The 112543-nt window shown below is 40.3% G+C and overlaps 5 protein-coding genes across 11 annotated transcripts in view; 3 read left to right on the forward strand and 2 right to left on the reverse strand.

Annotated features, from left to right (window-relative positions):
- The window catches only part of klf13 (Kruppel like factor 13), a 22239-nt gene extending 8413 nt beyond the window's left edge, over positions 1–13826 (forward strand). For both annotated transcript variants that reach the window (XM_059334928.1, XM_059334929.1), the window contains one exon: positions 7117–13826. In XM_059334928.1, coding sequence (XP_059190911.1) covers positions 7117–7457 — 341 coding nt within the window. In that variant the 3' untranslated portion in view covers positions 7458–13826. The remainder of the gene's footprint in view (positions 1–7116) is intronic.
- Positions 13827–20970: 7144 nt separating this feature from the next.
- Positions 20971–63509, reverse strand: otud7a (OTU deubiquitinase 7A). Its single transcript, XM_059335441.1, has 13 exons — positions 63271–63509; positions 46084–46213; positions 41033–41186; positions 38164–38349; positions 37830–38048; positions 34974–35075; positions 34352–34479; positions 33212–33324; positions 31602–31729; positions 31375–31524; positions 25145–25259; positions 24468–24552; positions 20971–24159 (listed from the first exon to the last, which is right to left on the reverse strand). Exons 3-13 carry the CDS (start codon positions 41115–41117, stop codon positions 22600–22602), a joined length of 2871 nt encoding a protein of 956 aa, XP_059191424.1. The 5' UTR covers positions 41118–41186; positions 46084–46213; positions 63271–63509; the 3' UTR covers positions 20971–22599.
- Positions 55645–78904, forward strand: LOC131973438 (proprotein convertase subtilisin/kexin type 5). 2 transcript variants are annotated; one of them, XM_059335439.1, is made up of 17 exons: positions 55645–55720; positions 65469–65841; positions 67654–67857; positions 67942–68010; positions 68155–68197; positions 71125–71270; positions 72089–72283; positions 73242–73328; positions 73420–73618; positions 73734–73957; positions 74079–74321; positions 75450–75695; positions 76218–76413; positions 76735–76940; positions 77081–77181; positions 77911–78082; positions 78161–78904. In XM_059335439.1, exons 2-17 carry the CDS (start codon positions 65664–65666, stop codon positions 78541–78543), a joined length of 2892 nt encoding a protein of 963 aa, XP_059191422.1. In that variant the 5' UTR covers positions 55645–55720; positions 65469–65663; the 3' UTR covers positions 78544–78904. The 2 variants fall into 2 exon arrangements, with proteins under 2 accessions (XP_059191422.1, XP_059191421.1); XM_059335438.1 differs by lacking the exon at positions 55645–55720 and having other exon boundaries at positions 65390–65841.
- Positions 78905–79342: 438 nt separating this feature from the next.
- Positions 79343–80635, forward strand: gcnt3 (glucosaminyl (N-acetyl) transferase 3, mucin type). The gene has a single exon (XM_059334847.1). The coding sequence runs from the start codon at positions 79343–79345 to the stop codon at positions 80633–80635; it is 1293 nt and encodes a 430-aa protein (XP_059190830.1).
- A 992-nt stretch (positions 80636–81627) lies between these two features.
- bnip2 (BCL2 interacting protein 2) lies at positions 81628–92795 on the reverse strand. 5 transcript variants are annotated; one of them, XM_059335304.1, is made up of 12 exons: positions 91729–92793; positions 88657–88752; positions 88457–88524; positions 87638–87814; positions 85660–85842; positions 85404–85506; positions 85172–85303; positions 84985–85071; positions 84797–84895; positions 83894–83929; positions 83300–83327; positions 81628–82316 (listed from the first exon to the last, which is right to left on the reverse strand). In XM_059335304.1, the coding sequence occupies exons 1-11, from the start codon at positions 92094–92096 to the stop codon at positions 83315–83317; spliced, it is 1362 nt and encodes a 453-aa protein (XP_059191287.1). In that variant the 5' UTR covers positions 92097–92793; the 3' UTR covers positions 81628–82316; positions 83300–83314. The 5 variants fall into 5 exon arrangements, 4 of the variants coding, with proteins under 4 accessions (XP_059191287.1, XP_059191285.1, XP_059191284.1 ...); XR_009394556.1 differs by having other exon boundaries at positions 83300–83929; positions 91729–92795; XM_059335302.1 differs by lacking the exon at positions 83300–83327 and having other exon boundaries at positions 91729–92794.
- Between the last annotated feature and the right edge of the window lie 19748 nt (positions 92796–112543).

The following is a 112543-nucleotide window of genomic DNA, read 5'->3' on the forward strand; positions in this document are numbered from 1 at the left end:
CCATAATGGCTATATCTATGAAATCTAACAACCATTTATTTAAGGATAACAAATGAGGGGGTTTCCATCTACATCCACCTACAGCCTTTTAGCGGCAGTGAGACCAGCCAGAAAAAGGTGTTTAAGTTTAGCGGGCAGGTTCAAACCAGAAGAGTCATTAAGTAATAAAATGGTAGGCGAGTAATTTTCACAGATTTGAAATAGGTTGGTGGCCCAGCCCCTCCTACTACATAGCAAAGATGGCGGCTGTTTTGGGTGAGAAGTCTCTTCAAACTCTGCTTTTTTTTAAATCTTTTTAACTGTTGGGAATACATCATCCAGGTATTCATAGTACATTGTGTTTTGTCATGCTTGTCAGTGTAAAACACGCTTTCGCACTCAAGATAGCAAGTGTAAGGACAGGAGTAGGTGATGCACGCTTGGTCTTGTTATAAATTAACCGATGCTTTCTCTTCTGCTGTAAGATAAGACATTTTCCTTGTAAATGAAATCTGGTTGGTCCAGGAAGGGAACGTGAAGTAGTGCAGTATGTGTCCAATGGAAACAAGGTATTAGTTAAATCTACTTGATCCTCGGGATGTAAATAAATCCAAAGTGTAGCCACCATCTTGCTGGTTTTAATCCTCTGGTGCAGTGTTCTTGCTCCATGGAAGACATCTCTGAGGCTTTTGCTGGTGTACACACTGTCCATATGCTATCCTATATGGTCACGTAAAGCTCACAGTTGGATGGATCCTCACTAATGTTGGAATGTGAATCTGATTTAGCTGTGATTAAGCCACCAAGCATGCATGATGGAGACTCCCAGTACTGAAAGGCCCCTGTCAGGCAGTTCGCTGGTTGTGTTGCTTTCAGTGGCCCACAGGGCTCATGTATTCTTTAGTCAGCTCTGGAGTAGTTCTATAAAAGCTGCTCTGTCTATTCCCCCACCAGCCCCTCCCACTCTTCTCCAGGCTGCAAAGCAAAATAGGTGCTGAAGCGTGTTGTGTTGCGAGGCCGAGCCCCGGCCACGGCTTGTGGCATGGTGTTGATTACCAGCAGCAGGAAGAGAGGGATACAGACCTGTGGAACATTGTGCATTTTTTCACATCTCCTGTTCAAAAACCACCAACCACATCTTGCATGCAAGGGAGGGATCTGCAGTACAAAGACGGAGAACGTACAGTGCGGCAGGGTGGGGGTGGGGTTAGATACCGGGATATTCACTGTCAATGCCCTCCATTGATGTAGGTCATTTATTCAGCTGCATCTGCAGCTAATCTGATTAACGTTTGAAGGGCTGTGACCTCTGCAGCAGAGAACACCCCTCTCAGCCCAGCACTCGCAGGGTCCCATCTGAGAGTTGAGACTCTGACTGTGTCCACTGTGTTGTATTCAGCTCAGCTTGGATAAGAGAGGGATGGCTGTGGAGCTAATGTCAGAGGGTGTTTTGTCTCTGGCTGAGCTGTTTATGTTCCCTACGGTATGTAAGGTGTGTCCCCTTTCTCTGCGTGATAAATCAGACTGTGGCCGACCACGACACACAGGGGTGTGGCCCTCGGCACGAGATGAGGAGTATTTTGTGGAGTCTTTGGGGAAGCAGGGCATAATCATTTTCTCTGTGCGACATGAAAATATTTTTCCCTCCCCTCACCGTCAGAGTATCAGGTATAACATTGGACAGCTGGCACTATCTCCACCCTGTATCTCCTCTTATCGCAGTGTGGTGAGGACTCTCACGATCTAGCAGGGCTATGGCTCTTTGTGTGGGGCTGATTTGTAAGGATGTCTATCACATTTGAGCTATAGTGTCAGACTCCATCAGTGGAATGAGCTGGCATTGTGCTGCATGAGTGAGAGTCACGGATGATGGGGCATCCCTGCTCCCACCTGCTTCTGCGGACCAACTGTAAACACCCATTAATGGCTTTCAGCTGTTTGTCCTCAGTTAACCAGGGTTTAAAAGATAAGGAGACTGTCTGCAACACATCAAGGCTGCAGGTTGTTTTAGCATGCACTCAAGGCTAAAAGAGAGTGCCCACTCTAGCTAATTGAGGTAAATGTGATGAGCTGGTCAATGCAGGCGAGCTACCCCAACCTTTCCCCTAAAGAGTTAAATGGATAAAGTAATGTATAGCTAAGTATGTGCAGGAATCAGACGGTCACACTCGACCCCGCTGCATGTCTCCGGGTGAATGTCAATAGCCCTGTGCGGCGCACACCAAGGGGAGTGAGTTACGGTTAGTACGCACAGCCTGTCTGATTGAAATGCATTACAGGAGTGGCTCTCCTGCTGGGAGCGAGGCTGCTGCTATTGTTCACAACCTGACAGCTATAGGTCCACAAGGGGAGGCATGCTATTCAACGGCAAGCTAGGTCCCTCTCAATAAAGACAAAAGATGATAATGGATCAAATCCTCCCTGTTTTCGGAGCTTTCTCCTGACAAGCTTGAGCCGGTCCTCATCATGAGCACCTGACCCACCCAAAACTCCTTTATTGCTCATGAAGAGATTACTTATTCTTGTTTGCAACAAACTCTGAATGGAGTTTCTGAGAAAACATGTTTTGACTGAGTGATTTTTCTTTGTAATTTGACTCCTCCACCACTGAGTTAATTTTTCATAGACGAGCAGCCACGTAAACAGTTCTGATCTCAGATATGTTTCAAATCAAGCAGTGTTTTTTTCCCTCTCTACAGACCGCAGAGCTTTGTAAGCCTTTGTTGTTATTTTTGCACACGCGAAGCCTGCATATACTGCTGTGCGAACAATAAAAAGAGGACCTGCAAAAGCCTTAACATATATGCATTGTTCTGCACACACACACATGTTAATGCTCAGATCATCTTGGCATGTGATGGTGAGTGTAGAGGGAGAGGCTGAGTTAACCCTGTCTGCTCCAGTGGTTTACACTGATGAGGTACGCAGTCATTTTAGCATTACCCAAAATCCCATGGATGGTTGTCTGCTGGCTCCTGGTTGGTTACAGGTCATAGTCTGTTGTAAACATGGAACCAAATTACAGGATTGTAGTGAGCCCTACCACTGGAGTTAGTGGTGTCCCTCTCATTTCATGCTGCCAAGCTGACTGTGCCACTAAGCCAGCGCTGAAGTGAGGTAGCTCGGATTCTAATGAGCTGTGATCTATAGTCTGACTCCAGTTTTACTTTCCCTGCTCGAGCAGTTTGCTTGTGAAAGACCGTGCAGGTTTAGCGTGTTTTTGTTCTGAGCTCTGTAAAAGATATTTCCTGTTCTGATTCTCACTGTGCAGGCAAAGCAAAGTCAACTTCAAGGTGATGTATCCACAGGAACTGTATTTGTTCCCCTCCTCACCCTGCAGAGCTATTTACTCTAGCTCTCCTATGGCAGGCTCACATGAAGGTTTCAGTGTGATTTTGGCCAATGCCTGAGGACACAACAGGAATGTTATCTGCTCTTGTTTGAAATGCTGGTAGCTGTTGTTGGAGCAGGTGACCGAGTTGAGTTCCTGTGCCGCTGCGCACGTCAAAAAGAGATTTGATCTCGCCTTTGCAGACAGCATCCCTTACACTGGGGAGACAAAGTCAGATTCCATTTCTTTTAACCGTTTCTGCAGTAACCGAGGAGCCAGAGATTCTTAGATATGAATGAGAGAAGGATGATGGGAGCGGAGCAGAGATGAGCTGTTTATTTACTGACCCAGTGGCCTCTGAGAGAACAGTTGTATAACAAGAGTACCTGTGACATAATCGCATTGCCTTGGAGGGGGGACACTAGTGCTTAGTAGAGATACAGTTTGCGTGTATGATGTAACTCACTTTGCGGGTAACTGGGTCACTGTGTTCGTTAGGGAAAAGCTTCCCTTATTACCCCCCCTCGCCCTCTGCAACTGACACATTCTGAGAAACGCAAACCACACCCTGGATGTGGACGCTGCCAGAGATAGGACAACCAATCGGTGGGGCTTGGCGTCACGATGGCCACAGTTTCCTGCTGTGACAACACTGGAATTAGATGGGAATAAGAGCGGAGTAAGGGGAGTAGCTTGCAGCAATCTTCTTTCAACAGAGATGCTGAGTAATATCTGCAGTCTATTGAAATATCTTGGAGAGTGACATCCTCCTACCACAGAGGGTAATAACCCCTATCATCATTTCCACTCTGAATCAAAGCGTTTGTTCCCTAAACCTCCTCATTGTTACCAGAAAATTGGTTTTCACTGCCCTTATGGAAATTTCAATCCTCATGTTATGAAAGAAGCACAATTAAATGGGACATTGCATGTGTTTTCTTTATGTAAGTGAACCTTTCAAGGCTGACATTAAAGCAGCAGTATTTTTTTTTATGCATATTCATGTTGTTGACCTAAATGCCAAAAGTAGCGGGAGGTGAAAATGGGCAGTGCATCTGTTAATTCTGCATTTTCTCAGGAGTCACGGAGCTCTAAATAATTTGCTGCGTTTCGGTGAGTTGCTGTTGGATACCTGATGCTTCCACTATGACTGCATTACTGTATCAGGGCAGTTAGACTGGATATCTCAGCCTAGCTCTCTGGTGTCTGGTTAAATATTAATGTGGTTGGATCCGTTACACTGGTTATTGAGCCTTAAGCAGGCCGCAGAGCTTAGCTCTACTTTTTAGCCAATAACTCATTTTGCAGTGCCAGGTGGCAGCACGGGCTGCTTCTTTTACTAATAAGGTATGAAATCAGTCTATCATGAGTCTCCTCGATGAGATTAGTGTCTTAAAAGTTAAACTGGCTCCTTTTTCTCCAGGTTTAATGTGTAAATAGGGACAAACAACCACCGCCTCCTTGTTTTTACAAACTGTAACTCATGCAGGGCAGATGGATGGTTTTATTTCTGTGTTGCAGCAGAGTGAGAACAGTGTAGATGTTTGGGGGGGAAAGGACGCTGCATGTGTGTGTGCGCGTGTGTGTGTGTGTGTGTGTGTGTATGTATGCAAATGTCTATATGTCAGTTACAGAGTTTACATACACTGAGCCTGCAGGAACTGTAGTGGGCTGGGCCGACTTTGTCTGGAACTGAGGTGAGGCGTCAGATAGGCACACAGACTGGGCTGTCTAGACTTGCTCTGTCTGTCTGCATGTTTTGTAACCATGCAGTATAGGGGGGGAGGGCCTGGGACTAGTAGTGCACCAAGTTCTTGTTTTTGAGACTCACTGGCATCAGGTAGCATATGAGTGTTTGATGCTGAACAGCACTGTTTCCATTGTGGCCCTGAGGGAAACCACAGAACAAAGAAAGCGTTTGGCAGGCCTGTTCTTATGTACTCATTCGTCATGCAACCTATAAACATTCATGCATCTCACCCTCTATTCCTTCTCATACCTCAGATCTCAGGCATATGCTTGCACATGATGATTGAATATTCTTATGTTTTGAAAAGAACCATAACATTAAAAGACGTGCCGTCCTTCGCTATAGTACTGCAAGGTCATGCTGGTAAAATTAGAATGCTGGATGTGGCTATTGTCAGGCAGAAACTCACTGAAATGGAACTAAATGGAATACAGTATTAGACATATTGGCCAGTGGATGCAGTGCACTGCATTGAGGCTCCATGCACAGTGTTTCCACATCAGAATGGAAGGAAACCACAAGATATATAGTACCATCTGGCTTTGAGTAGATTTGTGTCAAAGCCCACTTTTATTGCCTGATGGAGGGGGGAAGGGTGTAATTTCCCATGTGCCGAGTCACAGATAGTTGCATGTTGGAAAATGGGCTGGGTAACCATTGTGAGTGTGATTAGCATCTGGAGCTTAGATAATTAAACTGTGTCTGCTTTTCCAGCATAGCGCCAATTTTTAGGTGATTTACCCTATGTCCCACAGCTCACTACAGCTTTTATCCCTTTTATTTTGAAGAACTCTTTTGATATCCTCCCCTTTGCTGACCTATCAGACCCAGCAATAACCTTGTGATCATTGCTCCTTAATGACTCAGAGTTTACTATATAAAGAAAACAACACAGTCTTGTTCAGCAGGCCTGAAAATGTAGGTCGCAGTAGTGGTTCACGACAGGATTCCTGACTTGTTAACCTGTAAACACCTGACAATGAGTCACTACTCTCACTAAAGTGAGCCATGTGGATCATGGTGAGCACCAGGATGCATCACTGAGTTGCACTCACTGACACTGTCAGTACTTTGAAAAGGCGAATTGTGTATAAGAGATTGTCACTGTAAACAGTCCAACAATCTAAAGCACTTTTGCATGTTTTGGCCCATTTACTACCAATCGCATACACGTTACACGTTTGACTTATATTCCCTTAAGAAGAAAAATTTAATTTTCGATTCATAATTGGTTTGTTCCTACCTTTCGGCAGCCATGGGCTGAGATCATCATCTATTTTCATTCTTGTTACTTTTGTATGTTTAAGCTTGGATGATTTTGAAAAGTTGGCACTACAGTACCAACCAACAATTATGTTATTTAAAAAAACAAACAAACACTGCAAGCATGATGGCATGATCATGACATGATGAAATATTGGGAAATGTTTATTGGCTAAAACATACAAAACATGGTGAATAATTGTGCAAAAACATGAAAAAAATAATTAGTAAATGATGAAAACTTAATTCACTTAAATAAAGAGTTATTGTTCTTAAAGGAGACATATTATGAAAAACTAACTTTTTCAGTGCACATACAGTGAGGTATTTGGAGAGCCTACCAACCCACAAACTATAAAATAAGGCAACCAAGTCTGTTTTTTGTGTCCTGCCTGGATCAGAAAACATGAGATTCAACACACCATTTAGATTTGGTTCCGCTTCCGATGTCACATGCAGGCTCATTAAAACATACCACCCCTGTCTGAGTATCTCGACTCACTGCTTGAGAACTACCTTTGCAAAGGTGCACCATATAAAAAGACGGGGCTTTTTTCGGGGGGTCTTAAAGAGAGAGGCAATAAAGTGAAGTGTTGCAGACAAAGGGTAAATACTGTCTATCCAGACAGAGAGTGCGATGAAAATTATGTGTTTTTTTTAAATTAAAGCATGTAAACTTGATCTAGTAAAAACCTAAAATACAAGATATAAACATATACAACTGTAATATTTTCTCTTCAATCAATGCCAGTGTTCTGTGATGTAACACACTTCTTCCCTCTGTGTGTTCCAGGAGAACGGCCTTTCCCATGCACCTGGCCCGACTGCAGTAAGAAGTTCGCCCGCTCCGATGAGCTGGCCCGCCACTACCGCACCCACACCGGGGAGAAGAAGTTCGGGTGCCCGCTTTGTGACAAGCGCTTCATGCGCAGCGACCATCTCATGAAGCATGCCCGACGCCACTCAGATTTTCAGCCCAGCATGCTGAAGAGGCCCCACGGCAGCAGCGGCGGCAGCACCACACGTCCCAGCTCCCTCAGCGACTACAGCCGCTCGGATGCCTCCAGCCCCACCCTCAGCCCCGCCCTCAGCCCCGCCCTCAGCCCTGCCCTCAGCCCCGCCAACTCGCCTTAAACTGAAACCCAGTCGCACTTTCTGCCTCTGACCTGCGAGGCCTGTGTTTTTGTCATAACACTTGTGTTGCACAGTTGTCAGCAACTCCCCCTTTGCTATTCCTGCGCTTGCTGTGGTGTACCATACTGTACATAACTGCTTATTGTAGTGCAATTACTCGTGTGATCCTAAAAGAAGGTAATGCCTTTCCCAGATGGCAATATTTACATTCTGTACCATATGTCTGTATTTTTTTAGCTTCTGATCATGGCTAGTTGTCCAATGTATGTTCGCAGTCAGCTAAACAAGGTTTAGAAGAAGAAAAAACAGACACCCTGACAAGTCTTATCAAAAATTGGTTTTTCTTTGTTTATTTTGTTTTTTTGAGCGGGTGAGGAGAAGGGGTACACACACACACACACCTCAGGATTGAAGACAGTTGCTATTTCTGTAATACCACAGTACTGCACAGTACTCACATTGACTGCACAATATACTCATCACTTTACTCTGAAATTCAACAGGGGTTGAATTTTACGCCCTGCTCAGGTATGGCCTTGTTAGCTTGAAAGAATGAACATGGTGAAGAGAAACATACAGTACATATATAGCAGCCTTACACTCAACACAATTTGCACTCTTTGTTTTTTTGTTGATTTTTCACGTTTTCGAGGAAACTAGCCCTACGGTCATGCGGTCAATCGTACACAGAACTCATGTGCGTGTGTCCTCGGGGGGTTCATATGTAATGTACTCGCTGTGTGTTAACAAAACGATCCACAAACCTCCACCTCAGTAGACAAAATACATCTGTTCCTCCACTGCAACTTTAATATTCAGTTGCCATCACACTGGGTTAAATATGTGTTTCATTACACAGCGGTGTGCAGTATATACTGTGTAAATCTGCATTGTGGAAGGATTCTATTGGGTTATTATAAGTTAAAGTAACTTTAGAACCTTTAAATAGAGACAGTAAAGTTTCAAAGCAGCTGTTGATGCCTTTTTTTTTAAAGCGCTGTATCATCACCCAGTATTTCACTCAAAATGGACACAAAGGGACTTTAGTTGAAACAATGTTTATCCCTCTCTGAAGCACATAGGAAAAAGTACCAAAGACAAGAGTGAATGAAAGCTTTCTATTCAGTCTTGTAAGCCGCCCTATATTGAGGCCTGGGGCTGGTGGTTGGCAGTATCACAGGTAGAACCAGACAGCAAGCTCACTTCCCTCCTCCTGGCTCTGCCTTTTGCAGCCTCCCTGGAGGAAACAGCTGTATCCCACAAGAAGCTATTTACAGCCGCAAGAGGAGTGCTAACATGCCATTCCTGGGGAGTCCTCCTGCACTCATCTGGCTCTACCTGTCCTGTCAGAGAGTGGTGAAGCTCCAGCTCTTCCAAAGTGCATAAGGTGGCCTAACTTTTGTGTGTGTGTGGGGGTCAGATGTAGGCTAGAGTGTTGGGGCAGAGCCGAGTTGGGCAGGTGGAGCACAGAGTGAACAAAAGCAGCTATCTGCAATAGACAGACAAGAGAGGGCAGGTCACGATAAAAGAGGAGAGGTTTATCATGAGCTAAGCAGAACAGAGGAGGAGACACCCAGTCGCAGGCACCCACGTCTCCTCCTCCTCCTCCCTCCAAGCGTGAGCAGAGAAATGGCTGTAATTAGCAGGTTGATCCAACCTGTAGGATAAGAGTAGAAAGACAAGTGTATGAACAACAGTACTACCTAGACAACGCTAGCAGTGTGGGTGGGACGTACCACACTCCATCCTAAGCACAGGGAGAAATCCTCTACTACTGCTGGAGAGTCAAATTTCACAATGCCAAGGAAAATGTCGCTCCAAAATTCATACGGATAAGACCAGAGCTCTCAAACAGCTGCTTTCAAACTTCTCTCTCGCAACAAAGGGGGGGCTTTTAAACTGTTGTAAAAACATTTGAACCAAAACGAACATATCAGCAAAGCGCAGCGCTCAACAGCCTCACGTCGTCCTCCCTGTGAAGCTCAGATGTCCTGTGAGAAAGCTGACTTGTGTTTCTAGACAGACATGCCTCAATAAGTCAGGCAAAAGGCACAGTAAACCTTCCATGGAAGCGGGCACCACTATCAAAACTGCTGCAGCCCCGCCAGTCTGTGTTATGCCTACATTTGCTTTTAATGCTTCAGGCCGGAAATAGTTTCATCCATGTATTTGGTCCTGTCAGATCCCTCCAGACTGTTGTCATCGTAAAATTGCATGCGCTAGCTTCTCTCTACCAGCGACTCTTGCCCTGCAGTCCCGTGCTTCACACTATATGCATGTTAACAACTGCGCTTTGGAAGCGTAGAGGGCTTTTTGAGGCGGTCTGGCAGGTGTAAGTTCATGAATGGCCGGCCTTGTCCCTCGTTCTCCACAGCAGCCATCTCTCTTTAAAGTTGTGAAGAATCAGCTCTGTCACATCCTCCAGAAAGAAAACATCCCTTATTTAGATCGAATGCAGTAGTTTCCTCAAAACACCACATGTTCAAAAGGAAAAAAAACACCCTCTGTAAGATGTTAAAATAGTTTCCAGGCTGCAAGATGACACTTTGAATGCCACTGATCAGCAGCTCTCTGTGAAAGAAGCACTGAGAGGGTTTTACCTTTACCATTTCTGGAAACTTGATTTTCACAAACAAATTCTTCAAATGGCTGTTGAGCAGCTTTTTGCGCTATCTGTTCATGACTTTTTTTTTTTTTATATATATATATATATATATAGTCAATTTTTGACTTGGTTTGTAGTGTAACTTTCTCTTGCAAAAAAAAATCTGAGTAGCTCACCCTCCAGCAGGTTTCATGAATCACTTCTTAATCCATAATCTGCACATTTACCTCAGGGTCGACATCCGCCAAGCAGATATGGGACAGTTTGTGGATTTTGTTTTAACATCAGCTGCACAGAAATGTCTGCCAGCCTCCCCCTTCCCCTCGTTGTTCCTGGGTGCTTTGTGCTCACTGCTGGTCAGTGTCCGACCACACTGGAAACACAGGAACACCTCCATATGGGGGCCCAGCTCCTGCCTATAATGTCTTCATAACATCCTACAGTCCTGATACGCGCCTTAGTAAGCACTAGCTGCTCTGGAGCTCTTTCCAGCTCTTTAAACACACATGACCCTTAGAGTCAGTGGACTTACAGTAGGCGACAGGAAGCTCCTACCATCTGAAAATAAACCGACTGTGACAGTGTAAACATCCCAGTCTATCCATCCCTCCAGTCTGCACCAGTGACATATAGGCCTCCACAGGCACGAGTGTCTCATAACTTTTATTCTCACTGTACCAAATCTACTTGAATAATTCAACACAAAAGGCCATTGAACACAGTTTTGTACATGTCCATTTTTACTGTACTTGCTTTTGTTGTCAAATAATTATTAACCTCTGTGGAGAAAGGTGTACAGTCTGATTTATTTTGTTGTTGTTTTTCTAGATTTTTCCATTGTCTTCAGGTCATTTCAGCAAGTCTTTCGAATATATCACAGCATTAAGGTTGACTGTTTTTGTTGGGCTGTTTAAAGGCGCCATATTTTGTTAAAAAAACAAACACATTTTATCCCTGTTAATGGGGCCCTTTAATCAGAAACATTTAATACTCTGTTGATGTCAGGATGCAGGTTATTCCAGTTAGCCTGTTGTCCAAAAATTCCACCATGTCAGAAAAGGAAAGGATTGTTGGGGTGACGATAAGAAAAAGGAAACCTCCTGACCTCTATGTTCGACAATTTCAGATGGAGTGACTCATTTTCTTTATTATTATTTAGATTTTTTTGAAAGTTTTCCATAAGAATAGAGACCACAGCATTGTGAGTTAGCAATGTAGTCATAATTTTTATTATTGTTTTTTTTTGTCTCATATGAAATGCTTGTATATTTTTCGAAAATCATACCTCTTGAAATATTTGACTTTTGTTTGTACCTTCATATCTTTTCGAAACATCCATCATGTAGCTTACGTTTGCTTGACGAGTAGCACAAATAACTGGTGGTTTTATTTTGTCTACTTGAATGAAGAAGGAAAGAAAGAAAGAAAGAAGGAGACTTTTTTTCTGTAAAAAGAAAAAACAAAAAAACACTGGGCTACATTTATATAACCATCCCATGTTATCAGGGTCCTGCACATCCTTGTAGATTTAAAAAAATATCTTTCCAGGAAATAATAAAACCTTAATATTTTATTATTTTATGTTACAAAAATATTTAAAACACCCCTTCTCTACTGAGCTCCATATATTTGTCTTAGTTTAAACATTTTCTATGTGAGGGATGATGTCAGATGTAAATTACTATGAAACTTCACTTCAGCATTTTTTAATCCAACTTTACGATTGTAATCCCGGTAAGATTACAGTTTTCGACATCTGTCAGAGAAAAAAGGACTTCAAGTAATGACAAAATGGAAAAACAAGGTTTCTACAAGATGCTAACAGTGTACCGGTTAATATGTTTTCTGCTAATTGTAAAAAAAAAAAATCTATATATATGAAAGTGAATTGGTTGTTGCCTAGTATGTAAAGAACTAACATTAATCTTATTTTAAGAAAAATAATATTAATTACATGAATATATCAGTGATCCAACAGTCTCATCTTCATGACTGGTCTCAGCGTACAAGCATGGTCGATGCAATTGTGTGCCAAAACTATAATGGTAACTTCGTAATGATACAAAAGTTGAGGGTAAAAAAACCTAGCTATCAGACATTTAACAAACGTGTACAGTTTTATAAAGTGTGACATGTTTTTATGTAATGTACAGGATTTAATGAAGCGACTCTGCATATTTGATATGCAAGTGCTCTAAGTTAAATATTTCTTTTCTGCTTTATGTAAACATTTTTGATTGTGTAGCTTTGTTTTCATTTGGTTCTTGTTATTTAATTTTTACTTCTTTTTTTTTTGCTGTACAATATTCAAGCAATGTATAATGGCTTATTACAGGTATTTTTTTTTGACAAACAATCTTAACGCCCAACCATTCCAAAGGATTGAAAAATTGCATTTGCTATAAATGTGCTGCTTTCATGGACCCGATGCATTTTTGTAGGTTATGAATAGAAAAGTCTGTCTTGACTGTGAGGTTTTACACGTTGTGAGTTGTGCACAAGGTACGTTTCTCATTGTCAACATTTCCCAGGTTTAATCTCTCCTTTCTCCTCTGCGGGCTCCTTGTGTAGGCTAAGCCAATTCGAATGAACAACATACATGCAATATTTTTAAAGTATTATTATATATAATCTCTAAAAAAAAATTGAGGACATCCAGAGCATGTCTTCCCCCATGACAAAGGCCTGAGGGCTGGGGAATGTTTTAAAAGGCAGCCCTGATAGGAGAGAGTGGTTCTTGGGCAGTGAGAAGGAGCTCATCAAATGCTCCAGTTACAAGTTGTTACCAAAGGCTTTGAAGGGAAAGATGAATGTTGCAGTAATCTTAAACCCAACTCGGTTTGGGTTCAACTTTACATGCTGTAAGTGTTGATCAATGGATGTTGTGCTTGATATGGACCTTTTTCTACATCTCGAATAAGCAACTTTTTTTCTCTTTTTGAAAATCACTTGAATGAACAAAACCTGTTTAATCATATGAGCAAACTAATTCTGACTGAGTCAAAAGAAACAAAAGAGACTGAGTGAGTAGGAACGTGTAGCGTAGCGGACCACATCTGTCTGTACCCTTCACTGACCATGTGGTCTCGCATGACTGCCTGAACGTACACTGTGCGGCATTTGCTCTTTACTGTAAAAATGCCCGCTGACTAAAAGTCTTTTTTGCTCAAGCTTTGGATAGTTTTGCCCTTAAAGGTTATGCAGCATACAGTGCTGTTAAATGACCTCCCTTTAATTACAAAGAGAGCCTCTCACCAGCCTTTTGGTTCTGTTTCCTGTACCTGTTTGTCCTCAGTTTACCTCCTCAGTGTAATGTTGCTCTCTTGATACCTCTGTGTGTTTCTCCTCTGCCCATCACCATCAGTTGCCTGTTGTAGTGACTCCATGGTGCTGCTTCCCCTTTCAGCACCAGTATAATCTAATCTGTAAATAACTCTTGACTCAGCTATGGCCAGTACATTCTCTATGACCTCACTCTAACCTCCAGGTGTCATTTTATTTTTTCTCTCTCAGTAAACCAAAATCACTACATTCAAGTATTACAGTTGTACAGTTCCTCGGATTCTACACACAATTAATGTGCTGGTCTTAGCTGCTCTGCTGTACCTTTTTATGGCATTATTTTTTACATGTTAGACGATATATTGTGACCATGTCCTATGCAAATATGAAAAATAACAGATTGTTGAATAATGTATGTTGTCATAACTTGTATGCATGAAATAGTGAAGTTTACATTTGGAAATAAATTCATAAAATAAGCAGCTACAATTGGTTGTGCTCATTCGCTTTCCTGTTAACATTAAAGCTTAACAGTGGCCATTTTGGGTATAATTAACACATTATGGGATAATGATTAATGAGAGTACTGTAAGAAGGGAAGAGTCATTAAAGAATGTTGTATGGATTAGACACACAAGATACAACATATTAATGCTGCATTCATGTAAGGTCGGACTTGGAAACTGAAATCCTGAATGGGAAAACCCCTTAAGGTGGAAAAGCCACTTTTTTTTTGCTCACATGTAATTTGTTAAATGGTATAAGGCTAAGACCATTAGTAACTGTTCACATAGAGTGACCTAGATTAGATAAATTAGTTATTTATTAGCATTAACCCCGGTAACAAGTTAAATAAAGCAACATTTTGGTGTTTTTCGGGAAACAAAATGTTGTTTAGTGAGAAATAAAATGCAACACATCATCTTAGTTGTATTCATGTTGTTTCCGCATTACAAACTTAAAGCTGATTTGTAAAAAGAGACATTGCTGTTGAGTTTTCTAATGTATTTTTGGTGCTTTGAGCAGCACAAGTCAAGTGAAATCTTGGTCCATTATATTTGAGCGTAGGCATACATCTCTCTTAGCAACTCATGCCAAACCAATGTAGATTAATAAATGGTACTGCAGTTAATAGAAAAAATATGAGTCTTCAATTTTGGGTGAACTGTCCCTTTAATGCCAGATTTGTATCTAAGGAAGTTCCTCGTTTATGGTTGTTAAGTATTTTAAACACTGAAGCAGAATTACAACAGAACTGCAGAAATGGGTGGAGTAATACTCCTCAGTTTGACAGCCTTTTCTCACAAGCCACTTCAGTATTATTTTTGCAACAGGAAGTACACCTTGTTCTCTCATTTCACCCATGCAAATATTTACAGTAACTGCTGGGGTATCAACAATGGGTGGGGCACCCAATGCTGGGGACTCCTTCCTTCCTTATTGTATTTCAGGCTGAATAGATTGAAATATTATGTGAAGTTTCCTGTATATAGCCAGAGCACAACTTCAGAAGAATGGATGATTCACTACAAACTGCAGCCTCCCCCTGAGCAAAGTGTACTTTTAAGTCCATGTGACACACAAAAAGCAGAGTTTCTCACTCCATCTGCAGTTGGTGTTCTGCAAAATCACCGCCAACATGCCTTTATCCCTCTCTTAAGCCGAGTGTGCCCACCAACACCAGCAGAGATCGCAGGCGTGGCCTCTCCGGCTCCACAATCATGCGATGTGGAGTGAGACAGGAAGGAAGAGAAAGAACGGAGCCATTAAAATTCTTGATGAGGAGCCTGGTGTTCTCCCTGCTCAATCTGTACACCTCCTGTCTCCAGGCAGGTTGGAGCTACCAGCACACCACGCTACACAAACAGACAAGCTGCCACCCCTGGCACCACCACACAACTTGGTGTGCCATCACAGCCGGCATGTTCCCAGAGCTTGTTTTTCATATTTGTGTGGCAACATGAGGGACTTCTGCATAGTTCGTTGTAATGTGTTTATATTTAACTCATTTTTTGATTGTCTTAAGAGTGTTGGCAGGGAGCTGTTGTCAAGGAAATAATGGGCTCCTAAATATACTAATCCTGCATATTTTCTCGGCATGATAGTGGAGCCTCTGGTCATGCAAAAGCACAGCCTCAGTAGAGTCCCTCTGCAGACCACTGACTGAGCTAATTCACACATATCTCGCTGTATTACAAGAAAGATCTCAGGTTTGTGCTGCTTGTGTGGGTGAGGCACATATTCTCTCTGGGTTGCACGTCTTTCAATCACGTGTTTATTCTCAGGATGACACATTTTCTCCTCTGTAGTGAGTTATATTGCTGCAGATGCGGGGCAAAGTACAGACAGTTATATGAGCAGTGAGAGCACATCTCTGCTGGTATCACCCTGCAGACAGGATGTGGGGGAGGAGGAGGTGGTGGTTTCAGTTTGACTGATTTATCTCCTCAGTCACACCTTTTTCTTTGGATTATCAGCTCCTGCGCATTCGGTCTCCAGGTGAATTCTGCACGCAGAATAAACTCAGGTATTTACAGTGTGGCAAGAAGCTCAACCACTAGTTATTTTGAATGCATTGTCTGAGGGAAAGTACAGTACATTGTGTGAGAGAGATGGAAGATGAGGATGAGAGGGTGGGTGGGTGGTATTACCCGCTGCTGATTGGTGCACCCAACCTAGACACACTCAAAGTCTAGAGCGTGGGAGGCTTTGTGGGCTGGAAAGGGTCTATGCTCCACTGAGGTGTGTGGGCATCGCTGACTTTGAGACTCAGTGGAATGAATCCACAGAAAAAAGAGGGAGATATGTGGTCAGCAGCAGCAGCAGCAGCAGTGGTCTTAATCACACAGAGGCCAGTGTGTGTGTGTGTGTGTGTGTGTGTGTGTGCGTGTACGTCCCTCTTCCTCCATGCCAAGCCCCAGAAGGCAGGCTGAAGGGCCATGTGATGCCACCCACTCTCGAGTGTAGTGCATGGCAGGGCTGGCGCTAGATCCTGCAGAGCGGGTGGGATGAGCTCAGATATTGGAGGCTGGCACTGGCTGAGAACAAGGCTTAGCTATGGGAGGTGGAGGGGGGTTTGGCATTATTGCTCACTGCAGCAGAGGCATCAAAGGCATCAACCTGCTTAAAACACAACAGCACTATAACTACAGTCAGGTAGAGTGCCTTACAATCTACTAAATGAGAACAGAGGATCTAAATATTCACTTCATATACCCATGGTTGTGCGTAATTGTCCCACATTTTAATTTCACTGTCTTAATGAGACAACTGCTTACCATAAAATCAATATTTATGAACTATTGTGTTGCTTTCTAATGGGTTCTTATTATGTGAGGAAGGAGACAGATGCATCTGAAAGGGAAACAAAAAGGAAATTCAGATTTACTGTATCCTGGTGTTTTGTGCATGAGTCTTAGTTTAAAGCAAGTTGAGTGAATTTGACAACATGGAGGCTGTGTTGAGAGGATGAGAGGCCTGCCAAACGACTGCTGTATGCCTGATAGGGCTCTTTGTTGCCTTGAAAAGCAAAGGGAGGTCCCTCATGCAAATTCAAAGGAAATTCTGAGAAAAGGGTATCCAAGAAAGCAGACAATGCACTCTGTCTCATTCAGCACTTGTTATGGAGGACACAGGATTCAAGAGCTTGAGATACATTGCTGGGAAGAAAAGGGGCCCTCATGTGCCATTGTGTGACTCACATTAGACATCACGTGGAGATGTAATTCATCTTCAAGACCTAACAAGTCATTCCATATTATTAGCAGCCGCAGTCCGCAGACGTGACCTGCAGTGTGGGGCAACAGTTGGAAAAGTGAGTCCAACCCACATCGTTGTCTCTAGCAGCACAGTCACGAGACTGTACTCTCAGTCAGGAGTATGCAATTCATCCCACACATTAGACTACAGGCTGCTGCCCACCAAGCAACCTTCTCACTCTCACTCCACCAACTCAGCCAGCTGCTACTGACTGAGCTGTGGATTCTTTGCAAAGCAAAGGCTAATTTTACCTCATACTTTTGTAATCAAAAATATATTTTTTAATAAATGAATAAAAACAACCTCTGAATCTGAATTCTGAGAGAGTGTAGAGATTGATAGAGGGGTCTGGCAGCAAGCCAACCAGGGAAGACGGTTTTCAAAATATCAGTTTAAAATGTGGATTTTAGCATGAAGAAATGGGGAAAACTCACCCTAGAATAAATGTAATCTTACTGCTACTAAAGTAATGTAAGTTAACCTCAGTGTAGACCTTCACATCTTGGACACAACCTGTTCAAACTTCGCCCCTCTGGTAGGTGCCACAGAGCACTGTGCGCCAAAACCATATTTCGTACAGTCACTATTATTAACAGTTAACGTTAACAACAAAGCCCAGTGCAAAGCATCCACTTTGCCGGAAAATGATATACGTCAGACTTTAAACATGTTAAACAAATGCCTACTGTCATAGTCACATACCTCATTTATATAAAGCAACCTGTTACATGAATTATCCCATATTTAGTCCAGCACCCTTTGCACAATTACACAACTGTAACATTGTTTGCCAGCTTTATACTGTTTAGAGACATTTTTAATATTTATATCTGTGAGTATTATTCAACTGTTTAGTGAACTGATCATGTTTACCTTTGTTCAGCTTTGTTGTCCTTTGTTTTTGCTTTATGTCTATTTCTGTGTGAGCACACTGACAGCAACAAAAACAGCAGTCAAACTTACATTTACATTTACTCATTTAGCAGACGCTTTTATCCAAAGCGACTTACAGGAAGAATAAAAGCAAACAATCAAGGTATAGTGCAATAAGAGCTATTAGTGCATCAATAAGTGTTAGTGACAATTCTTTGAGGAGTAGAATTATCATGTGGTGCTAGGAGAGAAGATGCTCTCTGAAGAGCTGAAGGTCTTCAGGAGTTTTTTAAAGGTAGAGTGGGACGTTCCTGCTCTGGTTGGAACTGGTAGTGTGTTCCACCAGCGGGGAACAAGAAATGCAAAGAGTCTGGATTGCCTTGGACCAACGGGGGGCAGAGCCAGGCGCTGTTCATTGGAAGAGCGCAACGGTCGTTCTTCTTGCATGTGTACCGTGTGTACTCACTTACTTGGCCATTAAAGCTGATTTTGCTTGAAAGAAGCGGGGGTGAGGAGTTTACCTCAGGTTTCTTTTCTTTTCTGTTTTTCTGTTTTTACTTCCGGTACACCTGAGTGACGCTGTCAAAGGTGTGTAGGATGTGCATTCACATATTGTGACTACCTGCACCCACACACTGTCCTCGTCTTATACACTAACTCTCTGTTACAGCTGACCGGGGACCTGCAGTTGGGTCTTTCATTTGCGCTCCCTGTAGTGTGACAGACTTGCACGCGACCATTGCACGGGTTGTACTAACACCTGCACACCTTGCTACAGGTGTCCAGGTTAAGTTTTCAGGGCAGAACTTGCGTTTGCTGAGCATACCGCCAATGGACGGTGTAGCAATCAATAGGGGCTCCTCTCAATACACTGATGTTACACATATCCTACCTATCAAACAGACTCATCATGGTCATATATCAGGTATTCAAATCTTTCTTTCTCTTGCTTCACCACCAAAATAAATGCACCAAAAGTTAAAAATATCAGCTCTAATATTTCAACCTGATTATGGCACTACAGGAAAAAATGAAGGGGACACTAAAGGTATTACAATTCTTCCTGATGTGTAACAGAATATCTGAATCAAATTTTATGGTAATCCATCATATTGTTGTCGAAACACTACACTCAAAACCACAAATGTAAACTTTGTGGCTTGAGGAAAAGTCTGAGGATTTTTCGCCAGGTATGTAAAATCTTTATCATCCTGGTAGCCCTAGACATAAAGTCAGATGATCGCTAAAGTAATTAGGATTCATCCACGGGAACCATAAATGTCTGTACAAAATTCCATGATAATACATTAAAAGTCTGGTCCATGTGAGTGACCAACTGATTGACTGAGTGATATTATGCTACTACAGCGGTTAAAATGTAAAATCAACTCTAAAGACATTTTGCATTTCCTTAATCATGACTGCTTGTCTAAATCCAATAATGATAATCTTACAGGAAGCTTTTTATTAACTAGAATGAAACCCTTATTACTCTGTTATTTTCACAAGCTGCTTTTCTCTGCATTTGAAGATTAAATTAAGCCGTAATTAAATTCATCCTTACATATCTACAATGACGAATAAATGATTAACCATCTCTTCGAATTCCGTCTGAGTCATTTTTCATGTTGTGTTTAAGACCATTTGTCTTGTTATATGACTTATGCTCACACGCCTTCACCGGATTTAACCATGGCAGGGTTGGAGGACACTCACATGAATGCACTTAGAGATTATCTGATGCTTTTTGAATGCCTGTTTCGCTGCATGGATTCAACTTTCCTGCCAATGTAGGAGCGTCTCTAGAGGAATAAGGCCGAGTTACAGCTCTGAGTCTGGAATGCTGCCCTACTTGGCAGTTCACTCCCCAAAATCTCTCTGACTCTGTAACCTCAGACCCATTTTGGTGGAGATTTTCCCCCTTATTATGTTTAGTTTGACTCATTCAAAAAGCAGTCACAAGATTAATTGCCTTTTCCCATTAATGTGGAGTCTTTTAAATAACCTTTTAAGAAGTGTCCTATTCTAGAAACTCAAATAGCGTCTTAAAGGGGCACTGCACTGATTTTGCACATGAAGAGTAGTTCAAGGGGATTACTACAAGAGTTGTCTAATGTCTTCTGAGAATCTGCAGATGTTTTGTCAAGTCTGAGAAATTAACCCTGGTGATGTCACAGTGATGTCATCAGGGTAAACTTAACTTCAAGTGACCAGTTGAGGAAATGTAGGTCTGCATTGGCTTCACTTTTACGCTCTGAAGATATTTGAGATTGCACAAAAAAATGGCAAGATATTTTATCTCTGTTGCATCAATTTGGACAATCCTTTAAAAAAGTGCCACCAACGTTAAAGAAGTGCACTATTAAAGGAATACTCCACTTTTAAAATGATTATTTGTATATCAACTGACTCATGCTTTCTTGAATTCTTGTTTTTCTCAATGTGTCCATGGTGAAAGAAGAATCCAAAAACAGAGAAAATTCTTGATGAATTGACGTAAATGGTGGCAGTGTTTAACAACAGCAAAACTATGCTGTGACATGCAAGCTTGAGATGGGAAATACTGAACATGAATTAGTCTTGGGGTGAGTAACTGATGCACAAATAGTCATTTTGCAGGGGGAAATGTTGCTTCAAAATGTTGGAGTACCCCTTAAATGAGGCTTCTAGACTTTCTTGGGAAAAGAGGGACAGTTTAAATAATTGTCCTGTGTAAATTTAACCATAAAAAGTCCTGATTAGTTCTGGGGCATATATAGTTTTCGCTGTCTGCTTTTAGGCCTCACTAGAAAACAGAAAGATGAAAGCAAATAGATAGCAAAACATTGTGTATTGCAGTGTTTGTGGTTCAAGAGAAACCCAGACAACATGATCTCCATGGTTTCCTATAAAATGACAAACTGTCAAAACATAGTATCGATAAAAAACAAAAACCTCCAGATACCTCATGATGACCTTCTTGAAGAAAAACAAAAATGACACAGACACACGATGTTTGTAACAATAAACTATTTTTTTCATATTTACATCTGTACCTAATGTGCAAATTAATAATTTAAAGTAGTGTAAAACTCTTAAAGGAATACAAAATCATATCTTACAGTCCTAACATGGTGAGAGTCCATGAACTTGTCACATAGAAACAAAGAGGAGCAACACTGCAGTGTGTACAGGAGAGAGACAGAAGCGAACCCAGGGAGCAGTGGACATCCTTGGCCAGGACACACTTAGTTAAGGACAGCATGGTACATTATCCAAGCATCACCAGAACAAACAGCAACACAAACACTGCGTCTTTACAGTAGTCATGTCGAATGAGCAGAAAGCACTTGGAGGCCCGGGGTTTTACAAACCCACTGATTGGTTAAAGCACTGATGATCACAAAGGCTTGAGGTGCTCTTAGCAGCAGGTGCTTCTTTTAACGGCCTCTAGATATGGAAGAAGAACAGACAATCTCACACTGGACCGGTGACACATCTATACTGCAGGTCACCACATAGTGCTAATAGCATGATTGCACATTGTGTTGTGTGTGTAGAGGGGAAGAGACACGTAATCACACTTCAGACAAATACGCATCGGCCTGCTCTCACTACCCACAATTCTTCTCATCTAAAACACTGACCGAATAGAGTAGTTAACAGGCGACTCAGAGAAACACACCATAAACACTGCATATTTGAGAAGCAATTCATCCTATGCACATTGTTCGGTGTTTGCCACAGAAAACATTTTGAAAATTTGAATTGAATTTTTTTTTTAAGGAAGCCAGTTTGGCAGTGCTTGTGGTCTTAAGGAGGTCGACTACGGGCAAAAATGTGTGAAATGATATCTTACACATTATTTTGAGTCCGATTCTGACACAGGAAATCCTTGCACCGTGGTAAGAACAAAGGTACACTCGACAAATGAGATAGTTTTACATTTTCATCCTAATCCAACATTACAGTCTATAATGCTTACACATTTTAAATTCCTGTAGTTCAAATTCGTTTTTACAAAAGCACACCGTGACAATCCTTTACAATTTACAAGACACAGTTAACCTACAGTAACTATATTATTGGTGCATAGACAAAATTGGGAGAGGGTGTAGCAAAAATCACCAATTTATTGCTTTAAAGTCTAATATTAATCTCCCTTTAAATTTCTTTTGATTGCAAAACAACTACAAATTTTCCACAGAGATTTTTGAAGAACCAAGCAGAGGTATTGCATTCAAACTGATTAAAAGAGCTAAAATGTTCCCTCCTGATGAGATGCAAATCTTTTGTACTTTGAAAAATAAAGAACTTTCCCTCACATACAGTTAAGTTACATCACATAGAGATGACTTTTACTCTAAAACAAGTAAAAGACTAACTTCAATGAGACAGAAAGAAACCCCAAAACAAAATAGCACAATTTCTGGCCAAAGCTGCTCACTGTTTCAAGTTCTGCTTCCCCCATCATAAAGTAATAATCTTTACTAACAAGGGAAGGGTGACAGGAATACAAGAGCATTCTTCAACAAAATAGGAAAATGTTTGCCATCATGTTATTCTAAATGCAGAGTGCAGATGGTGTCCTTCCCTCAAGTCTCCTGCGGCCTTGCTGACAAGTGGCTGAAGTGGCTGTGATGGCTATGCAGGCCTCTGCACTTTGCTCTCCCTCTCCCTGCGTTTCAGCTCCTCTCTGTAGCAGTAGGAGCAGTAGTTGTCTGTCTCTGGCCTGCCGTAGAAGGAGCAGTTCTCCCTCTTGCAGCGGCGCTGCTGAAAGCAGTACAAAGGGCTTCCAGAGCTCCGCCCTTTGGTTTTGTCTTGGTTGAGCCAGGTGTGAGACGAGTTGTCCTCATCAGCAAACTCCAGGCAGTCCTGAATGTCTCCCGCATCGAATCCATTGGTGTAGGTGTGGGACTTGTGTTCGCCAGGCATGTTGTAGGCCAGGGTCTCTATTGTGTTAACAGTGCGGACCCCCGATAGGCGAGCAGGGCTGTAACTCTGGGATGAGAGTGTGCGGTTCTGCTGGGGGTAGGTGGCGCATGTCTTTAGGGTGCCCACCACAGGTTTATAGGGGTCATCTTGGAAGATGGAGGATTGCATGTTGACATCTTGTAAGTGAATCACGCTGTGCCTCTGGATGGGCGGTGTATGGCTGTAGTGGGCAGACACAGGAACGGGCCCAGGTCTCTTAGCACCAATACTGGGTGAGGAGTAAGGCGCAGGGGCTGGGACTGGGTGGGAGACATGGTGAGTAACTGTTGGCGGGGTGAGAGGAGGGACTGGGGCAGAGACAAGAGGGGCAGCAGGAGTGGGGCTGTTCCTGCCCTGCATCTTGAGACCCAGCGGGGGCTGTGAGTTGTGGCTGTAGGTGTGGGTGTGGTGGGGCAGGACGGGAGAGCAGCTCTCCGGAGGCGAGCTGTCCGATCTCTCCCTCTGGAAGACACTCTCATGCTCGGGCTTCTTCACGGCCACCTCATTGGTGGTGGGTGGCTTCTTCTCCGCCTCCTTCCTCTTCTGCTCTTGCTCCTGGCTGAAGCGCTCCTGAGCGTTGGTCAGGTAGTAGCTGATCATCTCCTCGTGGAACTGGTGTCGATGGCTGGTGAGCAGAAGCCCTGCAAAAATGAACTTACGCTCCCCCTGCATGGCAGCCCGCAGGATGTTGAGGCTGAGCTTGACATCAGTGCTGTATTTCCAGTTTTCTAGGGTCTTGTCTCTCCCTGCACTGTCCTGTCTCTCGGTTGGGGAGGAGCTGGAAGGCCTGTCTCTGTCTGTAGGAGATGGACTAGTGGCCTTCTCAGAAGAGGTGGAGCTGGCTGACTGGCCCGACTCCTCCTTGCTTCCCTTACTTGCCTTAGACTCCTTCTTCTTTGTCTTTTCCCCTCCGTTCTCCCCATTGCGCCCTGAGCCAGAGTTAGATTTGTTCATTTTGCCGTGCACGAGGCCACCCAGACCTCCCATGTTCTTCTTCAGCTTGATTCCCAAGGTTTTGCTGAAGCTACCCAGTTTGTTGGCTACAGAATCAGCCCGACTCTTGTCTTTTTCCTTGCGCTGCTTGTCTTTGTCCTTCTCCTTGCTGGGCTTGCCATTGTTGACGTTGGAGTTGCTGCCGACAGACTCGCGGTCAGAGTCCATGGACTCAGCTAGAGACTGGACATCCTCACCTGCAGAGGCTGTGGGAGACTCTGGCTGAGCCAGGGGAGCCTGCACAGAGATACAAAAACACACACAGCAATGAAGAAAACGCAAATGTCTCAGGGACATTTCACAGGGACTCCCAATGTATTCCAGACATATTCCTCCCCAAAAAACATAATTAAAGAACTTTGTTGCCTGATTTTTGGTGATTCATAATCAGTACAAACACATGAATGCGAAGGGATTATTGCATTCTGACAGTAAATAAAACTGATTGATTGAGCCCCGTGGTTTCAAGAACATCTGGGATGGAGGAGTCTCCCCAGAGCTAAATTAACCACGACGAAACAGAAACACATGTGAGAAAACGTTACCCTTGTTTCAGATGGAATTCGGATCCATGTTACATTCATGTAGTTGTGCAGCAGGTTGAGTTTGGCCTCCAGAGACAAGATGAGACTGTGGGAGAACATGTATCCACAATTAACAACAAGCATTCATTTAATGCAATCAATGTTTGACAAATATTTTTACTGGAACATTTTGGCATATATAGCAAATTTATGACCCTGGGGAACTTATTTCAGTTAAAAACTCTGCAATGCATTAGAGGTCACATAAAGAGGCGGTGTTAAGGAGGTGGCTTGAGCATCTTTTTTCTGTATATCTGCATTGTTCATACTGCAGCTTGTTAAAGGATAAGCTAACCCCCTGACTGGCAGGAATGTGAAACAGAAACCCTTACATAAACTCTTTGCTAAACTCAGAGAGGGTGTTGCTGCTTTAGTGAGGCCATTCCTGGGAAACCCTATGGATGACTGACGTGACTCACAATTTGTTCTCTCTCTGCTCACTCTTTGAAGTGACCTGAGCCTGGAGCCTATAATCAGAGTTAAATCCCCCATATACAGCCTTGTGGGTAGACTAACAGAACTGCCTTGGCCTGCAGTTTTTACTCTCTCACCCCTCATGGAGCTGCTTTCGTAGTCAGCGCCTCTGTGTGCTTTGTTGATATGCATCAACACCCTGTGATATACTATACGGGACTTACTTGGCTAGCTTGGTATTATCATTGTCGTCCCTCCCCCACTCCCAGTCCCTGCCAGGGTCCACGGCGAAATGGAGTGCCAGCAGCTTGTGCTCCGAGTCAGTCAGAGGGATAACAGCTGGAAGAGATGAGATTATCAGAAGGTTAGTTTGGTCTAGCTTTACCACAGGAGACTCGTTGCACGCCACCCGTTCTCTCACAAGGCCACTGTGGTATCAGAGCTAAAGTGACACCATAATGACACACTAGAATAATGCCACGTTAATTATCCCAGATGCCTATCAGTGTGGGGTAAAGTATACTGTGGGTGCATTCTATCTGCCATCCATTTTTCAGGCAGAGAAGTAACTGTGACCAGTGACTGTCACTCAGGCTGACTCATCCAGACACAGAAGGGCCTCAGTCAGCCACATTAACTCACTTGCTCCTCTAATAACACAGACTGGACCCTATCCTGGTTCTCTTTCAATTCATATCATATGGTACATTCGTAATCTCCTAAACAACTGTTGCGGTGAGACTGTTTTGTTTTCCAGGTCTGGAATGAACTTTCAGTCTCAACTTTTGAAAATGAATAAGATGTCCTTAAGGCCCAGACACACCAATCTGACATCAAAGAAGTAGCGGCGATGAAGGCCAACTAATACTTTGCTTCATGTTGACTGTGTTTGAGCCAAAAAGTTTCACTTGAAGACACCACAAGGACTCGAGCCAACAGCCAACTAGATTGTACAATCAATGCCTTTGTGAAAGGAAATAACTCTCCATATCAGCAGGTGGCTGTAGTCTGTATTAATCAAGTGAAACTGTAACCGAAAGAAATATTTGCCTACCATTGTCACACCAATCTCAGTCAACACTTAGATAGTTTTGTAATCTAGCTACGGAACTGATCAACACAGTCACTCCATCGAAAATCTGCAGATTTGTACCTAAGGTGCGGGACATACTGCAAAAACAAGGGTTATAGATGCTCACCTATGGCCCAACATTCACCGACAGTCAGTGTCTTTTTAAATCCTCACAAACATGTAAATTTGAACATTTGCATTTTCATGACTAAACTAAGGGGCTACATGGTGGTGTAGTGGTTAGCACTCTTGCCTCACAGCAAGAGGGTCACCAGTTTGACTCCGGCCTGCGTGGAGTTTGACTCGGTGTCAGCGTGGGTTCTCACCGTCTACTCCGGCTTCCTCCCACAGTTTAAATGGTGAATGAGAGTGTGATTGTGCAGGTGTTAATGTTGGTGGTAATCCTTTGATTCACATAAGAATGATGTGTGCACAACTATGAGAAGAATGTGAGGTCAAATTTAGAGTAAGTCTATAAACTTTGATGAATGTTTGCAACTGACAGCTCTGGTCAAAATTTTACAGTTTGTCTTTGTTTTCTCTTCCACACAAGTTTGGCTGAGTGTCTGCTCTCTTGGACTTCTTTTAGAGATGTCCCAGACCTTTGCAGTTACCCCGATGAGGACACTGTTATCACTACCAGTAAGAGTGTTGGACAAATAGGCTCCGGATTGTGACAAACTAGAACCATCCTCAAGCTAATACTAAAAGAAATGTTAGTGTGAACTAGCTGATGAGACTGATTTACATCAAACTGAGTAGCTCTACAGTTGATCAGGGCTGTGCGAGATGATTTAGTTTAGTAATCGAGTGCAATCAGACACAGGAGTACAGAAAACTGAAAGTGCTGAAATAATTTCATTCATATCTCGCTGATATGATCAGCTACTCACAAGCAGGAAGAGGTTTTCAACATTAATCACTGGACGCAGCACATAAAACAGACACCCACCCGGGCTTCCTCTCGTGGGAGGCATGCTTACAGTATGTGCACAGCGCGGGCGTGTACGTGTTCATGTGTGAGTGCATGGCTGCCTTTCAAAATAAGAGTGTGAGTAGGACTAGCTAGACCCCACTGGCCCACATGACAGCTCTCCTCAGGCTGCCTAGTGTGGGGGCTGTTGTCCACATGACAGCAGAGAGAGGCAGGCTGTTCAGGCCGAGGACATTCCAGCCTTCCCTGTCAGCCCCAGATGGAAGATACAGTCTCCTCCCTGCCTCATCAGTTCTTCCACTGCCAATGGGCTGCTCTGCTCTGCAGGCTTCATAGAGACACAGACACCAGCAGCAACGCCCCTCCCATGTGTCCCTGATGAAACTGCAGGTCAAACACTCACTCTGTCCCTGCCTTGTGTCTTGATCTGAGTGCCTATGCGTAGGTGCAAAGTACACCATTACTCATGATAGCTGTCAAAATAGTGGTAGTAATCTGACAAGCATAGTGATGATGCTTTAAGTTCATGGAACAGAATTAGTGCAGCCACACCCATGCTTGCAAATTTAACACAGCGAACATGATCACTTATTTGTACCTGACACCAAGCAAACTAATTCCATCAGCTGAGTAAATACAGCACTAATAGCACTGCTGACAAACTAGGCTTGTCCAGGAACCTGTCCTAAAATGTCATGGTTGCCTTTGCGTCATACCTGCAAATTGCAATTCACTTTACACCACCTTCCTAAAAAAAGAAAAGGTATGACTAATGCCTGTAGCCACAGAGACAAACAGTAATGAGAGCAGTTGCATGGCAGCACTGAAAACCGTGAGGAAAAAAAGAGCAGTTTTTCTTAAAGAAGGGTCTCTCCGAGAACACTGTTGCCCAGAAAAATTCAATCATAATCACAAATACACACAGACAGACAGAAGGCAATGGACCAGCTCCCACTCAGTTCCCACTCGGGTCATGCAGCAGGCAGCGGAGGTCTGTGAGGTGGCGTCCTGGCTCCCACGATGCAGCTGTCCTCCTTTCTCGCCATTCCAAAGTGCTGTGTGTGCTGTTGTTCCCGCTTGGGCCTGGTCCAGATTCAGAGATTCAACACTGCCAATTGAGCTCTGGGGGACTAAAGTGTGCTGTAATGTATTTACTATCCCTGTTGGCAGCCTTGTTTTGTTGTCCTTGAATGACCGATTCCCATAACTTAAGCGTGGATGACATCATAGCCCTCCGTGGTATGCGAGCTGTGTACTCAGCAACAACGCTGCTAGTCTGCCTCGCGTTGCTCAGTTTGCATCTTTAATTCAGGGGGGGCGATACAGACAAGGAGAAGAGGGGAGGAAATCTGGGTGTAACGTGCGAGGAAGCAGCTGTTGGTGCTGAGGTAGATAACCTTTCTCAGCATGTATTCACATGATTTGATTGGACATAAATAACATTGCTTTGTCTTTTTTTAGTTTGAGCAAAATGAACTTGTCAAGCAGATCATGCCTTGTGTCATGAGAGCACTCTCTAACCCTCTTCAGAGGACAAAGTCACCCATTACAAGCTTTAACTAACAGCAGGGACACTGAGCCAATGTTTCCTCTGTTTGCGATTCAAGAACAATTTGTACTGTCTGGAAAATGAACAAATTTGAATTCCTGACTTTGGTCACTCTGCACAGCTGCAGATTTAAAGGGCCCATTTCACCAGAGTAAACAGCAGTCATGCATATAAACAAGCAGGCTTTTTTTTGTAGCAGATTTTTAACAGCGGAACCATAGCCATAATTACAAGAGCATCACATTTGAAGTAACACATAAAACCACAACAAATGGCATTTTAATTCTGACGGCCATATTGACTTAATTAAGCTGAATGCATGGGGAGTTATACACTGGGTTACTTTAATAGATAGAGTAATGAAACCTGGCCTAAGCTGGATGGTTACACCGCACCGTTATGTAGGTGGTCTTTGTGTAAAAGACGACCATTTACTTAATTCAAATGGGTGCTATGAGGTTGATGAGGGAATGCCAAAGAAAACCTGGAAGTGTTTTGGTCCTGGGACCAGGGCTTGAAATAGTTTTTTTAGAGGGCCAGTTCCACTAATACATCGTTTAACCACGGGAGCACAAACAAGCTGATAAAAGGCATGGCCAACGGCGTCTACTGAGGAGCCAGTCATTATCACACAGCAGGTGAGCAGCAATGCGCTGATAGAAAAAGTAACGCATGTGCACAGGACTCTGGGTTCACCTGACTACCTTACTCAAAAAAACAAACACTTGACTGCTCTTTTGGGATATGGTCAGAGAAAAAAAAGTTTGGATCCATAGCAATAACCTCTGACTTCAGCAACCCCTCCCTCGTTTTTTTCACTGTCCACCTCCAATATAGCCCCAGCAGTCATGCAGAGCAGGCCATAAAAGGGTCAGTAGCGTGATGTGTCAGTGTGATTTAGAATCAAGTTACTGAAGGGGGGGGGGGGGGCTCTGCTATAACCTTCCATACAGACGGCTGAAGAAAGAGCCAGTATTCTAACCCAGCCTCTGGCACCTGAACACACACAGGGCCAACGGCCTCTCGGATGCTCTTCCTGGTGCTGGGGGAAACTGAGACAAACCCTCCACCTGAGACGTGCACACATTGGCCTGACTGTCAGGAGAGAGGATTGGTGTGTTGGGGCCCCAGCCCGGGACCCTGCCCATATGTGGTGATGTGGTGAGGGCTTAGGGGCCGGCTGGGGCTACTAGTCTACCCTAATTGGCAGTGGAAGATTAGGTCTGCATGTCAGTCTGACCCTCTGCCTGTCTGTCTGGCATCTGTTCCGAGATATAAAGTCAGAGTGACGGCATTGTACTTTTTTTCTAATAATATACAAAAACACAAAGTTATATCTCTTGATGCATAAAACTGCAGAAGAACATAACAGAAGCAGTACATATTTGTATCATTGCTGTGATAAATAATTCACCTCATGACATACAAATGCACCAAGCTATGCGTACAAGTGTTTTCATAACATCCTGGAGAGAGAGACTGCAGACAAAACGCACTCTGATCCTATCACAGGACACAGTGTACCAGAATGAAACAGTAGAGTCATGCAGTAGTGTTGTGATCGAGCTACAGCGGGTTCTCTGGACATATGCACCATCTGGTGGACAAAAAGAGAACCCCCTCAGCCACACTGAAACACCCAAATAAAAGTTGGAAGTGCTGTGGAGTGGGCTGGCTTTGATGTGCTGCTGGCATTAAAGGGAATGACTTCAGGGCAGGGATTGCAGGTTAGTAATCATGTCTGTCTGCTAGCCTGCAGTGGTCATACCCAGACTTAATAACTAGGTTGGTGTTTACATGCCGAGAATAGGAACCTTACATGCTCAGGAAAGCACAAGAGAGGGAGGAAGACACAGAGAGGAAGAAAGACACAGTTTGCGTAAGTGTATCTGTGTTTGAGAGTGAGAAAAAGAGGCAGAGAGACGGAGTTGGCTGGCAGCCCACACAAATGACAAGTGAGTTCCACCCACTGAGTCAGATAGAGAAGAGTGCCGTGACTACTAAGACTGGTTGTCAAGGAGATCCACTCTATTTGTCAATTAAAGGAACTCCATGTGAGGATTACTCTGACCTCCAGAATAAGCAACGCATCCGGAGTGGGAGCACTGGCATCTGAACGGGCAAAACAAGAGTCACTCAAACAAAACGGAAAATCAACACTCCTTCACCACAACGTAACACAATCAATGTGCTCCACGCAGCCCCATATCACAAATCTGTGTGAGGGCAAAAACAGACGCACCTAGTGTAAATCTAAACTGTGACTTCAGAGAGATTCATGTAGACATAAAATAACACAGAGGCTTGAATGATTTGATCAATGCTCCAAAAGTCAGAAGAAGGGGCCTGCTGTCCACTTTCCCTCCATGTTGGCCACTCCCTGGTTCCTGCTGCCAACTGGCCTGTTTTAATAATGAATCACAGGTAATTAGACTGCTGTCTCATATATTATTCACCTCTAGAAGGACAGGCAGACCACTCGGCCTCATTCTCGCAATCTATCCACTTAAAGTTAAAGCAAAGACTGCTTAACTATTGCCTAACTTAACTAATGCATGTTACAGAAGGCGACAGTTTGGATTTTTTAGGGCAGGAGGTCAAGAAAGGCTTTATTATATGACACATCTCAATCTGCAGATGCAGATCCACAAAAAGATTGTGTCAGTGTCTGAATCTGCGGAGACCCTGTGTTTCTCTTTTCTTTTTCTTTTGCTGTTGGTGTCACAAAGCTTCAAAAATATTGGACACAGGGCTGAAAAAATGCAGATATAGTGTGTACCAAAACAAGAGGGAATTTCACTTTTGTTGAGCTGGGAAAAAGGAGGTTTGAATGTTTCGAAGAACCAATTCCTGCACAGTATGCCTTTAACTGGTTCTGTTATGATGCACAGGTGCTTACCTTGCTCTCGCTGCTGGTCTCTCTGCTCCATGGACACCAGTGCAGAGAAGTGAGCCTGATCGTAGGCTAAGACCAGAGGGGAGCAGTGACAGCGGCTTGGCGGCACCTCCAGAGGCAGATAGAGCCCTCCAAACGGGATAGGAGCAAATGCTGGAACACCATATCTCGCGTCAGTCCATTGCTTATCATAATGAATTGTAGAGGATGAAGGGATGGAGCCAGCCTACCTTCTCCTCCTGAGTCTCTGAGCATCGTGTCAGCCACCACTACAATTGGTCTGCGTAACACGTGGGCCAACACAAACACATGGAACTCCTCCAGACTCTCATAGACCGGATCTTCAGAGTTATCCACCCTGCAAAACAAAATCAACCATGTAACACAGCGGGATCATGGGATACTGTGACAATTTCCTGAATTGGTACCGACTGATTCGAAAACATCTGCCAAAACAGTGAATGTTCGTGCTAATCGAGTGCCTGCGTAATCTAATCTGATCCATTTGGATCCACTTTGTCCTCTGGCTACCTTTAACAGACATGTACAAAGATCCATCTGTTCGCACATGTGTTTGAATGAAAGAGAGCGGTAGAGAGAAACAGGGGAAGGGAGGGTGAGACGGAGAGAAAAAGCGGAGGCAGTGCTCTCAGGCATGCAACCAACAGGGAACCGGGGACGTGCAACAATTAAGTTGTCAGCCACACAAACAGCCACGCTGCCAAATTCACTCTAATAAAGAGCCTCTTAATATGTGAATCCCACTCATCCTATTTAGGGGCTCATCTCACACTAGGACCATCAAACATCCCTAACCTGATTACTGTATTGCAGCAAACTCAATGAGAGGTTAAAACCACCAGAGTAAATGAGTAAATTATGCTCTTTAATGAGATATTTTCAGTGACAGAGCTTTATACTGGATGGGTCAACGCTGGTGAAACACAGCAAATTAAAGTGAAAAGAAAATGCACTGAAAACACAGCTGTTTCACACTGAAACATTCTTTACATGGTTTGTTATAAGGTTTTTACATTTATCTTCTAACACAAAACTGGCACAGATAACCACATCCTGCTTCAGTCACATTTTATACTATTACATGACATTTCAATCAAAGACAGACACCTTAATGGGTTTTGATGTTCATCATAGTTGTTTTTTTCTCTAACAAATCAGCTGCTATGCTGATATGCTCACTTCAGTGAAAATGGAAACAAGAGACAAACCACAAGGTTTCTGTGCGTAGGAGGAGGAAACTAGAGTTAGTTTCCAATCTGCCTCTGTAGCCTCAGATAAACCCACTCTTACGCTTGTTTATGCAACAGAGAGAGGGGGGGATGCACGATTCACATCACCTGCTGCAGCTAAAAGCAACCCACAGCTGAGAGGAGGCTGTTTCAGCAGAAATGATTAATACTGATGGCAGCCAGTAGATGGCACAGTCCCACACAAGACCTGCAGCAATGTTATTAAATCAAGAAAGCAATTTGAAATAGCAACAGTCCGAGTGGGAACAATGAGTTTCCCTGACAAATCTTTCTTTGTGAGAAGGTCACTTTTGTTTTAATTGTGGGCCTCCTGCAGTGTTTGAACACGCAAGGCATTAAAACACAGCAGGGGAGTTGTGATGTGGGATGAGAGCTGCACCACTTGCTGCCTCTGCTCTGTTTTGTTCCGCTCTCCATCTTATACAATGAGCACGGAGCAAACATTGTTGGATTCTCTTTTAAAGAAAAGTAATATGTGTTGTATCTTGGGAATTCAGAGTGCACACGCTTTCAGGTTTTTTTATGTGGGGGTTGGGGATGGGGGAGTAATTGTAAATTGAACAGCTTACCCTCCACTGGTGTTGCCGTTTTTGCTGAGGTGAGTGCGAGGCTCACTGGAGGCCAACTTCAGCAGCTCGTTCCACTCTCTCTCCCACTCCTCCTCAGTGTACACCAGCCCCGACTGCACAAACACAAATGGAAATTCTGATAAACATGTGCACCCACACAATCCTTATTATTATTCATTTTCACTATTTTCATCTGCATCTACAAGATTATCTCCTGAAGCTTTATGCATCCTCACATGGGTTTTTTTCTCCATATTTTTGCTGTTAACCCTCTGGACACCATGCAATTTCAGGGCATGTTATTTGCTCCTGCTGTCACTACCAGCTGTGGCCTTTTCTTACTACAATATAGTCATGTCCAATATAGTCCAATAAGTCCTGCACCCCTGTGGGAACAGCACAATCTTGAGGCTAGAAGTAGGGAGTAAAATGGATTCTATAAATGCAAATTTTAATGACACATGCAGTATAAAGATATTTGGATAACATATCAGATTTTAAGCTTTAATTTGTTTATTCTTCCTGACAGAAATGTTCGTCACACATGATTTGTTGAAAATCCAGAAATATCTGGCTATAATAAAGGGTGTAATTTGGCTTCTTTTTTTTTGGGGGGGGGGGGGGGGGGGGCATCCTTCTCAAACCTGCACTGGTGGGTTTTGAGGTTCAGAGGGTTAATGGGTGGTTTTGATAAAAGAAACAGACAGGGAATATGGGTAATTAGATGGAGGTAGATGACATGCAACAAACCAGGACGCTGCATTTACATGTGATGCGTCTTGGATCACTGGGCCACCAGGACGCCCCGGGCATTTTAAAACATGAGCATCTGGACTACATCTTTGCCTGAGCTATCTTTGGTGACACCATTTTTCTAATAGACTGGCAAATGCTTTAATCCGTGAACATCAAGAGATGGGAGAGGAAGTGCAGGGGATTTGACAGTATTAACACAGCTACTAATGCACACTTTGTATCATAGGAAGACTATTTTTCTGATAGTAAAAATCTAAATGTGCGACTCAGAAAGGAAGCTAAAATCAGCGCTTATTAACAGAGGTTACGTGTGGTTCATCCCTCCGCTTGTTGCTCGTGTGGATTTTTTTGTGAAAGTGGATGTGATGGATATACTCTTCCAACCTCCTTGTTCTGTTGGGTTTGCTGCCACCTCCATCTCCTCTTCAGAGCGTCCCTCTCTGCTCCACTTTTCATCATGGTATACAGTGATTTCCTCAGCATTAGGTCTCTGTCATGGAAGCCCCACATCCCTGATCAACACAGAGGCACAAAACCATTACTGCGTGTAAAGACTGAGGACGCAGAACAATAGCACAGCCATCGCAGCGAACTATATAATCATTTAAAGATAACCTCAGCTCTTTAAATTCCTAAAAAAAAAGTCTAAAAATGCCTTTCATCACTCATCAAAGGGCCTTAGTTGTGTGACTGTCAGTGTAGATTACATTGGTTCTGGTGCCTCAAACCCTGACAGCTCCTGCTCCGGCAGTCCTCACACTGGGGAGTCAACAATCTCCTTCGGCACGGACCTGAATACGCTGTCAAGCCCCTGAACCCTGCAGCTGACGGTTTCTTGCAAAGTATAGGTCAATTCTCTCCCTTTTGTGATTCCTTTGCTCTCTCACTCCTCCTTTCTCACTCCCTCCTGGATTCTGCAGCTGTGACGCAGCACTGAAACCGACTTGTTATGGATGATATGGTAATCTTAACTACAGATATACTGTAGTGTTCATGAGTAGCTCACCTAAAGAGGCAGCATGCAGGAGGCAGTTCCCGTCCCCTGTGGTGGCCAGAGGAAGCAGCTTCTTACAGCTGGTGCACATGGTGGACCACCAGTTCAGACGACCTGCACACACAGGAAACAGAAGGGAGCAAAACATTTAGTTCCAATCCATTTTCAATACAGTGTTCTCTTAATTTATTCAAATTAAAACACACAAAAACATAAGTGACAAGAAGAGAGTCAAATTTGTTTCTGTAGACCTATATAATGTCTCACTGGGCTTTACGGGCTCTCAGCAACATTTATTCCAACAACATCTCTATAAAGAGGAGAATACAATCTACAAAAGCGAAGCAGTAACAAGTAAGGAAAAAAAACTTTGGGCGAGGCAAGTTATAGAGAGATGTTTATTCTATGGCTGTCTGGGGATAAGATAAGATAAGACAGAACTTTATTGGTCCCAAAGGAAATTCTTCATCTGGATCTAACAGAAGCCATAGGTGGAAAAAAGGCATCAAAATAAATGAACAGAAAACTGTTCATTTATAACAACAGAGATAGAACAACAATAGTTTTATAGTGAGACTATTTCAGTTTTACAGGGCAAAATAGGAAATCTCCACATTTGAGAGACTGAAAACAGCATTTTCTGCCATTTTTGTACAAAAAATAACTTAAACAATTATAAATGTTTCTGTTGATAATCATTGCAGCTCTGATAAATGCCACAACTCTCATCCAGTCAATGTGTATCCATTCAGTATTTATTTCTTTGCACTATTTCAATAGATTATAACTTACAGAACACTTGATTTGTGGAAAGATGATTGGTATTTTTTATTTACTTTATTCTTATTGTTATCATTTGCAATTTTTCACATATCTGTGTACATAAGTGTCTTCTTCTTCTTTACCTTTACTCCTTGTTCTTAGCCGTCTATTTCTGTTTAAGTTCAGTGAGAGCAATGCAAAACACCAGAGTCAATTTTTGTGATTCTGATTTTGAGTTTAGTTTATATCCTGATTGTATTCTTTCAGACGTTAAAATAAGTGTTTAAGTCTTTCAAATCTGGTAGAAGGATTGTAGCTTTATGATCGTTTTGTGATGTTAAATCATGACTCCTTTTATCTTTCACATTCAGTATCTAAACATCAGTGTTAGAAATGTCACTGCTACTCGAACAGATATTTATAGAAGCTTTCAATTTAAACATTTCATCACCTTGGTACTCAAATACAACTTAATGCCTTCCAGCGTCACAGTACTGTAGGTACCAGTAACGGCTTAATTAAAAAGAAATATTTAGCCAACAAGCATAATTAGCCTCAATAGCTGAAGCACAGGCCACATGCTTCACATACAACCGCCAATAACCATACCCAGCAGTCTTTAAAAAAGCAACAAATCAGACCTGAAAACAAACTCACTGGTCCGACAGCACTAATCAGGGACATCCACACCTAATGCAATGCTCTGCACTTTATATATTTATATATTTACACTACTGTTTTAATGCATACAATGGCACTGAGTTGATGGTACAGTGGATGAATGACATGACATGACATGAATATACCAAGTGCTGAGATGATGAGAATGTATCTTTTCTATTTACTATTTATTGAAATGAGATGATGAGAATGTATCTTGTTATTTACTATTTATTATGTTTTTTTATGAGTCCAGTACGTGAGTGCATTGAATTTTGTTGTATTTCTGTGCAATGACAAATACATCTAATCTAATCTAATCTAATCAACAAAACAACGACAAAAAAACCCCAACAGTGAATATCTTCCTCGTCAGCCTGACTTCACAGTATCTCCAGTTTCTGCTCCATCACCGCCCTGCCAGTGTCCCTGAGGGAGAGACGACTGCTTCACAGCCCTGGGCACGGCACACTGCTTTACTGCAGGCAGCCCCGGCGCTCTGAGCCTCGGGTGATCTGACTGCATCATTTATTTAACAACAGTAAACACAGAGGAGGCTCTGAATGATTTAGCCTTCAGTGTGGACCGGCTTAAAATGCAGATGTTTTTGCATTTATCAATGATTTTTACGTGTTACATATAAAAGTTAATATTCTGGAAACAACTATTACATCCCAGTGTGTTTAATGATGTTACTGTAAGTCCGAGACTAATTCACATGCTGTTTGGGATTAAACCGTCCATAAAGTGAGGCTAATATACAACAGGTTGTTGTACTTTATTTTACCTCTTGTTAATTGCGGAGATACATATTTTATAGGAAGATTTGTGATGCGTACAATTTGGATTAAATTTATGACAGTGCTAAAATAAATCCTTCACTTATCACTTGAGATCAGATGCCATCTTCTGGTTGGTTAAATCACATAAGAGAGATTTGCTCTCTTTATGTGTTTATAAAATACAAAAATACGAAGGTCAATATAAATTAAATTCTCCCAATGTTCTTCTCGGTTGACTGTTCCCAGAGTTTGAACGGAATTAGGTGAGAAAGGCTTTACAATCTCCGCAGTGTCTGTGTGGGAAAATCTGCAGGAAGATTTGAAACTTCACTAACTAGTTTCTCTCCGTTAGTTCAAAGCTTCAGCAGGGAGATGAATCCTTTGGGATCCTGGATGCTTTGAATTAGTTGTTGTCGTCTTGCTTCCAGATGATGTTGCCTCTCTGATCTGCTCTGTCTCTCTCCTCTCAGTCTCACCCTGTACATCTCTGTCTACATTACTGACTTCCACCCGCATTTCTCATTGCTGCTGTTTCTGCATTTCAGTGTAATCTAAATAAAGAATGCACTGAAATGCAGAAGATTCTGTTACATATCTCATATCTGTAGTAGGAGAAGCACTATTGGAGATTGTATTATATTATATTATATCCTGTAGTACTCACCGGCCTGCTCCAGAGCCATCATGGTGGACTGCTCGATCAGGTCTCTCTCTATGAAGCTCCGGAAATCCTCGCTGTACACGCTGAGGTCTGGTAGCTGGAATGTGTAGATGGGCATCTCAAGAGGGAACTGCTCGCTGGTACACTCATTGGCCACCTGCAGCCGCGCCAGGGAGACGATAGCAGAGCTGGCGTGGGAGATCCCGCGGGACAGACGCTTCTCTAAGAAAGGGGAGAAGAAGCGAGAGCTGCCCGGATGAGTGGGAGGCAAGTGAAGAAAGACAAAACTGGTGAGGTCACTGGAGGTGACCATATGGTGCTGAGGCGGCCCTCGTACCTTGTGCATTGTCCTCCTGCTTCTGTGCACACGGCCTGTCGATCTTGCTGACATGGGTGGGCGTGTCACGTGTCTCTGGCTGCTTGTAGTAGCGGCCCTCGTTGAAGACCTGCGGCAGGTTGGCAGTGTGGACCTGCCTGAGCTCCTCGTAATCATTTAGAGCAGCACTGAGGTCCCAATTTTTACCTGCATGGGACACAAACAAAAGGTCTTGGTGATTGCACATCAGCACTGATTACAAATATCAAGATTAAATGTTGCTTGTAGTGGGTGATTATTGAAGGTTGTTGCCTTGATTCTCACTTAAAAATATCTTGAATTTCTAAACAATTGAAGTGGGAATGTTCCCACGCATCAAATAGTTTTCCCTGATGCAATAGGACACTGTAGTTTACAGTAAACAGGGTTATCTCATGTTGAATAACACATAAAATGCTGTATATAGCAAAAATGGAAGCGTAAACTGGGGGTACAATGCAAAAGATAACTGATTTTTAATATTCAGAATGTATTCTGCTAAGTTACAGAAGCCCTTTTCCAGAGATCCATTTTCTAAGCCTGATCTAAATGTTTCTTTGTGGCACTAGTTTTGAAAGTTTTGCCAGGAGAATCTTTCTAAGTTCATTTGGGCAGGTGACTTTTTTCATGTGTGTTTGTTGTTGTAATACTAATTTCGGTCTGAAGAGGCTAAAGTGCACCCCATGTGCAAAATAGAATTAAAAACAATGACAAATTATCACAGATTTAAATGTAAAGCCAAAATAAAGATATGGCAGTAATGCTGCAATGCATACATTTGCTGCAAAGACTTCCATAATGCATCTCCAGCTCTTAAAGAATTTTAAATAATGATCCCCAACACTAACTTTATATAGAGCCCATGTGGAGCAATGCCATTAAGTGCTTTTGTCTGTCAAACATGCTGCATCATAAGGGGAAAAAACTGGAGGCTGAGGTTGGGTGGTGCCACTAAAATAAAGATACTGATGGGAGACAGATCTTTTAACAGAGTGACAGCAATATCCTGATCCTGCAGCAGGGACACACACACTGGTAACACATACACGCCATGAACGCACACACATTTATTCCTCTGGGTGCTGTTTCTCTAACAGAAATCCCTTCCAGGTTGAAGAGAAACAAGTTGAGCCTCAGCCTTATTATAACTCAGCATGCCTTCTCATAATGCTGCAGGAACGACCTGCAAAATAGTCTTTATAAAATTCACATCAACTGCAAGCATGCAGAAGGTTCCTGCATGTAATCTGCGAGACAGGGTCCATTAATGGACTCCCTGTGTAAGAGACCTGGAGGAAGTTGTCTTCCTCCAGACATGATAATTCTCAGCAGTCTGAACATGAAACCTGGCACCACTAATCACTGTCTCTGACGTCGATCAATGCAAAACTGATTCTACTTTATCGAGCTGCACAAATCCAGGAATACAACTTAAGGTCTAGCAACAAAGCCACTCAGCACCTAATGCATGGTCTTTAAATGCTTCCACATTAGCCTACTATTACTGTGGGATGGAAGGCATTGTTTCAGCTCCTTCATTTGTAATGGCTGTCGTCAGCAAAAGGAACACTGATAAATTCATCTGCAGTATGAACATGCATTATTCCCATCTATTAAAACAGAGCAGCTGAAAGGAACTCTTTTCCCCTCATTTAAGGACTTTGAATAAAACCAGGTGCATCGGAGGATTTTTCTACTCAGGAGCAGTGGAAAAAAATCTTTATGGGGCAAGCTTTACTTGTTAACTGATTCCTTTAATTAAAATTTTAACATTTTTTCCTATTCTATGTCCAAATGTCCTGGTTTTCAAAAACGTGACCACAAATGTCAAAACAAATTCTTCAGTACATAAACCAGCCTCTAGGGGGAAGCACCACATGTTGGTCTGTCATTTTTCTGCTCCTCACACCCTCCTGACTCAGACCAGAGGGTCACAGAGCAACTGATTGATGCAGGTCTAAGCTAACACCAGAAAGAAGCAGCAGGCGTGACACTGAAATAGGACATTCAGGCCCACGTCTGTCTTGTCTGAGTGCAGTGTCTTGTTTGGTGTCTGCTAGTGTCACAAGTATGCCCCTGTGGCTTTGTGCCAGAGCAGAATCAGAAAAAAAGACTGAGGGGGAGGGAGAGACAGACACCAAACACTTTAATTCTTTTATCAGACGAGATGCCAGCTGCATAATACACACGCAGAGACAAAAAACATTTCCAGGACACACTCTACAAGGATTTCATCCCCTAATGGAAGTCTAATTTGTGTCGAGCTATTCCTGTAAAGTAGACAAAAACTGTATCTGCATTTACAGTTCAGCAGTTCTTTACTGCAGTTTGACCAGATGCTGGAATGCAATGTGATGTGAAATTGCTGCATACTTTGGGGGCGAAAAATGGGAATAAAAACACAAACATCACTTTTACTGTCTCCAGATACGGAAGCCAATTCAACTGACCATCAACAATCTTTCTGTTGCCATGTGCACTTTTGCTCTTTTCCCCCAAAGTAGCCCTGTATATGTAAGCTATACAAGTGCCAGTAGCACTCTGCTCCTCAATGAGTTCCAATGAATGGGCACAAAGCTCTCCCTGGGGAGTGCACTCGTAAAACCGTCACACTGGCCTCTAAATCAGCAAGCTGGCTCACTGTTGCAGGCCCCAGTCCTCTCCTTCCCTCCTTTGTTTCCTTTCTTTTCCTTTCTCCTCATTTCCTCTGCTCTTCTGTTCTTCCCTCTCCTCTGCTGCTAGAGTGCAAACGCTGCACAACAGGGAGCAGCTGATCAAAACACAGATTCCCATATATATTAAGTGATAATCGATCATCTCAGAGGTGCAGGACAGTGTTCTGGTCTCTTACCTTCCAGCAGGTCTCTTGCCAGACCCGGTTCTGCCCCTGTGGACCGAACAAAGTCTGACAGGACCGCGTCCATGTCCAGAGTCATGTGATCATGTGTGTGCGCTGCCCAAGGTGCAGCGGTGGCCTTGGTGGACGCCAGCCTTCACGTTCTCATCTGGAAGAACAAACCATTTTACAGTAAATCCATTTCAGCTAAAAAGCCCATCACTCACTAACCCCTGTGAGAAAACAGATTCTAGATGTCCCCTCTCTCCTCTCTTATTCTAATCCCAGCCAGCAGTCTTGGTCTGTTTGTACTGATGTGTAATACTTCATCCAGTTGATAGTTCATAGTACTGTAAACAGCGCTCCACTCCCACTGCTCCTCCCAGCTCTTGCTCACAGTCATAACATAATATCCAGCAGCACAGATGTAATATCAACAACACAGCCAGAGGTCGTATCCAGGACACACCTGCCTATCTCCAAAGCCTTTGGCCTACTGCCCATGTTCATAACAACACTAACGCTCTTCCTGCCACTGAGTGTCAACCAGAGGTTTCTGGGTATGAGCCAAGGACTGAATGACTAAACCTTCTCAAATTGCAGATTCTGTCTTAACTGTCTGGTAACCGTGGTAATATTTAGGGTTAGGTCCTGATTTAGGGAAAAGATGAACAGCTCCTAATTCAATGTCCCCATCCTAACTTAAGATGGGAAAAGTGTACTCAAGCATTCTTCCCCAAATCTTCATTAAACTCTAAAAACTTTAGGGGGAATTGAACTTTTCTACCAGGTTGTGTTAGTTTACTTGTTAAATCCATATGGCTGCATAGGACAATAGTGCAAATCATACCTCTGGTCTTCTGCACTCCAAAAATAATGCCTTTGAAAGAATATGGAAACCATTTCTTGACTATAATAATGTAAATATCTTTGCTATACTGACAAGAGCATTCGTATTTAAAAAATAGTATTTATTTCTGTTTTTTTTTTCAAATTCAGCTCCCATATTATTTCACTCAGTACTGCTTAATGTACCGGTCATATTTACCTGGAACCCATTATTTTGTTTTGTTTTTTGTGTTGTTATTCCCAGCTTGTTGTTTTGTTGTTTTGTCTGGTGCTGTCTTCTGTATGATGGTTTTTAAAAAAAAATTTTTAAAAAAAAATCCATATGCTTGCTCTTTTTCACTTATCATCTGAGAGGCTTATAACAGACTCTCAGGATGTGTTGCAGTGTGATGACAAAATGCTCATTAATGGACACATATGGCAAGCCATTTTAACATTTAATCAAACCTTTATCTCTAATAACATGCTAGATAGACATAACATCCTCATCTCCTAGTCAAAAGTGTATTGTCACTAGTAGGGTTAAGCTGATGGACGACATTGATGGCTGACCATCATTCATCGTTTAGCCGAACATCGTAATCTAAAAGCCTCCTTCCTGTCCACATGCAGTCTTGTGTTGGCATTCATTGTGTGCTTAAAAAGTAACAAATCTGATTCATCAACAGTGCACAGATCTTTGCTAATGCTTCTAAAATCTGGACAGTAGGGTTATCACTTTTCCCCCAAATCAAGTTCAAACAAATCCAAAGAAAAAAAATAGTTCAAACTAATTGGAACTTTTATGAACGCACTCATTTTTACGCTCTATTGACCACATGACTAACACAGATGATATCATCATCCCTCATGTTGTTTCACTGTGTACATCATCATGTCATTTTAGTAGACATCGGCCCACCCTACTCACTAGTCAGAATGGTAATTTAAGATATCCAACCAAAGTCACATTCTTATGAATAAATTCTGTCTTTTTTAGATCTCAAACAAAATTGATTATACCAGTCAAAACAAAATGTAAAATATCTTAGAATATTTTGACATTTAATAGCTGAACTGGATTTTCATTGATATATTTCTATTTTTTTTTTAAATTATTTTATCAACCAATGTTGGATTAAATATTTAGGATTTTCTAACCTGAGATAAAAAATGATTCCTAAAATTTGTTCAGGTTTGCTTCTGTAATACAAAATTAGGACAAATCTAATCTTAGCCTCATCCTATCTTAACATAAGACTTTAGATAGGCAGTTTTTGTGATATGGCTCCTGTATCTTCAACCATATGAGGCAAGAAAGGAAGTCATCAGCTGTTTGTGCAGCGATTCATTGTGATGTTATTCAGCATGATCCTAGCTGAAGACCATGTTAACATCACGGCTCTAATGATCAACAAGCGTTGCATTGTTAGGTCATAAACAACACTTCTAGGATGCACAAGTGTACACTCCCTCGGCCCATGGAATGAATGAGTCCATGCATAGCTTTCATTCCACTTGAGGCTGTGTGGGTGATGGAGGAACGGAGTTCAGAGCATTGTCAGCGAAGATACAAACACCCACAGGTTTGCAGCTCTGACACCAGGCCTCTGTGCGCGGACCGGAGGTTAGCAGGCTGCTCAGGTCTGTGGCTTTGACCCAAAGAGGAGTGAGAGCATGCTGGAAGCATTCAGATACTCTGCCAACGCCTCTGAGCAGAAAGCAGAAGGCTCCAACTCTCAGAGTGCCACATGACATGAGCGTCCATCAGGTTTTGGCTCTGTGTTGTGTACCGACAGACACTGTGATCTGGATACAGAGCTGATGCAAAACAAACGCTGTTGTTTCCGTTTCTGAGGCTGAGGGATATTAGTGGATAGGACATCATGGCATGTCTTTAACTGACCATGACAGAACAAGCTCAGAAATGTCCTCCTTGTCACTACTATCATTGCATGAAAATTAAAAGCTCATGACAACAGAAAAAGACAGCTTAGTACTGCTTGATTGTTGGCATCAGAGAGAAAAATATCTTTGTTCAAGACCCAGCAACTTTAGTCTTTATCATATGCATTATTAATGAGTCAAAGCTGCACTTAAGATGTAGTTTAGCTGACCTACTTACTGTCAGCCATTTGCATTGTGTTGCATGTGCATAATTGTACTGTGGGAATGTAAGCACATGTAAACTACAGGAAACACAGGGTGGTAGGCTGGAACAGGCTAAAACCAAATATTTGTCAGAGATCAAGAGATTATCGTTGATGCATGTTATTTTATCGGATCGCAGGTGACCTAAATGTTTCACTGCAGGAGAAGATTGTTTTCTCTTTATTGGCTCTTCTTTCTGTGACACCAGCTAAATGTTTTTAACACAAAAAGGCGAGGACACCTCTTACAGGAAATTCAAAAGGCTTGAAAGTCGGTCTGTGAGGCATTTGCTTCCTCTTAGGACCAAAGAGACACAGCATATATGCACATAATTACACTCTCTCGAGGTAGACACTTACTTCAGTACAGAATAATAAGCTGCCCATCAAGACAGAATCACAGTATTGCTTTGCAGGGCAAAAAACCTTGAGTCTATTGGTGTGAAGCGAGACACAGAAATAGCTGAATATTATAAGTCATGACCTAATCTTTTCCCTTAAGAACAGCCCTATTCAGATCGCTCTCCCTGTAGGAGGTAATTATGACTCAGAAACGCCCTAATGCATGTTTGTATATCTGATGTAGAGCCTGGGACTGTCCAGCTTCCTTTTTATCATAATTTACCTATTTGTCATATGCATGATGTATCAAGCCTCTTTAAAAAATAGTAAGGCATTAAAGCAGCACAGATCTACTTTAAAGGCAAAGGCAGACATTCGTCCATATTTTTTTATTTTTAACAAATCCCATGAAAAAGAACAGAACCAACAATGCGTTTGTCCATCTATTAAAACTTTCTGAATCCCCATACAATGTCTGGGTCTCTCAGTCCCAAGCCTATTTGTTCCAGCTCAATAAAACTCTTTTTAAGAAAGCTCAAAACTTTATACTTTCTTTTTAAAGCAGCTACAAGGAACTCACATTATGAGTTTGTCGGCTCCGGTGAACAAATACGAGTGTTTCCATGAGCACCAGCCTCCCTTTAGAAAACCTCTCTATTTACTGTAGCAGGGTCTGACAGTCTGGTTCTGGTTCTCCTGTGCCTCCCTTTCCCCCTCAGCGGACTCAGCATAATGCTGTGGGCTTCCAGCAGCGTATTGTCGGTGTTGGCTCGCAGGAAGCTGGCGAAGCAGCAGGGTGATGCTCTGCTGCCGGCCAGGGGAGAAGCTGCTGCTGCTGCTGGCCGCAGAGCTCTCCCCCTCCCGTCGGAGTGCCGGTGAGAGGCCTCAGAAGGCCAGTCGAAGGTGTCGGATCTGGGTCTGAGGCCCCACTGGAGTCTGAGCGAAAGGAGGTTATGGAGAACCTGCATCATTTCATCTGGTTGCATCTCTACCATGACAAACTAAAGAAAAACTATATGGAAATAGCTGTTATTCAGGCTCCCCGTGTGTGTCTTTAATCCATCTTCTGTTCTTTATTGACAACAAACAACAACAAATTGTTGTGGTAGCCAGTCCAGCCGCGATTCCCTGTGTGCATCCCACTCACCACTATTCTATACTTCTTTCATACGGTGGTTTTCGCTGGAAATGTTTTCTTGACCCATGACATTGTCTTTGAAGCATAACAGCCCCCTGCAGGTTCCCCCTCAGGTAACACTGTTAGCTCTGTCCCCAATGGCTCAGCCACTGCCATACTGAGCCATGTGCAGACAATTGATATACTCTGAATTCTGTGAAGAACCACTTTAAGTTCTAATATTTTGAATGGTGTTTTTTTTTTTTGCACTTTTCTATTGCTACATTTTGCTCAGTAAAAGATGTAACCAGGTCAGAGTATGTGGGATTGACTTAAAATAGACTAAAGTGCCCGTTCTATCATAATTAAGGTATATGTTTCCCAGTACAGCAGTGTGGCTCATTTGTGCACAGTTTCTGGACCACAATTGAGATCTATGGCACAGAGGTATAACTAGGTGTTTGCATACACAAGCAGCACTTGATGATCAATTAATTGCTGGTCTTTTTATGGGATTTGTTGTTGATCAGAAAACATAGAAACCTTATCCATTCAATGCTATTTAGCAGCTGTCAGTAATAATATAAATGACTTCGATTCAACTTCTTTCTGTTAGTCATCACACGTACTTTCTGTATTTTGGCTGACGGTTGTTGAGAAGCCATCTGATGACCACGGGACTGTCAGGACCAGACGCAGCTCTAGTCCATGGCTTCAGAGGCAGTGGAGGAGAGGAAGACACTGGGGATGCAGAGAACCCTGAAACACACACACACACACACACACACACACACACATTGAAAGTTATCACCCTGAAAAAGAAAGTTACGGCCCTTAGTTCTGATTGACTGAGTTCAATTTGAAGATGTTGTAAAACACCCGGCCGAAACACACCTGTGACTGCATCCGTGTTAATATGCAAATCCAAAATGAGCCCCCAAGCCATTACTTTCATCATGTGTCATTTAGAAACCACATGGTCTACTGACTATTTATCAAACTGACACAGAGTATTGCTCTTGAACAGCTAACATAAAATTACTGATTGAAAATTAAGGACTCATTTCTTAATTTTGCAACCTTTTACTTAAATGTGAAATAACCCCACTTGATGTCTTGCTTGAGCTCTTTCAGAAGAAGCTTTTAATCTGCCTTGTGATGTGTGTAACTACACCTGTCAGCTGTTGTAAGATCCCTATAAAGCTGCTTTATTTGTTCTCCATAAACATTTCCTTAAACAGCTCAAACAGTCTAAAGTTTAGGTAGCAGCAGCACTTAAAAGCAGCCCCATTCTGGAGACGTAATCACATTTTCAGCTTCTCACACTAAGATGCAGGTGTTTATGTGACACCGACATGGTAAAGAAAGTGCAGTGCTAGCCTGACGATCTTTGCTTTTACGTCAGGACACATAAACATGCTGATGCCGGTAAAGGAGAAGGTCCCTGTTGTAGTTGTTGTGTTGCAGGATGATCCTGCATTATACAGCAAGCAGAGAGATGAGATTATTAATGTGTGGAAACAAACACACATGGAAACAGTGAGAGGGGAGTGTGAGAGCAGCAACAGTGGAAACTCAGAGGATATCCAGCCACTGTGCTCAGTGCATCACACCGGCCGACGCCTCTCTCCTCCCTCTCTGCACAACACTGAGGAGTTAGCATCAAAGCCCTCCTAAGTGGGACTGAAATATCCTTCAGTGTCATGCATAATTCACATGAACCGTAAAAATGCTCATATACTGTATGTGTCCTCTATTTATTTATGCAATCTACGACAGCATCTTAAACCACAGCACTTTGTTATCTTTGCAATCAGAGCAAGTCATGTAAATTCTACTGTAAATGCTGAATGTTAACCCTGAGTTATATGGAGTTTGAACAAAAACTTCACGGATGGGTGGTGGATCCTGAACGTAACAACATCAGTGGAACAACTATGACGCCTTCAAATATTTCTGCTCGGCCAGTTATAGCTGTAAGAAATGTAATGAGCATGGCTGGAAAAAAGTCGATAATATTCCACTCAAGTAGAAGTTACTTGGCTAACATTCTGTTCAAATAAAAGTGAGATTACTTAGGTGGAAAAATAATTAAGCGGAAGTTTAAAAGGAAAGATTGTCTGGGTAATTGTCAAATCCAAACAGCCATGCAAGATTTTGACTTACATTTCTACACGAGTATGTAGTACTGACTAAATAAGTTCTCAAATTTGAAAAATTGATCATCTTTCTTAATAGGAAACGTTTCTTAAAGATTGGGCATGGAGAGAAGTTTAAATGTGAAAACGACATTACATTTGGCAGGTGCTTCATTGGTTTGTTATTATTATAATTTTGTTATATAGGTTCGGGAACAAAGACAACACCTCAAAACACCTTAAAGCCTTCGACGCCTGTCATAAAAAAACGAGAAAACATAAATATTTTAAACATTAATTAAACACATTAAACACATATTAAACAGAAATCTTTTAAAAGCTCGTTTAAAACTTAAATATTATTATTAAATTGAATTCAGCATTTCATATCCACATTAAAGCCGGCTCACTGGGCTTCTCTGAGAAGTCAGAGATTAATCAAGCATAACATTCAACCACTTAAACAAATTTTTCTTTTCAGGAATGCAAGTAAATAACTATAATTTGACATCTTAATCAAGAAATAATAATGTGCTTCAATATTTTTTCCTTTTTGTTTTTTATTTTATTTTAAAATTCCTGAATAACAATAATAATTATATTTTAGCATTAAAAACGTCATTTCAGTCAAAGAGCTTCTACATACTGCTGTATTAACCATTACAGAAACAATCAACAATTGATTTTGGTAATTAATAATGCTGTTAATTTAGGACACTGGGGCATTAACCGGTGGGCTAATACATTTGTTAAGCACTGTATATATGCTATATCGGACTATATATATCAATGTTTGAATTTTTTTGCTCCCTATATATTTTATACTTTCATTTCAAAATGACTTCAGGGAAAAATATCACCCATACAATACAAACATCTTCGAGTAAAAGTAGAATAATTGATTATAAATTTAATAAAATGCACTTGAAAATGCTGCTTAATTACAAAATTGAGAGTGCACAGTGTATGTTTCCACACCGGGTAATAATTAGTGTGTTAGAGTGTACGCGACTATATTTGGATAGGGGGGTGAACACACAATGTAAAACCGCATGGCTGCATCTTTGAACTTTGAACACAAATTTTACACCACGGGGGGAAACGTGTGGCCTTGCAACCAGCTCCGGCTCATCTTCACTCAGATGTTTCTGCTCTCTTACAGCAGACATATTAGTAATGGAGCAGAGTCAAGTTGTGCATTCCCTTTACTGAATCCACAACAGCGCTCACAAACACTGCATCATTTTCCCTACTATGGTCCACTGACCCTGAGAGCATCCTGCCTGCAGTCCCTCCATATTTACAAGGGCCCATTTGTAGACAGTAAAAAACCGACACAGGAACTGTTTCTTAATCATCTGCCTGCACAGACATTGGAGGATGTTCCAGTAAATTCTCCTCCAGCCTCACTGTTCACTCATCAGCACTGGTCCACAGACACTGCTGCTGTACAGTGCGAATTCATTTCAAATTATTTGTAAAAGCAATCTTTTTCTTTCATAAACAACAGCCATAATTTGGATTCAAGCACAAAAGCTGAACCGACTATTATAAATGAGCCCCCCGGGGAGCTGTTAGATATACCCCGCTGAGAGCCGTCCACTGCTGCTGTTTATCACTTAAGGATTTAAGAGGAAAGACAAGTCACTTTTTAATAGGTGACATTTAAAATGTGGTATATGTCTCATGTGTATATTTAACAGCTAACCCCTATACTTAATCAATCATTAGCAACTGTCAATCAAGTTGTATCGGTGCACTTAACACCACAAGACAATAAACCTACCTGTGTGAATTCTTCCGCTGCAGGGTGTTTAATTAACCATTTCTCAGAGGTTAGATACAGAATCTCCTGTCAACTTGTGAAACAATGAAAAATAACTTAAAAACAAATGCTGCTTCAAAAGATAATTAAATGCAAAACCACCCTACACATTGCATGCTAATGCTGTACATATCTCCCCGCCGACTACTTCCTTTTCTATGCTCAACACTATTTGAAATTTCACTACTTTAAAGCACCGGTAAACCAGTTGGCTGATTACAAAGTGTGAAAAGACTTACTGTGAGTGGGTCTACAGAACTCAACAATGAAAACTTGGAGCCTTTACTTCGTGAACACTTCAGAGTGCAATCCAGATGACACACAGGAAAACTGTTGCATTTTGGTGACAAGCTTATTTGCCATTTTATACAGATTTTCTCTTCCCTTGTGTCCACCGTTACATGCAAATGTGCAACAGGGTATTTTCCCCTGATGTGCGTGTATATACGTAGTCATTTTACAGTAATAGGATGAGTTATAGCTGAGATAATTGTCTCCATAGTGAGCCGTGATCGCCCACATGCAAGGCAGATACACAGCAGGTGGGAGGTGAACATACTGTACAAACACTTATACTCCACTCTTTGCTCTGCATCTCCTCTGTAATACAGTTCGGCAGCAATTCCTATACATGTAAACCAAGGCTACCACCAGTGTATACATATGCAGTTATTCTCTTAAATGCTCTTCAAAAAGGAAGCTCCAATTTTTCTAGCTATTATAATTTGCAAAAGTGAGTTTATGTAGATGTGACATTTGAGTGCACCAAATCCGTTACACACTGCTAAGAATCATGAATTTATGTTTGATGAATTCTTAGAGTCCACTTTCTGTAAAGCTGCCTTGACTACTTTTACTTACACTTCAGGTTTTCTCCATTTCACTGAATACTTTCCAAAATCTGATAAAATCCCCCACTTCATATACAGTATGCTGTGCAGAAACAGCCAACAATATTATGCTTTTTAATGTGATGTTCAAGTTTATTGAGGCTGCAGTCGATTGAGAAAATCAGCATAAGGTCCCGCCCGCCTATGCGTCCTTCCGAACCAATTGCATGTTAATCACAGCTGTCAATCATGACATCACACCCCCTTTTTATAGCAACAAATTAGGGGTGTGCCATATCGTATCATTCACGATAATACCGGTATATTTTTTTTATGGGTAAAAAAAAAATGCATATCACGATATTGGCAACATGCCCTACTTCTTGACAAAGTGGCGTAAGGATTTCCTATTAATTACCTAGACCTTGGCGGCCCGCCAGAGTCTCTTGTGCTGCTGTAACGTCACATTTCAAGCTACTGAAAGTATATCTACACTATTCATAACATAAAGTTATTTTGCGTTGTGTCTCTGCTCTGCAGAGTGTCTGTCACCCGTCAGTTAGCCGCAAGCTAACATTAGCTAACAATAAAAAGTTGTTTTAATCACAAAAAGCTACTATTACTTCCTGTCGCATCACAAATGCAGCTTTCAAAATAAGAGCACAGAATCCACCACAGAAATTACAAGAAGACTGTCAAAATAAGATGCCTTAAATAAAACATAGAAGAACCTTTATTCTCCTTTACAATAATTCATTAAAATAGGCAATGATGTGTTTGTGAGGTGTTTGCTCACATTTAGCTCTCAAAGTGGACGAGATTGATCACATTGTACTATAAAATGTACAAAATTTTCTCCCAGGGGGCCCCCAAATCCCCTAGAAGGTTATTTTTTATTATTATTCGCTAATACTCAAGTAAGTAATTTTTTTGTATTGGCAACTGTTGAGATTTGCAATTTACACTACATTTAGATTTATGATTGATTTTTATTTTGTTGTACAATTTTTATTTATTTATACGGACTAAAAAATAATTTTCTATATATTTTTTAGTATTTTTGATATCATTATTGCGATAATACTCTGAAATATCGTGATAATCTTTTAGGGCCATATCGCCCACCCCTACAACAAATAAATGACTAAATCTAAATGTTTCCTAAAACCGAACACTTAAACACACATGAGCCTGATAAGAACCACTTAAAATAATAGAAGCCATTCTTGGGAAAAATGATTTGACCTGTAATTGATTTTTTGAAACGGCCCACTTCCCATCTGCTAACATGAAAAGGGCAAGATTTATTATATTTTATCAATGATAAAATAACGGTTGTTTTGCCTACCAACTTTTGGTTTCCAACTCCATAGTATGTGGATTTTGTGTATGTGAAAAATTCCTGGATGTAGCCTGCATTATTTCTGAATATGTGGTGAGAGCTTACTGGACATAATCACCTGCCCCATAATGCATGTGGCCTCTTCAGGCTCTGCAGGTATAAAAGCTTCAAATATGTTATATTATTAGTATGTTATATATTTTATTTTTCAAGCGAGAAAAAAAACATTATAATTGCCAATATGTGGTATGGTAAGTTTATCCAAATAACACCTGTTTGAAAAATTATCTTAATTAAACACAGCAATACTATGTAATGAGATGCTCTTAAGGAATATGGAAAATAATCTGAAATAAAATCAACAAAGTTAAATTAAAAGTACCGTATATATATATATATAAAAATACCTGCAAATTTCTATGAATTTAAAAAAAAAACTAAATGGACAGGACACAACTCTGTCATCATACTCTCCCCTGCTGTTAGGCCAGCTTGACTCGACTTGTTTAGTGTGATGACGGAAGATGAATTGTACATTTTTATAAAGAAGATGTCACACATTGATGAGCTGCTGCTGAACCTGCCAGTGGCAGAACATCTGGTGTCAGCCTGTGACTCACCTCCAGCCAGGAGGGTTCTCCTCATTGCATCGTTCTTAAACATATATCTGAACATAATGGAATAGCTGATTAATGGATAAGCTGATTGACAGAAAAAATAATCTACACAAATACTCAGAGCTGTTTCTCTTTCTTTCTCATATATAATTGGATATTGGATATCTTTAGGTTTTGGAGTCCTAGGGCATGAGGATCTCGTAAAAAAAAAAAATCCTATACTAATAATGGAGAAAAATCAGTAATTCATCTAGCCCTATATGTGTTGGATTGATTGCTCTATGTGCTCTGATTCAAACAATTAGCTTTACTTCCAGTTGTAATAATTTCTCTGCTGATTGCTGATGTATCTGAAAAATGAAACCCTACAAATGCCACGCAATCTATAATCAGCTTGTAGTTGTAGATAAAAAAATACCACAAAATGAGGTTGAGAAAAAAAAAGAAACAATATCAAACAAAATGTATGAATGAGACAGTTGATCTGATTCAATATATCCCTCTTGGGGAGCACTAACTCACTCCACAGCTTCTGAGTATAGCAGGTGGCACTAGTCCAGAGAGTCAAAGGGACCTTTGAAACCTGAAACCTGAGCTCAATCTACAAAATAGTGGCAAGAGACCTGACCAGCCAGGGTTTGACATGAGATGTGGTCTTGTTGGTTAAACACAAGCGAAGTTCCTCAAACCTCAAGTGAGTTATCCCTCCTCTGCTGGACAGAATATTTTGGATTCTTCAAGGCCGGCAGAGAAAGAAATCTTACGTCCTGGCTGGGACATGAGACTCTGTCGGGGCCAACTGTGGCTTCATCGCCAGCGTGTGAGCTGAGCCGCCGATAGCAGGGCCAAGCACCAACAGCCTCAAACTGCTGTGTTCAACACTGGTAGAAAAACACCCTGTGATCCCCGACTCTGGAGTGCATGAGTGTGCAAATGTGTGTGTGTCTGCAAAAACACCAACCGTTGCATGTTGGTGACTCGTTGTGCCTTCGGTGTGTTTACCAATCTCAAAGCCAATAGAGCAATGCTTCCACAAAGGGTTGCCAGAACACAGAAGACAGCTAATAAAAGATGGTATTCATTCTTATCCAGTACTTATTCACATGCCTGTGCACAGCAAAACGTCAAGCCACCCTCTCAGTTATGGTCAGAGAAGAAAAATGCCTGTTTTTTATTTTACTATAGTCAAATGGAAACACTAAAATCAGACAGTTTAGAACAGCCGTGTTGCACAGCTATTATTGATGTAATTCTTTGAAAAGAGGCAGTAACGGAAGCTACTGCTACATCACACTTGGGGTAATTGCATGTTGGAGAAACAAATGAGCACAATTCCAGGCAAACAGATCATTTTCACCTTGCATCAGTACAGAATGATCAACACAATCCATTAGCATGCTTCATAACACAGCACACTTAAGTGGCATGGAAAATTCATGTAATGGCATATCATAATGTCTCACCAAACTACAAACTAAGCACTTCCACTATTTCTATTTCTAAGTCTTTGCTTGAGAGCACAAGATTAAATCAGTGAATTTCAACGCAGACTGAAGGCACCACTTGCTATTCAGCCTTCATATCAGTCAGTCAGCCTCAATCTATGTCCCTCCTCCTCCTCCTGCAGCCACAATGGCAAGCTTGTATTTGTGGTGATTGTGTACGTGCCTCAGCGTAGCAACGTGTGCGTGTACATGCTTATATGCCGCCATCTAGACGGTATCATAGGTCGGGCCTGTGGAATCTATGACGTGTTTCAATCAGTGCCTGGGATGACATAGTCAATCGAGGGCTCTTCACCCTGCACCGGCTCATCAAGTTAAGCCATTTTGATTTTTGAGAGCTCCATCAATGTCTGTCTTTCTCTCCAGTCACCACCTGGGTGTGTGCCGAGTCCCTCCTTATGCCTCCATTATGCTCTTTTCACTAGTGGGACTTCCCCTGCTTTCAGGACCCTCAAACAGCATTTTTTTGCAGTGACCTCAGAGCACCCTGAGAAATCAACCACTCAGTCCCCGCTTACAGTGGCAAGAAGACAGAGAGATGAACAGCGAGGATGCCAAGAAGGAATGGCTCGGTCACATGTCAGTCAATCACTAAGCACCCCTTGATGTAGGCAGAAATAGAGTGTAACACTCTACAGTCTTGACCTCTAGACGGAGCCTGTAATCAAGCCAAACACTCACAAAACTTTCTTTCTTAATCCTTCTCTAAACTTAAAGAAAAGCCAGACGTCTGTGCAGCAGCCCCCTCGCATGCTGCGAGAAAGATGCTGCTGGAAGCAATAATGTCACTTTGCATCTCATTGCTGTGCTGCACACTGCCAGCGCAGCATATGCATGGAGGGGAGAGTTGTTGTCAATTTGCACTAAATGCATCATCGCATTAATATTTGAGGTAAATTTCGATTCACGCTGCTGTGGACAGCATGAGAGCTGCACTGTGTGTGCACCTGAGGGACATGAGTGTTCCTAGAAAACCTTTCAGCTCTTGTAAGAAAGTTAGGAAGCGCAGGCAAAGAATTCAGCATCAAAATGATGAACTTCAATTTGCAGATAGTGCTGGGAAATATCCTCTATCTCAATAACTATATATCCTGTTATAGCATGTTTTCTGGACATCTATTGAATAAATAGTCTTAAATATGAAATAACTACATGGTAAAGCCCATTTTTATGTGTGAATAAAATACTTCAGAAGTATTTTCTCAGGGATCAGAACATAAAGAATGGTCCAAATGACAAAAAAAGCATTATTTCCTAAAAGCAGCATGGAATATTTACACTACAGGCAATAAATCCATGTAACAAAGCAACTAATAATTCTTCTGTCTGACCTTATGCTCAAGTCAAACCTTCAATTCTAACAGAGCTGCAGCTCAGCTGTGTGTGCAGCGTGCACCCAAACAAAGAGCTGGTTGCTGAGGGGCACAGAACAAGATCGTAACCCCTTAAAATGTCAGTCCTTCTAGCTCCCTCTACCACAGCGGCTAGTACCGCTTTTTCCGACTGGGCCTTTTTCGACAGAATGCCAGAAGCAGACAGCTGTGACTGGAGAGCACAGCCTCAGCAAAGAAGAAGGTCCCTGCCCTTCGGATTTGAAGAAGATGCCAAAGAAAGGGAAAAAAGCATGCAGCGGGTATAAATTACACACTTAGCAGCCAGTGTCAGGTGTATTAATAACATAGATGAAAAGGGGGTTCCAAGCATGGAAGCTAGGACGTTACATATACACAGAAGAGACATAAAGAACTGCTTGCTATCTGAATACTTATATTCTAATCCCACGTGAGATAAACAGACCAACTAGCTGAAGCCAGCTGGTGTTTCCTATTTGAGTTTGTGCTGAGGGAGGGTGTCCTCTCAAGTGTTGAACACACAGAATCTTTTGCTTGCCTCCGCCGTCCTCGCCAGCTCAAAGACCTACATGAAGCTCGACTATTGAAGATATCTGTATGATCGTAGATTGATAGGCTGTAGAGAGTGTCTGCAGAGATTTTTGCCATCACCTACAGGTCAGTGATAATAAGGGGGGTGAGGTACATATACATGTTATTTTTATATTGAAGCCCAAAGGAAGTATGCAGTAGGTTATAATAATGTCTCCTCTGAATCCAGATTTTCTACTTAAAACAAGAAACACACACACACACACACACACACACGCAGCCATATATAGCTAAACTAAGCAGCTATACAGTACTTAATGTTCTCTTGTCAACCTGATTATTTCACTTTGGTACCATGAAAAAAAAGATTACTGCAAAGCAGCGCACAATGTCAGGTTGGCTAGATCACATACAGTGGTAGCTTTTTCTGAACAAGCATCTGAGATATTCAGAGATATCAAGGAATTTGTGGTATTCAGCTGGAACTCTGCTTCACTCATAGGCCGGCTACAATGCCCTACACTGACCCCAAAATATAAGAATCTCATTATCTCCACAGATCCAATGAGAAAGGCAATGCTAAAAAAGCTTGTTTTGACACCTGTTATATCTTTGGCTGCACATCTCACAATACCTGTATTGTACAGCGTTGGATTGACTGCAAGCGTGGGAACACTCAAGTAGGTGGAGAGGGCAATATCACATAACCTTATTCTTAATTTAGTATCTAAAGAAAAAGACATGAAAAGCCATAAACCAGTAGGTTCTTGAATAAAAAAAAATATGTTTCTGGCTATACCACAAGAATGCTGCAGTGATCTTTTACCACTTGTGCACTAGTTGCCACTTAACAGAAATACTGAATGGCTGCAGCTCTTCTTTCAGTCAGCAGCTGCTTCGGGGCGTCCTTAAGCAAGGTACTTAGCCCCACTAGAGGTCTACATAGCAAAGCGGTATTAAGGATACAGACACCTGTGGTACTGTAATTTGGAGGTGGTTGTAGTCACTTAAAGGTAAATTCATAATTATAGCCATGAGTTTGGACTATTATCCCCCAGCCTACAGTGGTGCATTTTGTCCCCTCAGTGTAGTTCAGGTGCTGTAGAAGGTGCCTAGAAGGTGCTATTCAGTTTGAGTTTCAGTATTAGGCCCATTAAGTTCCAATTCGGGTTTTACTGCTTTGTTTTTGACTGTTGTGTGCATCCATCTATTTAAACCACACACATATACAAAGAAAAAATCGATGATTTAGCCTCAAAGTGCAAGAGCCAATATTTCTGGGCTTCTGGTTTAACCAACAGATATCCGGATAATGGATATAAAAGCAGAGACATCCTCTTACTTCAGTTGGCCATTGATTATAGTCAATCAATCATCAATAGGTGTTTTAGGTGGAGAAGACATTTTGGCAAATAAACAGATGTCTGCATATAGCAGATGAGCCCAAAGATTGCATTTTGGCCAGTTTATTCCACCTCATTTGCTCTCAACAGAGACTGCAAACTTGCATTCAACCAAAGCCAAATGATTGGGCAATACTACTCAGACTACAAACAGACTACAACCAAAACCTGAACGTACAATAGAAAAATCTTTTCCTGTTGCCTACAGATTTTACATTCATATGCAGATATCTCTTAATAGGCTTTGTATTCACCCTGTCAAGCCAGATTTTCTGCAATACACTTTCCTAATTGGAACATCTGGACTATTTGTGGTTTAATCAGGCACTTCAGTGGTGGGCAGGAAGCGCATGAGAGAAGCCACTTTCAGCCAGTCTTTGTTTTATGTACAATGTCAATGGATTGTTACATGCTATAGTTTTAGGATAGTTTTTTTAAGGGGCATGCATGTTTACTGGCTAAAGGGAAAACTATTTGCATATCTCTGAAAAGGAATGCTCAAGGAAACAATTTTCAAAATTCAATGAACTGGTTTAAGCAAACCATTGGCCTTATGACGCTGCCCCTGGGTTTATAGACAAAAGGTTAGACACATTTCCTGATAAACAGTGAACACATTATACTGTTAGTGACTTCTCACATGAGAAGTAATAGAAGAATGCTCTGAAGCTAACAATTGTTGAGACTCAAATAACATATATAGTACATAAGATCTTGCTCAAACAGACAAGCTGCAAACCAAACAATGATCCGAGCACTGTGCTTTTACCAAGCAGAAGAACCTGACTGAATGCACTTATTCTCTCACCGTCTGACATTTGTAAACTTGTTAAAGGAAGCTACACATGGCCATGAATTCAACCGCAGGGCCCGAGTGCTTCAGGCACTTTAATGTGGTCAGTTTGGCTGAAAGAACGATTAGCTATCCAAATGGAACGGATGCTAACTGCAACAGCCAATTTCTTCTGACACCCAAACTGTGCCTGTCGAGGATAGTAGACCAGAGCACAAGTCAACAGTTAATGGAAGGTGCAAAAGAAGTGCAGATACAATCTGATGCATGTGTCATTTTCTCCCATTACCCAGGACCAAGATGGACTTTGAGCCCCAAACAGAAACAAAACACATCAATTGTCCTTGTGAGAGGTGAGCCTGCTCATCAAAAGCTTTGATATAAACTTTTACATTGGTTTCTTGGATGACAAAAAAACAAAACAATCTTGGACTTAATCACTTTGTCTGATGCATGTTCTCCAAACAGCTACAGTGGGTGTGGGTACAGTGCGGAGGAAAGATGTGTCATACTCAGACCAGAATCAGTGACTGACATAAATCATGTTGGAGTGACTGATGATGATGTTTCCTTTCTATGATTCAAAGGGTGTTCACTAAAAATGTACTGTAGAATCATCTGAGTTGATTTGTTTAGAGGGTTTTACTAATCCGGTACAGCCCATGGTCTGATTCGTTTAGTTGAGGATTTTTGGCATACTATGTCCGCTTTTAATTGACTAGTTGAGAGCAAATTAAGTTTGTTACATCAGGGCCAAAGAAATAAACATAATATACCACTATTTTGATTATTTATCATTTAAGAATTTTAGATTTTAGTGTCAGCATCTTATCCCATCTTTTGTTTTTTTTCTAGGCATTAGTTGGAATAACTTGTGTAACATTAAGCACTCACTAGTCGTGTTTCCATTTAATCGTGAAGTGACTATAATTTAGTGTCATCAGAAGTTGACGCGATAGGCTACACATGACTGTAATCCACCAGTAAGGATTAGAGTAGAAGTAGTGGTTGTAAACCAAAAACAAATGAAGTCGCCTTGGCCATCTAACCCATCTACAATGGTTAGATGGCAGAGACAAACAGAGAGGAGTATTCAGCCATGTGTTTCAATTGTTGAAGTTTAAAAAAAAAAAAACCCTGTGCAGAGTATATTTTTTGTGCAATCCAGAAAGTTTTAATTTTGCTGTTTCCATTCAGCTTTTGAAAATGCGTATGTTGATGTTAACAAAATGTTAATGACCAAGTCAAGCTAAGGATGGGGTACCTGTGCATTCTATGTCCAATGGCATCATTCAATGCAAACAGATTGTATAAATATAAATGGTGATTTACGCCACATATGTCTGATTTATTCTTATGACATATAACCAGTCAAGCTTGTTATTCAAAATCCAACACAATCTAAATATACAATGACCTCACACGGGGTACATACCCTACAGTTTAGAAAGTATGTGGGTGGGGGGACGGCCAATAAGCCTACAGGATGAGAGTGTGTGGGAGAACCATACAAAAGAAGTGGGTGGAAAATACTGTAGCTGCAGGGTGAATAATCATAGCAGACCTCCACCACATATTCTCATGAAATGAATAACTCAGAACGTATGTACAGCACGTGCAACTGTATGACAGTTAAGAAAGGGTGACGTTAAAATTAGTTCCTTGCAAACCTTCACAAGATCAATGTAGTGTACAAAAATATAAGCTACTGTAACTCTTGACCCTCTTGAATCATCTCAGATCTCTCCTTCGTCCTGGCCAGAAAGGAGACGACAACAATGAGAGAAATTATACAGCACTTTAACTGAAAAATGGCACATTTACTCCCCAATGTTCTGTGAAAGGGTTTTGTTAAACGTTTGATGAGATATGTTATGGAGTGAAGATGAAAGAAAGGGCAGTGACAGTGACAGACAGCAGAGCATCTGTTTTCTCTACTTAAGAAAATGGATGACGTAGAAGAGAGAATGCTCCTTTGCAGGGTGGCGTCTAACCTGCATTTCCCTTTTAATATCTTCAGCGGATATAAATTGTGAGACAAAATGGAGATACACTGAGTTTTCAACAAATGCAGCTGGGTTTTGCAGCGAGGCCTGACCTCTTTTTCTGAATGAATGAAAATGACCTACGCTGTGGGCCTGCATGAATCTAAATTGAGTCACCAAGGGTATCCTGTGCAACAGTGTTCTGTTTGATTTGGAAACTGCTCCCTTGCTGATTCGAGGCAGGACAGGGGATGGCTGTGCCCATTGGGCCTTGTGGGGAGAATGTTACAATGGCAGACGTCTCCAGCAGCCAGCCTGCTCCCAGACACAGCACCAGACAAGTGAAGCAACACAAATGCAGTTAGGTGCAGGAGGCACGGACAAACGTGCACACGACACATACGCAAGCTATGTCTGCCACAGAGGACGTTTTCTTGGCAAAACATAACATCCACTTCCTGTAGATGACTTTGCCACATTTGGAGAAAGACTAGCATTAACATACAACCTGTGGTCTCTTTCGGTCTGAGGGTTTCACTCACAGAACATCATCTGAAACTTTAGGGTTAAGTGGAACTTAAATGGTCCCTGCTATCTTTGTTATATCATAATAGCCATAACCACATATACTCTACGGTGTCTTCAAGGGCAGTACAGACTGGTAAATATAGAAATAAACATTTATATAATGGTGCAATCAAAAAAAGTGAAAGTTGCATATAGGCTGTGAGAATTCATATAGCTCTGTGGTGGAGCATCATCTTCTTAATGCAGCATAATATCTGGTTAAATGTAAGTTAAATGTGTTCAACAGAATTTAGTTTCGTGATTTGTGTGTTTAACAGGTGTGTTTTAGTTTCAACATCTGATTTCAGTGACTTAATCCTCAAGTGTCAGACAAAAAAGGACTAGATTGTCCTCTTGGATGTTCATTCCTACTTTTAGAAATCAAACAGGAGCGATTATGATTGAATTTTGATGCAAGTGTGACTTAAAAGCGCCGTAAAATAGACTTCCTGTTAGATACTGGCTCAATGAAAACTTTCTGCATTCAGTGATTAATGGGAAAGCCCCCCAAATATCTTAAAATATTTTGTTAAAGTGAGGAGTTTCCCTTTATATGTCACTTTCTTTTATGACAGCTGGTTTAAAAAAGGGTTCATTAGGACAACATTGAGGATAAAGGGGACTATGCGCCATCTACACTTCATTGTGGCTCAATTAAGGATTTGTCTAGCTACAGTAACTTACAAAGATAACAGGCTAAATTCCAGGCATCCAAACATCCTTTAAAAAAACTTATAGGTCCCTTCAGGCTAAGGTTACAAGATATCTAGGATCCCATGTACCTCTATAGCAATTTAATCATAAAAAAACTAATGTAAACACACTGTCAAATCTAGAGTCACTATAAAAAGTTCATAAATCATGGTTAAATGGTTTCTGCAGTGAACTTATTACAACACTTCTGTGGTTGAGGCGTTTACCACAGCATGGAAGGGAATACTGGTGTGAGGATTTATTACAGCTTTATGGCACAAGGCTTACGACTCAATTTGTCTGTGATTTGGAGGTATATTTCATGTTGCCACATATTCACAACACACATTTGAGAATGGTTTGGAGACAATTTTCCCAAAAGTATGTGTCCAGCATTAAGGCCAGTGCACAGACTCACGTACGACCACAGTGTAGTGACTCCTAAAAAGGTCCACCCTGCCCAGGTTTGATGTGTGAGAGGAGCCCCTGTGCCTGCCTCCATGGCCTCTAGCTGACCTCCCTCTGCCTGCAGACAGAACACTTAACATTGCTACCCCACCTGTGGAGATGTCTGAAGAACAGGGCCCACTTCAAAGCCATGCAGTGATTGGGCCATGATTACCATGGGCACTTGACTCATTTCATGTCCTCTGGAGGACTAAACTTTAAGGGAATCAGGCATGGAGACATGGAATTCTTGTCAGAGGAAACAGGAGATTTAACCCCGCTTTGCAGGTGCTTTTCAAGGTCTGCAAGATGATTTATTTTGTCCTGCTTAATGATATCAGTTGACACCTCATGCTAGGTCCTCTGGTGCAAAATAAGTAATGTAAACTTGAATTCTAAAAATGCAACTAGTGTTTTGTTTTTTCACACAATAGCTTATGAGTGTACCGTTTTAGTCTTGGCTTTTTGAAGTACGTAGTGGGCAACTGGCACAGATGTTTGCAAAGGAATGTCATTTTGTATCAGTCGAGAAGCACTTTGATAAAGCAGGCCTGCCACAGTGACATGAAAGCCCAACTGGGTTCAACAACAACCGTCATCTCTGCTCTGCTTTTCTGTAGCTAAATGCCAGTGACAGGAACAGAATTCACTGTGGTAACTGATCAGGTGCCAAGCGCCCTCTCCCCAGTGCCCTGCTGCACTGAAGCCCTCTGTGGAGCTGGCATGGCCTGGCTTGGCCTGGCAGCTACGGGCCCTGCTTTGTATCTCTGCCCCGTCTATTCAAGCTGTCTCCAAATCAGACCCGACTACTGTCATCTGCCTGTCTTGTATGCCCTAGAGAAGCATTCAGACAGGGTTAATAGGTGGCAGAATAAGTTGTAATGGCTGGACAGCAAGCAACTTGATTTGAGGTAAATCTTCGTCTTCCAAATGACCAGAGGGGCAGTTAATTTCACTAGTGATGTACCCAGCTCAAATCTGATCTAATCTGATATAAATGATGAATGATTAAAGGTTTTATAATGTAGGTTTTTTTCAGGGGGCATGAATATGGTTTTAAAAATACCATAGCGATGAATGAGTGGCCTCACCATCTTTACAGGCAGACGTAGTTGGCAGATATTGTGAACCAGGCCAACAATATAAGAAGCGTATATGGGTACCAGAATTAAACCAGACAGTGATATTGGCAGTTATTGTAACGTGCCCTATTTTTTAAGATCAATAGTAAAAAACTGCTGTGATTTACTATATGAGACATATATATGTTATGTATTCCATCACCATCTACAATTTTAAGCCATCTGGCCCAAAATACACTGTGGTGATTAATATTCCATGTCTGTAAAAAAGAACCATAGCCTTCAAAGCATTATAGCCTCAATAAGCTAAAAGGATATTTGTTTTAGGATAAGCCTCCATCACACAATATACTCAGCTGTGTCAGATATATATTACATTGATACTGTATGTTCCTACATCACAAAGGTCTGTGACTAAGCATACAGATTGAAGACCACATCCATGTTTACTGCATTTAACTCTCAGACTCCGGCTCATCCCAAACCGTCGATGAGATTTGTGGCCTCGATGCATTTGCCTTCGACCTAAAATAAAAAGGTATTCGCACGGAACCTGAAGTTTAATGCATCGAAGCACGTACTCGCATAAAGGCAGGTGCACCTGTCTGCAGTGGTAGCCTATTGTGTTCACTATCAAATGAGCCTTGAATCGGCCTGTCGCGCTGTATGTGGAGAAAAATGAAATGGAAACAGGTCTGTCTCTTACCGTTCTGTTTTCAGTCATTACTCCCCCATCATAAGGTTGTCGGTCCAGACCTCTGACGAACCGTTAATTCCTATCAGGCTGTCTCACTCTCTCCCTCTCTCTCTCGCTCATCCCCATGTCATATTTCTCCGCTGCAGCAGAACAAAACCACGCCTCCTCCGACAGCCGCTGCCGCGTGACGTCGGCCGGTGAACCGCACGCCCTCCGAGACACATCCGCGGAGGAGCCGCGAGAGGCCGCTGTGCCTTAACAAAAACAAACCACTGTCATTTGATTTTTTAGTCTGAGGCATATATCGTCACACTTAAAATAATCGCCTAAGTCATTTTTTGTCAGCATTGTTTTTTTTGCCTAAATCATCTCCTCATGACGCCTATGGTAAAATCGCCTACATCCTCAGTTGATCAGATCATGTGATTTTACCCCGTTAAGATAATCACTTCTTTGACAATTTGCCACATTCATAGACATCAGATAAGAACCCAGCAAAGAAGAGCTAGAGGGAGATTGTTTGGTTATCAGTTTAGTTTATCACTGTTTTATTGTTGACACTAATATTGGTAACACTTAACTCCAAGGTGTCTACATAAGAGTGACATGAGCAAGTCATAAACATGACATGGGATGTGTCATGAACATTAAAGACACTTTGAAGTAACATTAATGCTCATGATACTTGTCATGTCATGTTTCTGACAGGCTTGTGTGACTCTTATGTAGACACCTTCAAAATAAAGTGTTACCATATCTTGCTTAAGTCACAAAGGCATGTCATTTATTTCTCTTAAGTTACATAATTTACACAGTGTTATTACTAAGCCAAAAGCCATCCTTTGTTACATCCTTTTTGAGTCAAACAATCAATAAATGTCATATCTTACACTTTTGGTGAAGTTTTTTGTGTTTCCTGCAAAACTTGAAAAAATGACTTAGGCGATTATTTTAACAGGTTGACGATATAGCACACAGTGGCTTTAGACTTCATATTTCTACATTGTGAAGAAAACAAAGCCTTGTGTTCAGTGGCGGTTCTACACAGGGGCCTACAGGGGCCACTGCCCCTGTGAAGAAGCCCTTGGCCCCTGCTGTGGCCCCTGTGTCATATTAATATTTAAATGATCAATTTATAGCGATGAACAACGGAACAATTCTTACCTATTTTTTGTTCAAACAATATCTCATTGTGCACAAAAGGAACCCAGAATGTGTCCATTGTATGATAGTTTAATTGTGCAATAAAAGTGTATATAAAAAAAGATCATTCTCACTGGACTGCACTTTCAAAATAAAAATAAGTAATTGTGCACAAAAATGAGAAATGTCATTGTCATACAAAAATAATTATTGTTGGTAAGTCTCATTGTTTCAATCAGTGTATTTGTGTATTCCAAATATACTTAAATTAGATTTTTAAATAAGCTAAAATAAAGGTTTTGAATGCCTAAATATCATCTCCGCCGTTTTTTTAATGTGCCCCCCTGATTAAACACTGGCCCCTGCTTGGCCCCCACAGTAAAACTGGTCTAGAACCGCCACTGCTTGTGTTGAATGTAAGTTGCAAACTACAATGATGGTAAGGCTGCTGTTAGCATCATTTAAGCTAATAGCATTCATTCGACAAGCAACATAGTCCCCAAAAAGGAGCTTGTAAAACTAGCAACAATCACATATGGATTGTGTTTTCTTCTTTCTTTTACCGGTTCAGAAAAATAAATACATCTGTAAACCACTAATAAATCAAATTCCCAGCTATCTATAATGTCAACAGAGCTACTGTTAGCTAGCTAACTAAATCTAACACCAGAGTCGAACACACCTGACAGCTGACACACCCATCACATGTTTTATTTACATAAATCACACGACATCTACCTAAACATTCCGGTTTTAAACGTTTTATCCTAGTTATAGCTAAGCCATGCATATTTTAGTAACAAACTAACCGCACATTGTAAGTTAATGTCTATGAGGTATTTACGTTTGTAAAGTGTTATCAGAACCGGAAGTTCTGTTTTTAAATAGAAATCTGAACAAGGAGTCAAACCCTTTTCAAAGAGACAGACACTCAATTATATAACAATGTTTGTGGGGGGAAAGGGTATGGTGTGATGGTTTATTAAGGCTATTTTACATTGTAAATAGTTTCCCTATTTATCTGTTGAGACACACACAATGAGTTGCTCTCTTTTTCTTCCCAGGATCATTTACTAAATGCCGACCGCAGTCCACGCTCATTGTCCAGTGCCTCACTTGAGCGAAGTGGTCCTGCAAGTTATTTCTGGGTTGGTGTCACAGAGCTCCATGTCGATCTGCCAGCGTACCTGCTGCACGGACACTGCGTCTTTGGAGACAGTTGTTTTTCTCACTTCCAGTGAAAGTCCTCGGGAACAGCCATGAGGTCCGTCACCGCGTTTCTGATCTTTCTCTACTGTGTTGGATTTATTGGATGTAAACCCTCATCACCCTGTCCGAGCGGACAGTTTTTGCTGAAGAACCAGTGTGTCCTCTGTCATCCCACCTGCTCTGAGTGCGACGGGCATGAGCTGTTTGAATGCACTACCTGTGGAGTTGGTGAGTAAAGATTTCCTGCACACGTAGTTTTAAGGCAGGATAAAATCATAGATGGCCTTTTTTCAGAGGAAAAGTGCGAATTAAAAATGTATTAATTTCCCTTTTTCCTCAAATAGTGTGATGGAGTTGCGTAATGCGTTGTACAGCCTAGTTCTGGACGGACAACACATAAATCACCACCAGCTCAAATAAAAGGCTTTGTCTAAGTTAGACACTGTCCATTTTTTAATTTTCTGACAAGTTCCACATATCTGCATTTCTTATAATGTCTGCATGAGCTTAGGCCGGTATAATTCCTCTGTTTTGATTTTTTTTTGTCTTGGCTCTATGGATGCCTGATTAAAAACAAAGCCATGTCACAGACTGATTAATCTGAAGCTGAAAGGGAGGTGGAGTTTTTTTCTTTCTCCAAAGCAGCCACCATTTAATGGTTACCAAAGCAAAGTTGTCTAAAGGCTTCTGAATTAGAGGAGGGACATTCAGCTCTGGTTTACCATTTACCCTTGTTAAAACAGAGATTGGCTTTTTCTCTCATACAGGCACCTTTTGAAATAGGCAAAAATGAAGGTGTGATCATTTTTCTCCTGAGCTTTCACAGTGTAATCTGATCATGTCAGAATAGGGCCTTTGTTAATCAAAGAGAAAGGAAAAAAATATCCCCTTGGGCTAGATGTATTACTGTTGCAGTTTACAGGGCTTAACCTGCAAAACCAGCCTCTCCTTTGCTTTCCCTCACACAAATCCACACCCATTTCTTTTAATATTTATATTGTGACATTGCCACAATAATGCATTTCAGTTTTTACTGACTGTCTCACTGTACATTGCTTCTTGTGTGGACTTCAATACATACTTACAGTAGTAAGTATTTGATCCTAGTGTGCACTGTGTATTTGTGTGGTGTTTTTTTTTTTCAGGAACAAACATCAAAAGCCAAAAGCTCTACTCCCTTTCTCCATGCTCTGTGTTTTTTTGTCATAGAAAAGTCACATTTCTCTGTGCGTGCTGAGGTTGAGTCTCTGGGAAGTGCAAGGGTTAGAACAGCAGCAGCTTGTGGCCCCTCTCCTCTCTGTCTCACACGTCTTCTGTGCAGCACTGAGCAGATGAGACAATGCTGTTACTCAGCTGCTTCCAGAAATGCCTCAGGTGCCACAGCTAGGCCAGTGGCCACCTGCCACTGGCCTTAATCATCAGGGCCAACAGAAGACTGTCTCTGCCCATAGCTCTGATCTCTCCCCTGCCTCTGATTGCCCTCGTTTACATTAGTTGGAGCATCATCAGTCAGGAAGTAATCTCAGTCTGTGCTATGTTATTTGCAGGTCTACAGTCAACATCCTGGGCTGCAGCCATCAGTTGATGACGTTGTTCATGGCTTTGACATGCATTTGTTCAGCCACTATTTTCTGTTTTAACTACATATGTATGTGAAATCAAACACGATTTCCTAATAATTGTTACTGAGTCTCTTGTCAAGCCACATGACCTCTCTCTCTCCTTTCAATCAAATATTTCTGATTTCTGCAACATGTGTCAATGCTGTAATGTCCTGAAGGCACTAAACCTTTCACACAGTTGGCAGCATGTCCTTTCATCATCCCTTCATACCATGTCATTATCAGACCCATTTGGCTCTGCCTCTGTATTTATTAGGAGAAGCTCATTGATTTTCACTTTCGGAAGAGTCCGAGATTTTTGGAAAAGGTGTTGCCTGGCAAGAGTTCTGTACGGCTAATGGTATTTTCATCAGAGGAAAAAACTAGGGTATGCTTTATGTTAACAAGTCCCCTGTGTCCTCCACCTCCTCCTCCTCAGATGAAGATGGACAGGAACGTTTCCTCTACCAAGGTCGGTGTCGGACACATTGCCCCCGGGGACTTTATCCTGACAGGGGTCACTATGCCTGTCTGCCCTGCATAGCCAATTGTGAACTCTGCACAGATGGCAACATATGTGCGAAATGTCGGGAACACTACAAACTCCAGAATGGGGTCTGCCAAACGGCGTCCTGTAACATAGGTAAATGTAAAGCAGAGATTCTGAGTTGGCTGCTGCGTTGGAGAAAGACATTCAGTCTCATTATGCTTGGTGTCTGTGTTTCAGGGCAGGTGCAGGACCTTGATACAGGAGAGTGCATTGATTGTGAGATGGGCTGCAAAACATGTTCCACAGGTAAATCACACATGCATGTTGTATGCAGGCTACCAACCCTTATGTGATTTGATCGACAATGTTTTTTAAAACAATGCTTAAAGTGGTGCACAACGCAGATTGCTACTCTCTGTCACTTCTAATAAATCACCTGTTCTCTTTCAGAGGACCCTGAGATCTGCAACAGCTGTGTTGAAGGTTACTTCCTGTGAGTTGTTGTTTTTTTGTTTTGTTTTTTTTTCATTTTTTAATTATCTTTTGAAAAGATGACTTTTCTGTCCTTACTTATTTTCTGCTATAATATCAAATTCATTTTTAAGGAGTATTTTAGAAAGCTTAAATTTTATTTTAAGGCTGCCACTAACAATTAATGAGGATTAATTTGTTGTATTCTCAATTAATTAAAATGTCCAAAAAACACACACTTAAGTGTCCCAGAGCCCAATTGACATATTTAAATTTCTTCTTTTGCCAGACCCTAAGTCCAAAATCTAAAGACATTCAGTTTTAGAGTCATGAAGACAAAGAAGAAAAATGTTGTCATCAAGTATCAAAGTTTTTACTGATTATTTTTTTGTTGCTCCACAGATAATTTCAGCAGTAATAAATACAGTAAAATCTGTTTGTATTGTCTTTTTGACATAACATTGACATCACTTTTTCATGGTGTCATGATTTATTCATACTTTTTTATTAAGCGGTTTTAAACCATGGACATCAAACATGCTAAGAAATATTTAACCTCAAAATTACCTTGAAAAAAGGAACACACATGGGTAAATGGGGTGAGGTGTAAATATGTGTATTATACCATACATTTCCATAAATTCTATTAAATATTTTTCATGCCACAAGAAACTGCATTTTACCTGTATATCTGTGTATATCAGATAATCACTTGTGTAACAGGTTACAGAGGTAGAACAGACCTCTAATTGTGTAGTTCTCCCCCGAGTTTAGGCCTCTTAGTATTGTGTGAGTCAGGTTACCTGCCTACAATGTTACCCGAGCCTTGGTTTGAGCACAGAAGAGTGGTCTGCTTCACAGTGATACTTAACAGAGTGTGTTTTTTATGTTGTGTGCGAGAAGAAGAGAGAGAAAGAGAGCAACTATAAGTGGAAAGCATAGCCAGTAGCGGGTGTGATTATATAGGGTGCACCATCTTGACTGCGGAGGAGGGTTGAAGGAAAATCCACTGCTTCACTGCATTCACCTCTTCTTACTGCTGTTACATAGGAACAGTGAGATGCTCTGTCTTCTCCCGCGAATCTACTTTTACTTTTACTTGAACAGTAATGGTTTTAGAGATTTAGGACAACAGGTTGTCTCTGTAATTTTTGTGGCAGCAGTACTTATTACATCTACCATGTGAGACAAACACCAATAACAGAAACCCAATAGAGCATGGTGTGATCATGAACTGCAGGGAGAACCTCACTATGATAGATTGTGACAGCTTCCAGCACTTAAAGAAATCCCACTACTGAGGTTTTGCTAGAAGTAATGAAAAATGTTTAAGCCAGACAGCTTTGGCATAACTGTGAAGCTGTGGAGCCAATGTTATTCTCGCATAAAACACTGCTATTGAAAAGAGTCACAGCATGATGGATGGTTGGTATTTATTGACATTTATCTCCCTCTCGATGGTGCTGCAGTGCAGCTAAACCAAGAAATTGCTGTGATTCCTTCTTAATATGGTTTCTACAGTGTATGCACTCAAGTTTTCTTAATTTTAAGGACTACCTACAGCATATTTCACCTTTTCCTAAATAATTCAAGGAGTTAAAGCCCAAACAAAAGTTGCTTTGGTAATCCTGATGTGTTCTCCTGGAATGGACAGTCTAATATTTGCACAGAGGGATTCTTAATGATTCTGCAGATTCTTGAGCAGTGTACTGTTTCCAGGCCAGAGACGGGGCCTGGTCTGCACCAGCTGCTATTGTGAGTAAGTTGATAGATGCAGTGTGGCGCCTCCAGCTGTTCCTTCTCAAACAACCACCGCATCTTAGCACCAAGTCCACGGCAACGCAGCAGGAAGTGCAGCTTAGGCTGTCAGTGGTCAGATTTTCTCATTTAGGGAGGTAGCAGCGGAGGATGTTGTACTATACAAGTTAGTGGCTTATTGCTGTTGAGCTTGTTTCATTTAGAGTGTAAAGTCTGTAAAGTAGGCATCAATCTGTCTTTAGTGTTTTATGTTATCGTTGCAACTTAATATCTCAGCTCCTTTAGGCAAGATTTTTTTAGGACAGCCATCTCATGTTTAATAGCTCATTTAAGTCCCGAAGGACTGATAGGACAGGTTAATGACAGAAATCTCCCCATGCCTCTGGGCTACAAATAAAACACCAATTAACTTTCTGCCTTAAGAAGAGAATAGAACCATGATAAGCTAGAAGAAAAGCAGCCTACATTTTGTGTTGCTCTTCGTTTGCCATCCCTAATGATGTTTGACTGAGCACACTTTTGACAGAGGACTGTATTGAAGTCAACAATACATCTGCAGGTGTGCTCTGGACTGACATGGTACATGATTGCCTCTTGCATGTGCTGCGTTTTGTCCTTTCTCTGGTTTCAGTTCATTTAGCCTGAGACTCATCCATGAGAGCAAAGGCTGCCTGCAGCAACGTCATTCGTCATTCACTGTAAAGCTTTGAACTTGCTATTCAACCAGAATAGTTTTCTCTGGGGCTTTGATATATCAACAACATTGTTTTGGATGTTTGCTTTAGAAAAAAGAGCCTCCTTTTGTTTAACCAATGTGCCTTAATAGGGACATTTTGGCTGTGTTCATGCATATGGCATATGTTTTGACAGGGGAATTTTTTTTTTTTACAAATTTTGGAAGTTTAACTTCAGCTGTCATAAGTGTAATTGTGTAGCCATAATACAGCAACCCAGAACAAAAATGTCCCTACTGAAACCTATTAAAACCACAATTAAAATCATGCATTCTTTTATATCAGGCTTTGATTTTTAGAGCACTGGCTTCAAAATGTAGTTCTTATTTTATTCCACCAAATTGAGACATTTTCTCATGTTTGCACTATGGGCGAAGCCTAATTTTAGACATAGTGTGTGTTGATTGTTAGGGATATCAGTAAGTTCTATAAATGGAATTAACCTTTTCTTTTGCAGTTTCAGACACCAGTGTCGCAGACATTGCCCCCAGAGCACCTATGAGGACTGGGGCAGGGGTGTGTGTCTTTCCTGTCCAGCACCATGCTCAGACTGCAGAAGTAACACACGCTGCCTCGCCTGCCAGACTGGCTACTACCTCAATGGTACTGGTAACAGAGAAAGATTATTTCTATGTTCTACTAGCATATTGAAGAATTCAGGCTGTATCCTTCACAGTACTGGTAGAGTTTGACTTTAATATACTCTTAAATCACAGAGCATGTAGGAGTGATCAATCATCCTTCTTAAAGAAAAATGATGTCACTCCTGGGTCTTCATTTGGATTGCAAATCATGTTCGTGTCAGCAAATCTGTAACATGAGATATGCAAATGTATGGTTTATGCAAATAAGGAATTAGGAGTGTGTTGCGAGGTGGTGTTCTCTATGGGCATCTAAGTACAGGCTTTGAGATTGTAAGTAAAGCCTGTAGCTCTTTAAAAAAAGATTAGCAAGCACACAACCACACTATCAAGGTGATTTTAATACGTTCAGGTCCCTATTTTTATGGGCATGCGATTGAAAAATGTGTCAGGTTGCATCAATCATAGAAAATAAGCTCATTCCCTCTTCTTCAGCTACAAGGTCCAGTTTAAAAAAGATCTAGGTCATTGTTTTGTGCCTGGGCAGTTGGATGGAATTGAGAGGGAGAGAGAGGGAGAGAGACAGAGGGAGAGAGAGAGAGAGATAGAAAGAGAGAGATAAAAACAGATGCTTTAATTAAGAACTGTACTTATTCTAAACATCGTGTTTTCCAAATTTTTAGCGTTGCCCTCCTGAAAATGCTGATCAGATCTCCCTGCATTAGATAGTGAAACTTCCCTCAATGAATACAAGTTAAAATTGTAAAATGATAAACTCTGTCTTATATCCTTTATTGTGTTGGTTTTTCACTTCCTCTCTGTACAACTCTGCCCTGTCAGGAGGTGATTGTATTAAACAGTGCCCACCACAAACCTTCAGTGACTCCAGTGGGTGGCTGTGCCAGTCTTGCCACAGCTCCTGCCAGACATGCCACGGACCGCGGTCAACCGACTGTGACCTGTGTCTTGGTGGGAACTCTCCTGTACATGGGCAGTGCCCTCTGGTTAACTGTCCATTGGGACAATACTTTGATGGTAAGAGGAACATCCACAATAAGGACCAATTCTTAGCTGTCAGTGTTCAGGATCTGTTTTTGACGTATCAGAGACAAGACAAGGTCCAGAATGATTGAGTCTTTGGTGACTAGAGTCAGAGATTATACTGAATAACATGGCACTTGACTGGGTGATTCCCTGATGGAGGTAATTGCTTTTCTGCGGCCAGTACAGAACTTGGAGGGAATCATTGTCTTGCTCAAGGACACGTAAGCAAGGTCGGATGCTTGCCGGTGAGACGGGCGCTTGAACCCTGCTGAAGGACGATCTCCAACTCATTGTGTCACCCTGCTGCATCACTTTTCATTCAAGGGCCAATTTAGTGGAGTAATTTCAAAAAGGCGCCTCCGCCTCAAGCACAGGGCTCTTCAACTGCTTCCCCTTTGGTGTCTGTGTCAACAGCTTTGGAATATAACACTCCATTGTTATCAACCAGGGTAATCAGGCTGATCGTTTGCATTTCTACCTCATTGGTTTGATTATTTACATCTTTGTGCTGATCGTACTGTCAGATATTCATTGTCAGGAGCCATTTTTATATATATATATATATATTATTTTTTTTCATTTTGTTTTGCATATAGTTCATTCTATAGTGTCATATTTTTTTGTGTAACTGACCATCGGAAAATAAAACATTAAACATTTCATCATACACTAACCTTCACTTTAGCTTGTTGACAGTGAACCAAGAGACTCCTACACCAGCAGGTAACATGTTGCAGGTTTCATACACACCAGCCACATCCATCATATACTGCTTATTATGCTTCCCTCTAGTGGTGAAGCTGGATAAAGAAAATCATTCTCAAAGTTCTGTGCTCACATGCTCAGGGCAACAGGACTTGATGGCTTTGTCTGTGTTCTGTCAAATGCAATATATTTTATGGTATTAGATATATTAGATATGGTTCTCTGTTTATTGTTTCTATTTTAGGGAAAAATCATGAATGCCGAGCATGTGATGAATCCTGTAAGTCCTGCTTTGGCCCACAGGCACTGGATTGTTCTTCTTGTTTCAAAGGTGAAACATTTACTGTCTTCAGTCATGGTAAAAATTAAAACAATATCCCAGTTCTTTTTTTTAACTGTGTGTGTGCATTTGTGTGTCACAGGATATTTCTTGGGTCAGGACAGTTCTTGTGTTGTGCAGTGTCCGTCTGGTTCCTACGCAAACTCTGCGACTCAGTTGTGTGAGGACTGCTCACCCAACTGTGAGGCCTGCGTGGACACCAGTGATAACTGCATCAGCTGTTCCAAAGGCAGCTATAAACTTTTTCTCCACCAGGGGAGGTGCTGGTCAAACTGCCCAGAGTAAGTAATTGGATAGGCAAAGCAGTAGAATGAAGGAAATCATTTGTGTTGATGGTGTGTTTTTGTTTACTATTTTTTCGTCTTATGCCTTTACAAATCTCCTGCGTCATTTCAGAGGTTTCTTTGAGACAGCAGAAGGGTCCTGTGAAGCGTGTGATAACTCCTGTTCCTCATGTGATGGGATCAAGTCCCAGTGTCTGTCCTGTGCTGATGGCCACTACTTGGAGAGTGGTATGTGTAGACTCAACTGTTCACTGCGGACATACCCTGCAGATGATGGGACCTGCAGACGCTGTTCTCCCCACTGCGATGTTTGCTCAGATGACAGAACCTGCTTCAGTGAGTAATGGGCGGTGTGGGCAGCTTTAAAGCAATTATATTCAAAGTGGAGGACATTTCAAGATGTATTTCTAAGACATGTCAGCACATCATGAAATCTTTTGTTACTACTTCATCTCAGAATGCAGTTTCCTCTACCTGATGCTTAACGGTGTGTGTAAGGCTAGTTGTCCCATGGGCTATTATGAGGACATGGAGGAGGGCCGCTGTGGTCAGTGCCACCCGACCTGTGGCAGCTGTTCAGGGCCCCTGGCAGATGACTGTGAGACCTGCGCGACATTTAGCCCCAAACTCTATAAAGGTGCATGCTCCAAAGACTGTCCCACTGGGACTTACTATGAAACTGAAGCTATGGAATGTCAAGGTGAGCCTCTTAATACATCAGTGACTTGATTAGATTTTTAAGCAGTATTCAATCTGTTGGGTAACATATTTTTCTTTCTGGCACTGTACTTTATTTTTTTAATTTGTTTAATTTGCATCTTCCCTATGGAAACTTTATTTTAAATTAAAGTATCACCTCTTTATGACTTAAAACCAGCTCATTATGGCTCATAACAACAAGAATACAACAAAAATAACAATAACCATTATGTTTTGGAGATTTTGGCTGAAATTCAGACCCTGGATACTGTAAAGCACTGGTTCCCAACATGGGGGTCTCGACCCCCATTAGGTTGCGTCAAAGCTTCACAGGGGCTTGTGAGGCCTCTTTGGCCACCCTTTATGGGTGTAAAACACCTTTTTTTCTCTTTTTTTATAAACACAAGCTATATTCAAAGAGCCTTCCCTCTCCGCTAAACAACCTTATCCTGCATTAGAAAAGTCGCAGTTAAAACAAGAAGAAGTCTAATAAGTATGTATGACTCTTGAAATAAAAGAAAAAAACATTATAAAGACAGAAAATTGTTAAAATTGTCCTAAAAATAGGAAAACTCACCTCTGATACAGTTTTCACAGGAAATAATCTGCCTAAAATTCATCCAAATCACTTGTTTTACACAACCCTGCAGTTCTTAATTCATTATTGGGGTTAATTGCTCAGTGACTCAGTTGTTCTGTACTGTTATTGTTATGCATTGAATGTAATATGAAATATCCTTAAATATATATCACTTAGTTATAGGTCATCAGTTGTTAAACAGCAACAGGTTAAACAGCTGAACTGAAAAATAATAGAAAGAGAATTTTTTTTCACATAAACTGTATCTGAAGTGATAAATAATAAAGAAGAAAAAACATAGGTTTTGCCAGATTGTTTTTTATGAAATGGAAGACATTGCGCTTTGGCTTAATAGAACTGGTTGATTGAAAATTAAAAATGATGGCTTGCTTTTTTAAATCAACAGTATTTGGAGCCTTTACAGTGCCATGTATTGTCCAGCTGGATTATTTGTTTAAGATGATAAAACATGGTGTTGATCACACCCGCTTTTGTAATGACAAGGAAGTATGGTTACATGACGCAGTCTGATTTGTTTAATTTTCATAGAGTGCCACCAGACCTGTATGAGCTGCTCTGGCCCAGAGGCAAACCAGTGCACCCAGTGTGAGAAGGGACTTGTGCTGGATCCAAACACATTGCTGTGCGGTGTGACAGGCGACACAGACTGCCCACCAAGGACCTACCTGCACGACGACCAGTTCACCTGCATGGGTTGCCACCGGCACTGTTACTCCTGTGAAGGGCCGGGAAACGATGAGTGTCAGACCTGTGCCATCCCCAAATACCTTTATAGTGAGCATTTACCACCAGTGTTCAAATGCATACAATAGTGATTCAAGGTGTAAAATGGCATTTTTATTAATCTTATAACAAAGCAAAACCACTGTCTCAAAACTATCAGCCCTTCAGGGACCTGTCTATATGTGTCCAGACAGGGTAATTTAGTAAAGCTTTCTGAGCTTCAAACTCAGACAACAGATTAGTTTCAACCAGACCACACCCGAAAACAGCTAAATGAAGAGAAACAAGAAAATACATGCCAAAGATACAGACACTACTGCCCACTTCTAGTGTATCATAAGTGATGATTGAGAGGGATTATTTAAGTAGGGGTTTGTTTTTTTTGTTTGTTTTTTTCAGGAAAAATCTGCTCATTGTGCCTTTGACATTATTATCAAACATCTTCATGAGAATCAAATTTTGCCCCCACCCCTACTAGTTTGGAGCAAAAAATAAGTGTCCAGATAAACGAGTGCCTTTGTATGTATTTCTAAATTGGACTTTGAACTTCTGGTGTGTTTGCTGTTTTTCCAGACAGCAGCTGTGTGAGTGAGTGTCCGGCTGGTACATACGACACAAAGCAGGATGCTGACGGAACAGAGCTTGGACTCTGCCTTCCTTGTGATCACGCCTGTTCCACCTGCTCTGGAGCCTCGCCACAAGACTGTCTCACTTGCTCTGCAGGATACCTGCATCTCCATCAACTCTGTGTCACCCATTGTCCCACAGGGTACAAAGATGAAAGCTCCATCACTGTCCGGAAAATATTTACTCTGTGATGGAAGACCACTTCAGTTAATGATCTGTTTCTCCTCACCCTAAATCCACTGATATAAAAAAGAAAGAGCATGTCTTGTTTGGAGTTGTTTACAAAGCCAGTATTTTCCCATTTCTATGTAATTTCTTCAGCATTAGAGCAGCCATAACTTAAAAATATTATTCTAAATTCCACAAATTGAGACAACCTTATTTATCCGAAATGAATCGATGCAAAAAAAATGTATGTGCTGTTCTGACATATTGATATTGATAATTTCATGCATTTCTTCAGGTACTATAGAGAGGGCTCCCACTGTGAGAAATGTGATCAATCCTGTAAGCTGTGTACTGGACCAGGGCCTGAGTCTTGCAGGGCCTGTCCACCTCCTCTTCTGGAGCTGCAAGGCACCAGGCTTTGTGTCGAGCGCTGCCCACACCGATTCTATCAGCTTAATGATATCTGCAAACAGTGCCACACCAGTTGTCAGACATGCACAGGTAGATTGCAGCTTTAATACAGATAGTTGCACAATTATTTTCTCTCATTCACCTTTGGTCAATATTTTTCCAATGTGTCAATATATAGTAATTGGCCATTCACAAGTTCTCAGATAATGAGTATGTATGTATGTTTACAGATTCCTCGCCACAGGCATGTGTGACGTGTGACTGGGGCAGCACTTTAAAGAACAAAGTCTGCTATCCACGTTGTGAGGAAGGCCGATACTTCTCAGAAAAGGTGAATGGGTCTTATCCACTATACCATGATCCATTATTAAAAGCATTAGGTTTAAAAACGAGTGGTTCCATTTTTTTTCTCACAAAGTGCAAAGAAATGAATTTCTTATTAAATCAGCACACGACTGATTATATATCGTAATAGTGGGTGTACTGTGGTTGTTTTACCAAATAGATAACAGAACCTGGCAACATGTTATTTAATTGGCCTATTAATATCGTTCTATAATTTGATAACATGAGAAAATGCTGTATTTGTGCTTTTGTCTGTGCTCTTCATTCTGGTTTAGATTCAGCTGGGAAAATGTTTTGTCATGTACTTCAATGCACCAATCAGGAAGGAAATATATTTTACGACATTTGTTGTGTATTTTGATTTAGTTGCCAGGATACTGTAACCAGACAAACAGTTCCACTTCATCAGGATAGATTGCCTTCATAAGATATTAACTTATTAACTCATAACGCATTCCTTGACCTTGGATTGTTTCTCAAAAAGTAATATTTAATCCTATAAAGCAATAGGTAAGATCTAAAAGTTTGTTTTACTTTATAAAACAACTTTTTCTCAACAAGCAACATAAAGTGACAGATGGCTATAAAAAATAGATCATTACAAATAGGTTTTCTCTCATTTCCAAACAGACCACACTACAGACAGGCCTAATATCTACATTTGACATGATTTTATGTGTCCAGTGAAATCATTTGTGAAATTGTACCATTGTAGGAAACCTGTGAGCCATGTGACAGCTCGTGCAGGCATTGCACCGGTCCAAGACCTGACCAGTGTTTGACTTGTCACCGGGATTCTGCTCTTCATGCTGTGGAGAACCGCTGTGCCCGCTGCTGTCAGGCCGGAGGCAATGACACTGACTGCTGTGTTTGTGACAGCCGCTCAGGTAGGGACCCTGCCTTATCATAGGAAGCAATGGTTGTTTTGGATGCGACCATCTACTAAAGGATATTTTGCATTCCAGCTCTTTGTGTGGAGGCCCCCCACCCCAAACCAGGAGACGATCATGGAACAGGCCTCGATATGTCTTCTCGAGCTCTTAAGCACACTTCAGCTACCTTGCCTATTGCCCTGCTGCTCGCATTGGGGTTAGCTCTGGCCGTGTTTGCCTTGGTCAAAGCTCATGCCAGGAAGAGGCTTTGCTGGGGCCAAAGCTATGAGAGACTGAGTGGCAGCGCCAGCATCAACATGCCCCACGGTGTTCCCGAGCCGGACAGTGGAGACGAGGTGGATGTGGTGTACACCAGTAGAGGTGGATCAGTATATCGACGCTACAGCTTTATCCATGAGCAGGACGCAGATGATGACCAGGATGTGGACGAGAGCACTTGTCTTAATCAATCTTAGATGCATCCAAACCATAGCTTACCATTAATGACGAATGTATTGTGGATGCTCACAATATCAAGACTGACAGGTGAATTCAGAATATTTAGAAGAGATTGTAGTGGTATTTTGTTTTGGTATGTTGCTTTTTGGGTGTTAAGTCTACTCTACAAAGTGCCTGTACCTGTATAATGCACATTCTTAGATAAGGCATTTGTGAGTAAACGGTGGAAAAAAAATACATATATGTGTAAATGTATGTATGATTTTTTTTGTACCTTATATTAAAGAGATATTTGTTAAATGGTGAAATTATCATGTATAATGATTGAAATTTGCATGTAAATAGAAACTTAAATGAAATAAAATCTTTTCTACTCAATACCTGTAGTGCTCTTTGAAAACTGACCACATCTTGATGGCTGTGCTGAGAATATTTGTCAGTCTAATTTCAAACAAGTTTCATGAAAGTAAATACAAAATGTTACGTGTCAGAATGAGTTCATGCCTTTATTATGTGTATCATAAATGATGAAAGTTGTTTTGTTTGTTTTTTTTTTTACAATATTTTGTTCATTAGAGTGTAACACACAAGACAATTGTTTTTTTTAAATACTCAGCAAATATTACTTTACGTTAAATATTGACCAGGACATTGTATAGGTCACATCCTATTTAGGAACAGAGAGTCCCTTCCCACCATGACGTCCACACCTTAATTTGACCACACCTTTTAAGTGGGCTGATTTAGCTTCTGTTCATTAAATAAAAGCACTCGGCAGTGGTTAACCGTTGACCAGCAGTCCTCTAAAGCAAGGAAATGGCTTTTTCAAGGTTGTTGAAGCTGCGAATGCTGAGGACCCTCTCTCTCATCTTCATTGGTATGATCCTTTCTTTTGTCCTTTGGGAAACTGGCTCAAACAGGCAGTCATTGCCTGAACTCAGAATACCACTTCAGTTCTCTGCTGACCTGCCTGGCTGCTCGGCTATCATCGGTGGAGACACAGAGGGCAAGCATGTCGAATTAGAAATGCTTCTGGTGTCCAGGAAAAGACAGAATCTTTTATCTGAGGACTTTTATCTCAACATGACAAAGGACTGTCCATCTTACATTGAGAAGAGAGGCTTTATTACAGTGCCTCTCAGTAAAGAGGAGGAGGATTTTCCCATTGCCTACTCCATGGTGATCCATGACAAGACTGAGATGTTTGAGAGACTTCTACGAGCTGTTTACGCTCCTCAGAACATCTACTGTGTGCATGTGGACCAGAAATCCTCGGAAGAATTTCAGAAGGCTGTGAAGGGAATTGTTTCCTGCTTTCCTAATGTGTTTATAGCCAGTAGATTAGAAAGAGTGGTCTATGCCTCATGGTCCCGAGTGCAGGCAGATTTGAACTGCATGAAAGATCTGCTGAACTCACAGGTCCAGTGGAGGTACCTGCTTAACACCTGTGGGACAGACTTCCCCATCAAAACCAACAGAGAGATGGTTCAGACACTGAAGACCCTCAATGGGAGGAACAGCATGGAGAGTGAGGCCACAAATGACTACAAAAAAACCCGTTGGCTGTATCATTTCAATGTAACTAACACAATCAGCCAGACAAATGTGAAGAAAAGTCCTCCACCTATTAGCAGCCCCATGTTCACAGGAAATGCTTACTTTATAGTCACAAGAGCCTTTGTGAAACATGTGATGCAGGACAGAGAGGTTCAGCAGCTTCTGGAGTGGGAGAAGGACACATTCAGCCCTGATGAGCACCTGTGGGCCACTCTACAGAGGATGCACTCTGTTCCTGGATCCACGCCTGCAAACAGCAAGTACGATGTGTCAGACATGCAATCCTTTGCTCGTGTGGTGAAGTGGAGCTATTTAGCTGGAGATGTGGAAAAAGGAGCCCCCTACTATCCTTGCACCGGTGTTTACAGAAGAGCAGTTTGTGTGTACGGAGCTGGTGACCTCCCATGGCTGCTGAGACAACAACAACTCTTTGCAAATAAGTTTGATCCTGCTGTTGATGATATTGCAATTAGATGCATGGAGTCATATCTGCGTGTCAAAGCTTTAGGGCGTGATCCACTGTTAACAGATCCAAGTTTCACCGTTTTGTAAAGCTTATAATCTCTAAAAATGTAAAATATAATTTATTAAAGCAACAGTGCATCCGGTGACTTAACTATATGCTGCTTATGAATCAATTATTTCTGTGACCCCTCAAACAAACTTTATATATATATATATATATAAACATAATAATACACATAATATAAACATGGTGTGATTAACTATTGGACAATGTGTCTTTGTTAAGAAAATGTTATTTCTTTTTATGACATGGTGCAAATGTTACATTTTTAGCTGTAAATTATCAAAGTTGGTAATTTGTATTGTATTTGAGTTATCTTAAATGCTTTGTGCACTTTAATAATACTATGGGATACAACTTCTATTTTCCAAACTACTATCGATAATTGAAATGATGTTATATGTAGATATGATTTATTTCCCCCCATAATGTATGCCTAAATACACACAAGGGCCAGCTTTATTTAAAGGGACACAAGCATGATGACGTCATAAAAAAAGTATTGCTTAGTTAATCATTACATTTCAAATTCAATTTTGAAAAACGTGAAAATGAATTATTTCATGTACCCTTACCAGTGTTACCAAGGGTAATTTTATAGAAAACATTGATGTATTTTATATTGCTGGGGATTTTCAACTAAAATTAAATAAATAAAATGACTCTGTTGATGTTAAGGTTACTGTCAGTATATTGTAATGTTTTATTCTGTGTATATTCTGTCAAGATACTGATATGGGTCCTGTTATGTAATTTCTTATATTGTATTCATATACTTATCTATGATTTCAATGAAATGTGTAATTGTGGTGCCATCTAGTGGATCCTGAGTGGAATGGAATAACAGTACCTATAGCAATTTAGTGAATATTTGAATTTTGCTTTTGGTGTTTTGTCATATAATACATATACTTTTGTAGTGCCAGCTCTATCTATAGCTATACATCTATAGCTCTATCTATCTTGTCACCACTGCACCGGTATTAAATACAATAAATAATACAAAACAATGATGTGGTTCAATGACTTTACTTGGAGGAATTGTTACATTAAGACCTACATCTTCGTTTCAGATTGTTGTTCTCACAAAATGTTCTCCCTCCATAAGTCAGAGGGCACATTCAAGTGAGGGACAAAAAATAAAACTTTATTTTCCCCAGGCAGGATTTTGATAGAGAACATCAGCAGTGAACAGTGAAAAAAGGTGCTGTCAAAACTTGTTCTATGAAAATGCCACTTTATGGGTCAGTGACCTAAAATGCAGTTTAAAAATCAGAGCAACCATAAAAATATATTAATTTCTCTCCTTTGTCACCCTTTGAATATAAATATATATTTAAATGTAATAAAGCAGAACATGCATCAACCATTTGTAACAGAGTGCCTTAAATAACGTGTAGATACACCAGTAACTAGGAAACACCAATAAGCTAACTTTGACATGATATATAGGCAGTAAATTAAAAAAAGGAAAAAAAGATCAAGGTTTCAGACAGCATGTGGAAAAAAGATCAAGTTGTAAAAAGTCCCACGATGTAACAGGCAGCATAGTTTCAGAAAGGCACTTTGTTGATGCGCAGAGCTTTAGTCTTCAGTCACGTTGCCCCCAGAACACAAACATAAGATCTCCTCCTCCACATGTTGCAGGGTCACTCTGGAACAGCAGCAGCTGCGATCTCCACTTTGCCATGCATGTCCTGGTCGATTCTGCAGACAAATTCATCAGGTTACTACAATGCATTATAATGTAATGCACATTTATTATATGAAATACACATTTCATATAATCACATCCTGAAATGTGACTGTTGCCCTTTCCCCATTACAAAGGGAATCATTTGTATGAGAGTATTTACATTTATTTGTTTTTCTCCACTTACCAGTCTTATTTTCAGCATACAAATAAATGCCTGATATTATCCATGCTCTTTCTACTGAAAGCTCTTTCAATATCTAGGCAATACCAACAGTTGTATCATCATGAGGTTCTTCCCTCCCCCTGAAACCTTGCAAGACAAATGCACTAATTTGTATTTGTAATATGTACAGCAGAAGACCAAAATCCATGTTAGGGCACATTATCTGCAGCATGCACTGCAAATAGTTAAAAATGTTGTACAAAAAGAAAATGTATACACCTTATGCATTTTTTGTTTTCTAATAAAATCTATACCCATGTGATTTGTGCAACCTTTGCGCTTAAAATGTGCAATTATTGCAGATACGGTCACTGCAATGTGTGAAGTTTTAGTGCATTTTTCTTGCAAGTTTGCCGATCCACTTAGGATCTCGTGCTGCTAATAACACAAGTGCAGCTAATTGTGGCAGTGTTGCATTCACAAAACAGAGTCTCTTCTACAACCATTATTACAGTTCTAATGTTGTAACATGCCACAATCTATCCGCTAATTAATAACCTGACTACTTATCAGTACTGAGCCGAAGATTTCTGTGTGCATAAGCAACGCTGACAAAGTGGCAGTTTGTGGCAGTTACTAAACATCAGCAGGGAGTGCAGTGAGTCATGCAAAGAGCTGTGAGAGTGGACAAGCCGAGTGTTCAGTGAGGGGTTACTGAGGGGAACCATGTGAGGACATGGTTACAGTGCAACCAAAAAACCACAGTGACTAAGACAGGCTCCTTCCTTGTAATTCCACCCAATTCAGTCGTACAAACATGAACAAACTTACCCAACATAAACCACATTAAAATCCAAACCTGTTTTTTTAAAAAGACATGCATGTAAGTGCTACTTGATGCCTCAACTTTAATATCAGAAAGCAGAAATGCAATTATTTACCTCAAAACTGCTCTAACTTGTTGTTGACATAAAATCCAGTAGTGATTATCACATTGAACATTTTAAACCACATACAGACAGCTGATGTTACTTTAAAGCAATAATTAAAAAAAAAAACCTTTCACAAGAATTGGCTGTACCTGGTTAAACTTCATTAAACTTTACAAAATTGGCTCAGAAATGGGATTTAGTTGGTTAAACAATCACCAAGGCACCTATTTTTGGAAATCAATCAGACAGCTTCTCAGCCTGCTTTTAAGGGAATGTTCTGAATCTGCCGGGAGGGAAATGTGGGACGTTTGGGGAGCAAAGTTGTTAATTTTGGCCAGAAGGCAAAAGCAAATCATCAGACTACAAACACGCGGCAGAGAATGAGGTGTATTGGTGCATTTCTGAAAGCCAACAGATCATTTTGTTGTTAGTTTTGTGAAATGCAAGAATAACAGAATGCTGACAGACTGACCCTGGGTGAAAGTGCATATACCTTTTACAGCTTTTCTTATTTTTTTCGTCGTCAAACCTTAAGAGGGGGCAGGGAAGGAAAGGAGTTAAGGAAAGGAGAATTACACAGCCAACAGCAACCAGACATCCAAAAGAGCAAAAACATTTGATAAAATGAGTATTTGTGCTGAAGTCTTTTCAAATGCCACATTTGATAGAAGACCCGCCTCAGGGTAAGTCACAGCAAGGAAAAACACAAGACGAGCCATCTCTCAGCATGAGCTCAAAAGTTATGCATACCAGCAAAGGTTAACATGAGGAAATCATGAAATGTGTTCTTTTAAAGCCGTTTAAAGGACAAAATTATCTAGATGCTATTTTTTTCTGTAATGCTCACAGTTGTAATGCACAAGGTTATACAAGGCTTTAAAGGAGTATTTTACAAAAGATATTGGTAATCTACATTTGGACCTCTTCTTCAGCAGAAGTTCCAGTAAGACAGTCATTCGTATAGGCAGGCAGTGTACCTGATTTTGGCAAATTCCTATATCATACTCGGGAATATTCTGACTTTTAACAAAGACGAATTGCGAAAAACTCCAAGTGAGTCAGACTCATAAGCACCGACATCTAATCTACACTGACCACAAAGGACAAGCAGAATGTTGCTGTAGCACCACCTACTGATGAAATGAACCAAATTCTACAGGATCAGTCAGAGCTGATACTGTGTACACACAAAACTTTACTAGAATACCTAGTATACCAGCAAGGCACATCAAAAGACTTGGTTAATTCGATTTTGTACCAAGTTTTGTGAGGACTTGATAAGCCACTCCGCTGCACAGCTGCAAAATCTCCTGAGCCACACAGGTCTTGATGCTAGCCTCAACCCAGAACCCCCCGGACATGTAAACTTATGATGCGTTATATTGAGCATACTTACTGTTTGATACAATCTGGTATGGACACATACTCCATCGGAACCAGTTCTGCAAGGTCTGTCAAGCTGAACACATACTTGATTTTCTGACTAAATTTGGAGCTGTGGAGCAGGAAATGTCAGAATTAGGAGTTTCCAGGAAAAAAACAACTTAATTTCATTATTCTAACAATCCCAAACATTAAAGTTACCTTATGAAAGGTTTTGTGAGTGCCAGCAGGGTGCGAATAAACCAAGAGGGATGTACAATTATCAAAGACTTCAAGTTCTTCCTTAACCTGTAAAAATAGAAAAATAAAAAAAGAGTAAGAAAAAGTGTATTACATATGCTGATGCTGTTCTTTGGATTAGCCTGATGCCTCTGTATCTCTCACTGACCTCCTATCAATCTGCTGATAACACTTTCTGAGCCAGCCGACAGTGGGCATCTTTTTCCGAGAGGTTGCTCCATTCAAATACACAATCATATAGTTCTCGGCAACCAAAAGCTCCAGCGTGCCGATGACATACCTGCAGGAATTTAAAAAAAAAAAAAAAAGGGGGAAATCCCATAAGCACCGGTTCTGAAATGAATGCTCACAAGGCCAGGAGATATTAAATAAACACTCACTTGAATAAATTGTCCATGATGTATCTGTAATTTGGTTGATTGCTTTCAGGCATAAAGCACACAGCGAACACAATTATGGCATTCAAGCCGTCTCCATAGTAACCTGCAGTGAAATATCAAACATGAAAAATTGATGTTTCAGTATAAGAAAACCACTTTCACAGTCATGACTGTTTTTTTATTTCATATTATGTGGGATATAAATGTAAAACAGCTTGTTGATCAAGGAACAAGGAAATGTCACAATGTCACTGACCTCCATGGCTAATAACTCTCTTGTAAGGTTCAATGGCCTTCATGTCCACTCTGTGTTCCTGGTCTCCAATACGAAACACCCTCCAGCGTCGACCCTCCTCCCTCTCATCCGAGGCAGCGTACTCCTGCACTGACTCCACGCCCTTCTGTAGAAGTTCTGTGGTTTTCGGCTTGGGGAGATCATCTAAAAAGGAGGAGATGAGACGTCTTAAACCCACAGTTTAGATGGAAGTGAGAGCCGTCTGATGTTATCAAATCAGAAATTGATCAAATCATTTATTTAATGTTTACAATCAAACTTTTCAATCTCATGCATTTTATACATGCATTATATTTATTTTTTTGTTTCTATCTTTGCATCCTGATGGCATGCTTTCTTGTAGAATCAACACCAACAATCACATCTTAGCTTCCATGTCCCCCTTTCACTGGAGGTTACCATTTACATGATACAATTTCGTGAGGGGAAACCCCATAATTGTTCCCTGCATGACAAATCAATGTGTCAAACCAACACGCTGAAAGGTCTTCTGTGCGTCTTTTGTAGAATGTATAGCTTCATGATGTGCAGTGCCTAATTCAGTGCTTCATGCAGACGTCACGTAAAATGTTAAAGTGATCACGTATGTCAAGCATGCAATAAGCAGAATAGAAGAGTATGTGAAAAGTGAAACCAAATCATATTAAGACACTTTTATAAGGATCTCTCTGTGAGCAGCCCATTTCTGCGCTATACATATTAATCTCTTTCTTCTTCTCATTCACGCACACAGATTTTTGCATGGAAATGCCAGCTAAAATGTTTATGAAATCATCTCCTGAATAAATCATTTAAGTGGTAAAATGCCACATGTAATATGTCTCCAATTAAAGGCTAAATTCAATCATTCTTCATTTTTATTATGCTATAATCTATTAGCTTTTGTGTAATTTCCTGTGATATTTTGTACAATATGACAGTGAATGACTAATAGCTAACTAGCACTTTTGCAAATGTTTAAATGGCTAATACTACTGCTGATGAAACTTCTTCTTAACTGACAAGTTGCAACTAATTGTTTCCTCAAATGCAGGAAAATTTTAAGAAAAAGAAAAATGTCATGCACAAAAACATTAAACTGAAAATGAAATGTATGAAACACAAACTCCAAATGATTTGTTCGGACAACTGAGACAAAACATAATCTGGACAATAGGAGTTGATTGACTCGTGGTTGGCTGAGCAGAAGGGGGGCTGTCCAAGAGACCTTACCACAAGGAAGAGAGAAACCTGTTGCTGGCCTGCAGCCTGTTTCCAGGCTGAGAACGGAAACAATTCTTCCAAGTGAAAAAGAGGAAGGCAGCAGTGTGGAAACACAAAAACAACAAAACACATTTTAACTACATTTAAAGCAGTCAGCTGCCTAACTAAACCTGTACAATCAGGAAAGAAAACGCCAATGGATCCAAGAACCAGGGGAAAAAAGACTTGTCTGATGCTCAAAAAAGGATTACCACATTGATAAAAAAGGGAAGAAAAAAACACTCATTTGATAACACATCTGCTTCTGTCTTACAGGCCAACAAATAACCTGAAGAAGGCTACATTTTTTCATACATAAATTACATGACCGTGGACTTCATCTGGGTCCAATTTGAAAGCATCTGTGCACCTCCCACCTCATCAGGTCAATCTAAGCTGTACTCTTTCAGTATCGATAAAACAAACTTGAACAAACAGGGTTTCCACTGCATGGTACGGCTCTGCTTGGCTCACTTTTGGAACCAGGACCATCTCTCTTTAGTTTGTTTTCCAGTGCTAGATAGAACCTCAGCTTGCTTGAAGTGGTGCATAAAAAGGACCAGCTACTATCCACAACTTTTGTGAATGGAAAACCAAAACAGAGCGCGCGAGTAGTGCCATGTTGTACCACGCAGTGGAAATACGGCATAAGTACTGAAAACATAATCATTGTCATCATATGATACAGGGTTCTTACCTTCCCATTCAAACTCATTGCTGTTGTCTGAAGGTGTGTCTATGTCATCGAGGTCCAGCTCTGTACTTTCATCCAGCTCATCAGAGAGAAGAGAACCTTCGCTGCGGTCCAGTGTTAAACTGATGTCCGGAGCTGCAAGCTTCTTCTTTGCCTTCTTGCCATGATCCATTGCATAACCTGGAATACATGCCAAATACTCAGTGGTTATATTGTTTGTAAGAGCAATTTAAAAAAGGCTTAAAAGACTATGTTAAAAGGCACCCTTTTGTGTTGACTAACTCAGAATGTTGAGGCTGTCAAGGTCTGGTACTGTGGGTTGGGGCGTCAGTGGGGTGATGTGTTCAAACACCTGTAAACGGTGTTAGTTTTCCCAACACTGTTGCCCGTTATTAACACTTTAGCACTGTTTGTACCACCAATATCACTGTCAAGGCAGAAGGTGCAGTACGGTTTTATCAACCAGGACATCCTGGTAAGTGTGAAATAACCCCCAGTACCTTTGTTAGCTCTGTTGCACTATTAGCGTTAGCACTGCTGATAACAATGCCCCCTCCCACGGTGCCCTGGACAAAGTGAGTTGTGCCTCTGTTCTTTTAGCATTGTCAGCACCATTAACAGGGCTGGCATTTCTAGCCGCCATAATTTTGGCTGAGGCACCTCCGTGTTTGTTTGTGACGTCAGGTGAGAGCTGTGTGCAGCCAATCCCTCTCAGTTTTATTTTGAAAGTCAGTCAGCACATTTAAGAATGACTTAAAAACATATGCCCATTTCCTTAAATATTGTACAGAAATGCATTGTTTACTATTCTTTTGTCATTACCAGGGTCTATCTCTTCAGAGGTTCCGGCAAAAAGCTCATCTTCAAGCTCCTCTTCTTCCGGTAAGGGCCTAAGTCAAACAGCAGGTCATCATGACTTCAGCAGGGTTAGGGTAAGTGTGATTTTCAAAACACAAACGTGACAAAAAGCTGTGAACCATGATCCATACATCATTTGTAACATTATAAGTGAGTGACAATACCGTGGAAAGTCTTCATCTTGCCACTCTTCCTTAAGTTCAACACCCTCCATTCTTAAGCGAGCTTCTGTTGTGGCGACTGACTCTTGTCGCTCCAGGCTGGGAATGAAAACACAAAAAGGTTATGCCGTGTAATGATCTCTAATTGCAAAAAGACCTTGTTGTACTACAAATGTACGAAGATCAAGAGCAGGGCCAGCAGAGATTAGTCGTGACAAACAAAACTCAGACACATAATTAGTTGTCTTGACAACAGCTGCTTGTGACTTGTACAATCCTCAAAGGATTATTGAGGAAATGTAGACCAGGAGTCATGGGCAATTTTTGTTTTTTGGGTTAATACGTCAGCACCTAAAACATTGCTTTGAAACTAAACTTGTGTTCTTCTTGTGTTGTTTCATGTGCAGGGTGTATGTTTAATTGTGAAATTTAATTATGATGTAAATGCATGCTTTGTGGGGTTTGGTAAAAAGCAAACAGACCAAAGACTAAAGACAAAGAAAAAACAACAACTCTATGTCTTAACTATCATAAATATCAGGAGAGAGACCTGGCTGGCACCCCTAAAAAAACTAAGACAAAATAGAATAAAGCATTACATGTAAACCGTCACAGTGAATATGGATAGTGATAATGTTGGAATACTGCAAGATAATAGATTCACTTGACTCAAGTTGTTCAAAAGCTATGCTGACAAAATGCAACACAGTGCTGGAAAAGGTTCATTTAATTTTAAAGGATTCAATTGAGCAAAACAAAAGAATAACATCTAAATCTGTTTCAATATATGATTTACATAACTCTACTAATGTGTACTGCTTCCCTCTGGTGGCCCATCAACATCTGATGTAACAATATGAATTCCTCGACAGAGGTATGAGTCTTACAAGATTTGTTTTAACATTTGTTGGTAAGAGATCAAGTTTCATGTATTGTCAAATTCATGTGAAATGGCTAATGAGATTACTGACAACTTCTTTATTGACACTCAAAATGTATACAGTTTACTTCTCAGTTTGTATCACCTAATGTTTTAGTTGCAGTGCAAATGACATGACAGGTGAACAAGTAATCACTAAGTAGTCACTTAAGTGCAAAACTGAACACTTTAAAGTTTGAAAAGTGTCCCTATGGCTTTTAGGATTGCCCTTAAATGTCCAATCCTTACTATATAATAAAGTGTAATAACAGTCTTTTTTAAATTTCCAACCACCTTTGCATCACAGCAAGTCAGTGAGAACCCTGTTTATGTTTACATACCCAGAAGTATGTTCCCTGGTGCTCAAGGATGAAATGGGCTTATTGCCTTTTGCAACTAATGAAATGCTTTGATTTGATATGCTGTACCAGCTACTGGACAGTTGCTTTGTATTCCACTGCTAATCAATACATAATTCACAGTCCTGCATGTTGATCGAGAATCACCTCAAGGGTTTCAGCTTGCAACTGGCAACATAATCAGATCACTGGCTTCTTGAATAGCTTACAAGCTTGTGTTAAGGGCTTAGTTTATAAACCATAAGGCCACTCACTAATGCTGATCATGGTATCTGTATCTTTGCTGTACAGAGCTCCCTTTGATGCATTAATCACATACACGACTGTATTTGTGCTCCCAGACACAAAAACATTCTGGGCATTTGGTACTCAACATTTCAAAAAGTTTAGCTGTTTGCTCATGTATAGTGCTAATCTCCACATTACATGAGAAATGCAACAGAGAGAGGTAGAAGTGCCACAGGAATGCAGTTTCCTGAAAAGAAAGCCTGGCAATCACAATGCACTGGAGACCAAGCTGTTTGTTGGGGAAGCTGCCACATTAAGGAGTCAATGGAAAAGATTATAAAATAACTATAATAAAAATAAGAAAGCACTTTGTTTTGATGGGTTGAATTGAGCTGCAGATCTGACCAGAAAGTTTGACCAAAATGTTTAATGAGAACTTCTTGGAAGTTTTCATGGTCATCATTTCATCCATCGTGACAGGAATAATATTTGTGGCCAAAATCTTTGCAATACGATTCTCTTCTTCATTTACACCTATAACATGGCATATTCAAATTTAGTTCCATTACTGCGATACAGTGCAAGTTGGTTGGACCCACTTTAAGAAAGCCCTGAGTTCCCCTGGTTCTGTTTACAAAAGCATCTACACTTATCTGCTCCTGTCAGATAAAGGTCTAAGTGGTCTTTTTTCGGCTTGAGTGTGGAACTCTCTGAGTTTAAACATCTAATTATTTGGTTAATATAAGTGATGTGTATTCCATGCGAAGATTAAAAAAGGCAGAGAACAATATATAGCAAACCCCCTTATCATTTCAACCACAGATCTGCACAGTGGGCCTTTCCATACAAAAATATGAGTTTGTCAAAGGTCAGCTGAAATATGCTCCGAGCATGTAATGCTGCTAAACTGTCCAAAGATGTTGCCTTCTATAACCTACAGAGGCGTGAGACAATGACAGTCACACCTGTACAGGATCATGCTATCCAAAAATAGCCATGTAATATACCATTTTCCCAAAGCTTATAGTTTCTAGTTTTTGTTTAGATTGAGTCAGAAAAGAGCTGAGTTAACTCTATTGTGCTTTGAACATCCTAGTCTGGACAAAATAAAATGAGGTTGCACAGGTATTTCTGTTATTATGTCTACCACCTCTGCAATGTTGAGGAAATACATGTCATACCAGACTCAGTCAAGCTTCTACTTTTCCGGCTTTTCTGGGCAGTTTTTAAATATGAGAATCTCACACTGTTTGGAAATGGTATGACATCCTCTTTTAGAATTAATGTCTGTTTGTATTCTGAGCCAAACAGTTAAGTTTTGAAAACAGCAAATAATGGTGACGAGCACTGGTTTGGGTACTAGATAATTACTCGCCTCTCAAACAACATTCAAATCCAGTACAATGGAAAACATTCTTAGACACTTGAACACAGGCATTTATCTGGTTAAGGTGTCGTAGTCTTGGAGAACAGCATTTTTGCAATGGAGAGGTGAAACCAGAAACGTGCTGCTATTTTTTAAAGGGGGCACCGTGTAGGTCAAACCTAAAAAAATCTACATCTACAGACCTTCCAAGGGGTCCAGGTGGCGAGCGTGGCTGGGGCAGGCTCACTGGGGTAGAACTTCTTGCTCCGGGCTGTTTCAGCTCATTGTCTGGAGTTGTCCTTTCCTGTGGCGTACCTCTTGTTTTGGTAAGACTCTCTTGAAGTGCCTCTTCGCCATTTTCAACTGTGGAAGCTGTGCTATTTTCTAAGTCGTCTATTTCCTCGTCGTCGCCTTCTCCTGACACTCCAGAAGACGAGGGACTAGACGTGTGTCTGTTTCCCAGCTCCTCATGAGTCCTCCTGGGTGTGACAAAATCTGAGCTGCTATTGTTCAAATTCATATCACTTACACCCTTCAGCACCGCTTCACTCTCAATCACATCCGATGCCATGAGTTTCTCCTGTCGCCCTACTTCTAGAGCGGATCGGAGCAAAATAGTCCCGACAGTGAAAAGCTAAAACACCGGTTTGCCGTTTAACCCAAATCAGCCAAAGATAGCTGGATCGGACTTACACAACTTCTTTAAAAGTTTGTGGCTAGCGTGCTAGCTCTTGTCCGCTATACAGCTAGCCAAGAGGGCTGTTGTTGTTGACAGCTAGCTATGCCAACTCACAGCAATCTTATTAACCAAGTACTGTTAAATGCCACACCGGCTGCACAGACAGTCACCTTTTCCTAATGCGTCACAATGCGAGAACTCAGGACACCAAAAAATATGCTAGCTTTGCATAAGCAGAGGTGCGCAGTGATCCTACTTATCACTTTCCTCCCTTCCTTCCTCTAAGTCACAATGTTCTCCTGCGGACGTCACGTTAGTCACGCTAGCGTCTGCGCTACAGTTAGCTAGCTAACTAACTTAGCCACAGACCAACTGGAGTTGTCCACTTTTTTTATGTCCACATTAATCCACAAAATAAAGTCGGTTGTCGACTACGAGAAAACGTTAGGACAAGTTTTCCATGGATATACGTAAAGTATAAAGCCAGTATCGGCTGATTTAAAAGAGCCGGGTACCTGTATATGAATCTCCGCAAGTCGGTTGTTTGCTAACAACGCTAGCGAGCTAACTAAGCGGAGAATTCTGTTGTTACGTTTCGAGCTCGCGGTAGCCAGCGTTCCATGGAGTTGCCAGTTGTGTTAGTTGCAGGTTTGTATCTAAACTTCATACCTTCATCTCTCCAGCACAAAGCACAAAAAACTCAACACATTTTCTTTTAATTTAAATGCATGGCTCTAACTGTCTGAATTATAATGTTTTTATTGTTTCGTCTATTTGCAAAGTATTATTTTATATCCTATAAATATAACTCCTATCCACATGCAAACGACCAAAACAAAGTTGTTAAACTTATTTTTTCTCCGAGTGTAGCTCAAAATATATCATGTTATAGACTAAGAAGCTTTGATAAAGGTTCATAGGTAATAAGTTAATCTTGTGTTTTTATGTGATCAATGTGAAATGAGCAAACCTGGCACCCCAGACACACTGATCCTTCCATGAGCTGCAGAGGTGTCGCTGTACATCTGTTGACCAGCTTTGTATCTAAAAACTTTCAATCGTATCTCCAAAAAGTTGATTTCCGATATTGTTACATTTTGAGTCCACATAATTATTATTTATAGTTTTATTATCAATTGTTCTTGCTTTTAAACGTATAATAAGTATATTTCAGTGGAGGAGAGTAGGCTAAGTCACTCATATCCACATTTACTCATGTAATGTTACAGGAATATTTTCATTTTGTGCTTGTAACATTAAAACGCCTTTGATCAGTTTATAATACATATTGTAATTGATTAAATATCCGACAGTACATAAGTAGTGGAAAATAGCGTAACTTTAACAAGTTATTACATTAATATGCTGCTTACATGTATAATACTGTTGCAATATAGGCCCTTCTGGTATAATCCAATCATATTGCACTAAGAAACGGCATACTGCATAAATATCATACTTTTACTTGTGATACTTTAAGTAGGCTATGTCTGCTGCTTACTTCTGTAATTAAGTTAAATGTTAAAGGCATTAACCTACTTTTACTTGTAACAGAGAACTGTGGTATTGCCCTATGGGTAGTTATATCTAAAACAGGGCACACTTGTAAAACCTGCCTATTTGCATTGGTATCAGTGTCACTATCAGTAAGCCTATTAGTAGTCCTCTGTTCCTTTAACTTGCAGCTTCAATCCAAACTTCATGGACGACTTCTGTTTTGTTGCTATACATAGACACAAAGGTGTAATGCCAAATTATAACACTCCATGATGCATAGTGCAAGTGTCAGCCTGGGGCTTGTAAAAAATGTTACACTCTCAGTGTATTATTGCAGTACACATGAGTGGAGTAATATTTATGTAATTAACTGTTTCATAAGAGTGCTGAATCCACTGTCATTGTAAGTGTTACATCTAATTGCTTTTTCTTTTCTCTCCTAGATGGCTGTGGTTCTAAATGTACAGGTATGTCTATAGCATTTAAGACTAACATCATCACATAAGGCAAAAAATAAAATAAAAAAGTTTCATATTTGGAATATATATTTTGTGGTTAATTACACTACCTCCACCAATACGATTTGAATCTGATTTTTAAACCCGTTACACTATCACTTAAAGAAATCTTATCTGCAGTGACTAATCTTCGCCACTAGGTGGAGGCATATGCTCACTTAAACACTGCAGTCTTGTGGGATGCCTTTAACGATAAAATACGACATAACTCATACTCTTGTGAAAATCAAACTGAACCACAGTCTGATATGTAATTGTACTGAAAATATAATTAAATGAGATAATTCTAGATTGATATATATGTATATGTGCAGTATATTTGTATGTCTGAATCTGGTAGTGGTATGTTGTATCTTCTTTGTAATTCAGGTAAAATGACACATCTTTTTTTTATGGTGATATTCTCAAATTATTATGATTGCGGCCATCTCTCAGGTGTGGCCTTATTAATAAATAATTCAGAAAAGTATAGAGCATATAGATCCATTTAGTTTTAAGAGATTTCAGCAGCAGTCACATCCAATCTGAAAGGACTCAACTACAACAAATGTGCTATAATTTCTCTTTTGGGGATGGCTGTAATTGCCATTTTAGTATCACACCTCATGATGAAAAAAAGACAGCTATAGATCTAATATAATGATGCTGCCTGGCTAATACCTCCTCTGTGTGCAGCGGATCATTCAGTGTAATTTCTAATTAACACGTTGCTATTTACTCTGTTGGATCATTAGGCCTCATCACAAAAGGATAATCCAGTCAAATTGAGAGTTTATGCTTCCCTTCCACCTTCCACCATGGTGCTGTTTGCTAATGAGTCATGTTGCAATTATCTAACAAATTAAGACAAATGTACCCTGTTTAGCCAAGATAAATGTACTGAGCTGGGCTATAACATTAACACAGATAACACAGAATGTATCCTTAATGCTTCTAGTAAATTCATGTCACATTTATTCTCAAAATGTCAAAGAAAATGCTAAGAATAACAGTGGGATTTTGGTTAATCATGACTTTTTATCGTCCTTATTTCTTATTAATCTAATTTAGTTTTTTAATAAGTTAGGAAATTGTATTTGATAATGCAAGGTATGATACATAACAATGGAGGCCAGCGCAAAAAACCCTTAGTGAAAAAGAGCACTATTGTGATGCATTGGTAATTATAGTAAACCTCTCATCAATGCAAGTTTCAGGGAGCAGCTATCTCTCATGCAAATTCCACAGCAGCCTCACAGTTGGTTTAACAATAAAGTATCATTGTCTGAAGCAGCATATATCTCCTTTTTAAAAGTACTACAAGAACTCCACATCTCAACGCAGAAGCTGCAGCAGACCCCTCCTTTCATCATGAAAGAAGGGATGAACGTTAGGATCAGAGATGGAATCTGTAGCCTATTTGTGAAGCAGAATCATTAGGAAGGTTCTCCAACCAATTTCCATAAGTGGGGTAGCGGGATGTATTTAGGCTACTCGAAGTATATCACTAATGAGAAAAGACAAAAAGGATTCATGTGCATGTTTTATGCAATCTCTTTCTGGGTGTAGATGAATAATTATTTATGATTGCAAAGCCTAAAAGGGAGGCAAAAAGATAGCAACTGCAAAGAGACTGGTAAAAAATTTAAAGAGGAAGTTAAATGAATATTTAAGGGAAGATGAAATATTTAATGGAAACAAATGAGCAAAACATTTAAAACGGCATGATAAATAGTAGTGAGTGCCATTAAAATGACCCTCTTAATTTGTGCTATTGGCTGCAGTAGCCATAAGGTCTCACTCATACTCATAATGCTGCAAACTGAGGACTCCGACAATTGTTTTCAAGACGCCAGTCATTATACGAGGACAGTGTGTCTGTAACCCAGGGCTGACCTCATAGCTGAGAAATATTAGCCTTTGAATCAGTGGAGTTTGTATTTATGCCACGAGGCAGAAACAATCCATGTTTTATTGACCTTCTTCAAGTTGAGGTTAGGGTTCTGAAAAAAACACATAATGACATAAATTCTGAATGTAGTTGCAGTTAATTTCTCAAGAGACACCCTGCATTAGGGTTTATTATAACATCAGTTATGTTTCAGTCTGATACTCAACACTACATTTTGTGCATTTTCACCTCCCAACACAAAAAGAAAGAAAAAAAACCCCACCAAACATCTGGAGTATGTACCAGCACAGTTCATTTGTTTTCCAAATGCGAAAATGATTAAATCAGCAAACAAATAATTATTCAAGTCAATGAGAACAATTATCTCAAAGACGCCTCTGAGACTTGGATGTGCATACTGAATTGATTAATTATCCTGCTAAAGATAATTGAGTGGAGCCAGATCTTTGACTGCTTTCTTTCAACATACTCCTGCCTCCATTTTGATCTCAACAAGAATATCCTCTTCTCTATGGCTGTCAAGATATCAAATGTTCACTGCATAACCCCACTGCACACAATAACAATATTATCATGCTATCTATAGCATAAAAAGTGTGTTTTGTCTGTTTTTTTTCTGTAGCCAAAACTACATAACAAAGCGAGAAGGAACAGAAATTATTATAGAGGATCTGGATAATTTAAACAATATTATTACATGCATATTATTAACATGATATCAATATTTAATTTTTTAAACATCACCTTTATCCTCAATACTGGCATATTGTGGCAACTCTAATCCCCACCATCATCTGTAAGGTCATTGTGAGCACTTGTGTGTTTTCACAAAAATTGCCATGGTGTATTGACATGTGGGACTTAGAAACATCTGTATTTTAATTTTTTCACCCTTTGCACTCATCTACATTATTCCTGGATCATAATGAAAACAAATTCTAAATTGTCTATTGCTACACTGTAAACCTTAGATGTAAATTAACAGTAAAATCTGTACAGTGTTCTACTGTAATAATGTCATGCTGTATATGAATAAAAACATAAAAAAATATGTGATTACGGCACTTTAAGAGAATGCCATTATTTACAGCTATTTACTGTAAATTTACAGTGAAAAGTTTTACAGTGATACTGTACATATTCAGTCATTTACTGACATATTGGGTTTTAAATTCACAAGAATACAATAATTTACTGCACATGTATTTTTAATAATACTTTATTCCTAAAACACAGTAAAAAATACCCTAATTTGCAAAGCTGCTGCGAGTTAAATACTGTAAATTTGCGCTGAAAAGTTTCACAGTGTAGAAATCAAGGGAGTTCTTACTTAAACTTCAAGAACCTAAGGTTTTACAGTAGATTCTAATCTTTATTAAATTGCGTATTAAATTTATTAAAAACGTAGCAGCGCACAGACGTGAGTTCGTTTTTCCAAGTTCAACTTTGTGAGCGACGCTGTGTCATGCCCTTACTAACCCGTGGGCAGACTATTACTTACTTCTGAGCCAGACAGAGATCATTACCTCTGTGAATGATGGCAAGGTAGCCCGAGCCCAACAGCTTTATTTCCCAGCTCAACTCGGCGGACGCGAGCCATCACATCCTGTTAACAATTCCATGGCTCTACCATAAAGATAAGCTCTCTCAATCAGCCCCCTCTGTCCCAGTCGCCACTGAAGGGCCATCAGTCATCACTAGGCGGGACGGGAGCCCTCCATATTCACTTGTGATTGACACCGTTTAGATGATTCAGTCCGAATCACTGGGCTGTTTATTTCCTCTGTGGACCAGTGTACTGTTTTCTGATTAAGGGAGTTCATGAAATATTTATTCTTCATTTCCGCATATTCAGCTTCATGCAATCAGTCATATCACTCTGAGCAAATATTGGTCCATTTCATGTGGAATCTTTCAAATGGCGAGATGAATTAAGTCAGAGGCTTTGACATTTTAATCAGAGTGAACATAAGAAGCCAATTGTCACCGTCAAACCACATGAAGGTCATTTCAGTTGTTAAGGATCTGCTTGCCATAACATTTAATAGTTACATCCTAATGATTCGTTTACATGTGAGATCAGGTTGATATTTTATGTATAAGCACACATTCTAGTCAAGGCCTTTTATTCTATTAACCTGTCCTGTCTTTATTAGATCCTTTCTAAGATAATTCCCATATGGCTTAGCCTTTGATAAATATGCTTTTAGGTCTATCTAATTAATGCATTCCACTGTGATTTTCTTCACTTGTCACCCACTCTTTAACCTCATAGCGGAGGAACAGACTTTTCCTACTCAAATTAAAGGTCCTCTGAGACGCTGTACATGTGTGAGCTAATGATGTAGTGCGCTGTACAACCTGCTATCTTATCTTGAGGGCCTTGTTGAAATGTTTTGAGTAGAAAATAATTATATGACCTTACTGTTACTATAGAGTGTGGATAAATTACAAGCAAACATGTTTTAGTTTAATGTGTCTGTTCTTAACTGATAATTCTGGCCCTTTTTTCAATTTGATTTCTTTGTGAATATATAGTTCTTAAAGAGGTTTTATTGTGTGAATAGCAGGAATTTGCTTTGTGATTAGATTATCTTTGGGTTGAAATATCAAGTGTTTTTTGCTTGTTTGATGATTTGTATGAAGACATTGTAACTCTTTAAATATATTTGAATATAAATCTAATCAAACAAAGCTGGATTCACGTGAGCACAGACCAACAAAGCGGTGTCCTGGTGATGAGACAGCATTTCTAAGGGGACACAGGAGGATAGGCCTCCACTAGCTAAGTCTACTATTTCCAAATTAATTAAACCAATTCAGCATTTTTATATGTACTACTCAATTTTTCCTTTTGCTGCCAGCATAATTGCAGTTTCCAGCCATGTGACCAAGGGACCATTCATAGTTATAATGAATGGGTTAAGGTGGTGATCAGCATTTACTCTTGTCCATTTTTGTACCTAAATATGCTTAACAGAAGAAAGGCCAGCTGTTCTCTTAAGTTATTACAATGAAAAATATTGCATTAGCTCTACATATTATGTTTTTTTATTGTGATAAAACTTATGTTAGTAACTCCAGTGTTGTTTGATTAACCCAGCTGTCACCTGTTTACTGTAAAATGTCACAATGTGGCTAAACAGAAAAAAATGGCTTAAAAAAGGCACTATAGGGTTTGTTGTCTGCTTCTATGGTAACAAGACCCAGGGTGCCTGGTGCTAAACAGAGTCTTTACAAATAGTTAACATAGTCTTTATACACATCTGGAGCAAAGGTTGTTAGGGAGGAACAGCTTGGTTCTTGGGTGGTCAGTGAGAGTGTTAAACTCACTAACAGATAAAACAAATAAATGAGCTTTTATTGACTTTTATTTAGATCATTAAGAAAAATCTGGAGAAGAGATTTTTATTTGAACCAGCTTCAGCTGACTTCTGACAGATACTACATGAACTGATAAATTAGTTAGCAGCCTAAATAATCTACTCTGTACTCAACATCATTGGACTGCAGGGCGGGATATGAATATATGATTTATCAGTATTACGTTCCCCAGTATTCAGACAGTTACCTATGTTTACCTTGAGGGGCCACCAACACAAGCAATTACCTAATGACATATCAATCGCATTTATGTCACAGTAGCATTGATAGATCGGTCGGGTTGAGCTTTTCCATTTCTCTGTATAAATAGGGCCTCATAGTAACATTTAAGGGTGTCTGTCCATTAAAATAAAAAATAAACATGCACTGAAATTAATTTTCTCACTACATTTTAAAAGATGTCTTATGATTTTATCATCAAGTCCTCCAACCATTAACACCATCAGTCCCTTGTTAGGTAACAGGAGAAGATTTTTTAATATTTATACATTTTTTTAGGTACTTCGTTGAACGAACACTTAAATAGTTATTATTTAAAACATTAGTTCCTAAAAGTCACGTGAATGAGCCAAGACAGAACAAATGAGAGGCGGGCTTAAGGAAGTTTAAGTGTGTAAAGGAATCACACAGTAGAAAGACAGCGGAGCACCTTCTCTCACAGGCTGCTCCAGCTCCGCTGTCATAGGGACAGATATAAAAAATCTTTCCTGCCACATGCCATCACACTGTACAATAACAAATAATAACCTGGTTCATTACATACTGTATATGCACTTTATGTGTTTTTTATGCACACTGTTCATTGCACCTTATTTGTTTCATAGCACCAACATTTTTATACTGTATATTCATATTTATTCTGCACTGGAATTCTATTCTACTCCTTCTTTAGACACTTTATATTTTATTGTATTTTTATATTTTATTGCTTGAAGTATGCCTAGGTTGTTCTTTTTACTTAATTGTGTTGTTATTGTCTCTGTGTGTAATGCTGCTGCTACACTGTAATTTCCCAGCTTGGGATAAATAAAGTATATCTATCTATCTATCTATCTGTCTATCTGTCTATCTGTCTATCTATCTATCTATCTATCTATCTATCTATCTATCTATCTATCTATCTATCTATCTATCTATCTATCTAAGTGCTTGCGGCTTTCTGCTGTATATAGATCCGAAATGAAGTTGAACATTTTTTGGCTTCATACTTAAGTCACGCACTTAATTCATGTAGTTAAGTTAGCCGATTTACGCTACATATTTAAAGTACGTTTCATGCAGAATGACATAAGTACATTACACCGTAATAAATTATTCTGTAGTCATTTCATTTTACTTAATATATTTGATAAAATGTATTAAATATAAATGCATCCTTGATTTTGAGGCAGTTGTTTAATGAACTTTAATATAAAAATGTTTGAGATAGAATCTACTTATTTTGATCACATTAAATATAATCTTTATGTGTAGAGAATTTTGAATGAATCCAACACAATAGAATTAGTCTGTTTTTAATTGACAGGCACTTCCTGTTAAGTTGTTATTAACTCAACTTGTAACATAGTTAGATTTAATTAATAATATTGCGTGCAATCTGTTGCCTCAATTTTATTGAGTAGCTATTGTTTATCTTTTTTTACAGTGTACGTAAGTTAACTTACATACGTAAGAAGAAAAAAAACTCTGACTTTTGGTGAAACATTCAACACAAACATTGATCCCTGTGTCAAAGTCCTGCGTTTGTTTGACCAATCCATGCGCTCTGATCTCCTCCCTCCCTGGACTTTGTCGCTCTTTATACTGAGTTGCCTGACTTCCTTCTTTTGCTCCAGTCATAATTAATCTGGCCACTAGAGGTCACGCCTTTAAAATAAACATAAACATGGATCATAATAAGCTGCTTGTACAGACAACCTTTGGAGTTGTTTTTTGGGAGAGGACAGTCTTGATTGTATTATTGAATCCTATTAAAACTAAATGCATTCTAATTTGCAGCATAACTGTGTAAATGTGTTGTATTGTTAGATGAGGTTATGTTTTTCAGAGCAAGTTTAGAGTCAGTTAAGGTAATAGCAAAATGTTCATGTTTATAGTTACTTACTAAGTAATTGGAAACTGCTTGAGTTCCCAGACCACATTTGATGTGTACAGTATCATAAACATCAAGGCACAGTAATATTGATACAATAACAAAGAAAGTCTATTACATCAGGTTCACTGAGGACACTCATATTAAAGAGCTGCTACTTATAACTCTGTAAAGAGTTATCAGATTATTTAGGCAAAATATAATTTTGACACTTGACTCAGCTATCAAACAACCTTTAGTACATTCATTGTCAAAATGCCAAGAATCTTTCAAAGTCAAAGATTGATCAACCCCTCAGCCAACACGAAAGTCTTTGAAGCAGCCTTTTTATGTCGCGTGTCAGAAAAGCCTACCGGTAACTGTCAGTGCATGCATCTTACATCCAGTGAGTGATGAGAAAAAGCAAAACTTATAATTACTCTTTCTGTCACTTTTTTATGATAAATGTTTAAGTTACCATCCACACAAAACAATAAATATTGTGCACAAAATCTGCTATTTTCCCACTCTGGCTTCAAGCCCTCCAAAGAATTTATTCACCATTACAGCCAAACAGTGTAACTACAAAAATACTTTTCCTTGTCTTTTAAAAAGATGAAATATTTTCTCTGCTATGTAATTCTCTTCTCTGTATTTCGAGAGATACTGACCTAAAAAGGTTGATCAAAGACTGTTGGAACTCTACAGCCTGCAGCAACCAATAAATTGGTCCATTCGATGTTTTGCACTGACAAATTATTCTCCAGAGTACTAACATTCTTGGTAGCAACTCAATTAGCAAGAGACAGATGTAGCAAGAATTCACATTTATGTTTCATAGACCTTTCAATATTTTATTATTTCAGTGCATGTTAGCACGGACCCTTTTATGTCACAGAAACGATAACTATTTGCTAATTCTCACATAAAGTGATAGTTGTTTTGGTGCGTATTGCAGATTTGTGGGGGAAACTACACTCTGTATAAATCCCTTTAGGCTTTTACACAATGTTGGAATGGCCTTGAGCGTCCATATGCTTTAAAGTGGCTGTTAAAAGCCAATATTTCTTATTATCGCTGAGGGGAGACTGGTCCCGCTCACTGTCAATGTAAAGAGAAATGTCGACAAAGGAAAGCAGAAAAATTATACCTAGGAGAAAAATCACTTATTAATGTAACCCTTTGTGAAGTTTATATGTTTAAACTTTATAAGTTCAGTTCATTTCTGTCTATGTTGTGACATGATTGTCTTGTTGATAACTGAGTGCAAAAATCTAGCCTCATTAATGCAATTAAAGATCAAATGGTTGAAAAATAATTTCATCATTATTTTTGTCAGTCAGGTTGGAATGGATTAAAATCTGTTTATACTTCTAAAAACGTGTTTATACTTTAATTGTCTGCCTTGCAATAAAAACACTATATATTGGCTGTTATTTGCCATCTACCTGCTCTTCTTTGCACAATAGAATACTGTCATTAATATGCATGGGTCCCTGTTGTCTGTGTTTGGGCGTTTGATATTAACCCTCAGAAACACTGGTGACCTTTTACACCAAACCATATGGTTAACAGTGAGCGATCTCCCTGCTGTTCAAGCATCATTTACCTCGGAAAGACACAAAAACAGAAAGCAGCGCAACATTACTCAAAGGCATTGAAGAATTCAGCTCATAGAAAAAATTCAGATTCAGATGAAGCAGAAGTTGTTTATATTTTTCATACATGCACATTTGTTACATAGTTGACATTCATTCTTCAGTGTATTATGCATATGTACTTATGGATTACAGAGAATCAACAACATAGATATGTGATTATACTCAGGTCATGAAAAATGAAATTACCACCTTATGTCACAGAAACTTAATCCAGTGAGTTATGTAGTGACTTATAATGCATCTGTACAGATATAAAATAACCCTGGCATTTTTCTAAACATGCTGAGCCTTTGCATATGGAGGCAGAGACTAAACACATGGTGAGCTTTCTGCTATGCAAATATGAAATGGGACCAGAGCACAATAACAGCTTTATAGTCTCACTGTACATTTGCTCAGAACATCTGAGAATACCAGACTGCATAATTAACTGCCAATGAAATGTTCCCTCGAGTCAGTCTTCTGCTTTATTAACAAAGTAATGCAGTTATTTTTAATTGGCCATTTCATTGTAAACCAAATTAGATAAAATGACACGGGCTCATTTCTAAATAGTAGGAGAGTGCATTGTCTTCTTTATTTCAGACCTGTTTATTGTTATTATATGTGGGTATTATGAGATGTATGTTATGTAAACATACATAGGTGTTTAATATCATGTGTGTTATGAAAATATAGATTTGTGTTATGACAGGACTGTACATATTGAGACATCTGTTTTATATGAGCACTTCAGTGTTAGTGTGGATTAAAAAATAATATTATTTTGAATGGACTTTAAATTTCCTAATAGTTAATCAGAATCACTTTAAGTGAACACTTTTGGGAATTTGACTTGGTGATACAGGGCAGTATAAAAGAAAGTTACCCTTTAAAAAAAGTTATATGTATGTATTTGCACATATCTCATAATGTGTACAGCTGTAACAGAGTAGTAAAAATACTGCAGTTAGTGTTTTTACCACTTATTCTGGTTTGGTTCTCTGATTGATTTTACATAGATGCAAGCATAGCATAATATTTATGACAGTATTATAAAACTATATTGGACATATTCTACTTTATTTAATGCAATGCAATATATAAAGTCCCTGATCACATGATGCAGGGCTCCAGTAGTTGTAGAAATGTAGTTGTGGCGCTCATCACAGTTTGAAATAGAGTTGAAACTGTTTAATGATTTAGATCAAAGTAAAAGTTAAAAAACTGAACGCAGAAGGTGCCCTTTGTGGCACCACATGAACATTTCTCGAAGCGTAGCTTAAAGAAGACAACCAGAGGGTTGACGAGCAGTTGTGAGGACATCAAACGGTTCTGCCTCCTATTGAAGAAATACTGGAGAATTTGTGGTAAGTGAGCCTGTCTTTTTTTTTTTTTTTTTTTTTTTGCTGGCAGAGATTTCAGAGTGGGTGTTGCACTTAGCAGCAGGGAGGCACCAGTGGAGGACTACCTGGATAGCTTTCCTAACCACAGACCTCTCCCAGAATGGATCATTAGCATTGTGCCAAAGATGGATGGCAACTTTCTGCACCACTTGCTGGCCGCCAGTGTAAGAGCAGGGTGCAGGCTTTCCTCTGGTCCCTTGGCCTGCCTGCTGACCTGCTCCTGGATCTTAGTTAACATTCAGGGGGCCCTGACCTGAAAAGCAGGCTTGGCAGCAGAACCAAGGTCCCATCCTCCCCAAAGAAATTAGAGGTGGTAATCTTTCAGGAACAACTTGCTAACCTTCCCAGACCATGTAAATGCAATAGATGCAGCTGATTGCCCCGCTGCTGTTATGCAGCCCCTCTGTGTCTCCCTGTCACCGGCCATGCCAGGTCGTCTCCAATTTATGTGTATTTGACAGCTCAGAGGTGACAAACGATGGCGAGGGCTAAAAGAAGGTTACATTTAAACACAGCACAGGTCAATGGGGTAGATGGTTGAATGCTAAATCATTGTCAGGGAAACTAATGATACAACATTATAAGACAACAGGGCACGGTGAAAGATAAAGTGCAGGATGTCATGCTGATACTATAATCAACCAATGTCTGCCTCAACCACACATTCATCTTGATTTTGCATAGACATTCACATATTCTAGTCATTTCTGAGTGGAAACACAGGAATCTCACACAAATGGCTATTTATGTGCCTTTTGTGTCACACACGTATATCATAACATTATGGTTCCTACAGCTACATTATTAAAGCTGGAAATCTAATGACCCTTTATTCTGCCTGCAATACTATCGGGACTATTTCTGTTCCACTGTAATTAAAATGCAAAATACACTTTGTTAAGCATTAGAAACAAATATTTAATTCGTTGTGTCTAAGATCTGTTACACCTGCTGTAGCAATTTCAAAAACACACAGGAAGTGTGAATAACAAACACAGAAAGAGCCTGGGAACCGAAGCACGAGTTGTGGCATCTTGACAAGTCTTTAAGTAATTCTTACAAGAACAAACACCCCTAGGCTCACTTGCTTCGTTGCTTAAGTCAAAACAGAGAGTACATACAGCCACTAGGCTGCCACGGAAATCAGATAAGTAGTGCCCACTATTTTTAATAAGAAAATTTAATTTGTTAAATGGTCATCTCTGAGGAAAATATGGCCCAGCGTGGTGCTGGAACACTGAATGATTCTAGTTATACTGACCTCAAATTCTAAAAGCTTAATTGCGTAATTATCTGGATTTATTATTGAGATTGTTTTATTTTCATACACACCTTAAATACAGACAAAAATGTTATTTCAGTATTTTTTTATTGACTGGAAAAGACAGTGTGGCAGCTAATAATAACCATTAGTACAACCTAACTCCATGTAGCTGGAGGTTATGTGGACACGGAGAGTCCAGGATCTCAAGGACGGCCCACTCTCCCAGATTAAACAACATTCACTCTCTGTCAAATGCCCAGCTCCCAAAACTGCCAAGCCAGAGGAAAATGAGCCCCCACACGACCCTCGCTGTGGATGACAGGATAAAACACAAGACAGTTGTGCCTGAAGGAGACTCGGGATAACGAAATAATCTTTAATCTCTGTCCCTTCGAGGCACTTTCAACACCTGTTATTCTTGATGGCATTGTGAGAGAGGGCAGCTCGCAGATTCATTTTAAGCCTGGTAATTATTACACTAATTATTCACTTTGGTGTGGGGTGATTACCAGTCCTCGTTCAGGTGAATACACGTCCGCTTGCACACCAGCTGAGGCCGGAGCAGCTCGGTGGAACAGTTGTTCCACTCCTTTTTCCCTTGCAGATATTTGACCTCTTGTCATGTTTGCAATCTGTACTTTGGGGGGAAGGGAGAAAAACAGCCAGAAACTTTTAATTGCTCAACAGAAACAGGAGTGAAAAGCACAGGTTTGGCCATCTGTTCAGCCCACACCATCTCTTTAGCAAAAAAAACTTCCTATTTAAACAGGTTGCATGGCTTCCTCTATCCTGTGTGATGGATCTATTGGGGCATTTCTCATAGCAGGGTTGTTGCTATGCCGTCCTACGTAACCATAAGACATTATTTCTCTTAAATTAATGAGTACCCATAGTATTTTTTCTCCTTATCAATAATTAATGAGTCAAGATATATTCTTTTCATTTAATGGGGTGCATTTATAATCAGAGCTTGGGGGTTTGAAAGCCTTTAAGACAAATATTTCTGCTCTTTGACTAGATTTAATTCAATTAGTAGAAATACAACATCAAATACTATGCCTCCATTAATAGAGCTTTCATGTTAAAAATGAGTATCATGAATATTGCATCTGTGGTCATATGAAAACAATTATTCTCTTGTGCTGTGGTGACACAAAAAACTGCATAAGTAGTTTTTCTATATTGTACAGGTAGTGGCAGCAGATTTTCACGATACCATTATCATGGCCAAAATAATCAAATAATAATAATAATCCAACTATGATATTAACGCAATACCTATAGAACAATATAAGAAAAAAAATCTATCAGTCAAATTCATCTCTTACTTTATTTACTGTGCAATCTGTCCCTTTTCCTGTTCTGTAACCACAAATGCTTACAAAAAGCACTACATTATTGAACTTTATTATCATATGTGTATGACAATATTAACATGATCGATATACATTTTTTAAACATCCCAGTTATCGTCAATACCAATTTATCATAACACCCCTAATTGGCGATATTCTATATTGGTAATATTGTCCAAAAATGCCTCAAAAGACCCAAACCAGTAACGCTTGTCTCTCAATACTTTCTTTGTGTCTCTCAGCTCCAAACCCATTCATTTCTGATGAAGAATTAATTGTTAAAGCAGGTAACACATTTAGTGAAAAACAGAAGTAAAAAAGTGTTTTTGTTGATATTATTTTCAGCTGCACATTTGTTGTGCATGTTATTCACAGTACCAGAATGATGCATGATGCAGTGAGGGACTGACTCAAAATAAACTACACTCCCCATGCTAACTGTAATAAAGGAACAAAGCTATTGCAACAAAGACTTTCACCAATATGTTTTTAGACTCACCATATATCAGGCTTTGACTTTACAGATAATACTTGCTATTAGGATAAATTCATTGTTAGTTTTGGTCTTTTCATGGGATTTATGACAATAAGAAAAATGCAGAATATCATCAGACTGGTCCTTTCAGCACATCATGTAAGACAGGCATCTAGAGTGTATGTAAAGATTTGGATTGATAGTGGTGTTGTTAGGAATAAAAAGTAAAGTATGAGGGAGGAAAGAGGAGGAAGAGCTATCAGGGTTTTACTTCTTAAAACACTGTAACTATCAACTGATTTAATCCATCAATGTTTGGTGTGTTGATAAATCACCTTTAAAACTATGAGAGATAAGACTTGATATTGTATATTATTCTCTAGTTCTTGTAAATAAAGATAACACTGGAAATCACAACTAATATTGTTAATTTACATAAAATCCAACATGTATTGATGAAAAACACCCACCAATGTTCACCCAGTGACTGCTACCCTTGAAGTAACTCAATGACAAAAAAATTATATTTTAAAAGTAAAAAAAAAAGCAATGTTATTCTTTGCCAGGCCTCCTAAAGGTCAGGTCTCACAGTCTCCAGCAGCACGGCTGAAATATAAATGCTCTGCAACACCATGTCTGCTGATTGCTTTACTCTCTAGGCAATGTCAATTTTGTGAAAGTACTTGCAGATTAAGTCGGCAGGACGTCAAGGGCCCTCGTAGAAGCTGCTGTCTTGTCTTAGCGAAGGGTCCGAAAGCCCTTGTCTATTACCGGAGACACCCCAAGGACAGATGTTTTAGGCTTAGGGGGGTGATGGAGAATAATAGCACATTAGATTCCTAATGTCTCTCGGATGCAGGACTCGGGAGAGACAGAACTCCTGGGTAATCCAAATTCACCTCTCTGTCTCTCTCCCTCATTTCCTCCTTCCTTTCTTCTCTTTCTTCGCTCTAGCCAGAGTTTGGGTCCTCTGCCTCTTGAGGTGCTGAATCTTAGCCTGCAGCTACAAGCTTACACAGTCCATTCATCAAAAGCATGACCCTCTCCAGTGAGGGACAGGATGCTATGGACTAATGAACTCAGTGCATGGTATGTGTGTCATATTTCTGTACATAAGGGAGGGAATCCTTGTTTGTTAGGGGCCATCACAGCACATAACACACACCAGCACTATATTTCAATAAAGAGAAGAGTCCAGCTCTGTTTGGTGAGCCTGTCCTTGTATTTGATGTGGAATTATTCCACTAAAAGCAACATTTAAAAGACTGAGTGTCATTGTGATGTATCAGGTTATACTCGTTGGCCTCAGCAGCTGAGATACATGATGGATGTTAATGTTTTGGTGTGAGAGGGTTCGATACCTGCAGAAAAAGACATTTCATCATTCAATCTCTTGCCAACTTTTTCCCCTACAAGGCCTTTCATCCTGGTAAATATATTGCCATAAAGCTAATATGTAATGAACAGCACTGTGCTAGCAGTCCCCTCTGGAGTTTTTTATTGTCATACATCATATGTAAATTGGGGATAAAGGGATTTTCATTTTTTTGTGCCAGCATGTAGTGCGTTGCACTAAACACATGCTCGTGATATGAAATCCCTACCCCCCCCACCCTCACCACCAGTGTGGAGCCCCCACCCCCGCCTCCAACCCCAGGCCAAGGGTACACCTTGATGAGTGAAGAGGGAGGCTAATTCAGTCCTCAGGCTTAATTAATCCTATGTCTTATTTGATGAATGGCTCCCAAATTGTGCTGTAATAGAGGTATTTTTTGCGTGGAGGGGGCTGTGGAGCAGAGTGTTGACACGAAGCTAGGAGAAAGTCAAAGTCGGGACTTCCGAGAGGCTCGACTTGGGGCTTTGTTTGCAAAGTTGTAGTTCTCTGTGGACAGTTTAAGCCCTGTCCTCTGACGTCAGGCCGGCTGCAGAGAGTGATGGTGCGCTGCAGGGAACATGTGTTTATGGATTTCTCCTCGCTAAGATCACTATAGGAGTCCGCCGCCTTTGTCTCATGCTGGGTTTGTCAGTTTTGACAAACATGATTTGTTGTCTGTAAATACACACCACATCCTTTCTGTTCTACATGAATATCTGCCTCAGGGGGGCAACACATTATAATGATAAATCCCATGTTTGACTTTCTAATGAGAGGTGCCTAAACTATTGAAAACCAACACTTTTTCTTCATGATGAATCTAAATGTGATGCACAATTGTTCAGTGGTTTGACCAAGGTTATAGTTGAGTGTGTCAAAAATATATATGTCTGACTTGAAAATGTTATTGAAAAATCTTGACTCCCAGCATAACTATAATATAATGTAAAGGATTCATACAAAATCTTGAAAGTTTAGTTTTAATTTGAACTGTTATGTTTTCAAGGTTAGAAATATGCTAGAATTTTAATATAATCATTGAAAAAATTGCCTGATTTTCGACATAATCTTGTGCTCCATCAACACAATCACTCATGTAAACCAAAAATATTTTAATATTTTTGTCATATTTGTTTGTTGTCTCTTGGCTTCTTGAACCGAATGAGCTCAGCTGGATATAAGCTAGGTAAGTCCTTTATTGATCCCTTATTTAGATATAGGCAAGCATTAAATACTAATGATATAGACGTACAATAAACAAACAAAACAATGTAATTTAGATGTAAGTTAATATTAACAGCTGGTAAATAAATGCAATTGCATCAGTTAAATTTTTGATGTGATGATAAAGGCTTCCACAGTCTGGAAATTTGTGGTTTAGTTATCTTGAAAGTGCTTGAATTTTACTTACTAAAAAGCTGTATGAACCCTGAATATAATTATTGAGATCTGTATATTTTCCCTATGCTGTAAATGTGCCTTCAGACCATATGATATCGGTCTGCCCACATATTCAGGACTCCTGCTTTTGCCCCGTTTAATATGAATCCTTTAGTCACAAAGGGTTCTGCTTTAAGTATGCATTGTCCTAACAGAGGTAGCACTTAAAACTAACGATGTCATAAATTTTTCTGCCTAATGTGGCAGGCGTAAAGGGAGCTCTGGCGGGTGGGGTGAGGGTCTGGTGATTTGAGAGGAAGGATGATGAGATTCGGTGGCCTAGCCCAAGCAATGAACTTGATTAAACTAATCTCATCTCTATCAAAGCATCACTCTGATCCCTCTTGTCCCATTATTCATGGCAATGGGATAATTACACTGAGATGCATGGGGCCAGACAGACAGCACTGTGACACGGGGCCCTCAGACCCTGGGCAATGCCTCCACTACTATGTGGCCTGTTCATTTTAAACACAGATTAATTATGGTCAATGGGATGGTTCGCAGCTGTCACTCTTAGTAAGAAAAATGGAAATGATCGCTCTTGAGATGATAAAGGATGTATATTAAGTCATCTGCTGGATGGAAGTTCAATAGGAATGAATACAATCAGCATTTTGATTTGGACATCAACGCTTTAAATGTCTGAATAATGTTGAAAAACTGCAGCAGTAGATGTGATAATGTCAATGTTTACAGCCATCGTACCAGAAAATTATAAACCAAAGTATACAGAGATAATGATGACTGAATATTCTCTGCACCTGGACTGTGTGTGTGTGTGTGTGTGTGTGTGTGTGTGTGTGTGTGTGTGTGTGTGCGTACAATGCTTTTGTTTTGATATTTGGTCAAATAACAACACTAATAACACAGTTTTGAAGAAAGTATTTTTCCCAATGCTTTGTCTATTTACATTAGAAGAATTCGCCTAAATTCATCAAAAGTTTGCATTAGATAATGCTTTATCTGCATATTTAACTATACAATTTCAGAAAACTTTTGATACGAAAAGATATTGTCTTAATGTAGGTAATGAACTGCGGAAATTTCATGGTTATATATCTTAGTTAAACATTTTTACCCCATTCACCTGCAGTTTCTTGCAAAATGTATAGAATTTTAAATAATTTTTTTCTCATATTGAGCCAGAAATCTCCACTTCAGTAGCTCTTGCATTCACCAGAACCATAGAGTGTAACTCTTTTCTATGCTCTAAAGTTTTTCGCAGAGGGGATTGTTCTTAAAGCATTCATATTTTGTAGATTTATAGAAGGTTTTGTTTACAAAAAAATGGCTGTTGACAGTATTTTCTCATTTATGCAGCAATAAAAAGAGATCTGCAATATTCTCTCTGTAAAAACCGTAAACTCTAATATGTCAACAAAAAAGAAATGTATGCAAATATATTCATATTTAATATAATATAATGCATAATTTGCATAATTAAACATACAATTTCAGGAAATGCATATGCAGAAAATAATTGTCTTAGTGTAAGCAATCAACTGCAGAAGTTTCAGCATGATATCTATTTATTAGTTAGTTAAAATTCCCAAATCCTCAGGAAAAATAGGAATTTAAGTATTTCATGTGTTACAGCTATTTTAATGTATAAGTGAAACTCTATATATACTAGCATTTCAGTGTTCTTCAATACTTAATTGTTACTTGTGTTTACAGTATGTAAAACAACATTTGTATTTAGTTTTATTGGATTTCAAACTTAATTTGGGGTCATTTTTGACCCAGAGCATGCAGAATGATAATATTTATGTTTATGCTGCTAAAGTATTCTTCAACACATTAAACAAAAGTCCAGTGATTCTACTTACAAATATTTTCCTTTTCAAGTAAAATGTTTTTAAATTAATAACACATAAATAATTGAGTAATGCAATATTTATGTAATCAACTCAGAGGTGTTTGTGGTAGAGCGCTAACGCCTACACACATCAGTAGTTTATACTGTGTGCAATCTTTTCAGGCACTTACATTTGCTTTCTCTGAGTGCTTTATTTTTATT

Source organism: Centropristis striata, chromosome 6, assembly GCF_030273125.1.
Source record: "Centropristis striata isolate RG_2023a ecotype Rhode Island chromosome 6, C.striata_1.0, whole genome shotgun sequence".
Lineage (NCBI taxonomy): Eukaryota > Metazoa > Chordata > Actinopteri > Perciformes > Serranidae > Centropristis > Centropristis striata.

Coding starts and splice junctions, on each gene's coding strand:
- otud7a (XM_059335441.1), bottom strand. CDS start 41,117: ATGACTCTGGACATGGACGCGGTCCTGTCAGACTTTGTTCGGTCCACA. Junction 35,076..37,829: donor GATGGCTCTGGAGCAGGCCG/GTGAGTACTACA, acceptor CTGTGTGTGCAG/GTCGTCTGAACTGGTGGTCC. Junction 25,260..31,374: donor AGACCAGCAGCGAGAGCAAG/GTAAGCACCTGT, acceptor CATCTCTTCCAG/CTGTTATCCCTCTGACTGAC.
- LOC131973438 (XM_059335439.1), top strand. CDS start 65,664: ATGAGGTCCGTCACCGCGTTTCTGATCTTTCTCTACTGTGTTGGATTT. Junction 65,842..67,653: donor ATGCACTACCTGTGGAGTTG/GTGAGTAAAGAT, acceptor CCTCCTCCTCAG/ATGAAGATGGACAGGAACGT. Junction 68,198..71,124: donor TGTGTTGAAGGTTACTTCCT/GTGAGTTGTTGT, acceptor TTTCTTTTGCAG/TTTCAGACACCAGTGTCGCA.
- gcnt3 (XM_059334847.1), top strand. CDS start 79,343: ATGGCTTTTTCAAGGTTGTTGAAGCTGCGAATGCTGAGGACCCTCTCT.
- bnip2 (XM_059335301.1), bottom strand. CDS start 92,096: ATGGCATCGGATGTGATTGAGAGTGAAGCGGTGCTGAAGGGTGTAAGT. Junction 85,072..85,171: donor TATCAGCAGATTGATAGGAG/GTCAGTGAGAGA, acceptor CTATTTTTACAG/GTTAAGGAAGAACTTGAAGT. Junction 84,896..84,984: donor CTCACAAAACCTTTCATAAG/GTAACTTTAATG, acceptor CCTGCTCCACAG/CTCCAAATTTAGTCAGAAAA.